This window comes from Anarhichas minor, unplaced genomic scaffold, assembly GCF_050575085.1.
Source record: "Anarhichas minor isolate MPS153535 unplaced genomic scaffold, ASM5057508v1 ptg000001l, whole genome shotgun sequence".
In the NCBI taxonomy this organism is placed as follows: Eukaryota; Metazoa; Chordata; class Actinopteri; order Perciformes; family Anarhichadidae; genus Anarhichas; species Anarhichas minor.
Genome location: NW_027466447.1, coordinates 1506987 through 1651165, shown reverse-complemented (window position 1 = coordinate 1651165; position 144179 = coordinate 1506987). Strand labels below are relative to the sequence as shown.

At 41.5% G+C, this 144179-nt stretch overlaps 2 protein-coding genes across 2 annotated transcripts; one reads left to right on the top strand and one right to left on the bottom strand.

Annotated features, from left to right (window-relative positions):
* Positions 1-23105: 23105 nt before the first annotated feature.
* On the top strand, positions 23106-40949 carry LOC142951142 (CBY1-interacting BAR domain-containing protein 2-like). Its single transcript, XM_076093029.1, has 9 exons — positions 23106-23125; positions 23307-23541; positions 23641-23709; positions 26143-26244; positions 27779-27784; positions 27902-28006; positions 28099-28212; positions 34148-34354; positions 40770-40949. The coding sequence occupies exons 1-9, from the start codon at positions 23106-23108 to the stop codon at positions 40947-40949; spliced, it is 1038 nt and encodes a 345-aa protein (XP_075949144.1).
* An 18221-nt stretch (positions 40950-59170) lies between these two features.
* LOC142945312 (rho guanine nucleotide exchange factor 4-like) lies at positions 59171-132297 on the bottom strand. The gene is made up of 11 exons (XM_076086735.1): positions 132036-132297; positions 100410-100561; positions 84807-84986; positions 84038-84238; positions 83559-83738; positions 77328-77560; positions 76312-76441; positions 76026-76157; positions 74325-74568; positions 73696-73773; positions 59171-59328 (listed from the first exon to the last, which is right to left on the bottom strand). The coding sequence occupies exons 1-11, from the start codon at positions 132295-132297 to the stop codon at positions 59171-59173; spliced, it is 1950 nt and encodes a 649-aa protein (XP_075942850.1).
* Between the last annotated feature and the right edge of the window lie 11882 nt (positions 132298-144179).

Here is a 144179-nt window from a genome sequence, read left to right as displayed (position 1 = left end):
AGGTAAAAAATCAGCTATCTTTCTCAGTTTCCAGAGGTCTACACAGGAGGAAGACGCAAGAGTTCCATGGCTCTGCGCTGGGAGGCAGGCGAGTTTACAAAAAATGACTGAAGAGGACCAAGGCAACAGTTTGCCATATAAAGGCATCGATTCAATGTCAATGTTATAATTATTCAAGTTAAAAACAGTGTTCCAATTGTTTGTTTCATCATGTGACATAATTTAAATGCTTCTGTGATGCTTTTGGCAAATTTAGAAAGACGATGACAATATTTGTGGCCACAATACTTTTGACAAAGTGCATAGAGCACTCATACACACAATTTTATACCGTACCATGGACATAAATATAACACTTGATTCTGGCCAGAAGGTGTGAATTATTTTCAAATATCAATACAGTTCTGACATGTCTCCTCATCACTTTTGAATCTTATAGCTGGAAGACTGCTAGTATTGACAAGGACAGTGCCAACACATAGGTTCCATTTCAAACAAATTATGAATGAACAATATTAATATTTTGACATGTGGCAAGTGGAGAATGTATAAATGAGAGGCAAACCCAGGTTATCAGTTTATGTGTCATGCTAACGTATTGAAACATGCATGCCTTCTTGTGGATGTTCACTTGCCTAATGAAGAATTTTTTAAAAGGTCCAATCCAGAAGCACATAATCTCAAAAAACTGCCAGTGGAAGATTTTTTTTTTTTGAAAATTGGCCTTATTTATGAGCATAGTACTCACATGCCATTATGTACATTAAAAGTGGTCAAGTTCAGCTGGAACTAATATGAGGCTTTGGCAGTATGAGTCAGACAAATCAGAGGGCTATCAAGTGTAGGTTCATCATCTTTGCCAGGAGGATCATGCGATCAGTCACGGTTATGCATGCATCCGTGAGTAAGTGTGAGCCTTTGAGCATTATACAACGTCTACCAATTGTCTGCATACATCATCTCTTGTATTTCAGTTTGAATGAAGTGTTTTAAATTGGTTATGTAACATCACAGCACTGGTTGTTAGTTGGCTCACTTTTATTGTTTTGGATGGTGTATTTGGATAACTGCTAACAGCTATTGTAACTACCAGTACACAAACTGCTGTACCTCTCTGCAACTCAGTCGCTACTACGCAGGCAGACAGCTTGGTGACTATCTTATATGATGACTTCGAGCCGATTACCTGCATTCATGTTTTTGAGTTTGAATGAAGTTTGTTTATACCAAGCCTATTGGTGTATAGACCAATTAGCCAATTGTGGGTTGTATATATTTAATCACACAATACAGCAATGGTTGTTACTGACACCTGGTGGAGATCTGCACTCTACTGAGTGCACCTTTCTAGTTGCTAATATAATACTGCCTGTATTGCTGTATATCGAGTTAAATTATGTATCACTGTGGTTTGATGCAATGTTCATTCAATGTTTGAATGCTTTTTCATTGGAAACAGTTGCCTGCTGCTGGAAAAAAAAATTATGAGAATGCAGAAACTGAACAGTAAAGGAGCAGGCAGGAAAGTAAAACAATGAGCTGAAAGATACTAAAATATTCTGTACAAATAAAGGGTACTGCTGAGTTGGTGATAATTATCGGTGGATTTACCACTATGAGCCATAGCTTTCATACTACTCAAAGTCATTGGATCCATTGGAAATATAAATATTGATTAGTGCAGCCATAAGGTAAGGGGAACCACGATGTGATGGGGAACACATACTTTACAACACAGCAAATCTGCCAGCGACTTCAGAAGTATTCCTCTGCTGCAGCTCAGAGAGGAAACACAGACCAGAATAGACTAACCTCATATTAGCTTCAGCTGAACTTTAGAATGGATTTTTATGGTATTGAATCCCATCCTTTACAGTGTCTTCTCCCTATGAAGAGATTGCTTCAAGGCCAATACAAACAGGAGGCATGATAACAGTGACCATTAAGTCTCACAACACACACATCATGTGAGTGTTATGTTTGGATAAACTTGAAGAAATGGGACCCTTCCCTTTATATAAAAGATGAGAATTTACTGACAGTAAATTTTTTTGCTGAGATGTCTGAATGTTAAACAAATGTATCGTTGAGTCCACTCTTTGCTAAAGCTTTCTTGACATTATATATGTAAATCAGATATGAAAACATATTTTGATGTTATTGTATGTCTTGATAGAGCAAAAATGCTACATTGCTCAGTGTATATTAATTGTATTTTCGTACTACGTTTTTTCTTGCTGCAAAGTAGTATTATGAGGTGAGCTGGAAAGGCAAAAATCAGCACAATATACAAAATATATTATTACCATACATTTCGCTGGACAAATATATTTCATTCACATAACATTACTCACAAATGGAATGTCTAGATTTAGTAGTGAGAATAAATGTAAATTAAATTTTTTAGTTGTGTTTTATCATGAGTTATACTTCAGGACACAGAACCATTTGAGTTTAGCCTGAACTAGCGCTACATTATTTAGTAGAGCTAGTTCCTGCACTACCCGCAGTAGGACAATCCAACAAGTACAAGTATGTGTGAACAGTGCTGTCACGGCGCTCAAAACTAGAGAACCAATGACACTACATACATGTATGTGGAAAGTAGATGTCCATTGTCTAAAATTTCAGTCCTTTGGAAATTCCAAATGATAAAATGGGTTTCCACAAATGTAAGTATTAAAGTATTTTATTCTTTATACAATATAAATATAAATGAATGCTCACAGATATAAAGCGAAGCTGCAGTAAACTTACTGTACATGAACCTCTTGTTAATGTTAAATCCAATTCTGACTTTATTTTCCAACATTCAGCATTTTCTGCAATTGTAGGCAGAATTAATTGTAAGCACTTTCTTTGTGGCTCTCCCTTTATTGTGGATTTTATGACCACAGACAAGATATTTTCAAAAGGGATTTTCTCAACTAGAAACACTGGTATGACATGTTTATCATTATTTACAAAGCTTTGATGTTTCCACTCTGAAAAAGCAGCTTCTCAGAGCTCTTTACTTTCTTGACCTCAGATTCAACTGACCTTAATTGTTGATCTTGATTGTTTAACATTTCATGTTTTTATGCTTCATTGTTTAATTATAACTTACAAATCCCACGAGTGCTTGCTGGTGTTTAAACATGCTGTGAAAAGTTGCTGCCATGGCTTTTGGGGGCTTCACAGGCTCTGTATGACTTAATATGCAGGGCCTTTTTACTTTGTATTCCTTGTGCAAGTATAGAAGAGATTAGTGCAACAATAAAAGATGTATAAGAAGAATGCTGGCTAGCTTTATTTCTTTGGGTACAGCAGCGTGCTCTGCCTGTGGAAAGATTACTCATGTGCAAAGATAACATTTTAGCCTGAGGGTGGCACTAAAGGGCAGTTGCCGAATTATCTAAATGGAAATGGCAAATGTTTCTGGCCCTGTTAGACTTATTTTTAGTGCTGGGCAAGTTAACGCGTTATTATCGCGTTAACGCATTCATTAATTGACGCCGACAATTATTTTATAGCGAGTTAACGCATTTTTTTATTTTGAAAGTCCGTGGAGGAAGTCTTCGGCAGACTACGTTGATGCAGCTTGTGGGAGAAGTTTTGATAAACAAAAGCAAGACAAGCAGCGTTACAACGTGCACCAGCTGTTGCTCTGCCTGGAGACTACTGGACATCACGGTAAAGTCAGCAGACACTTACATTTTAGTGCACCTATATGCTGAAATTCACGGTAAACTCATTCAAACGGCACAGGTCGGGAGCGAGCGAAGGACTTTGAAAGTTAGCGGAAATATTAGCGTGAGACAACATCCGGTTTCTTCAGCCGAACATCCGGTTTTCAGAATAAGATGCCAACAAAGTATGAATTATATTCACATTAAGTATAAAACATGCTACCTGCATCTCGTGAGTTAAAGGGAAAATATACATATGATATAAGAATGATATAATATAAGAAATATGATCGCTACTGTGTAAAGGGAATACTGCTGTTAAAAAGCACCTTATTTGTTTTAATAAGTGTTTGCAAACCAAATGTTATTGCCCTTTTGTTCATATAGCAGTACTTTTAAAATAAAAGTGCGCAGTACACTACTTTTTAATTCATTATTGAACTTTGTCATAACAATGCGATTAATCGCGATTAAATATTTTAATCGTTGCCCAGCACTACTTATTTTCAATGTTTTAAACACAGAAAAGATTTGTCAGATCTTGAGAGTTATTATGAATAGGAAGGATAGCTAAAACTACAAAAATAAACACGTTCTCATCCTAACTCATTGCATACTGACGCTTGGTCAGACACATTGGCGTCAGTTTCTAACACACTGGGTAGCCCAGAGCGTCAAACTATGATGCTCCACTACAGTCGCAGTAAACAGGTGGTTAAGGTTGTGAATTCAAACAAAAACACTTGTTACGAAAGTATGAAAGCTTATGTAAACAAGGTAACATATTTACAGAAACATGCAACTTCAAAATAACTCAACAAGACTTTGAGACCTGAACATCACACTCCCAGAGACTTTCTTTGAGTGTCTAACAGTGACGTGGATGGGTTTCCAGTCTAGTTACTTTAAAGCCCAGTGCTTCAGTGTTAGACGCAGAGTGGTGTGACAAAGTAACGGTATTTGACGCCCTGAGAATGAGAAGGGGGTGAAATAAGACCCAAGTTTCCTGACACCAGAATGACTAATCAAATGGGCTAATTCAACCAAAATCTAGGTTTATTAGGATAAGAACAGATGTGGATATTGCCACTGCATACACATGATAGTGTGATAGGCCAGGGCTCTACTTTTGAAATGAACTATTATAGTGATGTGGACAGTGAATACAAAGCATCCTTGACTAACAGAAAGATATACTCCATATACATCAATTACAAGACATTATCATAGATAGTCATTTGAGATGATTAAACACTTTCAATAGCTTTTATTAATGCAGCCAACAATGCTGTATTTCCCAGTAGGAACACCACTAACACCATCTTCTTGACTTTGGATATCTGAAAGAAACGACTTCAAAGAATCAATAAAGAGATCATAATGTAAAAACAAACAAGCAAAAAAATGACAAATAAAGCAAGCATATATTTAGGGACGTGTGTTTCACCTCTTCATGCTCCTGCCTCTCCAACTATTTAGCATTCATATTCATACACACCCACTTAAATACACACACCCCTAAGACACAAACACACACCATTATCATTTTTGGCTTTAATCATAATGTGTTGAAGCAGAACAATTGGTCCCCTCAGACAGCAGCAGCACTCACTGCTAATTGAAACACATAATTAATACCTGCAGGAGAGACTAACAGGAGAGCAAAAGAAAAGCCTATATTGAAGCGTGCACCAGTGGCGTGGCTGTGTTAGACAAACACAGTGGCTGTGTCTACTGACTGATCTGGGTGTTAGCAGAGAGAGGACGGGATCTGTGTCATACACATCATCATGTGTAAAAGCTCAGTCACACCTGCATTTAAAGGTAAGTCCTCACACTTTTTTTACTTTTGACATTTGACAAAATTCTATTCTGTCTCACAATCACACATTTCCTTTGAACTTCCTTTTTCAGCCTGATGTGGTACACCAACATCGGCTGTAGTACCTCTACTCCTGAGTCTGTAGGAATGGATTACTAGCAGCAGGTTTGCCAGCACGATCCACAGCAGCCATCCAGTCAGCACTTCAGCAGACCAGGGGCTGGATAACAGCAGCTCCTGCTGAGCAACACCCAGGAACACACACACCACTGGAGGGAGAGAGAACCAGAGCTCCGATCACGGGACACAAATACTCTGTGCTGCACTTCAAGAAATTACTTTATGCCGAAGTTGAAATTTTTGTTTTTTTCAAAACGTTAAAGATCATATAAATGAATCATGGCATGAAAAACAGTCTTTAGAAATATGCCCGAATGATTTAAAAGTCAAGTTTGATGACATTCTCCATATTTCTCATCGTCAACAAAACCCATGTTAAGATCAAAAACCACAATGAATGTATCCTTCAACAAGTACTGGTGTGTATCAAAGCCTGACATAGCTTCTTCCTCTGTGCCACAGAGCTTCAAAACAAATCAATGAGCCTCACTCAGTGGTGGAATGTAACTAAGTACATCTACTTAGGTAGATTTTATATTACTGAGATTTTGTACTACATCTCAGAGGTTAACACTGTATTTTTTACTGCACTATATATCAGAGGTAAATATTGTACTTCTTACTCAACTACATATCAACTACATATCAGAGGTTAATACTGTATTTGTTTACTCCACTACATATCAGACATACATATTTTATTTTTTACTCCACTACATCTCAGAGTTATTGCATTTTTTATTCCACTATGTCTCAGAGGTAATAGGCTGGAAAGAGTCCAGAACAGTAGGTGAATAAGAGGAGCTACAGGTAGATTAACAAATCCCAGGCTGAATACCGGACCTAATGTCTATTACCTTATCAATAAAATAGGTAAGGAACTTGTTACAATCGTCAACAGAAGAGCATGGTAATGTAGAGACAGACTTGTGAAACAATTGTATGAATTGTGTAGAACAGAATTTTGGGATTTCTCTTTGAAGAACAAATTAAATTAGCAAAGTAAGCAGTTCTAGCTTCCTTTACTGCAGCGTTAAAAGAAACTCTGAGGTCTTTGAGATATGTGCGATGCACTTCAAGCCCAGAAGCTTTCCATAGCCGCTCTGTCCTTTGACACTTCCGTCTCAGGCTGCAGACAGCATCCGTCATCCACGGAGAAGTGTTGTAGGCAGCCCTGGTCCTTTCCTTAAAAGGTGCCACTTTATCCAGCAATGTGGCGCAATGTTCATTAAACGACTGCATTCAACATCAGTAGTATATACATTGCACTGATGCACGTGCATGTGAAATTGAATTTTTTTTCGCGTGCATGTGAAAACATTTGCATAATACATATATATATACATATACACACACACATATATACACATACACACACACACATATATATACATACACACACACATATACATACAGTTGTGTGAAAAAGTGTTTGCCCCCTTCCTGATTTCTTATTTTTTTGCATGTTTGTCACACTTAAATGTTTCAGATCATCAAACAAATTTAAATATTAGACAAAGATAACAAGTAAACACAAAATGCAGTTTTTAAATGAAGGTTTTTATTATTAAGGGGGAAAAAATATCCAAACCTACATGGCCCTGTGTGAAAAAGTGATTGCCCCCTAAACCTAATAACTGGTTGGGCCACCCTTAGCAGCAACAACTGCAATCAAGCGTTTGCGATAACTGGCAATGAGTCTTTTACAGCGCTGTAGAGGAATTTTGGCCCACTCATCTTTGCAGAATTGTTGTAATTCAGCCACATTGGAGGGTTTTCGAGCATGAACCGCCTTTTTAAGGTCATGCCACAGCATCTCAATCGGATTCAGGTCGGGACTTTGACTAGGCCACTCCAAAGTCTTCATTTTGTTTTTCTTAAGCCATTCAGAGGTGGACTTGCTGGTGTGTTTTGGATCATTGTCCTGCTGCAGAACCCAAATGCGCTTCAGCTTGAGGTCACGAACAGATGGCCGGACATTCTCCTTCAGGATTTTTTGGTAGACAGCAGAATTCATGGTTCCATTTACCACAGCAAGTCTTCCAGGTCCTGAAGCAGCAAAACAGCCCCAGACCATCACACTACCACCACCATATTTTACTGTTGGTATGATGTTCCTTTTCTGAAATGCCGTGTTACTTTTACGCCAGATGTAATGGGACATACACCTTCCAAAAAGTTCAACTTTTGTCTCGTCAGTCCACAGAGTATTTTCCCAAAAGTCTTGGGGATCATCAAGATGTTTTCTGGCAAAACTGAGACGAGCCTTTATGTTCTTTTTGCTCAGCAGTGGTTTTCGTCTTGGAACTCTGCCATGCAGGCCATTTTTGCCCAGTCTCTTTCTTATGGTGGGGTCATGAACACTGACCTTAATTGACGCAAGTGAGGCCTGCAGTTCTTTGGATGTTGTTCTGGGGTCTTTTGTGACCTCTTGGATGAGTCGTCGCTGCGCTCTTGGGGTAATTTTGGTCAGCCGGCCACTCCTGGGAAGGTTCACCACTGTTCCATGTTTTCGCCATTTGTTGATAATGGCTCTCACTGTGGTTCGCTGGAGTCCCAAAGCTTTAGAAATGGCTTTGTAACCTTTTCCAGACTGATAGATCTCAATTACTTTGTTTCTCATTTGTTCCTGAATTTCTTTGGATCGCAGCATGATGTCTAGCTTTTGAGGATCTTTTGGTCTACCTCACTTTGTCAGGCAGGTCCTATTTAAGTGATTTCTTGATTGAGAACAGGTGTGGCAGTAATCAGGCCTGGGTGTGGCTAGAGAAATTGAATTCAGCTTTCCAAAGATGTGATAAACCACAGTTAATTTATGTTTTAACAGGGGGGGGGGGCAATCACTTTTTCACACAGGGCCATGTAGGTTTGGATTTTTTTTTTCCCTTAATAATAAAAACCATTTAAAAACTGCATTTTGTGTTTACTTGTGTTATCTTTGTCTAATATTTAAATTTGTTTGATGATCTGAAACATTTAAGTGTGACAAACATGCAAAAAAATAAGAAATCAGGAAGGGGGCAAACACTTTTTCACACAACTGTATACATATATATATATATATATATATATACACACATACACATACACATATATATATATACATACACACACACATATATACACATACACATATATATACATACACATATATATACATATATATATACACACACATATATACACATACACATATATACACACATACACATATATATACATACACATATACATATATATACATATATATACATACACATATATACACACATACACATACACATATATACATACACATATATACACACATACACATATATATACATACACATACATATACACATATATACACATACATACACATATATATACACATACATACACATATATATACACATACATACACACATACATATACAGTGGGGGGGGAAAGTATTTAGTCAGCCACCAATTGTGCAAGTTCTCCCACTTAAAAAGATGAGAGAGGCCTGTAATGTTCATCATAGGTATACCTCAACTATGAGAGACAGAATGAGAAAAAAAAAATCCAGAAAATCACTGTCTGATTTTTAAAGAATTTATTTGCAAATTATGGTGGAAAATAAGTATTTGGTCAATAACAAAAGTTCATCTCAATACTTTGTTATATACCCTTTTTTGGCAATGACAGAGGTCAAACGTTTTCTGTAAGTCTTCACAAGCTTTTCACACACTGTTGCTGGTATTTTGGCCCATTCCTCCATGCAGATCTCCTCTAGAGCAGTGATGTTTTTGGGCTGTCGCTGGGCAACATGGACTTTCAACTCCCTCCACAGATGTTCTATGGGGTTGAGATCTGGAGACTGGCTAGGCCACTCCAGGACCTTGAAATGCTTCTTACGAAGCCACTCCTTCGTTGCCCGGGCGGTGTGTTTGGGATCATTGTCATGCTGAAAGACCCAGCCACGTTTCATCTTCAATGCCCTTGCTGATGGAAGGAGGTTTCCACTCAAAATCTCACGATACATGGCCCCATTCATTCTTTCCTTTACACGGATCAGTCGTCCTGGTCCCCTTGCAGAAAAACAGCCCCAAAGCATGTTGTTTCCACCCCCATGCTTCACAGTAGGTATGGTGTTCTTTGGATGCAACTCGGCATTCTTTCTCCTCCAAACACGACGAGTTGAGTTTTTACCAAAAAGTTCTATTTTGGTTTCATCTGACCATATGACATTCTCCCAATCCTCTTCTGGATCATCCAAATGCTCTCTAGCAAACTTCAGACGGGCCTGGACATGTACTGGCTTAAGCAGGGGGACACGTCTGGCACTGCAGGATTTGAGTCCCTGGCGGCGTAGTGTGTTACTGATGGTAGCCTTTGTTACTTTGGTCCCAGCTCTCTGCAGGTCATTCACTAGGTCCCCCCGTGTGGTTCTGGGATTTCTGTTCACCGTTCTTGTGATCATTTTGACCCCACGGGGTGAGATCTTGCGTGGAGCCCCAGATCGAGGGAGACTATCAGTGGTCTTGTATGTCTTCCATTTTCTAATAATTGCTCCCACAGTTGATTTCTTCACACCAAGCTGCTTACCTATTGCAGATTCAGTCTTCCCAGCCTGGTGCAGGTCTACAATTTTGTTTCTGGTGTCCTTTGACAGCTCTTTGGTCTTGGCCATAGTGGAGTTTGGAGTGTGACTGTTTGAGGTTGTGGACAGGTGTCTTTTATACTGATAACGAGTTCAAACAGGTGTCATTAATACAGGTAACGAGTGGAGGACAGAGGAGCCTCTTAAAGAAGAAGTTACAGGTCTGTGAGAGCCAGAAATCTTGCTTGTTTGTAGGTGACCAAATACTTATTTTACCGAGGAATTTACCAATTAATTCATTAAAAATCCTACAATGTGATTTACTGGATTCTTTCCCCCCCATTCTGTCTCTCATAGTTGAAGTGTACCTATGATGAAAATTACAGGCATCTCTCATTTTTTTAAGTGGGAGAACTTGCACAATTGGTGGCTGACTAAATACTTTTTTTCCCCACTGTATATACATACATACATACATACACATATATATATACATACATACACATATATATACATACATACACATATATATACATACATATATACATATATATATACACATACATATATATATATATATATACATACATATATATATACACATATATATACATACATATATACATATATATATACACATACATATATATATATATATATATATATATATATATACATACATATATATATATATACATACATACATATATATATACATACATATATATATATATACATACATACACATATACAGTATGTATATATATATATATATATATATATATATATATATATTTTTTTTTTTCCCCACAAATTTAAATGTCTTTAAATACACATGATACTACATGAATCCAACATTCTGTAGCGAATGGATAAATGGAGGCAGAAGATGTCATCTTTCAGTCAGAAGTGCACACATTCAGCGAGAGACAGCCTGGACCTGTCCCTCCAAGCCTCCTGCTCACAAAGAGGAGGACCCGCCCCTATCGCTGCTGTGCCAGGTTCCCCGTGATTGACCGAGAGCCTATTCAGTCCCCAGCTGACTAAGATCCCAGACACAAGGAAGCACGCTGCAATAATATTTGAAAAGAAGATACCGTTGTAAAAAAAATGAAAACAATGACGTTTACTTCACCCACGAATCCCTGTACAATCATTTTTGCAAGATATTCCTGGCTAAAACACTGCAGCTCCTATCCACAACAGCCAACTACTGAGGCCAGTATATTATTATGCCAAGTGTATGGTGTTACGCCCGGTCTAGGGGAACCTAGGGGTAGCATAATAATGGGTCTCCCTCTCTCTCCCACCCCCAAGAAGGACCAGTGCTGCTGCCATATAGTCCATGATATTTATTTATTTACACAGTTGTTTTTAGCAATAGGCGTCGGGGTGAGCCTGGCCCAAAACAATAAACAAAACAATCTTTATTAACCTACTAACTTACCTAGTCCATACTGAACAAAAGAAAAGACAGGCAGCTTACCGAAAACAGGAGAAAATAATGTAAAGAAAAAGAGCTTCTCACCCCTACCACTACATGGACTGCTTGTTAGATTATGTACAATGATTTGTCGCCCCGATCCGTACAAAACAGCAACCACCTTGTGCAGCACGGCCTGGTTGGGAGCCGGAGAGAAAAAGAGAGAGCGAGCCGGCCTCAACAGGTTCCCTCTTATCTCAGGCCTCATCAGTCTCAAGTCCAATCACCTGCAATTCAGCATATACAAGAAAAACACAGACACAATGTACACAGACACAATGTTCCAGCAATACTGTGATCAAACACAAACTGTACAACATCACCTGGCAGTGGGTGTCGAAACAGTTTTGTCCTCACTGATCGTTGCATCAACCTCCTCGCACACCGATGCACCTTGTGCCACCAACTCCTGTTCTGATACTTCGACGGTCTGTGCATTAATATCCTCTGATGAGGTCTCCACTTTGAGGAGCACTTCAACAGCTAGGGCCGCTTCATCACAAAGGGGCGCACAGGGTTGAGGCCTCTCAGTCAGCACCCTAATAAACAAGAAAACTATAGTAAAAAATATATATATATTCAGTCAGGAACACTCTCGTCATAGATTTTAACCATTTATTGCAACAAATGGAAATACAGTTAAACTTGGCGATGATGGCTCCGCTTTTTGAATGCTCCCCGGATTAGCCAGCAGCTACCAAGCTAGGCCGGGGAGCACTGAGCACCAACCCCCAAGGGTTTACAGCCAGAAGTAAATAAATTTAAATACATTTCAGCCATTTGCCAGAAAGATGAACTCTGAACTAAAAAAGGGGTGGAGGCTGGGGTGGAGGAGGCAAAGCTTCGCCAGCAGTGCGGTCTGTAACAGCGTAGGTGTAGAATGAATCAGTGAGGAGGGAGTCCTATTTAAATAAACCTCCTTGAAGTGAGAGTGGGCTGTGATTGGTGTGTGGCTGATTGGAAGCTAATCGGCTGGCTGTCAGCTGGTTACAGCTGGGGGCGTATGACTTCCGTGTCCTTCATGAACTAATGCTATGCTTCATTAAAACACACGTGCAAATTAAATAATTAAACTAATCTTTAATGAGCATATCTTTTAGTTTTCTCCCTAGATTGCTGGATCTCTTCATGCTCGTCGTTAATTTCTTCAACCACGTCAATGCAGATCACTGCGCAAGGCCCTGTAGCACAAGCATACACAGGGGTACATGCGTCTGGCTGAGGCCTCTCAGTCAGCACCCTAATAAACAAAAGAATAGTAAATTATATATATTAGGGCTGGGCGCGTTATCGCCTTAACGCATTCATTAATTAACGCCGACAAATATTTTATCGCGCGTTAATGCAGTTTCTTTTTTATTATTAAGCGGACATTTTTAACACAAGAACCGGCCGGCAGCGAGCTGTGAACAGCTGTTTGTGTGGCGTCTCTTCCGTCTCTTCCTGTTTCCTTCACCTACATTCCCCTGGGTCCTAAGTCCCTCCATGTACAGCTTCTCACCCTCTATGTACCACCGTACATTTATAACAAATACCACACATATTACGGTAATCAGCCTTGCATATGTGTCTGCCCAAAATACCAAAAAAAGCAAAAAAGAAATGATTCATTTAAATTATTTTTTTTGAGTTTTTAAAGTTGTTTTATTTGGAATATGTATAATAAGCATATCATTTAGTCATCGCTACTGACAATTTAACAAACATTAAAAAAAAAGAAAAAAATATGACGTAGATGATGAGAAACTTTAAAAACAATCCTGATTTTAAAATAAAACACACCAATGTCATCGTAATAAATAAAAGAAGAAGAAGAAATACTCACACTTGCTCATGGGCCATTGCTACAGCGGTGCAAAACAACAAGTTGGAAGAAATGTCTTAAATGCTCTGGATTCGTTCCAAAATAGCCGCTTGATAGGGGTGAGAGCTGCAGGTCAGCCAAGAAGACAGCAACGAAAAGGCTAAAGAAGGATTCATTGTCCTCTATATACACAACACCATTCAAATAACCCGCCTTCATATTACACCTCTGCGGTCACATGCACTCTCATGTACACGTAAAGACGGTCAGTTTTCATATACACCCCTTTTACGCCCTATTTAAATAGTTCACATGTACGTGCAAAATTTCTCAATATACATGCATGCGCATAAATGCAATTACTATACTACTACCATTCAGATTTGTGTTAATACCACAGCAAAAGTGCATTGAGAACTGATCAGCTGTACTCTGAGTAATAATGCGGGAGTGGAATGTTCGTTTAAGACACAAGGAGTCAGCATTTACAGAAAGATCAAAGAAAATACATTTACGATCACTGATCAGTAGGTCCTCACAACGGATATGATCAATATCTAGACCCAGAGAGAATACAAGATCCAGGGTGTGACCACCTCTGTGAGTGGCGACAGAAACATGTTGCGTGAAATTTAAAAGATTCAGTAATATTACGAAACTCAGTGGCTATACAATCTGTGGCATCATTGACATGCAGATTAAAATCACCAACCAATAACACTTTATCCAGCTTAATAATAGAGGTCAGAAAGTCAGTACACTCTGATAAAAACTGACCTTCTGGACCCGGAGGTCGATAAATTAAAACACAGTAAAACGGCTTTAGCCGACCCACTTTAGTCAGCTGTAGTTCAAAAGTAGTATAATGTTCTGTGCTCCCCAATTGGCTGGAAAGACTGATTCTTCCAGACCACGGCGAGACCTCCACTGCGGCCTGTCAAACGCAGAGTCCTAATAAATGACACAGGGCATAGTTCATTTAAATGGATGCATTCGGTGATTCTGACGGAATGTTCATGGGTCGTGGAGTGGAAGTTAAGGTGGAGACTAGGGAGAGAGTAGTCGCCAGGGGGAGCTAGTCTTGCTTGTAGGGGAGGGAGGGGTATGCTTGTGTTGACAGGCTACCAGTGTTTTCAAAATAAACTTCTGTCTTCACAGGAAACTACTCAATAGGTTTAGGCAACACAACTACTCAGTTAGGGTTAGGGTCGATTATCGTTTGGGTTAAAATAACTATGTAGGTGTTAGAGCCATATTTTTTGTTTTATTACAAATCATATTTTCTAAATTTGCTAATAGATTTGTTTGATCTAAATACTTTGACTTATGGATATGAATGGATGTTAAATTTCGTATTCAGAATAATGTTTTTATTTCTTTGGGAACTATTGTTATTAATCTGATGAGGATCAGCTGTGATAAGAGGAAGTGGTGGGACTGAGTCTCGGGTTTTTTCCTTTGTGTAGAACGGGGCATCGGGACAGTCTTTGACCTCACGTTAGACTTATGCGTTTGTTAAGTTAGTTAAAAGTGTAAATATATCGATCCAATGACGGAAATGGAATCAGCGTCTGCAGATTTATGATTTGGACTGTTAACGTGTGAGTTGAGAAACGGAGCACCGTAACGTGGCACAGTATGTAAGAAGAACAAAGAACAGGCCACCACAGTAAGTGTAATTGCTAAAGTATGCAAGTTATGTGAAGAATAAATCAACAATGACTTCTTGTTTCACATGGGGAAGAACAGCAGTCTCCAGGCTGAAAGATCGCTGATGGTTGGATCCATCCACCTCCCCTCCTGTCCATCCTATGTGGGCGGTCTTTAGCTGTCAGAGCTGTCACTTTCAGTCTGGACAGGGTTATAAGCTGTAACCTCCGTATGAGAGCAGTGCAGAGTGGTGGCCGTGAGCTAACCAGTGGGGTACGCTTATATGCACTAAAACACGCATGGCTGGCCCGGCTATGGAGAGGCATGTTTTAAAGTGAAAGTGTCAGCAGGTCAGTGCGATGACATCAGTAACCAAGTGGCTTTTCATGGATTCCTCCACTCTCTTTAGGGCCTGTGTCAATATAGCATTTTTTCTGAGCGCCAGCATCTGTTTTCAATGGTTCCCAATGAGGAGACAGCATAAGCGGCTGCATGTACAGTAGCTGAAAGCTGCAAGCACTTTTCTGCCAGAAAAAGACACTTTGTGGACTTTTATGGCTACTTAGGCACTGTTGATGCAGCAGAAGTAAGTGATACAACTAGACAACTTTGTCCATACACTGCGAGTATTTGTATTGAATCAGAACAATGACATGAGCAAAAACAGCATTTTCACATAGGTGACCTAGATACTTCTATAAACACCTACAGTACAGTATCTTTCCAAGCATTTAAACATACTGCAAAAGCAGTTCATGATGTATTGGATCCTAGATTCAGTCAGTATGTCCTGATGTTGTGTCATGGGGAAAGATAGGCCCCTAGAAGCCAATGCAAAACACTGTCAACACAGATCAGGAGCAGAATGATCTATGTCAGTGTCAAGGAGCTGAGAATAACAGAAGCGTCGATGTTCCAGGTAGAATAAATACTTAAGCATGTGAAGTGAAAGATAATGACCTCCATGTGGACTCCTTCTCACAAACTTCCCAATAAAAGTCGTAATATGTATCTTAACTTTGTTGTCTCTGAATTTGATTTTGGATTAGACCCGTAATGGCTGCAATACAGAGACAAAGGTGAGATATTTGGAATACAATCAATATCAATTGTGATACAGCAGCTGAAGAAAAATGTATAATTACAAACAGAGTAGTTCTCGAGCCTTTAGTAGAAGCTCAGTCTCTGTGGTGAGTAAGGATGAGCAAATGTTACGGTGATTCAACACTGCGCACTCACACCACAGAACAGCATGTGACCAAACGGCTGAGTCACTCACACATGCACACCAGAGTGAAGCTTGAGGAGCACAACAGAGTCAGCTACAAGTTAGTTCACAGCAGACAAATCTGAAGTACAGGAACATTTTCCTCAACATAAACAAAGCACATCATGTAATCATAATCATATACTACAGATTAGCCTTGTTGTAACACCCACCCACCAGTGGTGGGCCGTCAGGGCCAGCAAGGTCTTCTCTGCTGGCCTAGACAGAATCACAAAGTTATAGCTATTTCGTTATTTAATTATTTTTCATAAATACACATGTATTCAAAATATTTTTTCCCATTAGCTTATTATCTCATTGCATAGCTACTGTCTTCCTCAGTTGCGCTGCTTCCAGCACAACTTGTTTTAAGTAGAGCTTTTACCAATCAGATTTTGCCCCTATGCTGTCTCTAAGTAAAAAAATCTGCACGGAGGCCTTCAGAATTACAAGTCAATCCCTTTGCAGTTTAAGTAAATGGGGACGATATTGTTGACTGTCATAGTCTTCAACCAATCACATTTTTAGTTTGACATGTTGGCCGTATTCTTTGACATGCCAGAGCTTCTAGCTGGCCTACAAGTACGTCAGCATTAACGTGCGGCTTGATTGGTCAGTGGGCTAGCGTGACTGTTGTGAAACTAGCTAGCAGAACCTTGTAGTAGTAAGAGTTAAAGTATAAAGATATGCAAGACGTTTTTACGGGACATTACATTTCTAATGTTTTGGCATGCTTGGCGGTGACAATCCCAATATCTACTGCCTCTGTCGATCACACATTTTCAGCCCTCAAACGCATTCAAATGTATTCAGGAAATACAACTGGGGAGGCTCGACTGTCATCACTGGCGTCCATGAATCAAGAAGGACCTCTTGCTGGAACTGAAATGATGTACTGTACAACCGTGTCATTGAACTCTTTGTAATCAAAGAAAGGAGGATGGACTTTGTCTTTAAATAGTGAACAGCAGCTGTGATAAGTGAACTGCTTTTGTTTTTACATCTGCAGTAACGTTACTACTGTATTCATTTTTCTATTGTGTCGTTTTTATGATATGGCTCATATTGTTCCCTCTGATGTGAATAATATTTAAACGACCCACCTTTTCCTTTGTCGTAGACAGAGATAAGAACTATTAAACTGGTCCTTATGATATAAGGAACACACCTCACTGTTAATTTCTAGTCAAAGAGTCTGGAGATTTAAACACCTGACATTCTGAAGGACTGTTGGGATGGAGCGGATCAGGGCGGATTCTAACATAATGATGAATTGGTTTTTAGTGAGACATTACCAATACACACACAAACGTGGCAAGACCCTTGGTTAAGAGGACCATCCTGGAGTTGTGCATGTATGCATGTGTATATATATATATATATATGCACGTACTTGTATACGTACATATATACACAAACGTACATATACACACACACGTACATTACATATATATATACATACACGTACTTATATACACATACATACTGTAATGCCACAAGGTCACTAGGGCAGACACTTCTTTAAGAGGTTATTATGGTAAATTTGCTCACCTTTCCTCTTCCCCAGTTGCCTTACTTTGTAATTGACTTCCCCAACCTTTTCAATTACTTCGTAGGGTCCCTGCCAAGTAGCCAAGAACTTACATTCCACAGTGGGGACCAGAACTAGGACTCTGTCTCCTGGTTTGAATTCTCTGAGTTGGGCTGCTCGGTTATAAGAGACACTCTGATCTGTCTGGGATTTCTCCATGTGCTCCTTCACAATGGGGACCACCGCTGCCATTCTATCTCGCATCGCCCCTACATGTTCGATCGGTGGGGACAGGTTTGCTCCTCCCAAGTCTCTTAGTATGTCTAAAAGACCCCTGGGTTTGTGGGAATACAACAGGTCAAAGGGTGAGAGAAACCAGTGGAAGTCTGAGGAACTTCTCTTACCACAAACAGAAGGTAGGGGAGAAGCTGGTCCCAATTTCTTCCATCTTTGTCGATGGCCTTCCTCAGCATGGCTTTGAGAGTCTCTTTAAACCTCTCCACTAACCCATCCGTCTGGGGGTGGTACACCGAGGTTCTCACCTATTTTACTTGCAACAGAGAACACAACTCCTTGGTGACCCTGAACATAAAGGGGCTCCCTTGGTCAGTAAGGATCTCTTTTGGAATCCCTACATGGCTGCTGAAGAGGAAGAGTTATTTTGCTATTTGTTTAGCATTCGCCTTTATTAATGGGACAGCTTCAGGGTGGCATAGTCTACGAGCCAAGATGACCAAGATGTACTGATGTCCACGAGCACTCTTGGGGAGGCGACCCACAATATCCATCCCCACCCTTTCGAACAGGGTTTCTATGATGGGAAAAGGGATAAGGGGGTTCCGGTAAGTCTGTTTGGGGGCTGTGATCTGGCAATCTGGGCAACTGCGGCAGTAGTTCTCTACCTGCTTGTAAACTCCTGGCAAAAATAACCTTTGTAATACCTGTTCCTTTGTTTTCTCTACCCCCAAGTGAGCTCCCAGCAAGTGGGTGTGGGCTAACTGCAAAACGATGAGGTTGGGGAATGAGGAGTTGCTCCACGACTTCATCATTAGCTTTCCCTATATGATATAAGAGGCCATTTTTCACTGCAAAGTGAGGGTAGGAAGGAGTTAACCTGGTTCCCGCCAAAGTTCCCTCTAGGACCTGGACATTTCTTAACACATTACCAAGGGTGAGCTTCTGTAATTGAGATGTTCCATACTGCCCTTTAAGTGGTGGCCTTTCCAAACGGCAAACATCGTCATTTTCACTTGGCTCAGGTTGAGGTTCTGGGTCATCCGTGTCCACCGGTGTCAATTCAGCGCCACTAGAGTCTCCTGCCAAGGCTTGGACTATACCTGGCGAGGAGGGGCATGGTTCGGCAACATTAACACAATATTTATAAATTTCATGATTTTGGGGCTTGCGTTTTCGGGGCTCCCGTCTGAGCCTCGATTGGGCTTCCCTCCACAGCATTCGGAAGGCCGGGCAATCACGACCTATCAGGACTGGAACTGGAAGGGTCTTGATTACTCCCACCTCAACATTAAAAGGTGCCCTCAGTGGTCGTCAGCTTCACCACAGTGGTTGGGTACTGACGGGTGTCTCCATGGACACAAACAACTGGAACTGGGTCTCCGTGAGCAGGGGCCGATGCCTCAAACACAGCTTCATGGATCAGGGTCCGGGCACTTCGAGAATCGAGTAAGGCTTCTACATCATGTTGATTCACCATTACTGGGCAGGTTGGTCTGCGGTCTCTACTTTCCTCCAGGAGGGCAGCAAAGTGGACATGTGGGCTGCTAGCAGACTCTGCGGTGGGCATTGGCTCATCAGGCTTTTCACACTGTCATGAGATATGGCCCAATTCGCCAGTGATAGCACTGGCGCGACTCGGGGTCCAGGAATCCTCGTTGCTGCCTAGGTTGATTAATGCTTCAATGGGGTGGGCCAGAGTGAGGGTTGGCTGGCTTAGGACCTTTTTGGTGAAAAAATTGAGTCAAAGCTTCAATATCTTCACTTCCAATCATCAGCCCTTAAGCCCCAGCGCCCACATTCTCCACCATCTGTAATGCCACGAGAGGTCACTAGAGCAGGCTAGGGTGGTGCAATGAAACTACGAAAAATAGGCAAAATCAAAGGTTCCAAAAACAAGGTTTCTTGGCTTCTTTAAACAGTTAACTCAGGTAACTCTCTTTATCAAAATCAAAAGTCCAAAACAAACAAAAGCATCCAAGTGGAGGTAATGGTTCTTTAAACTGAACAGTATTATAAAACACTCAACTTAGAATGTCCTCTGTTTCACAGGCTACAGGGTCTTCTTTCCATCAATCCTTCTCAGTCTGGCTCGGTACTTTCCTTTATGCAGTTCTCCATTCCAAGTTAGTTCTCTGAGCTCCTTCCAGCTGTTTGCTCTCTCCCCCTCTCCTTTTCTCCTCTGCCTCCTGCAGCTCTTTAGTCCTGCCTCAATTAGGTGACTTAAACACCCACACCTTGGTGAGTGGTGAGGCATTCTGGGAGCTGTAGTGTGTAGATCGGCGACCATTTTGTGGTGTGGCTGCTGATCTACAAAGGTAATGTAGCTCCCCTCCTATACCTGGCCCATTGTGATGCCACAATAGATACATACATACATGCATACATACATACATTGTAACGGTCCCTGCCTCTTACAAATGTACGAGTATGGTTTTGATACTTATTTGTCTCTGAGTCCCTGAAGGAGTCACAGGAACAATGATAGTGGCAGATTACTGGATGCAAAGCCCCTGGGATACATCTCAAGTCTCTTATTTGTCATTTCCTCGCTCCTCGCTTGAACCGGAAGTAGTTTTGTGCCGCCATATTTCTGCTCGGAAGAGCGAGGATCCAGGAGGGATCTCTGAGGAGCCATGAGCGAGGACGCACAAGAACAGCCTTCCAGGAAGTGTTTTAACGGCCGACACGCCCCCTTATTGTTCATCAGTTATGTGATTGCACGCTGCAGCTGATCGGACTGACTGACTGACTGGAGTTTCATACCAGAGTGAAGAAAGATCTCGGATTAAACTCTAGTTTTATATTTGACTAGTTTTCTGATTTAGCATTGGTTTAAATATATGTTCATTGTAGACTGAACAAAAGGACCACAAACAACTTTCTTCATTTATTAGAAAGATTTGTCTTTTCATGATCTGATATTTCCCTCATTAACTTTTATTATGGATACAGTCAGAGAGAGCTGTAGAGACGAAACAACATCATTCCTGAGTGTCTGGTTTGATGAGTTATATCATTTAAATTTAACCTGAAACATTGAGCCTAATAAATGAATTCCAGTATTCAAGAGAAACCACAATCATATTCTGGGTTAATTAATAATGACATCACAATCTGAATTATTAGAAACAGACGTCGCTTCAAGTGACGATACAAAGAAAGGACGTCTCATATCTCTTAAAACATATTTCCTCTTTTCCTCTCTCCTCGCATGGAAAGGACTCAATGCAATTAAGAGACTTGGGATGTACCCCTGGTCCTGGAGCTCCTAAGGCAGGGGTATTCAACTAAAATTCCAAAAGGTCCAGATTGAGAAAATCTCCTCGGACAAAGGTCCGGAACATTACAATAATATCGAACTTGCGCTATTAAGTGCTATATATATATATATTCAAGAAGCCTAGCAGTAGTAACAACGTCTCTGTGTAGTCAACAACTGTCAAATAAAATAAGGAAAGTACACACCAATTATATTTTAACAATTATTTTTCTCATCTTTCAAATTTAACTGGATGGATTATAAATAATACATAGAAATACATAAATAAATGTTCTTCTCATTTCAAGTAAAATAAGGGCTGCATTAAAGAATAACTGACATAACAGAAAGCTTTTAAATTAATGAAAATGTGCATCTTAAAATAAAGTACTTCATTTTAGAAAAATCTATTTCATTGACTTGTCCTGCAGCTTTAAATTCAGTTCATTCAGCTGCTAATGTGATGAAAAAAACCTGCTTCGAAGCAATTAGAGAAATGTCAACATTTTGCATAGTAGAAGATTTACATTTAGTTATGTAACAGCAGCCTGTTATTTTTCACAGATTTGTAAATCAAGGACACTATTTTTTTTCAACCACATAGCCCCAGTGAGACTAAATTACATGTTTTTCTTCAATTTGATGTCATCTTTGTGGCTCTTTGTGAGTAAAAACTGTTTTTGTACATGTTTAGATGTAGCGGCATTAAGAAAAAACAAGACTTAATTGATCCCCAGAGGGGAAGTTCAGGTGTTACAGCAGCCCAAAGACAGAAATACGTACAAATAAAAAGATAACTAAAAGGAGAAAATAAGAATAAATAAATAAAATAAGTATATAAGTAGAAACTATACAAGATAGTTTTTTTTAAATAACACTTTGAGACAGATTATCCAATATTTTAGAGAAAAGTCCAAAACATTAATATAAATGTGTGTAACAGAGCATTTTAGTTGGCCCACCTCATTTACTACTCCATTAATTACCTCATGACCCCTCAGATTTATCTTGTGACCCTTTTGAAGAGGCCAAGCCCTAAGTTGGGAACCACAGGGCTATACTTCTTGAGCAGCCCCAACAGCAGAATGTGATTTATGCGTTGATGCATCATTATTAAGATGGAATACTGTACTTGCTTTTGACAGCAATAGTACAGAAGTATTAAGTTAAATTCTGAATTCAGGACCTTCACTTGTAATGAAGTATTTTTTGTGTTTTATTGTATTCATACTTTTACTCAAGTAAAGAAACTCGTATGTCTTGAATTTATCAATCTTCATTCCCTTTCTCCTTTACATGAGTTACTGTGAACATTAAAGAAGCAAGGTTCTCCGAATACAGTATTTTCTTCCCCCAGTAGTAGTGGTACCAAAAAGCTCTGTTGCAGACTCTTGTCATTTCTTATGTACAGTATACAGAGAATGAAGTGACATGGACATTTTCTTTTCCTTTGTACGTTATACATAATCCTTTATAGAGAGAGACAGAACGACTTCTCATTAGTTCCAAGGTCCAGTAGATGGCCATAATAGCAATCTGCTGCCATCATGTGGCAGAGAGCATCACTTACACCTCCACACAGCTATCACACGCCCTCTGTTGTTAGGGTTTCCATGGCAACAGTATTCTGTTACCTGGTGCAGGTGAGAATCAGCAAACAACAGAGCAGAGAGGCTGTTGGGAGGACGATAGAACAAGCATGAACAAACTCTTATCCAGGTAGGAGTCACTGCTTTTATGTTTCACATTATTCAGAGAGACGATAACATGAACGCAGTTTCAACAGCTCCTCTCTAAACTGGGGGGCTTTGGCTAGAATGTTACCAAGCTAGTTTATTCCCAGTGTGACACAACAAAAGATAGGATGGATACGAAAATTTCTCTTGATTTGTCCGAGCAGGGATGTCCAGGTGAAGAGCATGGAGCAGACAGTGAAACATGCTGAGCGGTACATGGGTGAGATCTGCTCCCTGCTGGCCTCCTACACCAGGAAGACAGCCAAGCTCAGAGACAAGGCAGACCTGCTGGTGGCTCAGCTCTTTGACTTCTCCAGCAGAGAGGACCCCGAGCTCCAGATCGGCCTGAAAAACATGGCTGAAGACCTGGCCATGGTGCAGGACTACAGGCAGGCTCAGGTAAGAGACACTGTTGTTATGTACATCAATGTTCTCTATTTCCTGTATCAAACTCTTATACATATGACTGTTGTCATGTTGGACGCTTTATTATTGCAGGTAGAAAGACTGGAGACGAGAGTTGTTGCTCCCCTAAAAGCCTATGGAGACATAGTTAAAAATAAAAGGGTGAGTTTGGTTACAGATGTTTCAGATTTGTGCCTCCGACATTGATATATCTGCAAGAAACTAATATCAGTTGATAACTTTATTGACCTGAATAGACACCCCAGATTATAAAATGACCCCCCGATTTCAACTCTTGTTTTTGGGAAAACATTGTTAAAGATACAAAACACTTTTAGACTGGTCTTGATAGGAACGTGTCTTGAACATTCAATTGTCTGAAAAGAAGACATCATCCTTGAAGCATCAGTCAGTCACATGCTCACACGCTCTACTGTATGGCTCTTGGAAGCAGTTAAAATTATTCCTCTGACAGACTGACAGTTAGTTATTTAGAGTAACAATGTAACGCAGACTAATACCCAGTGTGTTGCATTATGGGTTGTCAGTCTGCGTTAACCTAAAAGAGGTTATTACGACTCGTGATGTGTTTTAGAGGAATGAAAACATCTTCCAACATATTTATTGCAGAAATGGACCGAGGATTGAATTATCTGTCAATCTGCCGACAGACTGTCTAAAAATAACTAACTGTCAGTCTGTCAGAGGAATAATTTTAACTGCTTCCAAGAGCCATACGTATATTGTTATTATTAAGGTGATCTCTGTAACTTTGTTATTCAGGAAGTTTGTATCAAATAAGTAGCCCTTTGTACTACTGTACCCTTGAAGTAGCTCTCAGTTTCAAAAAGGTTGGTGACCCCTGGTTTAGAGCATGGTCCCAAGAGACTTATATTTAAGTCTCCATAGGATACATCTGCCTATCAAGTATCATACATGTAGCTCAAAACGTAGCGCTGGGGCTGCTCTTTTGAAATCTTGTCACCAACCTTTTTTAAAATAAAATCCAAAAAAAAGGAAAATAAAAACAAAATCTTCCTGCTCACAATTGATTTTCCCTTTTATTTTTTTTTTATTTTTTTTTGGTAATGTAGAAATTTTGCGAAGTCTGGGTCACCTTTGCATTGCGCAATGAAGCCTGCATGCCGGCCCGTCATCGCGGGAGCCCCGTCTGTTGTCACCGACACCAGCTTTTCCAACGGTACCTTTTTCTCCACGAAGAAACTAGTAAAAAGTCTCGTCTATAGCCGAGCGGAGGATCCAACCCGGGCGCCCGCGTTCAAACCTCTAGTCTGGGCCTTTTCGGTCGGATTGCGTTGCCTCGCCTCTACCTCCGCCACCCCTGAGTTGTTGCCCCGCGGCCTGTTCCGAGGATTTACGGAACTGACGACGGGGTGCGCTCGCGGGGCACGTCTGGCGCCAACGGGAAGCGCCTGCCATTCAGAACCTGAAAACCTAGTGCGGTGTGGCGGCCTCGTCCTGGCTGTCCACCGTGCGCCTCCGGGTACCCAACTCTCTTATGACAAGAAATATTGTCATTTTAAAATCTACACTAATGCAAGCGTTTTTGATTAAAAAAGAACATAAACTACAATTTTAGACGGAGCTCCATGGTGACTAGTGCTATTTTTAGAACATGCCTTGGGCGAGTCACGTGGTCCCTGCAATCAACAGGGTGCCCACGGGCACCATGTTGGCTACCTCTGCTCTATATAAGAGTTACAATTGGGTAATGTAAAAAAATACCCAATTGTCTCGTCCTCAAATAATATTCAACCCACTCATTGTTAAAAGCAATTTCCAGAAAAAAACATATTTGGGCCAACAGGGTAAAGCATCTTTGCCAGTTTATCAGTCCGGCCCTAATCAACACAACAGCATTATGTGACAGTACCTTATAAAAGTGTCACAGAGGGCCGTTACAAAAAGGATGCCAGAACCATGTCTAGGTTTAGGGAAGATGAGAATAGTGGTCTCCAATGTCACAGTTACATGTCATGGTGACCCAAGCATCCACCTCCGCCCCAGAGGTTATGCAGCATTACAATGTCACTGTACATTCACCTTGGTAGATCAATATAGTGTAGTAGTCTGAGGAGAGGACAGCAATGTCCAAGCCTTTGCTTGCTACATTGGTGAACACCTGATCCCTACATCCTCCAGGCCTGGCTCCAGGAGAAAGTTTAGTCCCCCTAATCTGGGTGAGCCAGTTTGCCTTCAAAGTTGTCACTCAATAAAGTTTGTGGAATTGTTCTTGGTCTTGACCCCTTGCTTTGGACCATTCCTGAGTGACCTTGCCAGGAGCTGTTGTCCCCAACAACACAGCTGTCAGGGTGATGGGGTGATAGTGACCCCTCCAGCATGTTAGGGTATAAGGGCATAGGTCAATTTTTCCCCGGGCACCTGTCATTGGCAGCCCACTGCTCCCTGATACAGGGATATGGGTCAAATGCAGAGACAAATTTCCCCCTTACCGGGATGAATATAGTATAATAAAGTTTTTTTTAAATGTATACATTTGAGAAGTGTTCCACAAAAGACTGACTGGCCTTTGCTTTGTGTGTTGTATGAGCTGACAGTGTGTCTACCATTCAGGCAGATCTGAAGAAGTTCAGCACTGATGTGAACAGAGAGCTGAAGGAGTTGCAGAAACTGGAAAAAATCCGACTGAGGAACCCAGCAGATCGACAGAGCATTGTATCCTTCACATACTGACATTTGACTCTTTTCATCCCCACACATTCAGTGGAAACTTGTTTATTGACTAATTAAACCTCAACGCCCAACCAATGGGTCAGTCAGTACAAGCTTATGCTGTGCAGCCAAACAAGGTACATGTTCACGACAGAAGGTTGTGTAAAATTCTAGCGGAGAGACCACAGTTTCCAGAGATACATTTGACTAAAATGATACTCGAGAAATCTTGAATATTTCCATTTTATTGAGCCACAGAAATCCTGCAGTCTTATATATGAATATTTAATTTAATATAAGCATCATGAAGCTTTAATTAAGAGCAGGAAAATGCTGAATATGATACTGTATGACAACAGACTTAGATTATTTTTTACAAACGTAACATTTAAGGAAACTTAAAGGAAAATGAAAGCTGAAAACTATGTTAAAGGGCGTTAATGCTAATGTTCTTTTAAGTAAGCTATTAAACTGGAAAGTAAGTGGTAACTATAGCTGGCAGATACATGTTGTACAATATTTCCTTCTGAGATGTATTGAGTATGGTATAAAGTAATATTAACCAAAGATACTAAAGCAAAAATCCTTAAAATTGTTATCAACCATTGTACTTAAAATACTCACTTTATGAAAATCTGTGTGTGACATATGGACATTTACAAATACAAAGGTTAGATTTGGGTGATTTGAGTTATTAATTTAATTGGTCATATTTGTGGACAAAGTGATTCTGGACGCAGTTTTGCGCTGAATAAGTGACCTAAAGTGCAAGATAGATTGTTTCACAGAACCAACTGAATATATCCCAACAGTGCTGTCCTATTCCAAAGACTTCCAAATGTGTGCTCCTTTTCCAAACTCTGGAGGACAAAGCAGTTGTTTTCTTTGTAGTTTTTAGTGTCCTCGTATCCATTACACACTGGTCCCTTATCTAGATTGAAGGGGGTGGGAACTATGCTTTTGGCCTTTTCAGACCATATCTTTTGGGGAGGAAGTTCAGAGTCAGCCTAGAAATATTCACGTATCTTTAGAAAAACACCCCCATAAACCACAGACAGATTTGCACATTGCTTGCATGGGTAGGTTGAGTTTACCTCCTGAGCATGACTCTGTGTAAGGCCAGTTTAGTACATCATCAATCACCCTATGTAAATATGTTCATAAATGTAAGTAGGTATACAGGTATTCTAGTATGGATTTCAAAATATAAAGACAAAATGTGAATTCTGGATTTTAACATACCTTATAAGTATTACAAAATATGGGGATATATAACATAATAAGGTTATAAAACATAAGTTATAACTACAGTATTAAGCCTACAGGGATATTGAGGTGTCATTTTTGAGTTTATTAGCAAAATATTTGAAAATTGAATAATCTCATATTTAAGGTTTTCTATTCCACATAGATCAAGGGGGGCAAAAATCTGAAACAAGAGTATTTCATTACATTCACTGCAATGTCTTTATACACACTTATCGTTATACAGTTGTACAGCTACCTTTGATTGTATTTTCTTGACAAGACTTTTCAGTCTCAGGTAATGTACATGATTGTATGATTATCTTATGAATGTCATCATATTAATGATCCTTCAAGCGGGTCTGACTGACTGTGAGGTATAACTTTGTGCTGTGTATTGTGTGTTAATTGACAGGCAGAAGTAAATGCTCAGAAGGCTTCCAACAATGCCCAGTGCAGTATCAAACATCTAGAGGAAACCATCAAAGACTTCCAGAGACAGAAACTGGAGGATATCAAAGTCAGTCTCACACTTACTATTCACAAACATCCTCCAGCAGGTAAAGCATCAATGTCCCGTTGACAACAACCATTGCTTTGTTTTTTTGGCAGAGGATTTTCACAGACTTCATTACAGTGGAGATGCTCTTCCATGCTAAAGCGCTGGAGATCTATGCGCACACGTACCATAACCTGGAGGCAATTAACATTCAAAAGGATCTGGAGGTAGCGCCATGGCTGATAACACATGAAACAACAATGTGTGATTGCTGATGTAACTATTAAGATAAACCCACTGTACTTGACCCACTCAGCACCAAATAGCAGTCAGACAACATTAGCGATTAGCTGGTGAACATAGTGGAGCAGCTAAAGAGCTAAATATTTAGTTGAGTTGGTGGAGACCAAAACAGAGCTAAAGGAGAATGAATATTAGGACCTACATTAATCAGGAAAGAAACATAACTCCAAATGAATGACAATGTTGATTTGTGTCTGCTGGATGTGACAACATACAGCATATCAACTTTATTAGGTGATAATATGTCGGATGGCGTGTTTGCCCTGAAGGGACCAAAAAACGACCTTTAAAGAGACTACAATATTGATATCTGTTAAATTAAACACATATGTGTAAATGACGATGAGTAGATGATGGAGTTGATACTTCAACCTTGTCATGAAGGTTCTTTTCATGTGAAGCATAAGCAGGCTGTTGAGTTGCAAAGTGGTCCCCAGGTACAGCTCCACCTGTTTTCTGAAGGAGTTAAAAGTAGCTAAGTCCAGAATTGCCATGACCTACAGGGACTGCAGAGATTATAATGTTAGAGAAGCCGGCATCACAACGTCTGGGGGGAATTCAACAGCCAACATGGAACAACCGGCCAAGCGTTCACTGAGGACAAGAGATATAATTGGAAACACTTGTACTGGGAGATAAGGTCAGCATCTCACCAGCAGTAGGATGAAAAGTGAGTCCAAGGGGGCGAAGAGCAATGGTCCACGCAGTGAGGAACCTGGAGGAGGAAGGGAGGAGAGCCAGAACTGCCTAGATGGGCTTCAAATGAGCTCAGAAAAGGTGAGACCTCCACAAAAGAAACCTCACATCCATTTCGCAATGGTCCCTTACTTAGATTGGAGTGGGTGGGAGCTATGCTGAAGGCCTTTTCAGACCATGCCTTTTGGTGAAGAAGTTCAGATTCAGCCCCTTCAGTTATCTTAACAAACCACATCCTTAAGGGATGACTAGAAAAACAGCAAGAAAGATATATGTACACATTGCTTGTATACTTTGCGTGTATACTGTAGGTAGGTAGACTGACCTGTGGAAGCTGGATCCATTCTGCATGTCTTTTCTGCCAAGATCCCCATCCCCAATGAACCTGCACAGGTGGGGGAGGAGGGAGGACCCCTGTGTAAGCTGTGCAGTGGGAGAGGAACCACACTGCTGGGTTGCAAGGCATCACTCACCTAAGGGAGGTATCGATGGCGAGGTATGGCTTATGGAGCAAGTAAGCAGGAAAACACCAGGCCAAAGGAAAATCATTCCACACCATCTGTTTCGTCATGAAGGACAAAAGTCCCTCTGAGGCGAGAAGTGGTAATCTGGTCAACGGAGGGAAAAAAGATCATCATGGTGGATTCGACTGTACCATGGGAGTGAAGAGGCAGTGGTGCAGAAAACTAGCAAATACCAGCAGCTGGTCACTGACTGTGGGGACAAAGGCTGCAGACCAGGTTGTTCCCAGTGGAGGAGGGCTGTAGGGGACTCCCTTTACAATTATAGTAGAGTCTGCTGGTCAATGTGCTGAATTGTGGCCAAATTGTTACACGGATAGTCAGTGGTACTGTTTATAATGAGAAGTTCCCGACGTAACATATCATTTCAAGTACTGTACAACCAATAATAAGTAATTATTTTTAACAAGCTAGATTAGCTCACCCAGAGCCTAACTGCACCTATGCATTCATGTTAATTTACGCTACATTTTTGCATTTCTGTTCTAGATATTAAGCACATAGGTATATTTCAGTCAGAAACACTCTCGTCATTGACTTTTAGCCATTTATTGCAACAAATAGAAATACAGTTAAACTTGGCTCTTAAAATGCTCCCTGGATTTCCCTGGAAGCCAAAACAGGGAGCATTATGCATAATAGGATATGATTGTACTCCTAAAGATATGATGGTGACTGACCAATTAGGGCTTTGTAGGTGAGGAGAAGGATTTTAAATTATACTCTAGATTTTACGGGGATCCAGTGCAGAGAAGCTAATACAGGAGTAATATGATCTCTTTTCTTAGTTTTTGTTAGTACACGTGCTGCGGCATTCTGGATCAACTGGAGAGAGATACTTTTTAGAGCAGCCTGATAATAAGGACTTGCAGCAATCTAGTCTAGAGGTAACAAATGCATGAACTAATTTCTCTGCATCGCTTTGAGACAGGATGTGCCTGATTTTTTAAACGTTACGTAGGTGAAAAAAGGCAGTCCTTGAAATGTGTTTTTATCTGGGAGTTTTAAAGGACATATCCTGATCAAAGATAACTCAGAGAATCTTTACGGTGCCACTGGATGCCAGCGCAATGCCATCTAGAGAAATTATATCATTAGATAATTGATTTCGGAGGTGTTCAGGGCCTAGTAGAATAACTTCAGTTTTGTCTGAGTTTAACATCAGCAAGTTGCAGGTCATGCAGGTTTTTATGTCCTTAAGACATGCTTGAAGTATAGAGAGCTGGTTGGTTTCGGTAATAGCCGATAGATATAATTGAGTATCACCTGCATAACAATGAAAGTTTATGGAGTGTTTTCTGATAATATTGCCTAAAAGAAGCATATATGTGGTGAATAAGATTTTGTCCAATCACAGAACCTTGTGGAACTCCATGACTAACGTTGGTGTTCATCGAGGTTTCATTGTTTACAAGTACAAACTGAGGTCAATCTGATAAATAGGACTTAAACCAATATAGTGCGTTTCCATTAATGCCAAACAAATGTTCTAATCTCGGTAACAGGATGTAATGGTCAATGGTGTCTAACGCAGCACTGAGGTCTAACAAGACAAGAACAGAGACCAGTCCTTTGTCTGATGCAATTAGAAGGTCATTCGTAGTTTTCAACAGTGCTGTCTCTGTGCTATGATGCACTCTAAATCCTTACTGAAAATCCTCAAATATACTATTGTTACGTAAAACGTCACACAACTGATTGGTGTCTGCTTTCTCAAGGATCTTAGAGAAGAAGGGAAGCTTAGAGATAGGCCTATAGTTAGCTAGCACCTCTGGATCAAGATTGGGCTTCTTAAGAAGAGGTTTAAATACAGTTACTTTGAAGGACTGTGGTACATGGCCTGTTAGTAAAGACAGATTGATCATATCTAGTAAAGACGTGCTAACTAAGTTCTTTAAGCAGCCTAGTCGGGATGTGGTCTAAGAGACAGGTAGAAGGTTTAGACATAGAAATTGTTGAAGTCAATTTGTCAAGGTCGATCTAAATATATATCAGGGTTTACAGCTGTTTCCAAAGTTACTCTATTTCAGGATAGATCGGTACTGCTTGAGGGCAGGATATTATTAATTTTCTCTCTAATAGTTATAATCTTATCATTAACCTTCTTGGCCCTAGCCCTATTTTTAGGCCTCTTCGCGAAAATTGCATAGCCATACGCAAAAGAGTCCTGAGCTCTAACTACAAGGTCTATTTTAATAATTTTGATGCTAGAATACTGGTAACACTTGTGAGATGTTTTTAATTGTGTAACTATTGTGTATATGTTACTGGTTAATAACTGATATACTTATGACACAGCTCAAATTGACAAATTTCTAGGCTCGCCTGGAAATAAGCACTTGTAGTGAACATTTTTTTATTTAAATAATGCAGCTGTAAATCTAAAACCACAAAAAAGTCATAGAACAACACGTGTTACATGTCCCCACAACATATTTTACTTCGATTGAGTGAAGAAAGGCCAGCATAAATGGTCATAAAAATCCAAATTATGATTTTCGGAACCAGCTGTTGCATTGCTGTATACTCATTTTATATACTATATAACTACATATTAACTATATATTCACTTTTCTTATCACTAAGAGTGTTCAATAATCCTAATAAATCAGTTTGACACCATTTTCAATAATTTTTAGCAGTTATGATTTTTCATATCTGTCATTCATAACAATAAATGGCTCATAATGTGTGTCATGTGACCCTAGTACGGCCGATTTACTCGTGTGAGACGTTTTTAGATGCGGGATAGTCCAGCGGGAGCCATGCAGGGGTGTTTGATCGTATCCGGGTCTGTTTACTGACTAAAAATCGGAAAATGCTGGGCGAACCCCCCTCTCTACATGGATTGCTCCGCCCCACAGAATCGTCTGCCATTTTGTCATTCATTCCGCCAGCGCATTGATCTCACTCACAGACATGCAGCACAACATGGAGGAGAGAGCTGCGTCGAAATCCACCGGAATAAATCCGTTTTTCATCGCCAAAACCGTCAAAACGTAAGTTTTTTTACCCAATTTTTTTTCTCGTGACCTGTGGCTGATGTTGGCATGCATACTCATAACTTTTGAACGGTTTGAAAGAGAGTAATTTGGACGCCGCTGTGCGTTTCCGGGTCGAATCGTGCCCCTGCTGCATCTGCTCATCCGCCATGTGCGATCATGCTCCGTGATGAGAGAGCCTTACAGTGAGCATAGATCGGCGATTTTTGGCCAAAAATGTGGCAAATTGTCCAGATATCGTCCAGATATGATATTAGTTCATGTATAATTGTGTTTGCAGTGTTTACAATGGCTGGTATGATGATGTTGCTCGGACTTTTCCCGTTAATTCGATATCTATTTTGTCTGGAGCAATAATCATATTTCTTTATGAAAAATGCTTTATACGACACGCTGAATGCTGCACACTCTAAAAAAAGACCCCCACCGGGGGCTCTCGGGTCCAAAAAGAAGTTCATGAAGTCTATAGGAAAACACGACTCAACAGAGCTATGACTCTGTCAGCCTGGCTACAGTGCTGAAGAGAAACCTGGGGTTATTATTTTTCTCTATCAATGATGCGTAATAGGCTGCTCTGGCATTACGGAGGGTCTTCTTATACGTCTTAAGACTGTCTCACCAGACTAATCGAGATTCTTCCAAATTGGTGTTCTGTCAAGTTTTAGCGATGTTTGCTTTAATTTGTCGGTTTGAGGGTGAGCGAACATCCTTTGTTTTATTATCTTCTTTTTTAGAGGGGCAATAGAGTCTAGTGTCATTCTCAGTGAGCCTGTTGCACTATCGACAAGATGATCAACCTGGGACTTTTGTTATATTGAGGCATGGTATTGAGTTAAAAACAGACGGAATCACTTCTTTAAATTGAGCTACAGCACCATCATATAGACATCTAGTGTATAAACTTTTGCCTAATGGCTTACACTCCGTTAGTAGGAATTCAAAAGTTATTTGATAATGGTCCGATAAAAGAGGGTTCTGTGGAAAGACTATTAAATGTTCTATTTTAATGCCATAAGCCAGAACCAGGTCGAGGGTGTGGTTAAAACAGTGAGTGGGTTTCTGTACACTGACAGAAGTCAATCAAGTCTAATAATGAGATAAGGCTATCATTATCGACATCGACATGAATATTAAAGTCACCTACAATAATTACTTTATCTGTTTTAAGGACTAGACTTGATAAGAACTCCAAAAGGAATTCACAATACGGACCTGGGGCCCGGTACACTATAACAAATATAATTGGTTGTATTCTTTTCCAGGTTGGGTTTGAAAAACTAAGAACCAGGATTTCAAATGAGTTATAATTTAGAGATGCACCTATGCACAAAATACTTTGCTGAGGTCTCTGCTGTAAAATACGTTTAAATTGTTACTAGAACCGAGGGTTCACTTTCTTTTTCCAACCAGGCTTTGAATGTTCAATCAAATATTTCAATAAATACACCAAAATTATTAACTATTGTAACTATTTCAGGCCGATGTAGTTAGTCCATTGTTGTGACTTTGAAGAATATTGGACCACATTTAATGACTAAACTATGCAAAAATGTTGGGACATCGAAGGGGACAAGCGACAAATGGCAAGCTTGAAACCTCTATCCTGTTTTGAAGTAAATACTGTCTTTATGACTCCATAGCTGTTTAATAGACGGATCAAGATGGCTGACTCTCTGGCTGGGCTCCTGGACACACCTCTGACCAGCTACTCTTCTCCCCTCATGAGCCGCTACCCCAGTCCTCCTCTGGCCTCCCCCAAAAGCCAAAGGCTCAGGTCAATGCTGGCCTCTACCACAGGCCAAATCCACAGGCAACAACACAGCCAGTACCCAGACACAGTCAGGAGGGTGAGCCTTATGTCTTTGTTACCATAGTGAAAGAATGAGAGAAGAATGAGAATGCTTGTCGGGTCCAGAACCTCAATTCTGTGACCATTCTCCTTTGCCTTCTATGGACCTTTGACAAAAAATCCCTCCTCCCTGTGGTTATATTCTACCCAGATCTGGGGTCTCATTTATAACCATTGCGTACGAACAAAACAGGGCGTGAGAACGGCATACGCCACTTCAACTTTGACCTATGCGTACAAACATTTTGGAGACAGGGGAAATTGGAGACGCAGATGGTGACGGGGTTAGGGGTAGGGCCAGATTGTAGAAATTAAATGTGTCAGGCATCATTACAGGTAAAATAAACAGTAAAACCAGTGTGTGGTGAAGCCTGACCTGAGTGGTTTCTGAAGTGGTAGGAGGCAGACACGAGAGACTTTGTTCCGATATCAAAAGGTGTTTTATTTATAAAAGTGCCCTGCTACACGTGTAACCAAATATATATATATATACAAACAAAACAAGCATTTAACGTAGCTTAAAACCTTTTAACTACTAGCCCTATTTTTATGCCTCTGCTCAAAAATTGCATACCCATACTCAAGAGAGTCCACAGCTCTAACTACAATGTCTATTTTAATAATTGTGATGGTCTAGGCAGGTAACACTTGTGAGATGTGTTCAATTGTGTAAATATTGTGTATATGTTACTGGTTAATAGTGAATGAAGATGGCACACAGCTCAAATTGAAAAAAGTTTCAGGTTAGCCTGAAAAAAAAGCACTTTCATTGAACATTTGTTTGGAATTATTGCAGAGTGAAGCCTACAAATACTCCTGTGTCATAGCACAACAGGTTTGTGGTCTCTCTAAGCTAATTTTACTTAGATTGAGTGAAGCAGGCCAGCATAATAGGAGGTCTGAGTACAGAATTTCAAGCCGAATTCTCATTTCTCTCTCATGCTCTATTCTAATTTTATATACTATATAACTATATATTTCACTTTTTTTATCACTCATATTATTCAATACATCCAAATACAGCTGTTTGAAATGATTTTGAGAGCAAGGGTCCTCTCAGAGCATGTTTCTGGCTCTCATCCATAGGATTTTCTCAGTTGGTCTGTGTGTATGGGGCTGTAGCTCAGCCTATCATCGGTCGATTTCAGTCAATAAGCCCTCCTACGCATCAGAGTCTCAGGAAGGCGTGTGTCGAATTTGGTGTTGATTGACATAAGTTTCAGCCAGTAAAGTTGCAAGAAGTGCCGCGTCTCCCCGAGCGTAAATTTCCGCTCGCCGGAAGTCTGACCGCTCGCCCAAGCTGGATTGACCGCTCTGAACAATATTTTCAGGGGTGCTGAGCCCGAGCGCCCCCAAATGGGGGAGACTCGTAGCCAGAAGGTTTTAACTGAATAAAACTCAACTCATTCTAAAGTAACATAATCACGTGCACACAGCTACACACTGATCTTCCTTTCTCCCGTTCAGTCAAAGTCATCTCCTTATATAGAGCCTCCTATCAGCAGGATATATTTCCTACCATGAGTGCAGGTGACTCACTAGTTAACAGACAAAACCTATAACTTACAGCACCCCTTTAGATAGCCCACAATTATATGTATGTATGTATATGGTTTACACTTTGCTATACACTAATAACAATGTAAAACAGATCATAACCAACCTACAAATCTACCTGTACATACTCTACTTCCCCCCCATACTTGGTCTGACCCAATGACATCACAGATGACATCATCCAGTGTATAAATAGAGGAAATGGTTGGGTGCCTCCTCCTTTAGCCTCTGGAACACATGGTGGGTCTGGTAAGCAAACAATTGACAAGCATGGTCAGATTTATAGATGAATGTAATATGGGACAAATGGTGTGTTCTCACCCACTTTGTCACACAGTGTTATTTGTGCTTGAACTAGTGAGCCATGTCTATAAGCACATTTCAATTGTAAAAGACATGGACTAACTCAAACCTCAAATCAGATTTCGCTCAATATTTCATCAGGAAGGGCTGAACTACCTCGTGGTCAGCTGTGGAGCAGCTGGTGAATTTATCATCATCTGTAAAATAACATCAACTAACGTTAAATAACTGCAGAACAGAGCGTCATTAGTTTTCAATAATCTAATACTGTGCAGATATCACCAAGTACAAAATTAGTTTTCATAAAGTCTGAGTAAAATCAGTGAACACGGCTTTATTTATTTATGGTTTATTCCATAGTGACAGATTGAGCATACTGCAAACAGACAAACTGTAAACTATCTGATGAGTATCAGAGCTCTCTGGAGCAGAGGAGTCACCATGGTGTTGTCAACACCTCCTCCAGTCACCTCACCTAATCTTCACCACCTGCACATAAGGACTGTGTAAATTAGCAAAGTGTGGAAATAAAGCCAGCGACATCTCTCGCACAATCACTCCATATCCTCATTATCAGTCCTAATCATAATGCCATGAAAAAAAGAAATTGTGTTCACCTATCAAATTTCCTTTTTAAAAATGATATCCAGGGTGGTGCATACCACTGATTGTCACGATCATTTTGGAAGCAATCAGTTTTACTGCTGTAAACATAAATACTGGAGTGACACTCGTGATGTATTTATTATGTTACACGATAGATATTCTGGCACTGTTAGGACTGCGTAAATGGAAGAAATAGGAGGGAACGAGTGTTCTTCCTCAGTAGTTGCTGTGATTCAACGTAAAGACCCACAGATCAGCATCTTATTTCTATGCACCAGTTGATGAAGTCTAAACTACTGCTCCAAACTCTATTCTTATTCTATACTTAATACATATTGGTGTCCTGATGATCTTTGAAGAAAGCACTGGAATCAGACAGAATTTAATGCAATATAGTTTATTCTTCAAGCAAAGAACACAACCCGAGTCATTCTCCGGAAAATGATTTATTCTGTTCTTACATAGTCTTATACAGTGGGACTGACATCGCTTTTGCCTTCCTCCGTTTTCCTTTGATATGTCATTCTTATTTTTAATTAAACCCAGTAAATCACAGGTGTGTCCCTTTTCCTGTCACGTGGGTGTGAGTTACTATGTTGGTATGGTTTCTAATGTGTGTATTGCATGTACCAATGTGTCATGGTCAGCTTTATCTTTCTAGTGGGAGTTGAAAGCATTTTCCTGATGCCGCCCAGCATAACGTGACTTTTTTATCACAGATCGGCTGTTCTTATCACAGCCCTAACGGCCTTCACTTGCCTTTTCCATGATAGGCTTACCTGCTATGCCTCTTTAGTAGTAAAGACAGCCTTACCACACACCTGCTATCAGTGTTGCCAACTTGGCGACTTTCCAAACCCTCATGGCGACTTTTTTTGTCAAAAGCTACTAGCGATAAATCTAGCTACTTTTTCTGGCGTTGTTGGCTACTTTTTCTGGCGTTGTTGGCGACTTTTCCGGTGTTTTGACTCTGACGTGAAAGCCCCTCGCGCAGCAGTCCCAGCTGCAGAAAGAGGAGACCCACACTCTTCGTGTCCAGACTGCAAATTAATCGCGAATGCGCAAAGCCGGCGCTGTTCCCGCCTCTCTCCTACAGCGCTCATTACAATTATGCAAATTATGCGATGACGTCATTTAGCGAATTCTAGCAACTTTTAGGACAGCCAATAGCTACTTTCCTTACTGAGGAGTTGGCAACACTGCCTGCTATGCCTCTTTAGTCGTAAAGCCAGCCTTATCACACACCTGCTATGCCTCTTTAGTAGTAATAAAGCCAGCCTTACCACGTGCCTGCTATGCCTCCTCAGTAGTATTTTTCTATAAGAGACTTTGACCCTTACTAAGGCCAAACAGGCTGTATTTTGACCCATTCAGACCACACTATATTCACACTATTCTCAATATGCGGATGTCATATGTGAGTTTCAAACATTTAGATATATTTAAACAAATAGATATAATCCATGGTGCTGTCATAATAAATCAAAGAAGCTGACACACATAGTAAGTGAATATATAATATGAATATATAATGAGAGAATATATACTGATCTTCTTTCTATTTGCTCCACAGGGAATGCAGCTGAAAGAAAAAGGCTAAAATATTGTCACACACCATACGAATACATCTACAACACATTCATTTATTGGAACACACTCATGCAATTATAGTCAAATCTATCGTGCTCTAGATGGGCAGAGATATTATTAGCCTGTTCATTTATACATGCTTTGTACCAGGTTAGGTGTTCAGCATAAGTTACCATGGCGATCTACCCCGGTAAGAAGTGAATCTCCTTATGGTGCGTTCACACCAAACGCGGCGCGAATTATTCGTGCGAGTAGATTACATACAAAGTCTATGCACAGAGACTGACGCGGCGCGATTGATGCAAATTCACGGCGCGATTGGCGCAATTCCGCGTCCAACGGCAAATCGCCCCAAGCGCGTGAGTTGAAATTTTTCAACTTCGGCGAAATATTTGCGTTACGCCCCGGCGCGATAGCCTATCAGTGTTGAGATGTTTCTCCTGTCATCACTGACTTCCTGCCGTTGTTGAATCAGGAAATAAATACTGTAGCCGTCTGTGTTCACCCAGAGCTCTACGATACCTCATATCAATAGAGACCGGACCAAACTATCTGTATACATGTGTGTGTGTATACCATATGGTACAAACAATGAATAGACGCTGCCGTATCTACGTCTAGATGACGTTATTCTGAGTGTTGGTGGAGCTGCTACAATGTTAGCATAGCCTAGCACCGATCCATCTGAGCTCCATTGAGAAGACAATTAGCCTACAAATCGGCATCATTACGTAGTTATTTCGGAGTCCCTTTTTGTCGGTTTATTGCCGTTAAATCACAGCCAAATCAGTTTATTTTGTGTTCATACAGCTCTAGTAAACAGCGACCTGTGGCTTGTGTTAGGTTTTTAAGAACAAAGGATGAAGGAGCTTGCAGGCCGCAGGTACTCTTCTGCTGCGAGCTTCTTACTGCGCACGCGCATCAGAAGAATGAGCTGGACCCGGTCCAAAATTAAAACAATATTTAATGTACTACACAAAGTTCACTTACAAACTGAATTAACTATCAATAGTAATGTTCTCGAGAGCAGAGACCACATGCACGCACCTCACTCACAGGTCTGGCCAGTCCAGGTTCTGAAAAACGAGAGCGGAAGTGGTCTGAGCAATGCTCTCTGGAACGTTGTCTTTTATATCCCCTGACAGTCGGAAAGTGTCCGATACTGTCCTAAAACATGTGAATGACCCTCCGTGGCGATTAGTGATTGGCTTCATTTGAATTCTGCCCCCTCCCATTATCGATCCCTTAGCAAAACATCTTGGCTCCTCGCAAAACATCTTGGACTCCTCCTCTCTGTCCTGCTGGTCAGCTTGGCATTTGACCGTCCCACTGGCCCCATCCTCCATCGATGAGGTCGCCTCCATTTGCTGCTGCATGTCTGACACCTCACTCAGAATCCCTATCTGACCCTCAAGACTATTCTTAGTGTTTTAATACCTACACTGACTATACTTCTATGATTTAATACATTCAATGTGTTGATATACTGTAACATATAATATCCTCTATAAGTAAGAATATTGTAAACCTATAATACATTCCATATGGAAACATATTGTGACTAACATATTTATTATTGTGACACTTCTACTCACCACTAGGGGTGTTATTAAATCTTACTAATAATGCGTTTAATACTGAAATTCTCCACACTTGCTAGACACAGTGAATACACCTCGATAAAATCCAGAGCTCCTCTGGACAATATTATGAACCCAGACATGACGGCGTTTAGTTTCCCGGGATATCTGACTTCCACAACACGTACTAAGCAGAAATAGAGGTTATTTTTTTCCATGGTTAATGGCGGACAGTTGAACACAAATGGTCCCCGGCGAGACCGGGGGCGGGAATGACGCGAATATTTGGTGTGAACACGGCATTCGGACTGAAAACCATTAACCCTTGCTTAGACAATTTGGCACTGATCAACATCTTACCTTACCGTTCAAATGTCATGTTTTCACTCTACTGGATGGCGACGACCATGGATTTCTAGGTCAAAATGATGTCACAACATCAAACTGATTTCAGAATCAGAATCCTCGGGGTCAATTTACATTTGAAAGTGTATTCATACATGATTCTAGCTGCTCTGGTTCTAACAGTGATTTTTGGGACAAAATGTCCAGGGATTTTTGGGAGGGACCTGAGGGCTATTTTTTTTTAATAAAAGGTCCACAGAAGTCAAATCAATCATCAAAAGATCTTAGCCAAAGAATGGTCACTGATGTCAGGTTGTGGAACCGACTAAGGATAAGACAGAAACTTCAGTTATGCTCTGACCATTTTTGAATTGCTGTCCTGAAGGCCATTACTCAGTGAGCCCAAGAGTTCTCACCTTATTTATTTTGCAGTCTCGCAGCACCTTACAACGCCAGAGAGGCATGGAGGAGGAAGAGGAGGAGGAGGAAGAGGAAGAAGAAGAAGAAGAGGAAGGAGAGGAGGAGATTTCTGAATCAGAGACAGAAGGTCAGCACACCAGCAGGCAGTCCTACGCGGCTCAATATACCCAGATGCGCAGATGGCAGAAGTAAAAACAACCGTGTTATGTCATTTTTTCCATGCTGAAACATATCAACTGTAGAGCTGACTTCCAGTCAGAACTTCTTTTAATTTTTATGATCAATGTGCAGTCTTTAAAATTATTATTCTACAATTAATAATATAAAACTGAACACAATGCAATTCATGTTTTTCACAGTTGTATAAGTAATTGCTCTATTTGATAATTTCTAATCTCTGCTGGAAAGGAGTCAGCGGGGCAGAAAAAGGCTTCCCAAAATTAACCCAGACTGATCAATTAAAAAAATGCAATATTCTTTATTTTTTTTTCTTGTAATGCTTCATATTGTACATTTATTTTTAACACATTGACTTAAAGGATATATCTTTATCTATATCTTTACTTAATTTAGAAAACTCAGAAGAGTATGTGTAACTCAGATTTAGATTAGTATTAATCTGTAGATTTATCCATTACAAGTACGCTATGGTTAAGGTTGGAGAAAGATTGTGGTTATTATTGTAGAAATGTGTCTGAAATGTTATAATAGCAACTAACACAATCTGAACTAATAACATTTGTTCAGAGAACCTACAGGTTTGAATGGTTGAACTCTCAATTTACCATGTGTCTGGAAAGACCCAAGCTAAGACTTGGGGTCAATTATGACACTCAAACCGTTAAGGCTGAGCCTACTAGGATTTATGACCCCACTTTTCTTGTTTTATGAGCATCTACATTCCAGAGGAGCAGAAAGACACAGGGACACATCCAATTGTGCTGAAACGACCAAACATGTACCTTAATCGATATGTTATGCTGAGCTAACATATGTTAAGTAAAAGTAAGTGTTCCTTCACATGTGGGTTTTGACCTCTTGTTGACCTCTCTCCAATACTTGACTTCTTGTGTTATAATCCACATATGTGACTAAGTTAGTTTCTGTTTTGGTGAATTTCAATTGATATAACTCATATTATTAATCATTTATACTCCTACTAATAAATAGGCCTATCCTTTGGTATGATCCTACCTTACAGGTAATTTCATATAAGCATATTTTATATATCCTTGTATTTTATACCAGCGTGGTTTGCTGTTCCCGCTATACACTGCACCCCGTTTCTCAAGAATATAAAGCAACGAGAAGTCAGAGAAATTGTCTTCAACACTTCAACTTCGACTCTGGACTTTGATGCTGAAGGGTCATCTCTTTACGTCCCATCTGCCAATCAGAACCAACAGGTGAAAACAATACAATTTCCAGATGTAAATGAGTTGGATGTTTCTTGGCCAAATGCATTTAAGTGAGATAGTAAAAGAATCGTAGTTAGAAATATTCATAAAACAGACAAACTTTAGACCTAAATCAAATATAAACTAGAACTAGTATAAAATTGCTTCACAATGTTCCTTGGTGCTTCTCAAATGCTGAACAGTGCATAAATCTTTTGGTGTAAAAACATCAATCGACGGACTTATTTGATAGACATCAATCAATGATATGAGTCACTGATTCTACTTGGTCACATGCAATCCTTTCACTAGTTTGTGGTTTATTGTTATTCATTGTACTCTTCATCATATTCTACATTCTATTCATTTTGTTCATTTTATTGTTTATTCAGTTATTTTCTTTTGAGTAGTTAAGTTATATAGTTACTCCAATAAATATTTCATTTATAAATAACTTTTTTATAAATGACCATTTGATTTGCGTGTTTATGGAATAATAGGTCCCTGTACACCATGACAAGAACTCTGTAGCAACCCTGAAGTAAAGATTTAATTGGTGGTGTCCTAAATTTAATCTTATGTTCAAGTCTGTTAGTTAAACTGTTAAATTCAGTGGAAGCTGAGTACCATCATTATTTTTATACTAAAAGGGTTTGTCACTCATAATTGAGTTATTAATAATCTTTACATATTTTGATATAAACTATTATTTGATACATCTGCTTCAAGCAATAACACTACAACTGTTACTATTTAGGACGGACTGCTTTAGTTGTCAATTAAAGCATTTCCACATAGTGTTCATAAGTTAGGCTATTAAGAGTGCTAGTGAAAAGGCAATAGAATACAGGACACACTACTGCGTTGAAACTGGACATAAATTGTGGGGTACAGAATCCTCCAATATGGATCTAATTCCTCGGGATGTTGATGCCTTTGGAGCACTAATTTGAATCATGTGTCTTAGACATTATAGATAGCCAAATAATTGCTGGCTTTTATGATGAAGAAGGCAGTTATGATTGAGTGGCATCTCCCTCCTTTACGTGAAGTCTTGCATGTTGAGCATAAATGTTTTTTGGGTATCCCACTTGAATGTTTGTTAATGCAAACATGTTTGCCTTAATACTAATGTGAAAAACTCCAGTACACTAGCTGAGTTATTCGGACTGAAACCAGGAAACATTCGTACAACAGTATAGAAGCTTTTATGCAGGTTTCTGTCCCTGTGTTGCAAATGATCCACCTCATATCAAAGGGTTGTCAAGCCTCATCCCACTGGCCTACTTTTCAGGTGGGAAGATCTCCATTCTGCTCAACCAACAGCTTGTTCTCCTTCAGTTGATCAGCTCCAGCTGACAGAAGCTGGAAGGTGTGAGTCTCCAGAGAAAAGGCTGATTCATGTCACAATGTCACAATGTGTGTTACAACCAAAAATCCAGTGTCAACTCATAGACACAAATAACTGTTAATCTTCGAATTGGGCCTTCATTTTCATATGATCTATCTGTAAAGTTTCATGACTGCATCTGGCATGGTTGGGACGTTATTGTGGTCACAAAAATCTATCTACAAACAAATAAACAAACACACAGACTCACAAAGAGAAAACACTACAAGCAAGGTAATCAAGGTCTACTTACTAGCCCATTCAGAATCAGAATCAGCTTTATTGGCCATGTATGCGTACGCATTAAGATTATGTATATATAAAAAAAATAAAATAAAACAAAGGCAACAAAAAAAGAAAAGTAGAACAGATGTAGGTATAAACATTTAACAACTATGTACAATATAAGTATAAATATATATCCAAAAAAAAGTATATATATATATATATATGTATATATACTGCATATATGAACATAAACCTATAAACAACAATGGCAATGGAATTGAGGTGATAATAGTGCAAACAGAGGTAATAGTGGAGTATGTCTGATTAATTGTTCATTAGAGTGACGGCCAGTGGAAAGAAGCTGTTCCTGTGTCTGGTGGTTTTGGCGTACAGTGGTCTGTAGCGCCTACCAGAGGGGAGGAGTTGGAACAGCTTGTGTCCAGGGTGTGAAGGGTCTGCAGTGATCTTTCCTGCCCGTTTCCTGACTCTGGAGGTGTACAAGTCCAGGATGGAGGGCAGGCTGGAACCAATGATTTTTTCTGCAGACCTGACAGTCCGTTGTAGTCTGCTTCTGTCCTGTTTAGTGGCCGATCCAAACCATACAGTGATAGAGGAGCAGAGAACAGACTGGATGATGGTGGAGTAGGAAATAATCAGCAGCTCCTGAGGCAGGTTGAACTTCCTGAGCTGGCGCAGGAAGTACAACCTCTGCTGGGCCCTTTTCCGGATGGTGTCGATGGATACATCCCAAGTCTCTTAATTGTCATTTCCTCGCTCCTCGCTTGAACCGGAAGTTGTTCTGCTCCGCCATATTGATGGCTGTCCCAAAGCTCTTATTTAGCTCAGAGGAGGGATCTCCGAGGAGCCATGAGCGAGGACCCATGAGAACACCCCCTCATTGTTCATCTCTTATGTGATTGGACACTGCAGCCGATCAGACTGATGAGATTTTTTTCAACATGTAAACAGTGAAGACTGTTAGATCCGGGGGTTCTCTGGCCCGATACGGGGCTACCTACTGACTCAGCTCTCTATTAAAAGATTATTGAGCTGGTGTTCTGTCGAGGAAACTCGCCTGGCTTCTGCTAACTACTCTGCTAACTACTCCTGACTACCCTGCTTCCACTGGTAACATGCACTCGGCCGAGGGGCCACCCTGGCCGGGCGCTTCTACCAGTCGCGTCAGTTATGGCAGCTTTCCTCTTCTGGATCCGGGCTCTTGGTAAATTGCCAGGTTAGATTTTAACGGCTAGGATTGCAACTAAAACCGTAAGGGACTGTTATGTGGACCGGTCACTAGGATAACCATTCAGAACTCTTGTTGTTAAACATACAATAGATTTAACTTTTTACTGCCACGAGGAACTTTTACTACTTAGGCAAATGAATTCTCTTGAGATATTTACTTTAAATGCAGATTAGATATTTATTGCAGGATATATTAGCAGGGGCACAGCTACAGCTCACATAAAAAATAATACTATACTTGATTCGATCAGGTTACAATTTCTTCTTAGATTATACTCATTCATTTTCGATGCCGAGGCGGCTCGGTGGAGCTGGATTCACGATGTAATAAAAAGTCCTTTTGGGGTTTTTAGGAGCGAAGGTCTGGCCTGACCTTCGGCTTCTCCTGCGCGGCCAACGAAGTCCGTTCAGCGATCCCTCAGGCTCAGTACAAAGTCTTTAGGGCGGCTGCGTCCATCTGTTGTCCGGTTGTTAAAGTCAAACAGGGGGGAGAGGAAAATCTCCGTCTTTCAATCTTTGTCCAGGAACGGCTGTCTTCTTTCCGTGAACAGAGACGAAGTCCTCCGATGCGGTTGTCGAGCGAGGTCCAGTGTTTCCTCCGTGGAGCACTTGGGTGGCTCCCGCGTTGAATCCCGTCTTGCTCTTTGTAAGTCTCTCTTTTTATAACACTTTGAGCTCTCTCTCCCCCCTCCTCCCCAACACTCCCTCACTCGGCATGTGATTAACATGACATCATTGATTATATGTGTGTGCTGCGAACAACACCCCACTTTCTGGGTGTGTGTGTTCTGGAATTCACCTAACTTCCCTCTGTGGATGGTCTCACTTCCTCAATGTTCGAGCATGTGTCAGGTTACACCCGTGTATGTGCTCGGACAACACCCCAACATCTGTTATGATCTCAGCCTTTAAGGCCCCCACCCTGCTTACATCAGCTCCTTCCACACACACACAGACTTCACTTTACTCAGTTACACATACATTATTATTATCAGTTTTACATTTGTTAAATCACTTCATTATTCTTATGTTATACATACTTGCTTTAAAATGATTATTAGATTTCATCCTTTACTGATTATATGCTTTGTGTCCCTTTAGCCTACTTTCATATCGAACTGTATTCCTTCATTTAAGGCAGCTTTCCTGGGATCTCAACCTTCTTTTTTGACAAGACGGATCGCAGATTAAACTCAAGCTTTATATTTGATTAGTTTTCTGATTCACCATCTGGTTTAAATGTATGTTCATTGTAGGTCTGAACAACAAAAGGACCACAAATAACTTTCTTCATTTATTAGAAAGATTTGTGTTTTCATGATCTGATATTTCCCTCAATAACTTTTATTATGGATACAGAGAGAGAGAGAGAGAGAGAGAGAGAGAGAGAGAGAGAGAGAGAGAGAGAGAGAGAGAGAGAGAGAGAGAGAGAGAGAGAGAGAGAGAGAGAGAGAGAGAGAGAGAGAGAGAGAGAGAGAGAGAGAGAGAGAGAGAAAAAACACACTTTTTACATCATTTATCATCATTTCATTCAGTCTCGTGAGGCTGATCATTCCTGAGTGTCAGGTTTGATGAGTTATATAATTTAAGAGAAACAATAATCATATTCTGGGTAAATTAATGTTGACGTCACAATCTGAATTTCAAATAGTACAGACACAAATAATATATAAATAAGACAAACGCATTCCACTGGTAGAAATCGATCTTGTGCTTATAAACAGAACACAGGACAGTTTGTTAACAGGCTACAGAGAGACAACACCTCTACTCTGGCAGTGAAGATAATTGTGTGTCTTTATTAGTTATTAGTATTATTAGATGCAAAAAAATGCAAACAGATGCCATGCACACAAAGAACAAAGTACATCTGCATGCAGTGTCTTGTGGCTTTGTGGCCTGGGTGCTTTGCCAATTATTATAAAAGATAGTCTGCACATTTTCTTTGTATATACATATATTATTTTATAATTTTCACATCTTTATATATCATTTTATTCATTTGTTTGTTAAATACATATTTCTTCAGTTGAAAACAAAAATGCATGCTGTCCTGAGTGAAATACATGTCCTGAGTGGACATGTAAAAATCTGTTTGAAAAAGCTGGATAAAAAAAACTACAGTTCAAATCTTGTTTTTCATGCCTAAATAGCAATACAAATCATGACTTAGGTTGTCCTAATTCAGCGGTTCCCAAACTTTTTAGGCCACGCACCCCCTTCTACATCCCGACTGGGTTCACCCACCCCCAATCCCCCACACCTTAAAAAAAAAAAGCAACAGAACCTATTTATAGCCGCATAAAAATCGGACCAATGAGAGAACGTGGCGTTTGTTTACAAGATAAAAAAGACAAAAAATCTTCCTGCACCGTGCCTTCGAAAAGGTAACGGACGTACACCAGAAGACATGTGTAGACTCGTCTACTTGCAGAGAGTAAAACTCACTCTTCTTCACGCGACCGACTAATGTAGCCAGGATGTCTTCGGACAAAGCATCGATGCTGCGCGACACAGTGTTGTTGGACACCGGGATCATGTCCAACTTGTTTGCTTCTCTCTCTCCAATCATACATTCCACCATCTCTTTGGCAGCTGGCAAGCACACGTCTTCAGCGATTGTGTGAGGTAGCCCCTTTCTTGCTATTCTGTAACTGACCAGATATGAAGCCCGTAGTGCGTGTTTTGTAGACCCAACACATGAATGAGACTGCAGTTGTTTTTGGCTGTTTTGTAACTCCTCCAATTTCGATGTAAAAAATGTAAGGGGCTTTTGACTTGCACTGGCATGCTTGGTGTTCAGGTGGCGACGTAAATAAGAGGGCTTGACTGCACACCACGCACTGTGGTTTTGGGCAATCTGCATTGCCAATCCAAGTGAAGCCCAGAACCAGATCATTTTCATCATATTTCCTCTTTTTTCACCTTGACTCCGCGATGGGCCTATGTGCTCCCGATTTGTCTGTGCTATCCCTTCCTCCTTTTCGGTCTCCTCCGTCTCATCTTTCTCTGACTCCCGTTCGATCTCCCGGTCTCTCCCCAACGCACCTCTCCGTTTCATTTTGTGAAAAATCCCACTGAAATTATTTTAAATTATATTTAATATTAATTATTACACCATTAGACCACCATTACATTTTTCTTCTCGCGCACCCCCTAGAGGCAGAGCTGCCAACCCTCTGATTGAAAGACAGCCCTGCTATCCACTTAGCCACAGTCGCCCAATCCATGTCCTAATCCCTGTCCTAATTCATGCATGAAAATGTTAAGTGTGCTTATGATAAGTGTGTGCTTGTGGAACATCGTCGGATACGTCGGTGGGAGAATGGACGGACAATCTAGGATTAAAGTGAAAATACCGGAGAGTGGTGGTTGCCTCATTAGCGACTCAGAGTCAGTTTACGGACAGTGCCTTTGTTTCGGACAAAATTAAATTTCATGGCGTCAGAAAAAACCAACCCCCCCTAACCTAACTTAGCCCGTGCCTTTAGTCTACTCGCTGCTTGGAATGTTGGTGGTGGGGTGACCGTTGCTTTTCGGCCCAAGCCACCATTTTGTTGGCCTGTTCCTTATCCCTAAACTCAACCTCACTGGAGGGGAGGAAACTCAGGAACAGTTCTATAATTTACACGGTCACGGAAACCCTAAAGAGAGGAAATTTGCCTGATGAAGGAGTAATGTCTCTGAAACATTGCAACAGAGGCTTATCAATTTTTTATGCAATATTAGGACAGAACAGTCTGATATTTAAGCATGCTTATGACAAGTGCGTGAGTGATGGTTGCCTCATTAGCGACTCAGAGTCATTTTACGGACAGTGCTTTTTTTCTGACAAAATTAAATTTCATGGCGTCAGAAAAACCAAACCCCCTAACCGGCCTTAACACTCCCAGGGAGTTTTTGCCTACATTGCTTGACACAAATAAGGGAAAATAAGCCAATTTTGACCATTCCCTAACGGGCACAAAGAGTGCTGCTAAAAATCGGGAAAGCATCTGGGAAAATAACATATTTTTCCTAGTGCTAGGGGGGCGAGACGGAACTTCGTTAGGACTGTCGGTCGCCGAGTTATGATTTTTCAAAGTTTCGGATTTGCCCAGTTCCGCCTTTGACCACCAGGTGGCAAAGCCCCAGGGACGTTCGGGAACAAAACTGCCATTTCAAAAGGACATTTGGACCAAAAAGGGACATTTGAGAAACCCCAAAAAAAAAAAATTAGCTGTCACTTTTTCCCCCCAAAACTCCCGGGACAAATGGGAATAAAAGGGACTTTTGGGGGGATTTCCCCAATGTATTTTGGGACAATTGCTGCCATTTTTATTTAATACCTCATTTGTGTGAATAAGCAGGACAGTAAAAATAAATATTTATTTCTACTATATATATATAATAAAATGATAACATAACATAATAATCACAACAATCACAACAATAACAACAATGAGTGTGTGTGTGAGCGTGTATAATAAAAGAAAGGAACAATTTAAAATTCAATATTATATATAAAAACAACCAGAACAATCAAACAACCAGAGCAATCACAACAATCCTGAAGAGAACAATTTAAAATGTAACATTATATGTAAAAACAGGAGGGAGCTTGGAGTCGAGCCGCTACTCCTTCGCGTTGAAAGGCTCCTGGACGCCTCCCACTGGAGGTTTTCCAGGCACGTCCAACTGGGAACAGGAACAATGTGTCCTGTGTGTATGTGTGTGTTTGTGTGTGTGTGTGTTTGTTTGTGTGAGCGTGTATAATGAAAAGGATTAAAGGATGAAATCTAAGCTAGCTTTGATTAAGTAACAGCACCCACACAGGGAAGTTGGGGTGGTTTCCGCACACACAAACACGAAAGTTGGGTACTTTTTTAAAAACAACTTTAAGAAGACTTTTTAGCTGTGTCCTCTGCAGCAGCCTCTGCAGCAGCCTCTGCACTGTCCTGGTCATCCTCTGTTTCGCCTTCTGGCAGATGACCTTGACCTTTTTTTCCATTGGGCTGAGCACGACTGCCACACGCCGCCTCTTTAGCTGCACTTTCTTCACTGGAGTCTGTCGAGGAAGCACAAACAACACCGGCGCCCCCCAGGGGTGCGTCAGTTCACCAGTCCTGTTCACCCTGTACACTAATGAATGTACATGCAGCACTGCTAACAATTACATGATTAAGTTTTCTGATGATACAGCCATCCTGGGTCTCATGTCTGACACATCGGATACAGCTGTGTACAGACATGAGATTCAGAACTTTGTCCAGTGGTGCGACAAACACTTCCTCATCCTCAACGTCAAGAAAACAGAGGAGATGGTATTCGACCCAAAATACATTGGAGACCACTCACCAGTAGTTATTCATGACCAGAACATTGCACAGGTTGACTCCTACAGATACCTGGGCATACACATTGACAATAAACTGACATGGAGTGTTCAGGTAGAAAATGTCTGCACTAGGGTCCAACAGCGGCTACACTTCCTCCGTAGGCTGAGGGTCTTTGGTGTCAACCAGAAAGTCTTGCTCCTCTTCTACCACGCCATAGTTGAGAACGTCCTGCGGTTTGGCATCTCGGCCTGGTTTGGCAACCTCAGTGTACAGCTGAAAGCCCAGATCACCCGGCTAACACAAAGAGCCATGAAAATCATGGGAGTCAGACAGCATCCCACACTCCAGGCCATTTTTGATGAAACTATCATCAGACAGGCCCAGAAGATAATTTCAGACCCCACTCATATCCTCCACCCTGAATACCAGCTTCTTCCCTCAGGCAGACGCTTCAGAGTCCCCCAGTGCAGACTCAACCGCTTTAAGAACTCCTTTGTCCCCCTGTCCATCAAAGCTCTAAATGGCAAGCTAGCCAGAGCTTAACCCCTGTAACGCCGATTTTTATTTATTTTTAATATCTTAACTATACACTACTGGTGCGTTATACAATGGGCAGTGTGAAATGTGTTTGTTGGCTGGTGGCAGTCTTTTGCAAGTACTGTAGGTACTGTATGTGGACTGGCGACAGTCTGTGTATGGAATGTATTTATGCCATATGTTATTTGTATTGTTTTTTAACAGCAGACACTGTACACTGTATGTATGTTTCCAAGACAAATTTCCTTCGGGACAATAAAGTCTATCTTATCTTATCTTACTAGGCCCATTTAATATAAAACACAATTTTATACAATATATATAGTCGGGGGTCCCTGCTCCATCTCTCTATCAGTTTGGGGGTCCTTGGCCTGAAAAACGTTGAAGACCCCTGGTCTATAATATGAAGAGAGCGTCTAATATTATCTTGCGTTTGCCGTCCCTGGACAAAACCGGTTTGGTCGCTATCAATTAGGTCAGGAATGAAGGAGTCCATTCTCCTGGACATGATGGATGTATACAGTCCTGGTTTAAAATTGAAATCGGTCTGTATAAGCTACATATCATTTTGTCCTTGCCTTCTTTTGGAATGACAGAAATAATAGCTTCACTCCATGAGGGTGGAGTTGACATATTTTCAAGTGTCCAATTAAAGGAGTTCAAAAGTACTGGAGTCAGCTCTTCGTTAAAGATTTTATACCATTCAGCCGGTAAACCATCACTTCCTGGTGTCTTATTATTTTTTTAATTATTCACTGCAGTTTCCAATTCTTTTTTGGTAATCTGTAATGTCAAGTGGTCATTCTGTTGTTGTCCAATTGAAGGCAGGTCTATAGATTTTAGGAATGATTTTATATTCTCTTTAGTTTCTTGTTTTGGTTGTGAGTATAGGGTTTTGTAATATGTTTGGAATGCAGTGTCGATCTCATCTAAGTTATTGCTTATTTGTCCTGATTCAGGATGAAGTATTTTATATACTGAGTGTGAGATCTGTTTTTTCCGTATTTTCTTAGCAAGTAATTTAGTAGGTTTCGGACTTATTTCATAATATGTTTGTTTTAGGAATTTACATTTTTTCTCTGTTTCTTCTTTATAAATATCCAAGATCAGATTTTTTATTTCTTTAACTTTGGTCAACATTTGGGTGTCTTGGGTCTCATGTTGTTTTTCCAGTTCCTTTAGATTATTTTTCAGCTGTTTAAAACCTCTTGTACACAAGAGCCCCCTTTAAAGGGGGGGGCGACAGAGTACACACGTGTACAATTCACTTTTGCAAAACGAATAAAATGATATTTTATGACATATCATATACCTGTGTAACAAAGAGATTCTGGGCGAAACAACCATGGGAGCCATTTTACACACTGCAAAACACAATTATACATGACCTAAGATCATATCTAGAAGATATCTATAAGTTTTACCAAAATACCACGTTTTTTTAGGCAAAAAACTGCGTACTATGCTCTTTGTTTGGGTCTCTCATGAGAAAGCGCGCAGTGATCATGGCGGATGAATACATGCCGGAGGGTCGTGATTCGACCCGGCGTCGACTGGCGTTCTCGAAATCACTCTCTTTCAAACCGTTCAAAAGTTATTTTAGTTAAGCCAACCATCAACCCACAGCTCAGCAGATTTAGGATTTATTCCATTGAAATTTGCAGCAGCTGTATTTCCTGTCTGCCATTTTCTCATTCATTCTCTCAGAGCCGCCATTTCACGTCACAGACACGAAGGGGAGAGGATTCAGCCAGCTGGACCAATGAAAGTAGACAGGTGGGTTTTGCCAGCATATCGAGATTTTCATTGCGTAAACAAAGCCAGAGCTGCTCAAACACCCCCGCATGGCTTCAGTTGGACTTTTCCGGATCCAACAAGGTGTCACATGATTAAATCGGCCAATCACAGGCCTTACCAAGCTTCCAATACACACACATTATCAGGAATATATATTTTGAATGACAGATATGACAGCTCAAAACTGCTCAAAATGTATCCAAATGATGCCAAACTGCTTTATTAGGATTATTGAACACTCTTAGTGATAAGACAAGTGAATATATAGTTAATATTTAGTTATATAGTATATACCATTAGAATACAGCAGCGCAACTGCTGGTTCCAAAAATGAGAATTTTGCTTGCCTTTGCTTTGGTCTTTGCTGGCCTGCTTCACTCAATCGAAGTCAAATCTGTTTTAGAGACTGTAAAACCTGTTGTGCTATGATTGTGGCTATGCCATTGACATTTTTAGGCATTATTTCAAGTAATATTTTAGACACAAGTGCTTTTTTTCAGGCGAACCTGAAACCTTTTCAATTTGAGCTGTGCCATATGTGTATATGTTATTAACCAGTAACATATACACAATATTTACACATATCAGCACATCTCACAAGTGTTACCTGTATTATACAATCAAAATTATTAAAATAGACCTTGTAGTTGCAGAAATTCACTCTTTAGTATGGGTATGCAATTTTTGAGCAGAGGCCTAAAAATAGGGCTAGTGTTCAAGAGGTTTTAAGTTTCTTTTCTTTTCCTTTTTTGAGAGCTGAGCTGAGACATATTAATTTGCCCCTGATCACTGCTTTTAAGGTGTCCCATAATATATTTGGGTTCACTTCCCCATTGTCATTAAAGTCAAGGAAAGTTTTAATTTCCGATTTCATTTAGGACAATGGGTCAAGGGCCAAGGAGGGGCTTATTGGACTTAAGCCAATCAATGAGCTGACACACCGAGACCTCACAGACACACCCACCAAATGCTGATTTACAACTGTTAGTGGACGGTTTGGCATCCTGCTCGCCGGACACGGGAGAAGGGTTGGTTGGGTTTGCTGTAGTCTCATCACTGTGCAGCGATAAGTTGGCATCACACTTTTCTGCTCAAGCTGCAGATCCTGTGGCTCTTACAGAAGTCTGTAAGCACGCTGCCAACAAAATAGTTAACATTTACACAGACTCTTGCTACGCCTTTGGTGTAGTGCACGACTTTGGTGCCCTGTGGAAACACAGAGGCTTTCTGACAAGCCCATTTCCCACCACCGTCTCGTGGCCGACTTGCTAGAAGCCATACTGCTCCCTAAAACTGTCTGTATTATGTTATGAAATGTGATGCTCACGCTTCTGATTGTTCAGATTATTTTGATGGATAATGTTCAAGAATTGCTATTTAGGCTATCCCTAAAGAGCAAAAGTGTTTGGCCTCATCTAATCCAGTTTACAAAATTATATATGGATGGGCCCAGACAATTGCCACGTGATCTCTTTTATTGCTACGCTAAATTAGCTCACAGCAGAGATAACTTGGCAAAAGGGGGAATAATGTCATTGTATTATTATTATTTATTTAGATTAAATCTACATACTTTTACTTTGGTAACTGTCCCATGCAGGTTGTAATCCTTTTATTCAACTGTCTCATCAAAGCAAATAAGAACACCACTTAGATACAGTTAGTATAAATGTTTAAGAACATTTTACCTCTTTTATACTATATCAAATTCTCATGAAAACACATGATGACGTGATGAGCTGGCCCTCTATATTAAACAATATGAATATCACTGTATTCAAATTAGTTGGTAACTGACATTAGGGAATGTAAAAGAACTGCAACAATAAATATCCATACGTTATTTATTTAGAAATTACAATAAGATGTGTTTTCACTGAACAGTTGGCCTAATACAGTATAGCAGGGGTCACCAATAAACGGACTCTGGACCTAAAACCGATAGATAATTGAGAATTATTCAATTTTGATGGGGCGCTTTTACTGTAACCGGCGCAGCTTTTCCAGCCTTTACGGCATTCGTTCAGTGGGGCAGTAAACACACCGACCAATTGCATGCGTTGTAAATCACATCACGTGATGCTGGTCAGCCAATCACATACGTATATACCGAGTTTTACAACTCAAGTGAGATTTACACACACGGGGTTGGATGAGGAAAGAGAACGAAGAGTAGAAGAATAACGTGAGTCAGAAGTTATTTCACGTGACGTTCTCCAAAAAGAGAAAAGTGGACAGAGAGACCAGAGTCTTTAACCAAGAATGGACTCTTATAGGTTAATTCTTCACGCGGGCAGTTTAATACCAGTAGATCTCATATGTTCAGAGACCATGACTATAATTAAAAGCGGTAATGTGAAGCGCCATTACGAGACAAAGCATAACTCTTTTGAGCAAATGTACCCACTCACATCCGAAATGAAGGCAAAACAATCTAAGAGCTCATTATGATCAGAATCCTAACACATTAATTCACTGTCCAACAATGATGATAACAGACAGGACTAGAGCTGAAACAAGTGGGATAATAACCACAGATAAAGTCCTTGCACACACATTTCTCTTATTAGAATATGATGAAAATATAGTATCGTGGTTTTCTTGGTTGATATCACTTCACACCTGAATGAACTGAATTTAAAGCTGCAGGACAAGTCAGTTAAGTCAATTTTTCTAAAATGAAGTACTTTATTTTAAGGGCCACATTTTTCAAAAGCTTTCTGTTATGTAATGTTTTTTTTTATCCAGCTCTTATTTTACTTGAAATGAGAGAACATTTATTTATTATCAGAGTATGTATTATTTATAATTCAGTTCAATTTGAAATTGGACAATAAACATTGTTGAAATATTATTCAATTTAACTTTCTTTATTTGATTTGACAGTCAGTTGCTACGTACAGACGTTAATACGACTGTTAGCTACTTCAATATACATGGGACTATAGTGCAAGTTAGACATTATTGTGTATTGTATTGTAACCCTTTGATGAGGAAATTCTCTCTAACTGGACCTAGTTGAACTTTGCAATACTATACTGCAGGGGTATTTAATTATAGTAGTGATTTGTCAGAGAATAACTAAGGAGCATCATTTATCTGTAGACCTCAGGTTTTAAAACTAGACTCAAATAAACAGTTACTGGAAACAAAGTAAAGAAATTATAACATATCACATTTTATTAATTTAGCATGGTACACAAGAGGGTTCACTGTTTTTTAGTATTTTGTAGAAAATGTATTATTTGCTAACAACGCATCAAACATGTAGCCGATCACCTCACTCATTTTGTGTGGCTGGGGAGAGAGAAGAGGGTAGCAACCCGAGTTTCCCAAACTGCAAAGCTGTCATACGGAAATCAGTGTGGTAGGAGGTAAAATCATATGTGCAAAGATGACGCCGCAATGGAAGGCAGATCTCCAGCACCGTGGCACCCATTCCGGGATGGTGTGGCCTAAGAGATTCAATGTGTTTTCTGCTCTTCTGTGCAATAATAATTGTGTTTCTTAATAATTGATGCATGAGAAACCATGGCAACCAAATAATGTACAACCAAATGCAAACAATTATAGTGAGAAGAACCAAAACCAGCAACCACTAGATTGAAGAAACGATTTGTAAAACCATTTAGCCAAACATTGAATAACAAGTGGTATGAATATGCTAAGTTCACAGTTCAGCAGCACACCAACTGTGACGTGTTTAAAACTTGACCACAGCCTATGCTTGTACCGATAGAACACACATCAAAAGAGTGTGCCAAAGATCCAAAACATTTTAGGCATCCCACTTTTTAGTGTAAAAAGGCCAATCCTGCAACAATTGTTTCCATTGCCCAACTGTTTTCCTCCCATAGGACTACGACAGTGACATTTCTGTGTAATACTTAGGTTCATTATTACAGCTATCTGAGAAATATGATCCCACAAAACAGAGAGTGCTTTAACCATTTTTGGTCATATGTGTTGCTGTTTCGATAAATTGTAAATACTTTAATGGCCATATGAATGGCCAAAGGGGGAATTGTTGTGGAAATGTATCATATCGTTCTTTTAGTTATAACTTGTATCGCTTAAACCTTTATATATGCAGACGACGCCAACTAGACTAATTTAATTCCAAATAATAATAAATGTTATCATATCTAAGGCATATCATGTCTGGCTTGCTATGACGTCATCCTGATTTCACCACTTAATTCTCTGCGCACGAAAACAATACCAAGGCTGGGAACTTGGTCTTGGTGGATGCATCGGCAGACAGAGGAGAAGGAGAACATCTGTGAAGGGAGGGGGGGTGAAAGACGAGATAATGTGCATATATACTCTGTTTTAACTATTCATTCTTGTTAGACCTCCGAACCATCTGTGGGGAAAGAGCTCTATCTATTCAGCTGAATTATTATTAGTATATTTTCAATAAATATGTTTATAATTGTTTAAGAGTCTTCTCATTTCGCTTATTTCTCACCGGGAGGTTAAAAAGATTTTTTTCCACCACACATGTCATGTCATTCTACAACAACTAAATGGGCAACTACAGTCCAGAGATTCTAAGAATCTAAGTCAAGTCTCAAGTCTTTGAGCTAGAGTACAATTCAAGTAAGGTCAAGTCAAAAATGGTTTCAGTTTAAGAGAACATTATATTTAGAATATTTTCACCGCTTTATCTTTCTGTCACTCAGCTCTTTCTGACGGGGAACTGATCTGAAAGTGAAAAGCATTAATCTATTTCTTCAAACTCCATCTACTGTAGGTAATACACTGACAATGGATAAGTACCTCATACTCCATTGTATGACTCAGGGACTCTCCCTTTAATGCTAGAAACTCGAGTTTGCATCTCATCACAGACCTGAAATCAGCAGCAATCATCAACAGCAAGCACAATGTTTCCCCACCCTTTTACCATGTGCAGATATTGTAAAAAATTAATTATTTTAAAAAACATTGGTCGTGGCCGTAAAAAAGAGCCATAGATGTTAAAGAATGTCTGTATAATCTGCACTGTCAATAAAAGCAGACTTGTGTGATGAATGAAACAATTTAAGCAAATTTCAAGAGTCCACCAATTGACCATACTACACAAAAAGAATAGAGGATATGGCTGCCTGTAAAGGAAAAATAGTAAAACAATCCAAACTTCTACTTTCTTTTGAAAATTGTTATAAAAAAATGTTAAGAATACAAGTTTTGAAGTTTAGGGGCTTAAAACTTTAGACCTCACTTGAATATCATAAGAAGCCGGTTTAACCTGAAAGTTAAACCTGCTGCCCATACTTCCGCTTAATGTTGGCTGACCAGAACAACACTGACGGTCACATTTGTAAGCTTAGGAATGTTTAATATTCCATATCGTCAGAAGCTAAAACATTTGAACATAAAGGTAAAAGGAGCACATTTCACTGAATGCACTTACAGAGTCATATCACTAAGCTGCACTGATCTGAAATGAGATAATACTGGAGACCAGGAACACAGAGCAGAAATACTGGCTATCACAGATAAAAGACCGTCAGTTTGTGATGCTGTCAGCCTAGTAGCACATGAAACCTCAGTTCCTGAATCTGGTTAAATATAGCAGAGTCCACCAATCTTCAGAGATAAAAAAATATTCTTCACAGTATTTTTTCATCACATCCATGCATGTCATTGTAAATCATCCATGGCACACTTTAAATGGCACTTAAAAAAAAGAAAAAGAAAGAACAGGTTTACTTTCATTGACATGGTAGGAGGAGTCGAGGATCAGACTCGAGGAATGTGTTGCCAGTGTGGCTTGCTGCTGTTTGTTTAAATAGAAAGCTCCCAATCTGAGATAAATTGAATCTTCTTCTTGCATTTGATGACATGAATCAAGCACTTGCACAATATCATAAATGCAACAGAGACATACAGAACCAAATCCTGACGGATGGACTTCACAAAACGATCATGATTATATATTTGTACAGAGAAAAGAACAGGAAATTACTCCCTCTCAATTTTCCCTTTTTTTTCATAAACAGAAACAAAACAAAGAAATAACACAATATCGCATGGCACTGTGATCACTTGGCATCTGTGAAATCATAAAACAATTCAAAGTGGAAATAAATGACACAATTTTGTAGACAGCCAACGTCTTCACAGAGGCAGCACAATCAGGAGTCACTCATGGCAGTACAGTAGTAGTATTAATACCAATCTGCGCTTGATTGAGGGTGTTGTAGTAGTAGTAGTAGGAAGTTAAGCAAGAGTCCACTCTCCCTGTTTGACTCCAGGAGACCATTCTTAAGTCAGATTGTTAACCAACCTATAAAGTGCTTTCACAAAATGATCTTCTCCTCATAATAATCATCCTCATCTCTACAATAAATCAATATGTCAATTAGGGCAATGTTATGAGTAGGAAAGAAAAGAGATTATTAAAAAGGGTCTATCAGGCACGAGCAGAGCTCATCTCTTCCTCTGTTCCTTCTGTCCACAGCTTTGCTTTTCCTTTCTGATTAATTTTCTTTACTTCTTGAATGGTGTCAATCTGCCAATGTTGTGCCAGAAGGTGGAGGTTTTGCGCTTGGGCTCAGCCAGCATGAAGACTTGCTGCTGGGGCAAAGCAGTGGGAAGAGAGGGGTGTTTCTGTCGCAGAAGGAAGTCGTAGTAGGGTCTAGTCACTGCTGAGGAGGAGATAAACAGACAATAGCATTACATTTAGCATTATTTTGAAGAAAAGCATGAGGAAGCATACATTCTGAAATATTCCAGATATACTCTGTGTCTCAGAGTGAAGCATATAGTAAATTCTAAAATAAAAGTAGGTATTCCAACAATGAAAGTATTGCTGTCAGTTGATATTGCGCAGGGGAGAAATGACTTGTACTTACTGGCATACATTTACACAGCACTAATTGTTGGAATGCTGTTAAGCATTCCAACTATTGTTCTTCAAATCTTTATACTTCTTCTTATTGTTGGAATGCTGTTAAGCATTCCAACTATTGTTCTTCGAATCTTTATTGTTGGAATGCTGTTAAGCATTCCAACTATTGTTCTTCAAATCTTTATACTTCTTCTTATAATTGTTGGAATGCTGTTAAGCATTCCAACTATTGTTATCCTGTTTCTTTATTCTTCTTTATTGTTGGAATGCTGTTAAGCATTCCAACTATTGTTATCCTGTTTCTTTATTCTTCCTTATTTTATTTTTTTTATAATTATATTTCTTCCGTACGCTTTTTGAAACTCTTCTGCTCCTTCATATTTTAAGCTACAGAAACCGTTCAACTATCAAAATGTTCAGCTCTTTCAGCAGAGGGGTGCTATGACTTTTCATATTTCTAACCTTTAAACTTTATGAATTATTAAGCTTTTTGCAATTATTTTTTTGAATGGGTTTCTATGGAGAAAATGTTCAAATCCTCTTCAACTTTCAAATCCTTCTACTTCCTCATACTTTCAGCTACAGACACCATTTTAACTTTCAAATGTTGAGAAAACCCTGATCTATTGCTGCATTATTCAGCTTTTTGATATCTTTTATACTTTTTGAACTGCAGCAGTTTAACTTTTATGATTTTTTCAGCCCTTTTCTGCTTTTATAATGGGTGTGTATTGCGCAGCTTAGAGTGCGTGATGTCACCGCTAGAGTGAAGAGCAGCTTGAGATTCTTGTGAAAAAAACATTTGTCTTTTGCCACTGTGTCCACAATCTTCACTCTTCATGCATAATTTCTGGATGTAGAAGTAGCTAATCTTGTCCTTGTCGTAGACAAATGACTGTGGAATCCCACAGATTTACACATTTGACACAGAAGCCTGTAATTGAGAGGAAAACCAACTTTCTGCTCCATAGAGACCAATGTTAAATTTAGCTTCAAAAACATCTTCCACAGAACACGGGACCCCATTTCTAAATCGCCAGTTCAGCCACATTTTTTACACTACAGACACCATTTTTACAGGATCTGTTCTTCAACTCATCCTTCCTCTCATTTATTAATAGCGGAGCAATAGGAGCTACGGTTATGGGAGTTTTGAGGATTTGTTTGAGAGGTGTTTCCCTGTTTAATTTCCATGAAAAGGCTGCAAGGACACAGGTGTTCATGATTAAGCTCATTAGTGATGTTGATAAACACACAGACTCACAGACACACACACACTCCTCTCTCTCTATCTCTCTCTCTCTCTCTCTCTCTCTCTGTGTCTCTCTCTCATACAGTCATTCAGGTTCTTAGAGATCTTTAGAGGATCCCCCCCCCCACACACACACCCCATTTTAAAATAAAAGCCCCACAGAATGAATTCTAACTGAAATGCTTATGATGAAGCCTGACATTTAATAACCTGTTTGTGTTTATCTAACATTATGAGTCCATCTCTTCCCCCCCCCCCACACCCCATTTCAAAATAAAAGCCCCACAGAGTGAAATATAACTGAAATGCTTGTGATGAAGCCTGTCATTTAATAACCTCTGTTTATGTGTCAAACATTATGATTATGTCTCCTCTCCCCCCCACCCAGCCCCAACCCTTTCAAAATAAAAGCCCCATGGATTAACTGTATGTAAACATTAAGCTCAAAATGAGACTTTTTCAAATACTGCCATTACTATTACGACTACTACTACTGTTATATTATATACTACGACCACTACTACAGCTATTACTACTACTACTTCTACTACTTCTTCTAAATACTAATACTTCTACTACCAATGATACTTCTACTACAACTACAACTTCTACTACTACTATTACAAATATCACTACTGCTACTACTTATTATAATGCTACTAATACTTCTACTACTAATAATACTTCTACTACAACTACAACTTCTAGTACTACTAATACTACAAATATCACTACTGCTGACATTTTTTAAGCCACAGAAACCATTCGAATATCAAAATGTTCAGCTCTTTCAGGAGAGGGGTGCTTTGACTTTTCATAATTGTAATCTTTTAACTTTTTGAAATATTAAGCTATTTGCAATTTTCTTTTGAATGGGATCTCTATGGAGAAAATCTTCAAATCCTGTTAAACTTCTTCAACTTTCAAAGCCTTCTTCTTCTCATACTTTCAGCTACATATGACTTCATATTTGTAATCTTTCAACTTTTTGAATTATTAAGCTTTTAGCAATTTTTTTTAAATTGGATATCTATTTTCAGCAATGTTTTTGAGATTCATTTCAGCTTTCAGCATTCCAACGCATTTTCAGCAGGAAATGCATTTTCTAGTTTTATTTTTATTTTTATTTTTATAATTATATTTCTTCCGTACACTTTTTGAAACTCTTCTGCTCCTTCATATTTTAAGCTACAGAAACCGTTCAACTATCAAAATGTTCAGCTCTTTCAGCAGAGGGGTGCTATGACTTTTCATATTTCTAACCTTTAAACTTTATGAATTATTAAGCTTTTTGCAATTTTTTTTTTGAATGGGTTTCTATGGAGAAAATGTTCAAATCCTCTTCAACTTTAAAATCCTTCTACTTCCTCATACTTTCAGCTACAGACACCATTTGAACTTTAAAATGTTGAGAAAACCCTGATCTATTGCTGCATTATTCAGCTTTTTGATATCTTTTATACTTTTTGAACTGCAGCAGTTTAACTTTTATGATTTTTTCAGCCCTTTTCTGACTTTATAATGGGTGTGTATTGCGCAGCTTAGAGTGCGTGATGTCACCGCTAGAGTGAAGAGCAGCTTGAGATTCTTGTGAAAAAAACATTTGTCTTTTGCCACTGTGTCCACAATCTTCACTCTTCATGCATCATTTCTGGATGTAGAAGTAGCTAATCTTGTCCTCGTCGTAGACAAATGACTGTGGAATCCCACAGATTTACACATTTGACACAGAAGCCTGTAATTGAGAGGAAAACCAACTTTCTGCTCCATAGAGACCAATGTTAAATTTAGCTTCAAAAACATCTTCCACAGAACACGGTACCCCATTTCTAAATCGCCAGTTCAGCCACATTTTTTACACTACAGACACAATTTTTACAGGATCTGTTCTTCAACTCATCCTTCCTCTCATTTATTAATATCGGAGCAATAGGAGCTACGGTTATGGGAGTTTTGAGGATTTGTTTGAGAGGTGTTTCCCTGTTTAATCTCCATGAAAAGGCTGCAAGGACACAGGTGTTTCTGATTAAGCTCATTAGTGATGTTGATAAACACAGAGAGGCACCGGCACACGCAGATACACTCCTCCCCCTCTCTCTGTGTGTGTGTGTGTCTCTCTCTCTCTGTGTGTGTGTCTCTCATACAGTCATTCAGGTCTTAGAGACTTTTAGAGGACCCCCCCATTTTAAAATAAAAGCCGCACACACATGATTTAGAGATATACGTGATGCAGCTCAGCCAATCAAATATGGGTATTCTGATAAGTTTCCTGATTCGAGTGACATTTACACACACCGCGACACAAGAGGGAGAGACGAGGAAAGACATGGCAGAGCAGGACAATAGTCATGTAAGCTGTAAATGATAAAACATAGGACAATCTCCAAATGAGAAAGATTGCCAGAGAGATCAGTCTCTCTCTCTCTCACTCACTCACTCACTCATCCTCTCTCTCTCTCTCTCTGTCTCTCTCTCATACAGTCATTCAGGTCTTAGAGATTTTAAGAGGACCCCCCCACACACACACACACACACACCATTTTAAAGTAAAGGCCCCCACAAAATGAATTCTAACTGAAATGCTTGTGATGAAGCCTGTCATTTAATAACCTGTTTATGTTTATCTAACATTATGATTCTGCATCCTCTCCCCCCCCCCCCGCCCACACTCAATTTCAAAATAAAAGCCCCAAAGAGTGAATTCTAACTGAAATGCTTGTGGTGAAGCCCGTCATTTAATAAACTGTTTGTGTCAAACATTACGATTATGTCTCCTCTCCCCCTCTCTCCCCCACCCAGCCCCACCCTTTCAAAATCAAAGCCTCATGGATTAACTATACGTTAAACTCAAAATTAGGCTTTTTTGTTGAAATAATGAATGCTCTTACCAATACTGTGACAACTACTACTACTGCTGCTAATATTTATAGTATTACTACTGCTCCTACTACTACTACTACTTCAACTTTTGCTGTTGCTACTATTACTACTACTGCTACTGCTATTACTGCTACCATCAATATTATTCCTACCACTACTACTATTACTTATACTACAACTGCTACTACTACTACTGCTATTGCTGCTACTACCAGTACTAATACTACTACAGCTATTAGTACGACTGCTACTAGTACTACTACTACTGCTATTACTGCTACTTCAAATACTGCATTTACTATTACTACAAATACTACTGCTACTACTGTTATATTAAATACTACGACCACTACTACAGCTATTACTATGACTACTGATACTACTACTTCTACTACTTCTTCTAATTACTAATACTTCTACTACTAATGATACTTCTACTACAACTACAACTTCTACTAATACTACTCCTACACATATCACTACTGCTACTACTAGTACTTATTCTAATGCCAGTAATACTTCTACTACTAATAATACTTCTACTACAACTTCTAGTACTACTACAAATATCACTACTGTTGACATTTTTTAAGCCACAGAAACCGTTCGAATATCAAAATATTCAGCTCTTTCAGGAGGGGTGATATGAATTTTCATATTTGTAATCATTAAATTCTTTGAAATATTAAGCTATTTGCAATTTTCTTTTGAATGGGATCTCTATGGAGAAAATCTTCAAATCCTGTTAAACTTCTTCAACTTTCAAAGCCTTCTTCTCATACTTTCAGCTACATATGACTTCATATTTGTAATCTTTCAACTTTTTGAATTATTAAGCTTTTTGCAATTTTTTTAAAATTGGATATCTATTTTCAGCAATTTTTTGAGATTCATTTCAGCTTTCAGCATTCCAACGCATTTTCAGCAGGAAATGCATTTTCTAGTAATAATTATATTTCTTCCGTATGCTTTTTGAAACTCTTCTGCTCCTTCATATTTTAAGCTACAGAAACCGTTCAACTATCAAAATGTTCAGCTCTTTCAGCAGAGGGGTGCTATGACTTTTCATATTTCTAACCTTTAAACTTTATGAATTATTAAGCTTTTTGCAATTTTTTTTTTGAATGGGTTTCAATGGAGAAAATGTTCAAATCCTCTTCAACTTTCAAATCCTTCTACTTCCTCATACTTTCAGCTACAGACACCATTTCAACTTTAAAATGTTGAGAAAACCCTGATCTAATGCCGCATTATTCAGCTATTTGATATCTTTTATACTTTTTGAACTGCAGCAGTTTAACTTTTATGATTTTTTCACTCCTTTTCTGCTTTTATAATGGGTGTGTATTGCGCAGCTTAGAGTGCGTGATGTCACCGCTAGAGTGAAGAGCAGCTTGAGATTCTTGTGAAAAAAACATTTGTCTTTTGCCACTGTGTCCACAATCTTCACTCTTCATGCATCATTTCTGGATGTAGAAGTAGCTAATCTTGTCCTTGTCGTAGACAAATGACTGTGGAATCCCACAGATTTACACATTTGACACAGAAGCCTGTAATTGAGAGGAAAACCAACGTTCTGCTCCATAGAGACCAATGTTAAATTTAGCTTCAAAAACATCTTCCACAGAACACGGTACCCCATTTCTAAATCGCCAGTTCAGCCATATTTTTTACACTACAGACACAATTTTTACAGGATCTGTTCTTCAACTCATCCTTCCTCTCATTTATTAATATCGGAGCAATAGGAGCTACGGTTATGGGAGTTTTGAGGATTTGTTTGAGAGGTGTTTCCCTGTTTAATCTCCATGAAAAGGCTGCAAGGACACAGGTGTTTCTGATCAAGCTAATTAGTGATGTTGATAAACACACAGACTCACAGACACACACGCACTCCTCTATCTCTCTCTCTCTGTGTCTCTCTCTCTCCCTCTCTCTCTGTGTGTCTCTCTCATACAGTCATTCAGGTTCTTAGAGATCTTTAGAGGATCCCCCCCCCCCCCCACACACACACCCCATTTTAAAATAAAAGCCCCACAGAATGAATTCTTACTGAAATGCTTATGATGAAGCCTGACATTTAATAACCTGTTTGTGTTAATCTAACATTATGAGTCCATCTCTCCCCCCCCCCCCCCACACCCCATTTCAAAATAAAAGCCCCACAGAGTGAAATATAACTGAAATGCTTGTGATGAAGCCTGTCATTTAATAACCTCTGTTTATGTGTCAAACATTATGATTATGTCTCCTCTCCCCCCCACCCAGCCCCAACCCTTTCAAAATAAAAGCCCCATGGATTAACTGTATGTAAACATTAAGCTCAAAATGAGACTTTTTCAAATACTGCCATTACTATTACTACTACTACTACTGTTATATTATATACTACGACCACTACTACAGCTATTACTACTACTACTTCTACTACTTCTTCTAAATACTAATACTTCTACTACCAATGATACTTCTACTACAACTACAACTTCTACTACTACTATTACAAATATCACTACTGCTACTACTTATTATAATGCTACTAATACTTCTACTACTAATAATACTTCTACTACAACTACAACTTCTAGTACTACTAATACTACAAATATCACTACTGCTGACATTTTTTAAGCCACAGAAACCGTTCGAATATCAAAATGTTCAGCTCTTTCAGGAGAGGGGTGCTTTGACTTTTCATAATTGTAATCTTTTAACTTTTTGAAATATTAAGCTATTTGCAATTTTCTTTTGAATGGGATCTCTATGGAGAAAATCTTCAAATCCTGTTAAACTTCTTCAACTTTCAAAGCCTTCTTCTTCTCATACTTTCAGCTACATATGACTTCATATTTGTAATCTTTCAACTTTTTGAATTATTAAGCTTTTAGCAATTTTTTTTAAATTGGATATCTATTTTCAGCAATGTTTTTGAGATTCATTTCAGCTTTCAGCATTCCAACGCATTTTCAGCAGGAAATGCATTTTCTAGTTCAACTATTTCTTCCGTACGTATTTTGCTATCTATCTCCTTCCACATTTTTTAAGCTACAGAAACCGTTCAAATATCAAAATGTTCAGCTCTTTCAGCTCATGTGTGCTATGACTTTTCATATTCATAACCTTTAAACTTTATGAATTATTAAGCTTTTTGCATTTTTTTTTTTGAATGGGTTTCTATGGAGAAAATGTTCAAATCCTCTTCAACTTTCAAATCCTTCTACTTCCTCATACTTTCAGCTACAGACACCATTTTAACTTTAAAATGTTGAGAAAACCCTGATCTATTGCCACCTTATTCAGCTTTTTGATATCTTTTATACTTTTTGAACTGCAGCAGTTTAACTTTTATGATTTTTTCACTCCTTTTCTGCTTTTATAATGGGTGTGTATTGCGCAGCTTAGAGTGCGTGATGTCACCGCTAGAGTGAAGAGCAGCTTGAGATTCTTGTGAAAAAAACATTTGTCTTTTGCCACTGTGTCCACAATCTTCACTCTTCATGCATCATTTCTGGATGTAGAAGTAGCTAATCTTGTCCTTGTCGTAGACAAATGACTGTGGAATCCCACAGATTTACACATTTGACACAGAAGCCTGTAATTGAGAGGAAAACCAACTTTCTGCTCCATAGAGACCAATGTTAAATTTTGCTTCAAAAACATCTTCCACAGAACACGGTACCCCATTTCTAAATCGCCAGTTCAGCCACATTTTTTACACTACAGACACAATTTTTACAGGATCTGTTCTTCAACTCATCCTTCCTCTCATTTATTAATATCGGAGCAATAGGAGCTACGGTTATGGGAGTTTTGAGGATTTGTTTGAGAGGTGTTTCCCTGTTTAATCTCCATGAAAAGGCTGCAAGGACACAGGTGTTTCTGATTAAGCTCATTAGTGATGTTGATAAACACACAGACTCACAGACACATACACACGCACTCCTCTCTCTCTCTCTCTCTCTCTCTGTGTCTCTCTCTCATACAGTCATTCAGGTTCTTAGAGATCTTTAGAGGATCCCCCCCCCCACACACACACACCCCATTTTAAAATAAAAGCCCCACAGAATGAATTCTAACTGAAATGCTTATGATGAAGCCTGACATTTAATAACCTGTTTATGTTTATCTAACATTATGAGTCCATCTCCTCTCCCCTTATCTCCCCCCCCCACACCCCATTTCAAAATAAAAGCCCCACAGAATGAATTCTAACTGAAATGCTTGTGATGAAGCCTGTCATTTAATAACCTGTTTGTGTTAATCTAACAATATGAGTCCATCTCCTCTCCCCTTCTCCCCCCCACACCCCATTTCAAAATAAAAGCCCCACAGAGTGAAATATAACTGAAATGCTTGTGATGAAGCCTGTCATTTAATAACCTCTGTTTATGTGTCAAACATTATGATTATGTCTCCTCTCCCCCCCACCCAGCCCCACCCTTTCAAAATAAAAGCCCCATGGATTAACTGTATGTAAACATTAAGCTCAAAATTAGACTTTTTCAAATACTGCCATTACTATTACTACTACTACTACTGTTATATTATATACTACGACCACTACTACAGCTATTACTACTACTACTTCTACTACTTCTTCTAAATACTAATACTTCTACTACTAATGATACTTCTACTACAACTACAACTTCTACGACTACTATTACAAATATCACTACTGCTACTACTTATTATAATGCTACTAATACTTCTACTACTAATAATACTTCTACTACAACTACAACTTCTCGTACTACTTCTACAAATATCACTACTGCTGACATTTTTTAAGCCACAGAAACCATTCGAATATCAAAATGTTCAGCTCTTTCAGGAGAGGGGTGATATGACTTTTCATATTTGTAATCTTTAAATTCTTTGAATTATTAAGCTATTTGCAATTTTCTTTTGAATGGGATCTCTATGGAGAAAATCTTCAAATCCTGTTAAACTTCTTCAACTTTCAAAGCCTTCTTCTTCTTATACTTTCAGCTACATATGACTTCATATTTATAATCTTTCAACTGTTTGAATTATTAAGCTTTTTGCAATTGTTTTTAAATTGGATATCTATTTTCAGCAATGTTTTTGAGATTCATTTCAGCTTTCAGCATTCCAACGCATTTTCAGCAGGAAATGCATTTTCTAGTTGTATACATTCTTATGTATTTTTTTACTTCTCTATTTATCTGAGTGTATTTGGCTTCTGGAGGGATACTGAAATACTTGACTCAGCTAGAATAGACTAAGTATATTGTTCTTGCTTTTACAAGTTGCTATTAGCTGTACCTAGGCTGCTTCAGTGTTAATGCTTTTGCAGTTTCTCTTTGTGTAAGGTAGGTGTGATTTAGTCTCACTAGGTCAATTGCCTGTTAAGTGCCAGGGGAGTGGCTTGCACTCCTGGCAGACAATGAGCAATCAGTAGGTAGCTGTCCTTAACCACTGCTGGTGGTTGGAAGACTACTAGAGTCACCCCCCTTCTGAAGAAACCATCACTTGACCCCTCTGATGTCAAGAACTTCAGACCGGTTTCTCTTCTACCCTTTCTATCCAAAACACTTGAACGTGCTGTCTTTAACCAACTGTCTTCCTATCTCCACCAGAACAGCCTCTTGGACCCCCACCAGTCCGGGTTCAAGGTGGGTCACTCGACAGAGACAGCCCTCCTTGCGGTGACAGAGTCGCTTAATGCCGCGAGAGCGAACTCTCTCTCCTCTGTCCTGATTCTCCTGGACCTGTCTGCGGCGTTTGACACGGTGAACCACCAGATCCTCCTCTCCAACCTCGAGGGGATGGGCGTTTCAGGCTCTGCACTCTCCCTGTTTGCATCCTACCTACCTGACAGATCGATCCTACCAGGTGACATGGAGGGGGGCCATGTCGGAACCACACATGCTGACTACGGGGGTTCCCCAAGGTTCAGTTCTGGGCCCCCTTGTCTTCTCACTCTACACAACATCTCTGGGTTCTGTTATTCGCTCGCATGACTTCTCTTACCATTGTAATGTCGATGATACCCAGCTGGTCTTGTCATTTCCCCCCTGTGACACTCAAGTGGAGGCACGCATTGCTGCGTGCTTGGCTGACATCTCGAAGTGGATGGCGACACACCACCTGAAGCTCAACCTGGACAAAACCGAGCTACTGTTCCTCCCGGGGAAGGGTTGCCCGCACCGAGACATGTCCATCACCATTGATGCCAGGGACGCCAACTCGGACTGCGAGAAATCTGGGTGTGACCCTGGACGACCAACTGTGGTTCTCAGCAAACATTGCATCGGTTACACGCTCCTGCAGATTCCTGCTCTACAACATCAGGAGGATTCGCCCCTTCCTCACTGACGAGACGGCGCAGGTGCTCATCCAGGTTTTTGTCATCTCTCGCCTGGACTACTGCAACTCACTACTTGCCGGAGTCCCGGCGTCAGCCATCAGACCTCTGGAGCTTGTCCAGAAAGCTGCAGCTCATCTGGTGTTCAATCGCCCCAAGTTCTCCCACACAACTTCCCTCCTCCGTTCTCTACACTGGCTCCCTGTAAGAGCTTGCATCCAATTTAAGACTCTGGTGCTAGCCTACAGGGCAGTGAAAGGAACAGCTCCTTCCTATCTCCAGGCCATGGTCAAGCCCTACACCCACGCCCGACTACTTCGCTCTGCTGCCTCGGGGCAATTGGTTGCCCCGTCGCTCAGAGGTCCCTGCGGCCGATCGACCTGGTCACGGCTTTTTTCTGTCCTGGCCCCAAAGTGGTGGAATGAACTCCCCACTGACGTCAGGACAGCAGAGTCGCTGCCCATCTTTAGGCGTACCCTGAGCCTTCCACTTAGCACTTTTTGTATTCGTATTAGTTTGTTGCACTTATGTACTTTGTACGTTTGCTCTGGTGTACGCTCTTAGATGCTTGTTTAAAAAATGAGATGCACTTATAACTTCTGCTGACTAGTAGTTCTCTTGAATACCTATGTTGAATACACTTATTGTAAGTTGCTTTGGATAAAAGCGTCTGCTAAATGACTAAAATGTAATGTAATGTAATCTGTTCTCAGCGTCAACACCTGAATTTACTACCTGGAGATCAAATAAGGTTTTTCTTAAAGTATCTTGTCCTGTCTTGTCATGTCTTGTCTTGTCGTATCTTTTCCTATCTTTTCTTGTCCTGTCTTGTTTTGACGTACAATAGCCGACCCCATCTTTAAGCTATACCATCAATGAAAGCCAATACTTTCTGGAGATGTTTCACATTAAACACATAAATAATAAACGGACGATCCTCTGATTGAAGGATGACCCTGCCCTACCACTGAGCCACAGTCGTATGCCAAGTTGTATATATATCTTATTTTTCTTGATGTGTCATGTCATGTTGTGTCTAGTTGAATATTGTGTCTTGTCGTATCTTGTCTGGGTGTGTCTTCATTGATGTATCTTGTTGTGTCTCGACGTAGCTTGTCTTCTTGTGTCTTCATTGACATATCTTGTTGTGTCTTGTCGTATTTCGTCTTGTAGTATCTTGTTGTGTCTTGTCGTATATTGTCTTGTAGTATCTTGTTGTGTCTTGTCGTATATTGTCTTGTAGTATCTTGTGTCTTGTCGTATATTGTCTTGTGTCTTGTCGTATATTGTCTTGTAGTATCTTTTTGTGTCTTGTTGTATCGTGTCTTGTTGTGTCTTATCGTAGCTTGTCTTGTAGTATCTTGTTGTGTCTCGTCGTATCTTGCTGCGTCTTGTCGTATCTTTTTGTTTCTTGTTGTATCTTGTCTCGTATCTTTTTCTGTCTTGTCTTGTATCTTTTTCTGTCTTTATTGACGTATTTCGTTGTGTCTTGTAGTATATTGTCTTGTAGTATCTTGTTGTGTCTTGTCGTATCTTGTCTAGTCTTGTCTTATCTTGTGGTGTCTCGTCGTATCTTGTCTTGTTGTGTCTTTATTAACATATCTTGTTGTGTCTTGTTGTTTCTCCTCTTGTTGTCACAATCAGGCTTTGCCTTATGTGTTGTGTGTTTTTCTATAGCTCCTCACTCTTCAACTCAGTCCCTCAGCACCAGTCCAACTCCCTTCACCTGTCCCTTATCTGTAATTAAGCACTCCCTCGTCAGCACAACTCTCCGCACCTGTTCTAGTCACTTCTTAAACCCCTGTCCCACACTCACTCACTGCCAGGTCATTGTTTTGTTTGTTCTACCCGCCCGTTCGTCTCGTCCTGTTCCCGGTTTCCCCGTCTGCCTGCCCCTGCCTCGTTTTCCCCCTGGATTTCCCCCTGGATTTCCCCCCTCGTCTCTTGTGCTTGGACTCTCTGTTGTGTGGTAATTATTTCCTTTTGGTGTGGAATAAAACACCTTTTTTCACTCTTCTACTGTCTGCGCTTGAGTCCTTATCATGCCTCGTGACACTTGTCATATCTTCTTGTATCTTCTCTTGTCTTGTCTTCATTGACGTATCTTGTTGTCTTGTAGTATGTTGTCGTGTCTTGTCGTATCTTGCCTAGTCTTTTCATGTCTTGTCGTATCTTGTTGGGTCCGGTCTTATCTTGTTGGGTCCGGTCTTATCTTGTTGGGTCCGGTCTTATCTTGTTGTGTCTTCATTGACGCATCTTGTTGTGTCTTCATTGACGCATCTTGTTGGGTCTTCATTGACGCATCTTGTTGGGTCTTCATTGACGCATCTTGTTGCGTCTTCATTGACGCATCTTGTTGCGTCTTCATTGACGCATCTTGTTGCGTCTTCATTGACGCATCTTGTTGCGTCTTCATTGACGCATCTTGTTGCGTCTTCATTGACGCATCTTGTTGCGTCTTTTCGCATCTTGTTGCGTCTTTTCGTATCAAGTGCCAATCCCAGCTTTAAATTATACCATCAACACATACTAGAAAAGGGGAGCATTTTTCATTAATTATTTGATCTTGTATAGTTCATATTTTTATTTCTAAGCTCATACTAGTTGTATAAAGTCAAGTTCATTTTTCTTTGTTGTGTATAACATATTTGATACATTCTTATTTGTTTTTACTTCTCTTTTGTTTTTCTTGTCTTATCTTGTCTTGTCATATCCTGTCTTGTTGTATCATGGCGTTTACTAACTTGTCTTATCTCAACTTATCTTCCTTTAATTTGATGGAATGATTATTCTTAAAACAACTCTTTTAACTCGGATCCAAAGAACGGCGAAGTAGAAGCAACTGAAAAAGAAGTGAATAACGACTATTTCTGTTAGTGAACAGTGAGTGGTCAGTTTAACATTACTGTTGTGAAATGATGTAGAAATGCATGATGCTGAATTCATTGTGACAGCATGTAATCATTGACAGATTGAGTTTGCATTAAAAGCAAAAGCATCAACTGTCCATTAACATAGAAGCAGAAAGTTTGGTCCTGTATCCCTCCTGTCTATCTTCTTTTCAGAAACTGCAAGAAACATCTGACTGCCAATCAAATAAACAGCCAGGAAGATGATGTATCCACACAATGTACAGTGTAGCCACTGAGAGAAATTACATCATCATTCATGTTAGGGTTGATGAATGTCATACCAACAGAGTGATATTAAAATCCATACACAACTGCTCTGAGTTTCTCTTTTTAACACAAATAGTGTTTTAATTCACTAATAATTGCCTTTACTTTGTCTTTATTTCAATAAAACCCAACACCTGTCTAGTTGCATTATTAAAAGCCTATCAAGAAAGGTGATTCTTTTTTTTAAGAATAGCAAAATAGAAGCGATTGGAACACTGACATTTGTTGTCTTGTTGAGTGTTTATAGGACTGTTGATAAATAACTCTGCTGTCCTGTTCTGTAGAAGGAAGATTATTTTTAGTCCTACTCAAACCTTTACTGTGATTCCTAGAAGTAATTTTGAAATGCTTGAAGAATACAGGTAAAAAGTGCAGCTGTTTGCGTTATAGATCAGTGCTTATATATATTATTCATAGTGAGGTGACCCATGTCCAAGCCATGGGTGAGAGGAAGAACATCTTAAGACTGATATTACACAGAGACTTAAGGGGTCTTATATTCCCTGAACGCTTGGTGCATACCTTTGGGTTTCCCAGCTGGATGGCTTTTACAGGCATTAAGCATAGCCTGTTTTTTCTGGACCTCTGTAAGAGAAAATCCTGAAAAGAGAAAGTATTACTATAAAGTCAGGTTTATTTATTTAGCCCAGTATCAACTGTGTGTGTATATATATATATATATATATCATACATATATCATACAACACCCTTTGTAGATTTAACTTAGTATCACTATGAAGCTTTCTCAATAAGTTATTCTTTCATTTTGTTTGTTCACAAAAGGTGAACCAAACTGACTGTCCACATTCTCAATACAAGCCAACAAGGACTTCATGGATGGAAATGTGCTGGACTCAACATAAGTCCAACACATTCATTCCTCATAATTCATAGTGTCACAGTGAAGCAGCTGCACAACTCAAGACACAAGCCTGGATGACATTTGCTTGTCTATTCTTTTGGTCAGCATCATATGAAATCCATTTACTGCTGGCAGCCCAACCCTTCCTGTGGCACCACAAAGTGAGGAGGGTAAGGTAAAGTACATAGATCACATGTCCATGGCAGAAAAGGAAGCATGGCTGAAAGGTTGACTAGAATATCACAGGTTTGTGTATTTATTATTTGTGTTTACTGTGCAAATATCTGACCTGTCTCACGGTCATGCTGGACCTGGATCCTCTCGTCGGCGAAGGCTCTCAGCCAGCGCTGTTTCTGCTCTGGCTTCTTGGCACACAGGAGGTGGATTTCTTCACCAGCCAGTGCCCGCAGCTTTAAGGCGTTTTTCACGCTGATGTTGAAGTCCTTCTCCTTGCCATCCTCCATGTCTATCACCTCCATGTAGTCCATGTCCATCCGACCCTTGTAGTACAGCATATCCCGCCGCAGGAGGTCCTGCAATGATAAAGATGCCACATTTAGCCAAGAATCCTTTTGAAGAGTACAAGAAGTAAGTAATCCACGGAACCAACAAGAGCCAACTGACTGATTGATAAATGGTGTGTCTCATGCCGCAGGTCTGAACAAAGAGAGGGATCATGTTAAGTCAATATAGCATAAAATCTTTGGTAAATAAACCACGGTGTACTGAAGAATAGTTGGGCAGCATATTTTCATTTTGATGAAATAATCGAGTAATACATGTATTGTTTGGAGTAACGGTCATGGTCAACTATCCTTGGGCCACAAGACCCTTAGGGGCCAGAAGTTCCAGAAGTAGTTACTAATAGATAGTTCTAACAATGACTAATTACTACCGAATACATATACAGTGCACAGAAAGTGGCAGAAATCTGAGAGGGAGGGGTGCAGGCCAACTTTTGCAACTTAGTGGGTTCATTTTAAGCAGACGCACCAGATGGTTTGTTACACAGAACCATCTGAGAAGCTGTAGGAAACTGTTTGGAAAAGAGTAGGCCCTTTCAAAAATACAGCTGAATGGATGAAGCCTCCAATGGGTTCTTTGCTCTTCTTTCAATGAAGAAATATTCTCCAGTTCCTATAGAACTGCACATGCCATTTGAGTACTGCTACTTAAACGAAGATATTTTAGCACACCACTTTGGGCCTTGTAAGCAATTATTATTTGGCTCTTTTTTAATGTTGTCATGTGAATGAATGTCATTTATAGGCAAATACTGATGTCATCACAGATACGAGCACTTAGTAAACTTTAATATTTGGATAATTTCCTCTCCTGCATTTGAAATCTGCTACTATGAAAAAAATGTGATAAAGGACTTTTTGTGAATGTAGACAATAGCGGCCTAGTGACTTAATATTGAAGAGATACTTTGTGTATTTCTAATATACAAAAATATATCAAGCATTTGGAAACATTCTGTGGAAGGCTTATAATGTAGGATCTACGTATTCAATAAAAGTATTCCAAAAATTATTTAGGCTTTTAATCTGTGGCCTACAGATTCATATATTGTGAATTCAACAGGGATTTTAAGTGCACTACAATGCAAATAGTTAATATCATTATGGTTATTTTTATTTCAACCTATTTCTTTCCAACATTTTAGTTAATTTAACTTCAAGGAAGCTATGCCCATTTATGACACCAACACAGCTGTGCATATGGAAAATGGTGCACAAATAAAACAAATGGAAGGTGGCCAACAGACTGAAAAGTATTAAGAATTTCAAATGTTTTTTTCTCCCTATCATATCAATCTTGTGACTCCTTGGAGTGCCCCAACCAAAAGCTGAGAAGGTCAGTGTGTAATTTAAGTATGATTGTCATCCACAGTCAGAGATACTACAAGTTCACTTTTCCCTCCCCGTTAGGATGATTCTTTACTCATATTGTCATCAGCATAAAGTAGTGCAAAATGCTGAGGCACCTTTTTGCAGTAGACCATCTGATGATCAAAGAGGAAAAACATTCTCTGTTGACTCTTAGCCTGAGGCTGGGACAGCTTGCTCAACTCTCCAGAAAAGATGAGATCAGAGCTCCTGCTGAGGACGTCTTCTCCCTGCATGGGTCGAAACACACAAATACACGCACACACACACACACACACACAAACACACACACACAAATAGCTATTACTTGCTACCCATCCCTGTTGCCGGTGTATTAGAATGAAGTGAGCGAATATTTCAGAACAAATGTGCTTCTTGCCAGACCTCCCAGTCCTCTATGGAGCTCTGCCACTGGGCGATCTTGTCAATGTTCTCAAGACGCCGTTTCCTCTCATTGATCAGCCTGGCCACGTTCTTCATGGCATTTAAGGCTGCCTCCACATCTTTGTAGTCCCTAATGTACAGAAAGTGACATGCAGTCGGTGTGTGAAGGTGAAGCTCAAGGATAAGTCTGACCAAACCAACCACGAATGTATCCTACTAATATGTATTATGTGTGTGTATCACAGCCTAATATCTCTTCTTTCCTCTGTGCCATTGAGCTCCATTAAAAACACATTGATGAGTCGCAATGTTGTTGCTTCATCACCATGAACACACACACACACACTGTAGTTTATTTTGATCAATCCCACACACTGTCCTGCTACCACTAAAACTCACTAGAGCACCAAATGTGGATTAATCCACCATGGAAAATAGTCCCCAACAAATGCACAATTTCCTCCTGTTTAAGTAACAGTCTGAAGACAACAGTGTGCAGCTGTCTTAGTAAATTACTGATCCTTTAAAAAAAATGAAACTATATATTTTTAACGTCCTCAGGAGGAAGAAAGTCACAGGCAGAGTAGGGAAGTCTAAAAGTATTAAGAGACTTTTGGTGTTTTCATGTAATTTGTTGACAGGAAGAAAACATAAAATACCAGCAGCTCCACGCTTTAATGAGGGTGCCGTAATTTGTGAAAACAGAATCTTAAACAACACAAACATGTACTGGGATGCCACGAGATACTTTGTTAAAAAGTAAAATATAGTTCGTTAACGGAGCTTGACTTAAGATTTTGGGGTTAAACTATTGTTTCCAATGTCAAAAAAAGATGGTTATCAATCAATGATATGCATTCATCTGTCATATGCATCTCATGATATGCATCTGTCCATTTTGATCAATGAGAGCTGGCGATTATCCAGAGGAAAGAATAACAGTGAATCACAAGTGCACTAATGGATCTCCTGAAAACCTTCCCTGCAGGAACACATTAATAAGAGTTTGCAGTTACCTGTGCTGTGGGTTGGTGTATTTGAGCAGCTCAGCCAGCTGCAGCGGGTACTTGCAGATCTTCTGAACTGGAGTGAGTAGGAAGCCATCCAAGGAAATGTCGATCATCTTCTGGAGGAGTCGGCAGGCTTCGAAGAAGAACACGTACTTGTTGACCTTCACTAACTTAGAGAGCTGGACGCAAGCATTGGGGTGGTTGTTGCAATACTCTGAATAGATCTGGAAATCTGTTTGCTACACATAAAGAACAGAAAGATAAAGGGTTAGAAGCATGTAAAATAATTGGGTAGACAGAGTAAAAAGGTATGCACTCCCATTACTGTAAGAACATTGTTCATAAACTATTGAAATATTAGTTTGATGGTTTTGAAAAACAAAGCGAACAAGGTGTGATAATGTAGCAATGTGAAGTGGAATTATGCAGAAACCTTTAATCAAAATGTTCTGACTGAGTTAGGGACTCAGTTCAGAGCCGGCCCTAACCAATTTGGTGACCTGGCAAGATTTTAGCTGGTGATGCTTGCATTGCTGCCAATTCCACCACCAATCATAGTGTTCATACACTTACACAGAAACTGCTAATGTCTTTGAGATCAAGCTACGGAGATCAGACTTTCTTCCGAAGTATGCTAGTAGCACTCTGCTTCAATGGTAACTACTATGTAATAGATAAAACTATTCAATCATCACATTCTCTTCTGCACCTTTTTCCTCCTCCTCCTCTTTTGTTCTTCTTTTTCTTTCCTGGACTCCAGAGGGCCTATCATTTAATGGGCTGCGTAGTTATGTAATTGTGGGCTTTTTTTTAAATATTTCAAAATAATATCTAAAGTATTAATCTAGTAATATTAAAAGGTAGTTTATAAAAGTTATAAATTCAGATTTGTTTTCTTCCCTGATTTCATGGTTGGATGGGGCCCTAGCATTCGCCTATACCAGGGGTCGGCAACCCGCGGCGGCTCTTCAGCCCCTCTGTTGCGGCTCCCTGAGGCTTTGACAAAAAATAACATGGGAATAAATAACGTTTATTTTTTTTATTTTTTTTTGCACAATGGACAATCTTTCAAAGGGAACGCCTCTTATCTTGGAGTTTGAGGTGATACTGTGTCACTGAAAATAAAAAAAATGTCTTAATATTTTGTTGACTAAAATTTGCGTCACATCCTATTACGTCGCTGTCAGGCGCCTTTCCCTGCAGGTGGCTAATCATGTTTGCAGACCCCCGCCCTCGGTAAACTATCAATGGATAAATCCAAAAAATGAAAAGTCATGGAGGAAAATAGAGAAAAATTCTGCGTGGACGTATTCATTTGCTTTCACTGCCAACGATGCTGGCTTACCTGAATGCTTGATATGTGGCGAGGAATTAGCAAACAACTAAAAAATCGAATGTTGAAAGAAACTTCCAGAACAAGCACACAGCATTTGCTGAAAAGTATCAAGATGGAGATGAGCGAAAAATAGCGATTTCTCAACTGCTGCAGCAAATTGAGCAAAGTAAATATACTTTCACGAAGTGGATCAGGTCTCCAAACTCAACTACTGCTGCTAGTTTTGTGGCAGCTCATGAGATAGTAAGGCGTGGAAAGCCGTTCACAGATGGAGAATACATAAAAGAATCGTTCATTAAAGTATCTGAGCATCTGTTCTCGGACTTCAAAAACAAAGGTGAAATTGTTCAGAAAATCAAGAGATATGCCTCTCTCTGCAAAGACCGTTAAGGACAGGTCCATTAAAATGGCAACAAACATCACCAGTCAGCAAATTGAGGACATCAATTCGGCTCCAGCATTCTCAATCACCTGTGATGAGTCAGGAGATGTCACATTTCCCCCGGAATGTATGGAGGTGATGAACCTTGTTATCAGATAGTGAACAAAATAATGGCAAAGGGGTTAAACCACGACAGTTCTGTTTGTTGTTGGAAGAAGTGGATAGCGCATATTCAGATCTCCTGCTGCATAACAAAGTCCGGTGGCTGTTCAGGGGAGAGGTGCTGAAACGGTTTACTGCTTGTCTTCCTGGAAAGCAAAGTCCTCACCTATCCTGAGCTGGGAGATCCAGATTGGATGGAAAGGTTGCACTTCATGGTAGATATGACAAGTCACTTAAACATGCTGAACAAAAGTGTCCAGGGAAAGGGAGGCACGGCTCTGCAGATGCTGGAGGATGTTTTGGCGTTTGAGCGCAAGATGACAGTGTTTGTCAGAGAGGTACAGAGAGGCACGCTCTCTCACTTCTCCTCCCTGAGAGAGTTCCGAGAAAAAAATAATCGCATAAATGAATATTTACAGCGTGCAATTATCGGAATACAAACTGCATTTGGGAAAAGATTCAGCAAGTTCAGTTGTGTTTGAAACATGGAATGCCATTCCCGACACTTACATGAACATTTAGAAGTATGCATTTGGAGTCCTGTCCATTTTTGGATTAATGTACTTATGCGAGCAGGTTTTCTCAAGCATGAACTACATAAAATCGAAATATTGCTCCTGCCTCACAGATGACAGCCTGCAGTCCTGTGTGAAGGTCAAAGTCACATCTTACAGCCCTGATGTAGCGATACAGCGATGTCCAGAAACAAAAATCACATTAAACAGGTGAGAACACTATATTTTAATCGGCTATAATTTTGGAAAAAAATATTTATTTTAGATCCTGAACTGATGCAGTTGTGTTTTTATGTTCAGGCATGACGGTTGATGGCTGTAAGTGGCTGAGGAAAAAAAAAAGAAGAGGATGACAGCGCACTGAAAAGCACTTTAGTCTTACTTAAATACAAACTGGCCTATTTTTTATGTTTACTCTTTTTAAGATATTAGGCTGTAGCTATATGTTATATTTATTTCAAAGTAGGCTACTTTTTATTTAATATATTTTCCACAAACATGGGGAAGACCCAAATAGACCTGCATTGTTCTGTGTTTAATTCACTTCTGCAGCTATATGATATATTTATTTTAGTGCTGGGTAAGTTAACGCGGTATTATCTCGTTAACGCATTAATTAATTAATGGCAACAAGTATTTTATCGTTGATATTGTAAGGGTTATTATTCTTCGTGATTTTTATTTTTCCACTTTGGGAGTTTTTTGGGGGTACTTGCCATGCATGAAAACTCAGGTCTGGTGGAGTCTGAAAAGGGATGCATCTCTCTGTGTAAAAAATGGCTCTCTAGCGCCCCCTACAAATCGGACCGGCGACGCCCCTCGGCCAGTATGTCCGATTTACTTGAAATTCAACATACATGTCCCAATCCGCATGTCCCAAGCCTCTCAGAGCCCTAAGCTCCGCCTACTTAGATTTTCCGCCATATTGAATTAAGTGAAAAACACATTTCTGCAATCTGCTCCTACATGCTGGGTCCGATTGCTATCAAATTTGCTGTGGATCATTATTGGATCTAGATCATCAAAAGTTATCAAAAGCTTTTTGATAGCTCTTAGCGTTTACAAGTTATGGACCAATAAACTTGTTAGGGGCGTGGCTTAATATCAATACACATAACTTCTCAACCGTTTGTCCTACTTTTACCAAATTTGCAGCATATGTGCACATCGCATCCTGTAACATACCATAAGATTTGTTTTGCATTCAACCACTAGGGGGCGCTACAGTAAACCCGCGAAGTTGTGCTTTTTGTCACTTTTTGCAGATTTCAGCCTTCGCACTTTAACGAACTCCTCCTAGAGATTTTATGCGATCAACTTCTACTTTGGTCAGGATGCTCTTAAGACCTTTGTGATTAAAAGTTATTAAAATCGTGTGCTTTCATCGAAGAACCTTGACGTGGCGTGGCGGCCATTTTGCCTCATTGTTTTTGAAAAAATAAGTTCTTATAAGTTGTTATAACTCCAAGGTACATTATCCAATCTGCACAAAACTTCTTATGCATGATGCTACTTCAAGCTTGAATATAGGTCAATTGAAAAACATTCAACAACTCATAGCGCCGCCTACTGGCTAAAGGAAATGTCATATTTTATACTTGTATTTATTCCTCCTAGCCAGGTGATCTGATGAGTCTCAAATTTGGTAAGGATAGCCTTAAGACATTGATGATGAATCGCAAAGAATATTGTGCGTTTTCCTCGATAGCGCCCCCTACAAGATTTCAAAAGAGCAGCCCCAGCGCTACGTTTGAGCTACATGTATGATACTTGATAGGCAGATGTATCCTATGGAGACTTAAATATAAGTCTCTTGGGACCATGCTCTAAACCAGGGGTCACCAACCTTTTTGAAACTGAGAGCTACTTCAAGGGTACCGAGTAGTACAAAGGGCTACTTATTTGATACAAACTTCCTGAATAACAAAATTGCACAGATCACCTTTTATTAATAATAATATATGTGAAGAGACTGTTTGATCACATGTCAGTTAATTATTCCTCACAATAATTATTAATAATGATTTCCACAACAATGATGGTATAGCTACACATACATATTTAAACATGCAACTTTTATTTCTGTTAATCTGTTTCAACATTTGAAAGTCAGAGGTATCACATCTCTGATATTTTTGTATCATCACATGATTAAAGACGGTTACATTTGCACATAGCGCCTGCTGGTGAATGATCCAGTGGTAATGTAGACATTTTGCGAAGTCTGGGTCACCTTTACATTGCGCAATGAAGCCTGCATGCCGGCCCGTCATCGCGGGAGCCTCGTCTGTTGTCACCGACACCAGCTTTTCCAACGGTACCTTTGTCTCCACGAAGAAACTAGTAAAAAGTCTCGTCTATAGCCGAGCGAAGGATCCAACCCTCTGAGGCGCGCGAGCGTCTTCGGGCGCCCGCGTTCAAACCTCTAGTCTGGGCCTTTTCGGTCGGACTGTTCCGAGGATTTACGGACCTGACGACGGGGTGCGCTCGCGGCGCGCGTCTGGCGCCAACTAGCAGCGCCCGCCATTCGGAACCTGAAACCTAGTGCGGCGGCCTCGTCCTGGCTGTCCGGCGTGCGCCTCCGGGTACCCAACTCTCTTATGACAAGAAATATTGTCATTTTAAAATCTACACTAATGCAAGCGTTTTTGATTAAAAAAGAACAGCAACTACAATTTTAGACGGAGCTCCAATGGTGACTAGTGCTATTTTTAGAACATGTCTCGCGGGCGACTCACGTGGTCCCTGCGGGCGACAGGGTGCCCGCGGGCACCGTGTTGGCTACCTCTGCTCTAAACCCTACCGGAAGTCGTCCAGTTTCATTTATGTGTCATTTTTCAATCGACTTTGGCCTATTTCTAGTCGCTATACTTTAACGAACTCCTCCTAGGGACTTCATCAGATCCACTTTAAATTTTGTTAATACAATGACAACACCGTTGTGATTAAAAGTTATCAAAAGATTTACGTTTGACGGAATCGTTTAGCCGTAGCGGGCGGCTACTTTACGTGATTCCCCATGAAAAAAGCTGATGTAACTCAGCTGGACTTGTTCCAAACAGTCCCAAACTTCACATGCTTGATAACACTCATGGCCTGAGGATGTCTACAAGCTAATTTCCCCTAATACTCACAGCGCCACCTGCTGGCGAAAGGAAATCTGGATTTTGTGATAAACACCTCCGATTTATATGACTTTTACACAATGTGGTTTACATTTGACACATGATGCATGTTTGCACACATTCTGTAGTGCCAGGCAGAGGATACAGGAAGCATCGGACTATTTGCAAAGCATCATTTCCAGCATCAGGCGGTCCACGCGGGATTAAAAACGGACACGCCGTCCGACGGTCACGGACGGCCGGGACGTTCTCGGACTCGCAGGCCGGAGTCCAGCCGGCACCCCCGACACGCCGCAGATGGCGAGGGCCCGTTCATCGCTGCTCACAGCTTTAATTTTATTTATTTTCCACAAATATGGGGAGGACTCAAGGCATAGTTCTGTGTTTAATTGACCTCAATGGAGGCCTACACATGCCGGTGTATTTTTTTTCTCCTCTTCATAAGAGTTTGATATTGTTATAACAGGTAAAATAACAATAAAATGTCAAGAATTGTCTTTATTCTTGTTCTATAATTTTATAAATACAACAAACTATAGTTTTTGTCTATATAATATAACTACATATAAAACTGTATAAGCTGTGGTATGAAATAGCTTTTGCAGCTCCAGACAAATTTTATTTGGTGGAAAATAGGGCAAAATGGCTCTTTGGAGAGTAAAGGTTGCCAACCCCTGGCCTATACCTATGCCTGGGGCCGGTTCTGACTCAGCTTACGTGTTCGAGGAAGCAGCAACCGATCTCACTGAGGTGTGGCTGCTCTTTGTTGAATTTCTTCTCCAGGCCTTTCAGGAACTTCTTCTGGAATCGGTAGATCTCTTCAATATTGCCAAAGATGGTACGAAGCTGCTCTTCAGTGAACATATCTGTCCTCTTGCGGCACTGTTTGATGTAACCCTGAAGGAAACAGAAAAGGGATCAGATCATGCTGAACAGACATGGAACACAACATATGAATAAATACATCATGAAATCACACACAATAACCCATGTAGGCATTAGCTGCTTGCTCCACTGCTAGTAAGCCCATACCAAGACCTGAGACCTGACAGCCAATCAGAAAAGATAATTTTTCCATGGTGATGGTAAACGGTTGGGTAAATTAAAGCTGATGTGTAACAGTGTATAAATGTGTGTATAAGTGTATCGATAAATGAATTGTTTTACATCATGTTTAAACATGATCTAATCCAGACCTCACAGATGTCCTTCAGGTGCTTGATGTAGACTCGCTCTGTGCTCATGATCTCATTGATGACGTTGGTCCTCATCTGTTCTTTGCAGGGTAAACCAGGTCCCAGCAACAAGCCCAGACCTGCCCGGTTCTCCTCTCCAGCCTGAGCCTCCTCCAGGTGGGCCAGATACTCCTCCATGGGCTCATCCTGGTTCACACGCAACTGAGGAGGACACAAGTAACTATTAAACCCCCAGGAAGACTTTTGGTTTCCCCCAGCAATTACCTGTGCAGTTCTTTTATTTTCAATTATCTCTTCATAAAAATCACATGAATGTGAACTGCAATTCCAATTTTGTGATAGCTTCTGGTTTACTGTTGTGCTAGTGATCTAATAGGGGGTGACTGTGGCTCATGGGGTAGAGAGGGTAGGCGGTAGGATCCTTGGCTACTACGTGTGTTGTGCCAAAGTGTCCTTGAGCAAGACGTTAAACCCCTGACTGCTCCCCAGGCGCTTCTCAGCAGCCCACTGCTCCCTATATACTAGGGATGGGTTAAATGCAGAGAATACATTTGCCCACTGCGGGACTAATAAGGGTTTGATTATTATTATTATAACCATTTTGATTAGCCTATCATCTTTAAAGTTGTTATTAATGACTTGTGTACCCATTTGTGATAACATAACATGCTTTTCATGGGCCAAGTCTTACTGAGGATCCATTGAAAATACTGGCAGTATTGCAGCAGCTGCAGTCATTAATCAAACAGTGCAACTCAGTTTGTCTCACCCGTACAAAGCTGGCAGGGAACCAGCCCTCGCTGTCCATAATGCGACCCCACCACCACTCCTTGTTAGTGGCGTCCACTACTTCGATGACATCACCGGCCTTGAAGCCCAGCTCCTGGTCGTCCATGGTGACATGGTCCCAGAGGGCCTCAGCATACACCACGCTGCCATCACTGATCAGCTGCAGAGGAAGCACCAGAAGGGTCATGGCTGCAACAGGGGAACTTTAAGTCAAACCATGAATATCAAGGGTCAACAACCAGCCACGAAAATGACATGGTAACATTAAACAATTTCAGTGTAACACAGGGTTCAAACCTTCTCAGTTTAACCAGTTATCTTCTTTTGCCATTGTTTCCTACAGGTTGAGAAAGTATGTGAAGGGAGGTGAGACTGAAGGATTGTTCATTGTGCTGCTCTAACCTCTAGGACCACATTGGCATGATTTTCAATCAGGGAACATACGCTAAATAATACTTAAGTCAGAAGGCTTACGTGCTAATGTTATGGTGAAGCCATAATATTTACCACGTTCACCAACCTAGTTTATTGTGTTTGGATGCTAACATTTCCTAATTAGCACTAAACACACAGTATAGATAGATAGATAGTTAGATAGACAGATTAATGGTATGGTATGGTGGTGTGTTCACAGAATGTATTGTATTCTGTGATGCAGTCCGTCATGCTGTTGATGTCCTCCCCATGTGGTCCACACAGCACATCCCAGTCCGTGGACTCAAAGCAGTCCTGCAGGGCGTCTTTAGCTTCCTGTGTCCACCTCCTCACAGTCCTGGTGGTCACAGGCTGCCTCTGCACCAGAGGAACATACTTTGGGGTTAACAGGACCAAGTTGTGGTCGGACCTACCAAGGGGGGGAAGGGCAGTAGCACTGTATACATCCATGGCATTAGCATACAGTAGGTCCAGAGTTTAATTGTTCCGTGTGGGGCAGTTAACATACTGGTGAAAGGTTGGCAGAGCTTTATCCAGTGTGGAGTGGTTAAAGTCTCCAGTAATTGCCAAAAATGCACCTGGATGTTGACACAGTAGAGTGGATGGTGTCCACTGCTGCCTCACTTTTGCCTCCGCGTCAGCTGATGAAGGAACGTACACAATGGCAGATGAGAATTCCATCGACAAATAATAAGGACGCATCCCCATGGCTAGAAGTTCATTGTCCGGGCTGCAGAAATGTTCCTTCACACACACATGGTTGGGATTGCACCATTTCTCGTTATCCCACCCCCTTTTCTTCTTACCGCTCTGTACAACGTCTCTGTCCGCCCGAACAGTCCTGAAGCCGGGTACAGTCACACTGTGGTCCGGGAAATGCGAGTGCAGCCATGTCTCGGTGAAACACATGATGCTGCATTCGCGGTACTCCCTCTGGGGCTTTACAAGTGCACCAAGTTCATCCGTCTTATTGGCCAAGGACCTCACGTTCCCCATTAGAATTGCTGGTACCAAAGGTTTATACTTCCTCCTCTTCGCCTTCAGCTTAGCGCCAGCTCTGCAACCCCGACGTCTTCTCCGCAGTTCCTCCGGGATTTCAGGCCTCGCAAAGGGCAGCAGCAGCGGTTCACTCAGCGCAATCAGCTGATCACGAGAGTAAACAATGCCCCCAGTCCATTGTGCGTGGCTGTCCGTTACAAGGAGGAAAAAAAGTAACAGAAAAGCCAGTAGAAAAGTTGAAAAAAAGTTACGGCCCATTGCCTGACCGTCACTTAAACAAAACGTTAAAGAAAAAACAAAACAGAAGAGAGGAAAAGAGTGAATTAAAGACTAAAAATGAAAACACACATAGGGAGCTGGTGCAACAGGCTGCCACTGGCAAGGCACCATCTTGATTAAATTAAATATGCTATGAAAATAAATAGCTGAGACTGATGGGAATGTTTTCTAAGTAAAGTATTTGACAAGCAAAAATTTTGATGAAAAGTCTGGGGATCACCAAGTTATTACGATTCATCCTGACTGTCTGAACCAAATCTCAGGACAATCTATCCAATAGTTTGTGAGACATATCACTAATTAGCCACAACGTAGACCTCATGGGGTGCTGGATGAAAAGCCAAAGGACCTCCACAGTCATCATTCATACTTGGGAAGATGGATGTCCAGATGTTTCAGTCTGGATGCATGTAGTGAACCTAAACACGACTTGCAAAATTGCTTTCGAAGCACCCATAGGAACCTTAATGGACACTATTAAAAGGGCACTCCACCAATCTTACACACAGGTCATATCATCAAGGTCAGTTCCACTCCGTCGTATGGCCTCTGTGATTGTAGAAGAGTTTTGTCGGCTCTGAGAAATTAACTCTGCATTACAGTTAGAACAAGGGTGCTGTCGTGTATTGATACAATGTTCACATACTTTATGTGTAATAAATTGTAAATGGACTGTACTTGTATAGCGCTTTCCTAGTCTTTCCGACCACTTGTAATGATCGCAAAAGTCTGCCTTTCAGTAAGGCAATTGTGAATGGTGAACCTATGGGTTATTTTCCTTCACATATTTAAAAGTGCTGTATTATGAATGTTATTAGTTGCCTAATGATTAATACAGGATAAGAATAGGGTCTGTTATTGTTATTGTTATTATTTTAGTTGTCCTGGTTTGTATAAATTGTGACGGGGGGGAAGTGACGCGAGAGGAGAGGGTGCGCACCGACAGGGAAGCCGTCGGTGTTTAGTGGACTCGGAGAGCACGATTTACCGGTGACTGCTCAGCAACGGACCAGACAGGAACTTTCTGGGGATTACAAAGCGGGAGTCCGCATGGGGATTCGGCACGGAGTACTACCAACTAAACTGGCGGTGGTGAGGTAGCGTGTGTTCAGCGGATTAAAGAGCCACGGCGTCTCGCCACGCTTCAGCCTGTCACTGACTATGCGTTGGGGATTGATTTTGGACTGTTTTGCGTTATGTTAAGAAACTTTGGAACTGATGGGACTCGGGGTTTGAGCTACAATTTGTAAATGTTTGGTTTATTGTGCCGGAGTAGAGCGGGAGCCTCACGATATTTTGTTTGGCTGCATCCCGTATGTTGAATACATTTGATTTATATTAATATATTGTGTTGTATTTAACTGGCTGTGTGGTTTCTTTTGTGTCTGATGTGGTCTGTCCTTATGGTGAATAATAGAGTAGACCTTTCAGCGTGTTTTTTGTACCTTCAACTGTTACGCAGTCAGACGTCTGTATACCTGACCAATTCAGATCTGCCCGTGCCCTTTAATTTTAGCGTATATACTTTGCCCTTTTTACGTTAATATAATTAGGTGAATTGTTACAGCGCTTTCACACTACTTGTCATCATTCACCCATTCACACACTGATGGTAGGGGCTAAGTGACACCTGCCTATCAGATTCTATCACATTCATACACTGTAGGCACAGCTACTGGAGCAATTTTGGGGCTCAAGGACACTTCGACATTTGACTAGCGGAGCCAGGGATTGAAACGCCGATCCTCTGATTGAAGGACGACCCTCTCCACTTAGCCACAGTCGCCCCTAAATATAAATATATAATATAATAAATATAATTAATGAAAAATAATTTGCTCTTTTGATTTACAGAATATGATTTTACAGGGCAAACATTAATTATATGTTCATAAGTAAGGAAATGTGTAATAATCAAAACAATTGTATTTAAGCTGTCTATCAAAAATAATGGTCCAAAAATATGGGAAATGGCATAGTTTTAAGTAAAAAAACTCACTTAGCCCATTAACTGCCAAAATAAGGCACTTTCAACATTGGTGCATAGTGTGCACTCCATGGAATTAGTATCAAATATGGGTGTGGGACCCAGTAAAGAATGGTTTAAGGTCAGGCCCCTTTAAACGTCATCTTTAAGCTATGATCAAGGCTCTCATGGTGTAGAATGAAAAAAAACAATGAGAAGCTAATGTGAAAGTAGACTGAGACAGAGATACATAAAAGGAAGTGTAAGAGACAGAGGACGAGGACGCAAACAAAGAGAACGACCAGAAGGAGACAGAGCCAGTGTTACTGATGAAGACACGGCAGTGGTCATATTTCACACCGCCTCGTACACACTGCCAGGTTCACTGCATCAACATGGCCCATACTCTACAGACACCATCCGTTATGGTGCTCAGCCTCTCATTCCTGCAGAGACAACAGATATCCTGCTGAACCACATCAGCCCACCACCCCTCCTCTCAGCAGGCCGGAGAGTCTGGACGTTTTTCACACACCGTCACTAGTGTTGTTAAAGACATTTCACTTTCCTGTCTGCTATCTGGCTTTTACTGTAGCTCCACTGATCCATCATGGCAATGAGGAAACAGACGATATGGCTGTTGCTAGGCAACACACCCACATCATCTTGCCTCTCTGCTGCCCTTCTCTCTAGAATCCTCTTTGACTACACGACAGAACACAATCTTTTCATTAAATGTTGTGATAGTAGACAGCTGCTTACAGTTTGTTGTAAACGGGTCAAGCATCATGACAGTGCTCATAGAGCACAAGTGTCACTATCGTAAACAGCAATGGCTAATACACACACAGACACACACACACACACACACACAAGCAGCTGTGCCCCCTGATCCTAATGTGTGCAGCTGAGTGTGGGTCAGGTCTCTTCTGGCCAATGGGCTCAAGGGTAGCTGTTTCTGGTCACATCTACATAAACACATCAGTCCTGGATGTTACCTGTGAAAATAAAATATTTTATTTCATGTACTCTATGCCACAACAATACAAATAGCTAGCTTTTATTGAGTCTTTGAAGTAATTTCACCTTGTCAGGCCAGTCATTGTATTAAAGTGAAACAATCTGAGGGAAAAGACACTCCGGTTGAACTTCTCACAGCTCACAGACTTACATTTTATGATGAGGGGTCCCAACTGGATATTGGTTATTTTTCAGGGTCAAACCAAATAGTTTGGGTTTAGTTCATATCTGAGTCATGTAAATTCAAGTGATGCCCTCAAAAAGCTCTGGGTCAACCTGTTGTCATTCTCAATGCGTCAAATACTGCAACAGAGGCACTCTTTAGTGTGTGTATGCGACGCACCGGGCTTGCCACCAACTACAGTACAAACACATGCGTCCTTATTACAGCAACTGATGTCGTATAAAGATTGTTCACACAGGGGTGGGAAAGTGGTAGATGGGTCAAACACTGCTTGTGTCCTGTACCAAACTAGAAGTAAATGTTAACTTGTGTGTCACACTCACTAGTCATGTGGTGTAGTGGTTAGCACTGTCGTCACAACAAGTAATTGATGATTAATTGAGTAGTAATTACGGCACACACGGTCATGTGACTGTCCCAAATAGTTTGCTGATAAAAACACTATTTAGATGTCTAGGGATTATACAAAGAAGGCTAATTCTTTTTGAGATGGTTTAGTCTTAAAAATCTTAATTTGAATAAATATTTTGCAGTCAAATCAAATCGTTTACAGGATATTCAACCTTTGTTTTCTTCATAATAAAGTAGTGTATGAGATATGAGTTTATAGCTAATTATAATCCCTCCTCGTCATTGTAGATTGGCTTAATGCCTTTTTTACACTCGTCTTTTTTATTCTTCAAAGTTTATTTTGTTTGTACGCCCTCTGACATTTCAGAGAATATTGCAGCACACAGCCCATAGAGCAGGGATTCCCAAAGTGTGGTACTTGTGTAGAGCTGCCTGTAGGGGGTGCGCGAGAGGAAAAATGTAATGGTGGTCTAATGGTGCAGTCCTGTCTCCTAAAAATTACGTTCCCCCAAAACTAAAATGCATTCTCAATTACGTTTGACCATAAACGTATTTTCTCCCTGATTACGTTTGTGTTTGACGTATTACAAATACGTTTCTCATCAACATATCTTTGCCATACTCTTTATTATTTTTCTATGATCTGCCTCGCCTCTACCCCCGCCACCCACAAGTTGTTGCCCCGCGGCCTGTTCCGAGGGCTGACAGACCTGACGATGGGGTGCCTCACGGCGGGGGCGGCTGGAGACCTCGCGTCCGGCGGCAACGGGTGAGCGCCCGCCACTCGGAACCATAAAACCAAGTCCCGGATTTCACCCGGGGGACATTCTGGAGGTATTGTGGCCGGGTGATGTGCCTCGTTGCTGGGGAGGTATGAGCCGAGAGTGGCGGGGTGTTATGGAGGTATATTTTATTTATTTGTATCCATCTAACCCTAACCATAATACTTCCACTAGGAAGCCACGTCCCCACCCAAACCTAACCCTTAAGAGAGTCACGGTTACTCCCGGATTTTACACACGGGCCTTTGTGGAGGTATTGTAGCCGCGTAATATTCCTCGTTGCTCGGCCTGGATGAGCGCGTTTCTGCTGGAGACAGGCGGGGTGTTTTGGTGGTATCTCGGCCGACAACTCGGTGTTGTTCCCGTGCGTGGATGAGCGCATTTCTGCCGGAGACAGGCGGCGTGTTGTGGTAGTATTCTGACCGCGTAATAGAGAGCAGAGGCGGTGGTGGAGAGGGAAAAACATGTTAAAGTGTTAAAATGTTGATTAGAAACGTATTTGTAATAAGTCAATGTAATAAGTCAAACGTTTTTTTTGGTCAAACGTAATTGAGAATGCATTTTAGTTTTGGGGGAATGTAATTTTTAGGAGACAGTGCAGTGAGGTTCTGGCTAACAGCTGTCTGAAGCCCTCTTATTTACGTCGCCACCTGAACACCAAGCATGCCAGTGCAAGTCAAAAGCCCCTTACATTTTTTATATCGAAATTGGAGGAGTTCCAAAACAGCCCAAAACAACTGAAGTCTCATTCATGTGTTGGGTCTACAAAAAACGCACTACGGGCTTCATATCTGGTCACAGAATAGCAAGAAAGGGGCTACCTCACACAATCGCCAAAGACGTGTGCTTGCCAGCTGCCAAAGAGATGGTGGAATGTATGATTGGAGAGAGAGAAGCAAAAAAGTTGGACGTGATCCCGGTGTCCAACAACACCGTGTCGCGCAGCATCGATGCTTTGTCCGAAGACATCCTGGCTACATTAGTCGGTCGCGTGAAGAAGAGTGAGTTTTACTCTCTGCAAGTAGACGAGTCTACAGATGTGACTAATCTGGCCAATCTTTTGGTGTACGTCCGTTACCTTTTCGAAGGCACGGTGCAGGAAGTTTTTTGTGTTTTTTATCTTGTAAACAAACGCCACGCGCGAGCAAACTGTTCTCTCATTGGTCCGATTTTTATGCGGCTATAAATAGGCTCTGTTGCTTTTTTTTAAGGTGTGGGGGATTGGGGGTGCGTGAACCCGGTCGGGATGTAGAAGGGGGTGCGTGGCCTAAAAAGTTTGGGAACCGCTGCCATAGAGTATAAACGCCTCCGTTCATGCTCGGAGCTTGCGTGCTGTCTGCGGAGGCTCGTGCTATGGCGCCATGCACGAGTATCAACAAAGCTTTAGTCAGGCCACACTCGTAAACCTAGTTGTTGCCTAAACCTAAACTCCTTAGAAGACAGAATTTTTTTTGAATGTAGAGCGTCATAGCTTAAAGTACAGGATCATTGACTAAGGCGCGGTAATATTAGCATAACATGTTGGGGTGACAATGTGTTGACAGGGTAGGGGTGAAGAGTGAAACAATATGTAGCAGAGTGGTGTTTCCCCTGCAGTCAATTACCAAAGGAACGAAAGTAAATTTATACATTTTCATCAGTTTTTTAAAGCTGCACTAAGTGATTTCTTTAACACTAAGAGAGTCCAAAACAAAGACACAGAAACACAGTTGTGACATAGCATTAGCTTATCTGCTGAATGTTACAGTTGCACAGAGTAACATGAACATATTTCAGGCCATCTATTGAATCTTAATTCAATATTCACTTTTCTCTACCAGCTTAGGCTTCAGTTTTGGCTAAAGGCCCCCCAACATTTGTTTTTTAATAATCACGTAATTTTGTACTAAGGCTACAGAACATACAAATTGCTTCTTTATTTCACATTTAACAAGCTGCGTCTTGTCATCCTATGAAAAGGGTTGACCTGGAGCACAGACAATTTTAAGAGAGGTGGGTGATTGATATTGTTTTGGATTTTAACGTGACTGCTTCTTGTTCTCCAGTAATACCATCTCCAGTGACATTACTACTGTATACTGAACATGTGGAGCATTACGACAGGTGTGAGAGAGAAGAGAGGGAAAGACGAGTCACGTAGTAGAAATCAATGTTTTATCTACCAAGTGTTAAAGCAGCCCACTGTGAGAACACCTGGAGACTAGCCCCACAAAAATGTTAGAGCCCTCATTTAGCTAAACTGTCAGACCTGTTGCTACATTACCTACATGTAATCTTGGAAAATTCATTGACAACAACAAATACCTGTATCAGAGGTGTGAGGTTTTAGTGAATGTTACAAGAAAATAAAGAACACTGGGACACTAGATCAATAATTCTCAGTGGCTAGTGTAAAGTAGCAAGTACAACAGCAAGTATAATAAGTAGTACTGCAATACTGTAAAACCTCAAGAGGAAAGATAGTACACGAACAAATGAATGCTAGTTGATAATAAAATATGGGGGGGGGGGGGGGGTACTATGGTGACTAAAATGGTAAATGCAGTCATGTCATAACAGGTTGATATTTTAAATATATTATATTAATATCATATTATAATATATGGCATTAAATTAGTGACCAGTTCAAACCAACCCTGTCTATTCAGTTTTGTTGAAACTGCCAAGGCGTATGTTTATGGTTATGGTAAGGTTGGCAATATTCTGTATTTCTCAGTCCATTACTGTCAGTCAACAAATTCCATGTGCAGAACCTACAACAATGTATGACTAAAAGTATTGTGTGTGTATCAAAGTTTAACATTCTTCCTGCTGCTGAAAATAGTCCCCAACAAATGTACTATTTCCTGCAGTTTGAGTGATGTTAGTTTAAAACTACATTGTCCAGCTGTTTAAGGATTTCATTCTTAAATTAAACTATATCTCCGTGAGAGGTTTTGAAATATTTACGTAACTAGTAGGAACCAATGGGTTTGGGCATAGGAGCCACAGACAGGGTAGGGAAGTCAGACAGTATTGTTGATTCATGGAATTTGTTGAGAAATAGTAAAAGATAGACTAGAGACTGAACACAGAGACCGTACAAATCAAACCATCTGGATATTAGTAGAGGTATGAGAAAAAATACAGTGATGAACGCACCCTGTACAGGGTCCATCTCTCATATACAGCAAACCCTCTCGTTTACATGTTCATGTTTCTGATGACACAAAATTCATCCATTCTCACACAAAATGATCTTCCCTCTCCTCCGGGTTGTACCTGTGTTCTGCTTCTGCCATGTTGGACACCCATCAATCCCAGCAGCCCCGCTCTGTCCTCCTCTGCTCCTCGGTCCCTCTCTGTATCAGTTTATCTGGTCTTTTCTTCCATGCAGAATGGATGTGTGTGTGTAGGTGTGTGTTTGTGTGAGAGGGTGTTGGTCTGTGTGTGTGTTCTACTGGAAGGCCAGCAGGAACATCAGCACCACATTGATGATGATGAGCAGCATCATGATGAGGAATACCACCACTTTCTGTGTCTCTGGGGGGAGGTTGCAGCGCAGCATGGTGCTAAAGAATCCCAACCTCTGCCTGCTCCACCTCCCTGAGCCGCTGCCGCGAGCCATCAGTCCCGTGGCTTCCTCCTCTTCCTCCTCCTCGGCACCGCTGCCCCTCCCCCGTCGTCTCTCCCTCAGCGCCGAGCCTCCACACCACACCGCGTCACCTTGTCCTCTTCCTCGACTATCTCCGTCGTCGTCCTCTGGTGCCGCTCTCCTCCTCCGCTCTGCTCCGGCGGTCGCCTCCTCTGCTTCTCCTGCCACCTTGCCGATGCCCAGCGTCGCCCCGGCCTGCCAGTGGAGGCTGGGTCAGCGTGTGTATGAATCTGCACGCAGTGAAGCTACTTGTGTGTTAGCCTACGTGCTGAGCACCCCAGCCCCCCTCCCCAACACCCCTGTCCTCCTTTACTCCCTTTCTCCTCTTTTAGGAACAGGCACCTCCCCTCTCTTTCTACCTTATATTGCCTCCTCTTCTCTATCTTTCGGTCGGCTGTCAGGATAAAAGACGGAAGACAGGATGCTGCATCTCTCTGGCTTGTGCTCATGCCTCCTCGTCTTTCCCTCCCTCTTCTTTTTATCCGTCCGTCCCTTTGTTTTTCCGGCTCGTTCTTCTCTCTCTCTAGCCTACATTTACTCAGATGTTTCTACCTCTTAATCCAACTGGCCATTTGTTCTTTCTCCGGTTCTTTTGTCCTCTTCTATCCTCCGTCTCAGCCCACGTTTTCTCTCCGTTAAGAATTCCTGCTAAAATGGAGCTCGGTGCTCTGCCTGGAGCTGTGTGGCCTCAGCCATCCATCTAACAACCAGGAGCACCCTCTTTTCTTTTTTTCCCCTTCCTTTCCTTTCTTTTCTGTGTGCCCACCCTTGCCTAGCTGGCAGCCAATCAGGATTCAGAGTGTGTTCAACGTATCCTGGATACCAGAGTAGTTGAGGCAGGGCCCTAGCAACCCCTGTGTGGGTGGGGGGTGGGGTGTTAGGATGCGAGGGACAGAGGGAGGGGTACGGTGGAGGCCATGCAGAATAATGGATGGATCTCAAGGGAAATAGTGTGTATATGTGTGTTTGTATGCAAACATATGCAGTGGTTTAAGGTTGAGTGCTATTTGCTGCATTCACATATACTGTACATTTTAACTGATGGAGCAAATAACAGATTGATATCAAATTTGATCGCAGACACAAAAGAAAGAAACAAATACATATGAATTACAGAAACAGGTATAGATAAGAGAGGCTTTATTTTCATCCATCTGTGTACAGTGCAGTACAGTACATACAAACAATGTGCTGCAGTAGAAGGTAGTGGGCCCAGGAGGTGAACCGGCACCTCTGCAGCCACACTCCGTACCATGGTCCGTGGAGCAGAGAGAGGTCCCAATGATGGACTCATACGATGGAGGCATTGAAGACACTGTTGTGCCTTCTTGGTGAGGGGGGTGCAGTTGCATGACCAGTTGAGGTCATCAGCAATCTGCACACCAAAAAACTTGCTACTCCTGACTTGCTCCATCTGTTCATGAGAAGAGGGAGGTGGGCAGCGTGGGCCTTCCTGAGGCCATCTCTGTCTTGTCATCGAAGGTTGAGAGACATGTTGTTATCTTGACACCAGAGAGCCAGCCATTCCACCTCGCCTCTGTCTCATAGTTGGTGATGAGGTCCACTCGTGTTGTTTTATCTATGAATAATGAATAATATGATGACTGGAGTCATATTTGGCGGAGCAGTCATTGGTCATGGGGGTGTGTGCAGTCTTTCTGGTGGGCGTGTCATTCATGGCTTTGATGCGTGCATAGTAATCATTCAGTGCCTCCGGCAGGAAGGCATCGCTGTCACAGCTGTGTGGGGCGGCCTTGTAGTTAGTAATGGACGCATGTTATTTGCGTCCGTGAGTTGATTTTCCGTGCATAAATGCCCTTTGCTACCCTGATATCCCAGGACAGTTTGTTCCTACTGAGGATAAAAAATGTAAAAACACAAATATATTGTTCCATTTAGAAAAAAAGATTCAGTCCTCCAACACCTGGCCACTGTAGTTTTTATCAAATGCTACTCAAACAGGAGGAAGTAGTTGGGTACTATTTTCTTTTTAATACACATAGTGTGAAAAATGCCTGTAGTTCTTGCAGATGTTCTCTATGTCTCTGGGGGGCAGCTGCAAAATCTGGTCTTCCTTCATCCAGTGATGTGACAGTGTCGTCGTCGCTGTACAAAAACTGTTAAACTTCTTTTTAAACTGTTAAAAGAATGTAAACTTATCCTTTTTCTTTTCTTTTCTTTTACAACAAATGGAGTTCTTTGGCCCAGAGGAATAAGATACACGAGGCCTGTTTGGACACCCGCATACTACTTTTAATTAATATAATTATTGTTGGTCAGGGTCTTTGTTGAAAGCATGTGAAACATAGGATATTGCAGTATTATCCTTTGATGATAGATCATGTTGCATTTCAATAAACATTTCCAAGATATTTGATTATATATTTCGAAGGGTATTGTTATTTACTTTGATTAATGTTCAATTCTAGTGTCTATTAAGAAACTACATTTTCAATGATTTGTTAAAGCAAAAAGCAACATGCAGAAGAAGTGTCAGTACTTTCCCCTGCCCTGAGTAGTGTCTGCTGATGTTCAGGCAGCATACTGCATATCAGCTTTACCAGTCAGAGGGTTAGGGCAACTATACTGCTCATTTTTTCCTTAATGCCCCTGTTTCACCTCACCCTCAGAGTAAAGATATTTTGGTGGATTAGCAGTAGCATTTCCTATGATTATCCTGCCTGTGTATTCGCAAATTAGCTTGCAGCAACTAGCAACTAAAGTCCCTAGTTTCCTTTTTCCTCCCACAGTCACCAAACCTTTGAGTCTCCATTCTCTGAGTCTCACTCTTCTGAGCAGCAAAGACAGTCAGAAACCACACAGCACCAGTTTGTGTCACACACACTCACACATATTTGAACTTCTTATGGTTCTAGATAACAGACATGCTGACCCACAGGATGGCAGCAAAGCGCCGGTCTGTTTGAAAACTGGCTGATTTGCAGCAGTTGCCTGAATACCCATTTTGATTGGCTGTCGATCTGTTACTATCAACCAACCCAACAGAATAGACCAAATGCAGCTGAAAGAGGGAGAAGAATAACTGATTTCATATCTGGATCCAGTGACGGACTACTACACCACAAGTCAGACAGAATAAATGGTTTTAAAATCACCAAATCAAGACCGGACTGGTTATTTTCATTTCTGTCTAATGTGAAGACTGAAAAGAATGTCAAAATTGATCAGTGGGAACAACATTATTATTACATTACAAACAGGTGCCTGCTGTTACTGGTACAAGCAACTCTTTCCAAACTACCTGCAGTGATTGATGATGTAAAAACATAAAAGGGTTTGCTTACTCGACTCAATTTAATTGTTGCATTTATTCAGTTTTAATGGGGACGGTTTGGGTATGCCTTTTCCATGTTCAACAGTTTTCTTCTATCCAACAATGGGCCCTAATGCAGTGATATTCTCATAAATTCGTCATATATTTTCTAGTAAAAGAGAAAAACTCCAGAGTCAACTCCAGATGCACCAAACGTTCTGAACCATCCAGATCTGCTCTTACCGGGTGTGCTGAATGATGGATGTTACTTGATCATAAATTGGAGGGGTGTGACTGGTTGTCTATTATTAGCCTTGGCCTAAACACTCTAGCAGCTGTAGTGTAGTGTGCAAAAACCCTGGCACATGCCCAACAATTGGTGAGATGCCACCAAAATAAGGTGCTGGAAGACGAAGAAGAACTTCAGCAGTAGTGAAATGGAGGTTCTGTTAAATAAACTTGAACAAAGAAAACATGGTTTTCTACAGCATCAGTCCTGGCGTTACAGAAATCTCATCTATTTGATGGTATTCATACATTCTTTATGTTCCTTAAATTTGTTGGAAAAACAATTTGTGGACTGTGAAAACAAGATGTATCAGTCTTATCTTGGTAAGAGTGCTCTTGACCACTCGTAACATTTTTGTTCTTACATAAGAGAAAAATAAAACTAAGAAAGCACTGGCGATCCCAGAAATCAATGGGCACTAATAAAATAAGAGCAAATTATGGATTCGTAAGGGGCAAATCTTTCACTGACACACACTGCTACCATCATTATTAGTAGTAGTGGCATTGTTACTGCTATTAAGGCAAAGGGAGCATTTACTAGTCCTTTACTGAGGCCATGCTCTTCTTCCCTTGCTACCATTATAACACTGAATTTTCTATTTCCTGTCAGTTCAGTTCAGCTAAGAGTAACCGTGACGCTGGTGTGAAACCATTAAGTCTAGCAACTAACAGTGCAAACAATGGCAACAGGGCAAAGTGTTTTCCTGAGCACAGGTAGCACCCACCGGAGGGTATACCAAGGGCATAGGACACACACACACACACACACACACACACACACGCACACACACACACTGTCCCTGTGCATCAGAATGATCTGAAACTGACAGCTATCTGTGAGGTGACTGGAGAAGACAGTGTGTGTCCACTGTGATGTCTCCAGCTCAGTCGTCTTCACTGCAGAGATTTTACACACAGAACCTTTATGATGATTAACGATATATATATATGCACAGTATTAGAAGACAAAAGAAAACTATTGACGCTCTGTTGTGTCATTCTCTATTTCAGTGGTTCCCAAACTTTTTCTGTCAAGACCCCCTTTGAGCACCCGACCCCACCCACCCCAAATGGGTCATACCGTCTTTGTTTTGAATTAAATGCATTATAATATATAAACTCTATAAAATATTTGTTTTTCTTTCTAAAATAAGTACATATCACTTCACTTTTGTTTTACTGAAAGAAAAATTGCAATAGTAAAATCAATTTCCAAAAAGATTGGACTTTAGATTGCTTTCAATTAGTGCTTTCAGACATATTAATTGCATTACATTCTACGCGCGCAAATATGCCACTCCCCTTGGGGCTAAGCCCCCCCTGTCTTTCAATCCTAGAAACGCCCCTGGGTGCAACCATATCATATAGTGCCCTATCTTTACAACTTGTTTGCAATTGTATTTGTTATCATTTTATTTTATATTGTATTTGTTAACAGTGTGTGCTGATGAAGCTGTGTAGTTCCACTGCGCCCCCCCAGTGGATGTAGCCACTTTATTCGAGGTGGTGAAGTTAACATTCATGTGGACAATAAGCCACACAATGGTGAGAATTATACCTGATCAGAAGTGATTTTGTTTTATAGGGTCGATTTTCTCTTGAAATATTATGACGTTATTCTTACTGTTTTTTCAAAATATTATTTATTTTATTCTTGACATGTCAGCGAACACAGATATATGGGAAATGTTCTGAATGTGCAGAGAATTTTTTAAAGAGCAGAAATATTGTTGAAACACAATTTATCAATCAATTCAAATGAATCATCATTGAGGTAAAAAGGTTCCACGTGCACATTTAAAGAGGTTAGAGACACAAAAGAGGAGGGAAGAGTAAATCATGACAACATCTAAGTTGACTCAGAGAGATAATATTAATTGAGATAATTGAGATAACATTAATTGAGAAGAGTTGATAGAGTTGAGGAGAAAAATGATCTGAAAGCATTACTGAATGCCTACGAGCCTTACTGCATTATGTTCCATTATATTTTTCAATTGTCAATTGTACCATAATGCAGGAAATGAGTGTGTGAAGTGACAGTCAAAATGTCGTGGGGGAAGATCCCAGACCTCGTTTATGTGCATCTGCACCAAACCAGTTTTGTATCTAAACCATATCACAGCTCAAACCTAAACAATAACACATTCCGAGCTGCTCTTAAAAACATTAAACATGGCAGCAGAAACCAAAAAGCCACTATGGCATGCGCAAATATAGAATCATTTGAAATATGATACATTCACATAATAATTCTGCATGAAGTTGCTTTCGAAATCTTCGATCTAAAACAACTTATTCTGGGCCAATCACGGTGCTTCTAACCATAACCCTGGTGGAATTTAGACCACACCTCAATGCTGCCTACCTCATTGATGGCCAGCTGCTCTCCTCCGCCTCCTCCCGGGTGTCCAAAACGATGTCCAGAGCTGCGAAACTCTTCATACAGCAGATCCACTTCGCTGCCGAGCTCGTCCCCAAAGCCCCCCTTCTCTGATGCCCCGTCAGGTACAACCACCGCTGAGACAGGGACAAAAACATCAGACAGTGTGGTTAACTGATTTACACACGTGTTGAGTTTTTGACCCAGCCTGAAACTGTGGGTGTTTAACCAATTGATATTCTTCATAAGCAGGTCGGGGTTCAATGCCATACACACACATACATAAAGTATATTCACAAATACATAATTCAGTACTAACTGTATGGTTGAAGACAAGAACAGCCTGTCTTTTTAAGAGTCCCAATAACATGGGACAGTAACTGACAGAGGCAATAATGAATTTCTGTCGGTGGGACAAAATTCTCTGGGTTGAAAAAAAAAAAGACTGAAGGCAACAAAAAATCAATATGATAATCATAAACTTTATCCACAGCTGCAGAGTCCTTAACATACAAGATAACAAAAAACAACACAATTTTAAGCCATGTATCAAAGCGTGGAGTTTGTGCTTTTCCCTATTCTTTATGATGTGACCTGAATCCCTGAGAGTTTGAGCTGGTCAGAATTACTTTTGATATTTAAAATAATAAACAATTATATAAGACGTAACAAATTGAATAGATATATCAGTATTTAAATGATTGGTAGCTGTAGAGGGGGCTTTTAAATGGAATCATAAATATCATTATCATTATGACCTCAAACAGAGACAGGCAGACTCTGATCTATAGCTCGGCAGGCTGTGTCCTTACTCTCATTGGCTGTCCGGACAATCACCTGGGAGACAGACACAGTGACAGTGCAGCTGAGCACTGGGTAGGGGTAGACACTCAGTCACTGCATGTTACTGTGCTGTGAAATAACCAGAGCGAAGAAACCTAGAACTCAGGCTGTGACATCATCCCATCATCTGACAACCCCTCTGCAGCAGGACAGTGCTTCTTAAGATTCTTAATAGGAACTATTCCTAAATAGTTTGAAAAGTGGGCAAACAGCTTTTTTTCTGAAATATTGTCTTTCTATTGAACAGACATCATTAATCAGAAAAAAAAACTCACTGGATCAGCAACCTCCCTCATAAAATGCCAAGAGTGACAGACAGGATGGTAGCCATTGTTTTGCATGGCTTTCGGCCATTTGGTACACTAAATAAGAATGGGTATGATGTAGACCAGGGGTCTTCAATTAAAATTCCAAAAGGTCCAGATTGAGAAAATCTCCTCGGACAAAGGTCCGGAACATTACAATAATATCTAACTTGCGCTATTTAGTGCCATATATATACAGTTGTGTGAAAAAGTGTTTGCCCCCTTCCTGATTTCTTATTTTTTTGCATGTTTGTCACACTTAAATGTTTCAGATCATCAAACTAATTTAAATATTAGACAAAGATAACACAAGTAAACACAAAATGCAGTTTTTAAATGAAGGTTTTTATTATTAAGGGGGAAAAAAAATCCAAACCTACATGGCCCTGTGTGAAAAAGTGATTGCCCCCTAAACCTAATAACTGGTTGGGCCACCCTTAGCAGCAACAACTACAATCAAGCGTTTGCGATAACTGGCAATGAGTCTTTTACAGCGCTGTAGAGGAATTTTGGCCCACTCATCTTTGCAGAATTGTTGTAATTCAGCCACATTGGAGGGTTTTCGAGCATGAACCGCCTTTTTAAGGTCATGCCACAGCATCTCAATCGGATTCAGGTCGGGACTTTGACTAGGCCACTCCAAAGTCTTCATTGTGTTTTTCTTAAGCCATTCAGAGGTGGACTTGCTGGTGTGTATTGGATCATTGTCCTGCTGCAGAACCCAAGTTCGCTTCAGCTTGAGGTCACGAACAGATGGCCGGACATTCTCCTTCAGGATGTTTTGGTAGACAGCAGAATTCATGGTTCCATTTACCACAGCAAGTCTTCCAGGTCCTGAAGCAGCAAAACAGCCCCAGACCATCACACTACCACCACCATATTTTACTGTTGGTATGATGTTCCTTTTCTGAAATGCCGTGTTACTTTTACGCCAGATGTAATGGGACATACACCTTCCAAAAAGTTAAACTTTTGTCTCGTCAGTCCACAGAGTATTTTCCCAAAAGTCTTGGGGATCATCAAGATGTTTTCTGGCAAAACTGAGACGAGCCTTTATGTTCTTTTTGCTCAGCAGTGGTTTTCGTGTTGGAACTCTGCCATGCAGGCTATTTTTGCCCAGTCTCTTTCTTATGGTGGAGTCATGAACACTGACCTTAATTGAGGCAAGTGAGGCCTGCAGTTCTTTGGATGTTGTTCTGGGGTCTTTTGTGACCTCTTGGATGAGTCGTCGCTGCGCTCTTGGGGTAATTTTGGTCGGCCGGCCACTCCTGGGAAGGTTCACCACTGTTCCATGTTTTCGCCATTTGTGGATAATGGCTCTCACTGTGGTTCGCTGGAGTCCCAAAGCTTTAGAAATGGCTTTGTAACCTTTTCCAGACTGATAGATCTCAATTACTTTGTTTCTCATTTGTTCCTCAATTTCTTTGGATCGCAGCATGATGTCTAGCTTTTGAGGATCTTTTGGTCTACCTCACTTTGTCAGGCAGGTCCTATTTAAGTGATTTCTTGATTGAGAACAGGTGTGGCAGTAATCAGGCCTGGGTGTGGCTAGGGAAATTGAACTCAGCTTTCCAAAGATGTGATAAACCACAGTTAATTTATGTTTTAACAGGGGGGGGGGGCAATCACTTTTTCACACATTGCCATGTAGGTTTGGATTTTTTTTTCCCCTTAATAATAAAAACCTTCATTTAAAAACTGCATTTTGTGTTTACTTGTGTTATCTTTGTCTAATATTTAAATTTGTTTGATGATCTGAAACATTTAAGTGTGACAAACATGCAAAAAAATAAGAAATCAGGAAGGGGGCAAACACTTTTTCACACAACTGTATATATTGAAGTAGCCTAGTAGTAGTAACAACATCTCTGTGTAGTCAACAACTGTCAAATCAAATAAAGAAAGTACACATCAATTATATTTTAACAATTATTATTCTCAGTTTTCAAATTTAACTGGATGGATTATAAATAATACATAGAAATACATAAATAAATGTTCTCTCATTTCAAGTAAAATAAGGGCTGGATTAAAGAATAACTGACATAACAGAAAGCTTTTCAAAAATGTGCATCTTTAAAATAAAGTACTTCATTTTAGAAAAATCTATTTCAGTGAATTGTCCTGCAGCTTTAAATTCAGTTCATTCGGGTGTGAAGTGATGTCAATAAAAAAGCCACGATATTATATTTTTCTCATCTTCTAACAAGAGAAATCAGTGAGCATGGACTTTATCTGTGGTTATTAAACCACTTGTTTCAGCTCTATTCTCTCTGTTAACATCATTGTTGGTCAGTGAATTAACGTGTTAGATTCTGATCATATTGGGCTCTGAGGTTTATTTTCTGTGTCTTCATTTAGATGTGAGAGGATATGTTTGTTCAAAAGAGTTGTGCTTTGCCTCGTAGTGGCGCTTCATATTACCGCTTTTAATAATCGTCACGGTCTCTGAACATATGAGACACACTGGTTTTAAACTGTCCGTGTGAAGAATTAACCTATAAGAGTCTGTTCATTCTTGGTTAAAGACTCTGGTCTCTCTGGTCTCTTTGACCACTTTTCTCTCTTTGGAGAACGTCATGTGAAATAACTTCTCTGACTCACGTATTATTCTCCTGCTCTTCCTTCTCTTTCCTCGTCTCTCCCCGTGTGTGTACATCTCACTCGAATCAGGAAACGTGTCAGAATACCCATATTTGATTGGCTGAGCTGTATCACGTGATGTGATTTACGCTGCATTGGTCGGTGCATTTCCTGCACTGCTGAACAAGTGCCATAAAGGATGAAAAAGCTGCGCCGGTTAAAATAGAAGCGCTCTGTCGATTTTAGGTCCTGGGTCCGGATACAACGGCGTCTGGGTCCGGATCCGGACCGCGGTCCGCCAATTGGCGACCCCTGATGTAGACTGACTGAGTCAGGTTGGCTCATGCAAATAATGACAACAGATAACCAACAAATGTCATTTGAATTCCTTACAACCAATCTGAAGCTGTTTTTCCTATTCAAATGATTACAAACCACAGTTACAATGTTATAGCTCGAGCTTTCATATGTTCATATAAATGAAGACTTGTTACATTTAGTGTAACATTATCCTGAGTAAATTATTCCATTCTGTGAGGTTTGAACAAAGGAGGCTTTGTGTTTCCTCCCATCACAGAAACATCCTCTCAAGTGTTTGTGGCTACCTGGCTGATGAGCTAAAAATACACTTGCTGTCACACCTCATCATAAGCGTCACCATTGGCTGCCTCGCCAACAGCTGTTGCCATGGAGGACGTATCTGTTGTAACAAATCACCGTGGAGATGGAGATAAGAATGGAAGAGAACATAGAGCTATGAAAGAACGCACAATAAGATGCAGTTGGGCAGCAGTAAGGATATTTTACTGAAGGTGTAGGTGACTATCGGCAACTTAAAATGAGTCACAGAGAGGCTGAGTAGGGGAGACTAACCAGCAGACGCGCTGACAGTCAATTATTCACAGATCCAGTGGCTGAGTTTTGTGGTTTTATTTGTAGACAACAAATAAACTTTTGCGTTGGATAACACACATTCATAAACGTTCAAAATACTTCCTCCTCCTTCTCAACAGCGATCAACAGCTGATAATAATAGTGTAAATAGCGTAAATAGTGTAAATAGCGGTCAGAAAAAAATAAGACTCCCTCTCTCACCCCCTCTCCTTCCATTCATCCAACTAAACTACGGAACAGCATGTGTCCCCATTGCTATCCCCAACACCAGGTGACTCAATAACCGGAAGTGACAAAAAAGGGTGTACAAAATGGCACAGGCCATACCTGGCTCCTACAGAAGGTATTGACCTCGAACAGCAGCATGTTACACATCACATAACCCAATGTACTGTAACATCATCATCACTGCCTTCATCGCGGCCGTCGAGGTTTCGGGTTGTGCCCTCATGGGGGCAGTGTAGGACACTGTGATGCTGTGTAGAGAGATGGAGGCGCTCCAGGTATCGACTGGCCTTTATTCATGTGCAGAGAGTCTATAGCAGCATGGAGGGGTGAACGGAGGGACACCACATGAATTCTCCAACAAGGCACTGCTCTGCCTGCCAACTCGAACATCAATTGCATTATGGCATAACTCTTTCTACATTACCAATACAACGATAAACGTGCAACATTGCCCTACAGTACAACAATGACACACAGTCATGGCATGCTTTTTCCCCCCATTGACCAACTACAGCCCCCCCTCCATCAGTGTACATGCATTGTTATGAACACTGATGCCTTCTCGTTCCCTCCTAGTAGAATGCACACAGCAGACAGACATGGCAGCTTTGTCATAGGCCCAGAGACCAGAGTATACTGGTTGGTTCCAGGTTTCCTGTGTCAATTTGATCAATTGGATGAACTCATGTGTTGATGCTGCTTCACCTCAGCAGATGTAGGTGATAGTGAAGGTCTTATAGCTAGGTTTGGATACACGGCTCCACTAGAACAGCTGATGCTGCAGAACCTGCCAGTGTCCATATTGTACTTTACTGTACTTTTGTAGAGCAAAATACCTAAAATATTGCAATTAGTCAAATAAGCGACTGACATGCAGTGCCCTCATGGATCAGGGGCTTGAAGCAGTTGCAGTGTTGAATCAATAAGGAATGAAACGATACACAATATCTGATATTTTGATAGAAGAGTTATTGTCAGAGGAAATAACACAGTTTAACGGTTTTCTTGATTATTAATCAGAATCATTTATAATGGTTGAATGGAAATAGGCTGTACAGAATGTGGGCTACACAGAAAGAGAGAGACAGAGAGACAGAGAGAGACAGAGACAGAGAGACAGACAGAGGGAAAGACAGAGACAGAGACAGGGACAGAGAGAGAGACAGAGAGACAGAGAGAGAGACAGAGAGGGAGAGACAGACAGAGAGAGAGAGAGACAGATACAGAGACAGGGAGAGAGACAGAGACAGGGAGAGAGACAGACAGAGAGAGAGAGAGAGAGAGAGAGACAGCTGTGCAAGGAAGACTGAGCTGCACCTCCTAACAAAATGCACCAAACTTCAGCCAGTTTGAACTAAAAATGTCCCTAAATTGAAAAACAAACCTCCTAAATGTGAGCACATGAGCAACATGAACAAGATGTTGGGAGAGCACACAGAGAGCTGCAGTCTAGCAGCAGAGGACGTCTTTACCTGACACACTTTGAGCAACAGTCAATGACTTGTTCTATCGTCATATATATTTGAAGAAACTGAGATGAACTGCTGCTTTCCATACTGTTGGAGCCATATTACGAGCTTTTGGGATTTTGATGAAGAGAGAGAGCAACAGTTTTCCGAGCATTGCATGTCAAAAAGTATTCAAAATCCTTTGTAAGATAAGTTTGACATCTTCTGGAAAACAACCAGAGTTTATGGCTTAATAAATTACCTTTCAGTTATTTTGAACAGACTATATTTCTGTGCATGCTTTATGAAAGGTGTATGTTGGCAACTCCCCACCTTACCTCAAGTGTCTGAGTGGAATATGTTTGCTTGGATTAGCCACTCAACACAGAGATAGGTTAAAATATCATTTTCATGTGATTTATTCAGTAAAGGCCTGCCATGAGGATGGGACAACTAAACAACATACTATGGGATGTAACAGTGATAATAGAAGGCTCCTCCTCTGCTCTGCTATCATTCTCAGAGAACAAAAGCAATCAGCGTCATCTGTTGAACAGCAGCAGCTTCATACAGGCCACCAGGTCATCACAGTTTACTGTTTGCCTCTCGCTTGGCTAGTCAGCTTGTCCTTGAGAAATACAGTATGTGTGTGTTCAGACTGAGAGGCTGATGGATCACAGAACAGAACACTGATTTACATCAGTTGTGTGACTTTCTACATAACAATAGTTCACTTGAGGATTTTGAAATTCGTTTTTTCTGGGAGTTAAAGGACATATCCTGATCAAAGATAACATGGAGATTCTTTACGGTGCAGTGCAATGCCATCTAGAGAAACTATATCATTAGAAAATTGATTTCGGAGGTGTTCTGGGCCTAGTAGAATAACTTCAGTTCAGTTTTTCTGAGTTTAATATCAGGAAGTTGCAGGTCATCAAAGTTTTTATGTCCTATGCTTGAAGTTTAGCGAGTTGGTCGGTTTCATCTGGCTTGATCGATAGACAAAATTTGGTATCATCTGACAGAGAGAGAGAGACAGAGACAGGGACAAATAGAGAGACAGCTGTGCAAGGAATACAAAGTGGAGACAGAGCTGAACTTCCTTATTATCAGGCTGCTCTAATAAGTCTCTTAAATCTCTCCAGTTGATCCAGAATGCTGCAGCTCGTGTACTAACAAAAACTAAGAAAAGAGATCATATTACTCCTGTATTAGCTTCTCTGCACTGGCTCCCTGTAAAATCTAGAGTATAATTTAAAATCCTTCTCCTCACCTACAAAGCCCTAATTGGTCAGACACCATCATATATTAAACAGCTTATAGTACCATACCCCACTAGCTGCGCTCCCTAAATTCGGGGTTACTTGTGGTTCCTAGAGTCTTAAAAAGTAGGATGGGAGCCAGAGCCTTCAGTTATCAAGCTCCTCTTCTGTGGAACCAGCTTCCAGTTTCAGTCCGGGGAGAAGACACACTCACCACATTTAAGAGTAGGCTTAAGACTTTCCTCTTTGATAACGCTTATAGTTAGGGATGGCTCAGGTTTATAGTTAGGGCTGGCTCAGGTTTATAGTTAGGGCTGGCTCAGGTTTATAGTTAGGGCTGGCTCAGGTTTATAGTTAGGGCTGGCTCAGGTTCATAGTTAGGGCTGGCTCAGGTTTATAGTTAGGACTGGTTCAGGTCTATAGTTAGGGCTGGCTCAGGTTTATAGTTAGGGCTGGCTCAGGTTCATAGTTAGGGCTGGCTCAGGTTTATAGTTAGGGCTGGCTCAGGTTTATAGTTAGGGCTGGCTCAGGTTTATAGTTAGGGCTGGCTCAGGTTTATAGGGATTCCAAACCCTGATACAGTTTATCTTCTCATGTCATGCTCTGCCATAGAGCTCCCTTATTGGCCAAAACCTTTTTAAAACACATCAGTGAGCAACACTGCTCTGCTGGGGAACATGAACACACACATGGTAGGGTAAGTGAATAGTTTTAGGGATTTAGGGAAATGTAAAGGAGAAGAGAAGATATCAAATATTATGTCTGTGTACCTGTTACCACTCCAGTAAAATTTGCTGGTGACTGAGCCAGACACACTGCATCCTTTTTCTGAAAGTGATGACTGACCTTCCATTGATTTCTGACTGATTGTAGCATCATCAGGGGCTGGGGTCAAGGGTTTAATACACATCGCTAGCCCAGGAGGACACAGTAGTAGGCAATACCTTTTGGGAAATTGTTGCTACAGTCAACAGCAGTGAAGGTTAACCCTGTGAAGACCTAGCTGTTTATAATCAGTTTTCACTCACTATATGGATAAGCCATGTTACATGGTGTAACTTTCAGGACACATTAGGCTACTCAGAGATGCCAGTAATAGTAATGTGAGTGCAAGTTTGAAGTTATTGGGATTGTCCACCTCCACAGGTTTTTAAAGCAACATAGATATATAGATAGAGGAGAGAGTCGAGGGAGACAGGAACCATGTTGATGGGACACTCAACAATGATCCTTTCATTGTCACCCCTATTGTTTTTTATTCTCAAAATCTCAACTTGGCAGGAAGATGTTTGCTTTGACCCTGATCATTTGTCAGTGCCTTTTAAAACTGTAAAACGTATTAATACTAAATGTTATTAGAAGCCTATCTGTTGTGTTAGTCTATGAAGCCTTCCAAAAATGCTGGCTGTATGGATTGCCCTTAAGAAGGGATGCATTGTTTTGATGTAAATTGTGTAACTTGCATTCAAATAATTACATTCAGTGAGCTTAATGCCTCCTCATTGCGCCCTGCCAAATGGTTGGATAAAATAAAAAAATCTAAATGTGCTCAAGAATTCGCATAAATAAAAAACAGTAACTCAAACAAAGCATAATCTCAATGATCAGTTACATTTGAATATCACCACACTAATCACGACACATCAGGTAGAAACAAATGAAGCTCTAGCGTAAATTCAGTCAGGAAGACTATACTCTTGCATGCTTCGGCCCATAGTTTATTTCTCATACATCTGCCATTCACTCTTCACGCATGCACACTCATTATTTCCTTGCTGTTATTGTTTGTCATGATATCAACTGTTCTGATCAGCTGGTCACTTCTATCCAATAGCGCAACAAAACAATGACATGGTTAGCCTATCATCTTGCTGCTGTCTCTTTTAAATATGATTGTCGCTCTACCTGCTGTTACACACCCCTCCACCTCCCCATCTCCGCCCAGTCTTCACAGATCCATCATCTTCATCAACTCATCATTCTATCAGCCTCATCAGCACCACCACCACCAGTGTCTGGACTCCACGGGGGGATTTAACTTGCTGTTGCTCAGGGCAGATGCCCCTCCATTACAAATCTCCCTGTAGAGTCCAAGCACCAAAGACTCTGTCAAGACTTTATCATCACATATCATCCGTTAATAATAAACAATTATCTTTTCTACATCTGACTTGTCTGTCCTGATTGAAACGTGTTTACCACTGTTAGCTAACGTTCCCTCGGTAAAGTGAAACAAAACAGATCTGTTTTTGAAAGGAAAAAGTGATATGGGAGACAACCTTTGCCAGTAAAAGCTGCAAAGGGTGTGGTGAAGAAATATGGGCATGAATACATTAAATTTGGATTCATAATGGCAGGATGTGATGGGTGAGAGTTAGCGCCAGAAAGGAATTTTCATTGATTTGGGAAGGTGGTCCTCAGATTTGGTTTAGCAAACAGAAGTGGGCTACGTGGGTTACACAAGGGGGAAAACCCCTGCGTTACACAGCACAGTGACATGTCACTGAACAGAACATGTTGCTCTGGGACTTTTGTGATCTGGATGATAATTCCACAGAAGAACTCAGCCGTGGTGTCTGAAGAGTGCTAGCTCATTCATTGTGTTTTGGGTGAGATGTCTGGCTGGCTAGAGGACAGTAAATATGTTGTCTGTTGTGGCTGGTCACATGAGATAAGCTCCTGAATCAGAGCGAGGGAGATCAATATGGATCACCAGGACACGTACCAGTTTCTTTGTGTGCATTGATCTAAACCAAAATTACTTTTGGTAATGGAGCCACATACACACAGCACTGACACCACTGCCAACACTGGAACACACACACACACACACACACACACTTTGATGTTTGGGTTCTGTCCCTTTGAAGGAATAATGACAGCGGCTCTGTAACCATACGGTCCAGCCTGTATCCCTGAGGTTCTGATTGAAATATGAGGCGTAAGTGTTTGGAAGAATTCAGCCAGCCAGGCCTGAGGGGGGATCACAGAGGCAGGTGAGAGGAGAGAAAACACATACTCTGCAGTGTTGACAGGTGCGAAGGTGCTACTGAAGGGAAGTATAGATCATGTGGTATGAAAATAAAATAATGCTGTGCTACCAGTCTTTGTAAGACCCTGAAAATAAAAAAGAGAAAGAATTCTGAAGCAGTATGTCTTGTCACTCCTTAAAGGTCCATGCACTGTAGAATAGTATGTGCTGTTCATTTGCCACACTGTCAACATGAACACAGATAAAGTCACATAATGGGGGACGCTTCTTTGTCTACGAACATCATCAGTCTATACTACTGTGAGAGGGAGGCATTTAGACCAGTGACTGTAATCACTTTCAGCATACCAGAAACAAATACGACATGAATAGAATACTTTTATCAGGCATAGTGATAAAACAAATAGCAGCCAATGTGAATTGGAGAAAACCGCATGCACACAGCTTGGAGGACAGCTCATTTCAATGTTACTGGTTAATAGGAAATGAAGATGACACACAGCTCAAATTGAAAAGTTTCAGGTTCGCCTGAAAAAAAAGCACTTTTATTGAAATTATGTCTTTGAAATAATGCAGCTGAAAGCCTAAAAACACTCCCAAATCATAGCACAACATGTCAGGAGTCCCTAAAAATGATTTGCTTTGATAAAGTGAAGCAAAAAAAAGTTAGAGAGGTTTTAGTACAGAGAGGTCGAGCAGATTTGTCATTTTGGAACCAGCTGTTCCATTGTACTTTTATATACTATACAGATCAGCGTACCAAACAGACGCTGGGTCAGATATACACAGTCTTCTCTTACCAACCCTCACTTCTTTATGTGACCAGCCGCTCCATTAGTGGAGGACAGACATGATTAAGCTTGTAGAAATATCACTTTTATTTTACTGTGTTCCGCTTCCTTTATCAATCATGTGACTCACATTATATCTATATTTGTAGAGTCTGTACTACAGGCTCACTTGGAACACAAATATACTTATTCAGGGAAATAAACAGTAGAAAACAGCTCATCATTACTGTTATGACATCTCAGTTGTAACACAATTGTCCAAGTCTACAAAATATGTTCCTCTTTGTTATATAATCAAGATGGTGTCCAAATGTAAATTAGTATTGTGTAAATAAATCTACAGCCTCAAAACCAGCTAGTTGGCAGATTTATGTTTTAAATCTACAGCCTCAAAACCAGCTAGTTGGCAGATTTATGTTTTAAATCTGACACCTGTGACTACAAATGGAAGGATGTTTGGAGCTGAGGTGCAGCAGTAGTTTAGCATGCATTCAGTAAAAACATCTGATTTCTACCCACACAAGGAAAGAATATACACACAGGATCCCAGATAAATACAGTGCATGGATGACAAATATGCGGAGGGAGCAGTAGTTTAAAAAAACTTGTCAGTGTTAAAAGGCCTCTGATATACCAGTCTAATATACTGGTCTCTTAAAGGCACACATCCTCACAAAGACAATGACAGCAACGTTTACAGCACTGTGCGACAAACAGAGGAGTGAGGACTCACAACTGATCTTCTCGGATGAGGACTCACAGGCTCCGACCAAGTGAAGCGGGGAGAAATGACAGAGTGAGAGAAAGTGTGGGAATAGAGAGGAGGGAGGAGGGGAGGGGGGGGGTTGAAGTGCGTGCAAGGAAGTGCCAGGCTGAGCTGAATTCTTCCTCTGGCTCTCTGCCTTACATGGGCAGTATATGAAAGCCAAGACTGTAAACAGTACCAGGACACAAGCACACTACTGCCAGAGGAATGGAATGTGACACACACACACACACACACACACACACACACACACACACACACACACACGGGTAACACTTTATAATAACTACACGCTATGAAGCATTAGTAAAGTATTGTTCCTACATTAACAGTAGTTAGTATACAATTTATAACAACAGTTATAAATGTTTTATGCTTGATTAATAAGCTTGTCTATTATGTGTTTCGTGATTGTGTTTTCATACTTTATAAATGATGGATTCCCCATTTGTAAATGAAGTATTATATATATTAAAATACAATTATTAAGGAGTTGTAGATGATTGACAACACAAAATACTTAACTAAGTAACTACCTGAATTAATCATGAATTGAAGTATTAATACACGTCTATAAAGCATATATTGACATAGTCCCTACCCATTAGTGCATATCGAAATCATTATATATATAAATGCATGAATAATGTACATCTAAATAAGTTCTTAATCATTTACTAACACTTTATAAATTATGTTATTAATCATCTACAACTCCTTAATAATTGTTTTTTAATATATATAATACTTCATTTACAAATGGGGAATCCATCATTTATACTTCACCTGCATTATTATCAGAGAAATGGGGAAGGCCAGGATGGAGAAGAGGAGTGAAAGGGGGGGATGGGCAGATGAAGGACAAAACGAGGAGGGAAAGGTAGACATTGCTGTGATGCCACTAACACTGTAGCTCTGTTATTTTCTCTATCTGCTCTGTATTGATTGAACACATCACAAAACCAATATGGAAATGAAGCGGCAAATTGGAAAGTCATGAAGAAGAGTATTGTCAGTTCCCACATCAATGATGGATTAATGAATGACATTTGGACGCTTGCCCTGCTTCTACTTTATGAAACAGGCAGCATAATTCACTTTTCAAAAACGTTAAATGATGAATTGATATGAAAATGTATCAGTGGATTCCATGTGACTTGTACTCACAACAGTCATTAATGAAGGTTTCAACAACAAAACAAGTTTGAAAAATAGACTCCCAGTCATTTTTATCTCACAGCTGCACTCTGCATAAAACTCTGTGTAGATTCACAACAAAAATGTAGTGTCTGCACAAGAACAGTCATACACGTTATTTTCTTCAGACTTTTAAAGACACCTGTATGCCTGCTTTTGGTAAATCTCAATCACTGTGGAACTGGGCGTCTGTGCAAGAGCCCTATTGGCACTCCCAAAGGCGTATAGAATATGCCCTCTAACATATGTTTGCATATCAATATTTTTGCCAACACCAGCACTCATTAGAGCTGTCAATCAGAGGCTCGTGGAAGAAGAAATGCAAATTGTAATGATTGTGTTGAATCGCCGAGGCACCAGAACAGCTCTCAGCTATCATTCGTTTTAAGTTCCTGGGAATTAGCATCACAGAGAACCTGACATGGTCATGCCACATCTCTAACCTGATGCACCAGAGGGTTTGTCACACAGAACACTCTGAGTAGCCATCATTGGAAACTGTTTGGAAAAGGGCAGGCACTTTAAAAAAATACGTGGCAGGAAGTAGTTAGTCGGGAGAAGAGAAAATAGAAAAGCCTTGAGTGCGGTTCTTTGCTCTTCTTTCAATATAGAAATACTCTCCAGCTCAGATATAACTGATGCAATTGAAAGAACAGTCGCCTCTTCGCGTCATGGCACATACACCTAAACCATGCCTGTCGCTGCATGTAACCCCTCATAGGACTATGATTGGTCTGAACCACTGTGGTTCTGACACACTGAAGACTGAAGACCAACTGAAAACCAACATCAACGCCGTGTACAAGAAGGGGATGAGTCGACTCTTTTTCTTGAGGAAACTTTGATCCTTCAACGTGTGCAGCAAAATGTTGGAGATGTTCTACCAGTCTGTTGTGGCCAGTACACTGTACTTCTCCGTAGTCTGCTGGGGGAGCAGCATTGGAGCCGGAGACACCAACAGACTTAACAAACTGGTTAAGAAGGCCGGCTCCATCATTGGCTGCAAACTGGACACTCTGGAAAAGGTGGTGGAGAGGAGGACACTGAAGAAACTATCATCCATATTGGATAACCCAGACCACCCTCACCAACACCTACTGCAGGAACAGCGGAGCACTTTCTCTAACAGACACATCCAGCTCCGCTGTCACAAGGACAGATACAGGAGATTGTTTAGTTCGTTCTGTTATGATGTGGTGTGTTCATGGACCCAAATGCAGACCCAGGAGAGCAGAGTTCTATTTTAAAACCAAGGTTATTTATTTCTCTCAGTCAGGGGAAAAGACAGGAAATGGATTAAGTCAATAGGAGGCATCTCCATGCGCTCCGCACGGGTCCAAGCCGGAAAGTGGCTAATCCTACTGAGCGGCAGACGAAGCCGAAAGGTAAACAGTCACGTCAAACACGGAGGCACGTCCACGCGCTCCGCTCTGATCCTAGCCAGAAAGTGGCTGGCAGGCAGGCTGGATCAACTGTGTGAAACCCGGGGCTCGACACAGGATAGCCAAACCTTCACAGTTGATCTCCGAGGAACGAACTGGAAGGCTTCTTCGTGCAGGTGAAAACCCGAGGCTCGACACTGGACGGCAGGTAAGTTGAACACAAAAAACGGATTGTTAGCAGAGGAATCTCACAGAGTGAAAAAAACGGACAACTCACGGGTCGGAAAACCAGGTTGGTAAACGGACGGACTGACAACTGGGATGAGAGTGACAGGAGTATTTATGTCAGCTGGAGATGATCACAGGAGATGAGGCACAGCTGTGCCTACGGAGAGAGGCACGGCAGTGGGCGGGACTCGTAGGAGGACACTACTGAGGGAAATACAGCAGTTAGACATAAATCCTCACAGTACCCCCCTCAACGGGAGCCTCCCGGCGAACCGCCAGGCTTATCGGGGTGCAGGCGATGGTATGTGCGGAGTAGGTCTGGATCCATAATCCGGGAGCGAGGAACCCAGCATCGTTCCTCCACACCATACCTCACCCAATCAACGAGGTATTGGTAACCCCTACCTCGTCGGCGGACATCCAGGAGACGGTCGACTGTGTAAACCGGACGGCCTTCGATGAGTCGGGGGGGTGGAGGGGGTTCAGAGGACTGGAGTGTACGGGCTTGAGAAGAGACACATGGAAAACAGGGTGGATTCTCATGGATTGTGGGAGCTTGAGCTTGACCGTGACCGGGTTGATAATGGAGACGATGGGGAACGGGCCAATGTATCTGGGGGAGGGTTTCCTGGATTCCGTGCGTTGGGGTATGTCCTTGGTGGAAAGCCAGACCTGTTGGCCGGGAAGATAGGTGGGGGCGGGTGTGCGGCGGCGATCAGCCAGACGCTTGTTTCGTTCGGAAGAACTAAGTAGGGTGGCACGAGTCTCTCTCCAGACTCTTCTGCAATGGCGATGGTTGCTTTGGACAGACGGGATGGAAATCTCGACCTCTTGGCTGGGTAGAAGGGGAGGTTGGTAGTCAATGGAGGCCTTGAAGGGGGAGAGACCTGTTGCCGTGGAGGTATGGCTGTTGTGTGCGTACTCTATCCAGGCCAAGTGACGACTCCAGGAAGATGGATTTGCCGCCGCTACGCATCGGAGCATGGCTTCTAGCTCCTGGTTAAGCCTCTCGGTCTGCCCATTGGTCTGGGGGTGAAAGCCGGAGGAGAGGCTAGCAGTGGCACCGAGGCTGCGGCAGAACACCTTCCAAACTTGGGAGGAGAACTGAGGACCCCGATCAGACACAATGTCCACAGGGATGCCGTGGAGTCTAAAGACATGTTGAACCAACAAGTCTGCGGTCTCGCGGGCCGACGGGAGCTTGGGAAGGGGAATAAAGTGAGCTGCCTTGGAAAACCGGTCCACGATGGTCAGGATGACCGTGTTGCTCTCGGAGGGGGGAAATCCGGTGACGAAGTCCAATGCCATATGCGACCAAGGCCTGTGGGGAACAGGCAGAGGTCGTAATAGTCCGACAGGGGGTCTGTGTGAGGCCTTGTTGCGTGCACAGGTGGTACAGGCTAGGACGTAAGCTCGGGTGTCATTGTCCAAAGATGGCCACCAGAAGGAGTGCCAGAGCCAGTTTATTGTACGTCTTATCCCAGGGTGGCCGGAGAGTCGGGAGTCATGAGCCCATTGTAGGACCCGGGAACGGACGGAAAGGGGAACGAACAGGCGCCCAGGAGGACCACCTCCTGGGTCTGGCTGGGTCTGCTGAGCCTCCCGCACTGCAGACTCTATCGCCCATGTGAGAACACCGAGGACACAGGCGGGTGGAACAATCGTGTCCAGAGCTGGGTCAACCTTGTCTGGGGAAAACTGACGAGGGAGGGCATCGGGCTTGATGTTTTTACTTCCTGGGCGGTAGGTGATGGCGATGTGGAAACGGGCAAAGAACAGAGCCCAACGGGCTTGGCGGGAGTTCAGTCGCCGGGCAGAATGGATGTATTCAAGATTTCGGTGGTCGGTCCACACAATGAACGGGTGGACTGACCCCTCCAGCCAATGTCTCCATTCCTCCAGAGCCAGCTTGACGGCCAGTAACTCCCGGTTGCCCACATCATAGTTCTGCTCGGCCGGGGAAAGGCGGCGAGAGAAAAAAGCACACGGGCGGAGCTTAGAGTCAGTGGTTGAGCGTTGTGATAATACTGCTCCTACTCCGGTGTCGGAGGCGTCCACCTCGACCATGAACTGGCGGCTTTCATCCGGCTGTACTAGGATGGGGGCTGATGTGAATCGCTCCTTGAGGGCATTAAACGCCCGGTTGGCCTCGGGGGACCAGGAAAAAGCCACTTTAGAGGAGGTGAGTCTGGTTAGAGGTGACGCTGTCTGACTGTAGTTCCGAATGAACCGGCGGTAGAAGTTTGCAAATCCTAGGAACTGCTGGAGCTTCTTCCGGTTAGAGGGGACCGGCCACTCGGTGACCGCTTTAACCTTTTCCGGGTCCTTGCGAATCTGACCCTCCTCAATGATGAAACCAAGAAACTGTACGGAGGTGAGATGGAATTCATATTTCTCGGCTTTGATGAAGAGTTGGTTCTCCAGTAAGCGCTGAAGGACTTGACGGACATGGTTGGCAATATTCCTGTAGGTTCGAGGAGTAAATCAGAATGTCGTCGATGTAGACAAACACAAACCGGTTGAGAAAATCCCTGAGCACGTCGTTCACCAAAGCCTGGAAAACGGCTGGTGCATTTGTAAGTCCGAATGGCATGACCAGGTACTCGAAATGTCCCAGGGGAGTGTTGAAAGCGGTCTTCCACTTGTCCCCCTCTCGTATCCGAACCAAGTGGTAAGCATTGCGGAGGTCTAGCTTGGTGAAAATCGTGGCACCGGGTAGGGATTCAAAAGCAGAGTTGAGTAGGGGTAGCGGGTACTTGTTCCGGGTGGTGATCTGGTTTAACCCTCGATAGTCGATGCAAGTACGGAGACTCTTGTCCTTCTTGGCCATGAAGAAAAACCCCGCTCCTACCGGGGAGGATGACGGGCGGATAATTCCAGCAGCGAGGGAGTCTGTGATATAGGTCTCCATCGCCTCGCGTTCTGGTCGGGAAAGGTTGTATAGTCGGCTGGAGGGCAGGGTGGCGCCGGGGAATAGTTATATGGTGCAATCGTAGGGTCGGTGGGGTGGCAGGGAAAGGGCTCGTTCCTTGTTGAATGCCTCGCTGAGATCAGCATACTCCAAGGGGACCGAGGTGAGATCAGTTCCGGCAGTAGGGGTGTGGAAAGAAGAGGTCTGCCGGGGAATGGCAGACTTGAGGCACCTCGAAAGACATCTAGGGCTCCAACCGATGATTCTGTTTCCTGCCCAGTCTATCTGTGGGTTGTGGTCCCGGAGCCAGGGATGGCCCAGAACCAGAGGCGTCTGGGGCGTAGAGAAGATGAAAAAACGGATCTCGTGTTGGTGGTTTCCTGACACGAGCAGGGTAATAGGGCAAGTCCGGTGAGTGATATCAGTCAAGGGACTTCCATCCAGAGCGTTCGCCCGCAGAGGGCATTCCAACTGCTCCAAGGGAATCCCATGAGCAAAGGCCAAGGAGGAGTCCAAAAAACTCTGTTCTGCTCCGGAGTCAATGAGAGCCAAGACTGGTAGAGCACCGGACGGCAGACATAACTTAGCAGGTAGTGTGAGACGGGACCCGGGAGTCAGGTGGAATCGCTCACCAGTATTCCCACTCTTACCGGCGAGCCCTCTCTTTTGGTCGCACCGGGCAGACAGGGATACGGTGATCCGGCTCGCCGCAGTAGAGGCAGGCTCCGGAACGGATTCGTCGCTCCCTCTCTCCCTGAGACAGGTGTAACCGTCCCAACTGCATGGGTTCATCCCGATCCTCGGGAGAAGGTGCCGGAGCGGGCGAGTGCTGGTGGCCTGGGCTGCGGCGGCGAGGTAGAGCTGGGGACCGGCGACCGGAAGTGGTTACTGGCTGACGAACCGGTGCCGGGAACCTGTGGCTACGCTCTCTCCGACGTTCCTGCATCCGAGTATCCAGTCGGATGGTGAGAGCGATCAGGTCTTCTAGTGTCTTGGCCTCCTCCAGAACAGCAAGCTCATCCTTTAATCTCTCCGACAGGCTGCTGAGAAAAACCCCCTTTAGCGCCCTCTCCTCCCAACCAGACTCTGCGGCCAGGATACGAAAGTCAATAGAATGTTCAGCGGTGCTAGCAGAGCCCTGACGGAGGCGGAGGAGGTTCTGAACAGCGACCTGAGAGTATGTAGGGTGGTCGAAAGCTCTCCTAAATGCCTCTAGGTATTGTCCAAAAGAAACCGTATCCAACGGGTTCTGGGTGAACCAGGCCTGGGCCCAGTCGAGAGCACGGCCATGTAGCAACCCGGTCAGATAGGCAATCTTAGAACTGTCCGATGCATACATGCGGGGCTGTTGGTTAAACACAAACATTGTCTGGAGCAGGAAACCTCTACATCCCCTCATGTCTCCGTGGAAAGGTTCAGGAGACAGAACAATTGACTCACGGACCAGTTGCGCGTCCCTCGCCGTTGAATCTAGGGGGGAGGGGCGGGGCTGTGCGAGTCCCTGCACCATGCTGCCGATCTCAGCCACCTGAGACCCGATGGCTTGCTGCGATCCCCACATATCATGCAGCAGATGGTGTTGCTGTCCCAGAAGAACGCCTTGGTTTGTGATCGCCACCTGCAGGGGATCTACAGGTGGAGATCCTGCTGCGGCTGCTGGGTCCATAGTTATGGTCAGTCCGTTCTGTTATGATGTGGTGTGTTCATGGACGCAAATGCAGACATAGGAGAGCAGAGTTCTATTTCAAAACCAAGGTTATTTATTTCTCTCAGTCAGGGGAAAAGACAGGAAATGGATTAAGTCAATAGGAGGCGTCTCCATGCGCTCCACACGGGTCCAAGCCGGAAAGTGGCTAATCCTACTGAGCGGCAGATGAAGCCGAAAGGTAAACAGTCACGTCAAACACGGAGGCACGTCTGCGCGCTCCGCTCTGATCCTAGCCGGAAAGTGGCTGGCAGGCAGGCTGGATCAACTGTGTGAAACCCGGGGCTCGACACAGGATAGCCAAACCTTCACAGTTGATCTCCGAGGAACGAACTGGAAGGCTTCTTCGTGCAGGTGAAAACCCGAGGCTCGACACTGGACGGCAGGTAAGTTGAACACAAAAAACAGATTGTTAGCAGAGGAATCTCACAGAGTGAAAAAACGGACAACTCACGGGTTGGAAAACCAGGTTGGTAAACGGACGGACTGACAACTGGGATGAGAGTGACAGGAGTATTTATGTCAGCTGGAGATGATCACAGGAGATGAGGCACAGCTGTGCCTACGGAGAGAGGCATGGCAGTGGGCGGGACTCGTAGGAGGACACTACTGAGGGAAATACAGCAGTTAGACATAAATCCTCACAAGTTCATTTTAATATTATTCTATTTCATTGTATATATTGTGCATTTTATATTTTCATAATTAATATGTTTTGCTGTGTTATTTTTATTGCTTTACCTGTATCATAATGCTGCTGTAGCGAAAAAATGTCCCCTTGCGGGATTAATAAAGTAACTATCTATGTATCTATCTAAACACAAGAATCCAGCTGCCGTGCAAGGTAAACACTCCACTCTGGTTAAGAAAGCTTTGAAAGAGCTGTATTTCTGAAGGAAACTGTGCCAAGTTCTTGTTAAGTTCTACAGAGAGAAGCAATAGAAAGCATCCTGACAAGAAAGATTACAAATTGTTTGTGCAAAGCCCAGGACGGGAGGGTTCTGCAGTGGGTGATTAAAACCACCCAGAACATCCCTGATAACCATTAGCATCAGTGATGTTGGTGAGAGCCCAAAGGATACTAAAAGACTTCAATCAGGAGATTGAAGTCAGACAAGTTTGATGTAGAAAAGATAATAGTTTATTATAAACAGATGATATGTGATGATAAAGACTTGACAGAGTCTTTGGCGCTTGGACTCTACAGGGAGATTTGTAATGGAGGGGTGTCCGCCCTGAGCAGCAGAAGATAAATCCTCCAAAAGGAAAAAAATAAACCACAGCCTAATATTCCCCCAAAAGAATGTGTATTTACCAAATCGGAAGGAAACTGGTCATGAATGATCGATGAAGATGGCATAAACTGCTAAGAGATGAGGCATAACAAGGAGCATGAAAGAAATGTGAGTGTCCGAACACTCCTCCGCAAATCGCCACCTTACCGTGGTGGAGGAGTTTGAGTGGCTCAGTGATCCTGGGAGCTATGTTGTCCGGGGCATTAGCCCCTGGTAGGGTCTCCCAAGGCAAACAGGTTTCAGGGGAGAGCCCAGACTAAGAGCGGTTCAAAACGACCCTAATGATGAGCAGCCCACGGACTACAGTCACCTCGCCCGGACCAGGGAAACCGGGGCACCCTCCCGGAGCCAGACCCAGGAGGGGAGCTCGTAGGCGAGCGTCTGGTGGCCGGGCCTTTGCCCATGGGGCCCGGTCGGGCTCAGCCCGAATAAACATCATGGAGCAGCCACCCTGTGGACCCACCACCCGCAGGGACACGCATTGGGGTCGGGTGCTATGCAGACCGGGCGGTAGGTCGGGCGGGAGGCCCGGGCATGCCGATATAGACTAGCTCTAGGGACGTGGAACGTCACCTCGCTAGCGGGGAAAGCCGGAGCTGGTGCAGGAGGTGGAGCGATACCAGCTAGAAATAGTTGGACTCACCTCCACACACAGCGTTGGCTCTGGAACCAAGCTCCTGGAGAGGGGTTGGACTTTGTCCTTTTCCGGAGTTGCCCAGGGTGAGAGGCGCCGGGCGGGAGTGGGGATACTCACGAGCCCCCGGCTGAGCGCCGCTGTGTTGGAGTTCTCCCCGGAGAGCGAGAGGGTCGCCTCCATGCGCCTACGGGTTGCGGGGAGCAAGGCTCTGACTGTGGTTTGTGCTTATGCACCAAACAGCAGTTCGGAGTATCCGGCCTTCTTGGAGTCGGTGGGAGGGGTCCTGGAAAGGGCGCCGCCTACCGACTCCATAGTTCTCCTGGGGGACTTCAACGCTCACATGGGCAATGACGGAGAAACCTGGCGGGGGGTGATTGGGAGGAACGGCTTGCCCGATCTGAACCCGAATGGTGTTTCGTTATTGGACTTCTGTGCTTGCCACGGTTTGGCCATAACGAACACTATGTTCGAACATAAGGTGGCTCATAAGTGTACCTGGTACCAGAACACCTTAGGCTGGAGATCAATGATCGACTTTGTAATCGTATCATTTGATTTGCGGCCGTATGTTTTGGACACTCGGGTGAAGAGAGGAGCAGAGCTGTCAACTGATCACCACATGGTGGTGAGTTGGATCAGATGGCAGGGGAACCGGTTGGAAAGACCTGGTAAACCCAAACGTGTAGTGAGGGTAAACTGGGAACGTCTGGCGGAGGACCCTGTCCGGGAGGTCTTTAACTCCCACCTCCGGAAGAACTTCTCACACATCCCGAGGGAGGTTGGGGACACGGAATCCGAGTGGACCATGTTCAAAGCCTCTATTGTGGACGCGGCCGCTAGGAGCTGTGGCCGGAAGGTCATCGGTGCCTGTCGTGGCGGCAACCCGAGAACCCGGTGGTGGACACCGGAGGTGAGGGAAGCCGTCAAGCTGAACAAGGAGACCTTCAAGGCCTGGTTGGCCCAGGGGTCTCCTGAAGCAGCTGACAGGTATCGGCAGGCCAGAAGGGCTGCAGCTGCGGTGGTCGCGAATGCTAAAACTCGGGCATGGGAGGAGTTCGGGGAGGCCATGGAGAAGGACTTTCGGTTGGCCTCAAGGAGGTTCTGGCAAACCATCCGACGGCTCAGGAAGGGAAAGCAGGGCTTACCCCAGGCTGTTCTCAGCAGGGGGGGGGGGGGAACTGCTAACCCGGACGGAGGACATCGTCGGGCGGTGGAAAGAGCACTTTGAGGAACTCCTAAACCCGACCAACATGTCCTCTGCAGAGGAGGCAGCGCCTGAGGACCTAGGGGGAGGCTCACCCATATCCCTGGCAGAGGTCGCTGAGGTAGTTAAAAAGCTCCTTGGCGGCAAGGCGCCGGGGGTGGATGAGATCCGCCCTGAGATGCTGAAGGCGCTGGACATAGTTGGGCTGTCCTGGCTGACACGCCTCTTCAATGTCGCATGGGGGTCGGGATCAGTGCCCATGGAATGGCAGACCGGGGTGGTGGTTCCCATCTTCAAAAAGGGGGACCGGAGAGTGTGCTCGAATTACCGGGGTATCACACTACTCAGCCTGCCGGGGAAGGCTTATGCCAGGGTGCTGGAAAGGAGGCTCCGACCGCTTGTCGAACCTCAGATTCAAGAGGAGCAATGCGGATTCCGTCCCGGCCGTGGAACAGTGGACCAGCTCTTTACCCTCGCAAGACTACTGGAGGGGCTCTGGGAGTTTGCCCAACCAGTCTACATGTGCTTTGTGGACTTGGAGAAGGCTTTCGACCGGGTCCCTCGGGGGATCTTGTGGGGGGTGCTGCGGGAGTATGGGGTGCCGGACCCGTTACAACGGGCGATCCGGTCTCTGTACGACTGCAGTAGGAGCTGTGTCCGCATTCTCGGCAATAAGTCAGACACGTTCCCGGTGGGTGTTGGCCTCCGCCAGGGCTGCCCTTTGTCACCGGTCCTGTTCGTGATTTTCATGGACAGGATATCTAGGCGCAGCCTGGGGGCGGAGAACGTCAGTTTCGGGGGTCTCGGGATCGCCTCTCTGCTATTTGCAGATGATGTGGTCCTGTTAGCCTCCTCGGATCGTGACCTCCAGCATTCACTGGGACGGTTTGCAGCCGAGTGTGAAGCAGCGGGGATGAGAGTTAGCACCTCCAAATCTGAGGCCATGGTGCTCTGCCGGAAACCGGTGGATTGCTCCCTCCAGGTGGGGACGGAGTGCCTACCTCAAGCGAAGGAGTTCAAGTATCTCGGGGTCTTGTTCACGAGTGAGGGTAAGATGGAGCGGGAGATCGACAGACGGATCGGTGCAGCTGCAGCAGTAAAGCAGGCGCTGCACCGGACCGTCTTGGTGAAGAGGGAGCTGAGCCGGAAGGCAAAGCTCTCAATTTACCACTCGGTCTACGTTCCTACCCTCACCTATGGTCGCGAACTCTGGGTCGTGACCGAAAGGACAAGATCGCGGCTACAAGCGGCCGAAATGAGTTTCCTCCGTAGGGTGGCCGGGCTCAGCCTTAGAGATAGGGTAAGGAGCTCGGTCATCAGGAGGGAGCTTGGAGTCGAGCCGCTACTCCTTCGCGTCGAAAGGAGTCAGCTGAGGTGGTTCGGGCATCTAATTAGGATGCCTCCTGGACGCCTCCCACTGGAGGTTTTCCAGGCACGTCCAACTGGGAAGAGACCCCGGGGAAGACCCAGAACACGCTGGAGAGATTACATCTCCCAGCTGGCCTGGGAACGCCTCGGGATCCCCCAGAATGAGCTGGAACATGTTGCCGGTGAGAGGGAGGTCTGGGTCGGCCTGCTTGCCCTGCTGCCACCGCGACCCGACCCCGGATAAGCGGTGGAAAATGGATGGATGGATGGAAATATAAAAAACAATGACCAAATATAAAATGATGCCTTTAAGTAAGCAGGGCAGTTTCTAAACTCATTCCTTTTGAACCAAACTTGACCTCCTGTCATCCTGATTCTGTAAATATCTAAACCAGTCTGTCACTTTAGTAAAATGGCAGTAAAGGCGCCAGTATGCTTCAAATTAAGTTTTTCAGATAGCAGCACAGCATGCCCCTTGCCCCACATTTTTCTATTGTTGGAGGGCTGCATCTGTTTTTAGCAAATCTACAGAGTCAAAATTCACAGCCACGTTAAGCAGTGCTGGAAATGATTATTGTTGGCCTCCATGTGTCCCCCTAGCAGCTGGGCCCTACTAGACTACTGGTTCCAATTGTATTAAAGCAAGGCCAATCACGTAAACCACTACCAAGCACAGGTCTCATCAGAATGTACTTACATTTGTCCCCACACAAATAGAGAAGGGTCATAGAACCAGAACACTAGGTAATATAAATTATCATAAATCATGGGCATCATGAATTACATCATTAATAGGACATTATGATCCGCTCTCAAAAGATTATGAATGATTCTGAGAGGAAAAACAAACACCAATATTTCAGTTCTAATTTACTGTTTGATCAATCATCAGTGAAGGAAAAACACTGGAGACTATTGATTTGAGGAAAAACCTCTCAGTTGCTTCATGACATCATGTGCCCCCAAACGACATCTCTTTATGGAACCACCATGACGTTATGGTGTGTTTAGAGACAACAATGCCATTAAGCAGAGTTAATTGCTCCCAGCACTTCAGATGGTGCTTCTGGTTTGACACTCATGTTCACTGGAGGGAAACGTTCAACAATGTTGTATTGATCGTTGTCAGAGATAAGGACAATGTTTTGCAATATGGATTATCATTGGTCTTTAGGGTGATCCTCTGTGTGATGCCCTTCAAGAGTTGAGTTTCAATAGCATGTTTTCACATTCAAATCCAGTATCAAATCAGATTTATTTTTTATTCCATATCAAATCTGATCTTGTTAATTGCAACAATTGCAAGTACCTGAAAAAATGTTTTTATTCAATCATCTGTTATCACCTTTTATTGGCTGACAAGACAGAAAAGGTTGCGTGTCAGCCTGATTGATGTTCACAACCTGTAGTTCCAACCAGAAAATGAGATGAGCAAACAGTATGAACAGCTGTTTAGAGACAATTCTGAAATAACATCTACATCCTTCTGATTTTTTGAGTTTGTCTCAATCTACTTGATCCCCCCAAGAATATAACATCAAAATAATATTTACCAAAATGAATAGATATATCTGGTCAGCCTCAGATGTATACATCTGGATCACTGAACATCAAACTAACCACAAAAAAATCGAAGTGGGAGGAACTTTACATTTTTGAAAGAGAAAAGTGAAAATGAATTGCCTCATCACCGAGTTTATGACAAGCTTTACCTCTGCAGCAAGTTGGCCACTTTTTCATACAGTGTTTATAATTAACCAGGTTTTTGTGACTCAGAATTGAATCAGTAATCAGTAAGAAAACATCCTGAAGTGATGGATTACATTGTGTGTGGAGCCTCCATACAGAGCTCTACTGTACGTCCTGGAGTGAGTGGTAGCGGCTGTGCAGCCATCGGCAACCGTCGGAGCTCAGCTCCACCTATAACAATAGTTTGTAAAACGTCCTATATGCGCCAATCAATCATCCAAACGGACTATCCAGTCAATCTCTAATCCTTGTCATTTTAATTTGTATACAAAAACAACCCGAAATATGTTGAAAGTATAAACCAAATGATTTGTTTTGGTAAAAGGTATAATTCTCTCTGCCATGCAAAACTCAAATGTTTTGTCTGGTTTACACATATTTGTGGCTTTCATTGGCATGCTAGCATACAAAGTGCTTTCAGACTGCGAGCGCTTTCCCCTGGTGTCTAATGCAAACTTGATGGCAGCAGGTGGCTGTGCTGGCTATTTTACTTTAATGTCCTCAACTTGACACAATGCCTTGTGGCCAGGAAATATCACTTTCTTTGGTCATGCCCTATTAACACAGACTGTTCAGCTAAGGTGATGGATTAGATGACAAGTAGTTCACAATGAGAAAAAATGTAGGAAGTCATTGCAGAAGTACTGTTCTTTCTTTCCCCTGCCCCCATCTCAACGAAGTAACTTCAGCAGAGGTAGAACACGAAGACCCCTCAGGCTGAATGGCTGTTCCACAGCGACCTATTTCCCAGAGAGCCCTGTGCCTCCCATTTTTTGTGATGGATGCTTTCAGACATCTCACCCTCCTCCCCCACTCTTTCTTGCCCCACAGATGAGGATATTTGACAGTTGTGTGTGTGTGTGTGTGTGTGTGGCACAGTTGCCAGCTGGCCCTGCTTTGATTTACAGGCCCACACAGAGGCAAGGGTTAAAACGAGAATGGGACAGTCACAGCCATATTTACACACATGACCTCACACATGAAACATCATGAGGACTAATTGTACTGTCAACGGGGACGTACAGCACTGAGTGCAAGGAAGAGACATGGGTAATGGTGGTTTGGGGTCAAGCCTGACAAAGCCCTGTAGAGGATGGGACGCAGCGTTGCTGGGAGACAGCAGCTCAATGGTGTATGATGGTAAATGGAGGAGAATTCATTCTAAAAAGGATTGAGGGAATAGACTCAGGGTTCAGGAATAAAATCGACTTACACTATGTTGGGATCCACCCTGGGATCAGGGACCAATAACCAAACTATAAATTAAGCCTCAAAATTGGTGTTCACTTAAATTGTCCATAGTTAAGGTACTATTCCACATTCAGAGTGAACAGTGGAGGTTAGAATCTGAGCACTGACTACAACAACCAGGTATTGTCACAACACACATGCACAAAGTAATCACAGAAAACTACTCTTTAAAGTTTATTTACTTAACATTACTGATCAAGTCAATAATATCATAAACCAACAAACAACGACTATAAAAATACAAGCATACTACCTGTGTGTTTTTCTGTGTGTTTGTGTGTGTGTGTGTGTGTCTGTAACAGCACAGACTATATGTGTGTATGAGTATGTGTACGTGTGCGTGGGTCAGTTTAAACAATAAGGAAAAGGAAAGAAACACTCAAAGCAAGGCAGATCCTCACTGCCGCAGTAAAATACAGCAACTGTTTCTCTATCACGCAGAAAGCCGACTGGTGAACTCAGATTCGGCCGCTGCCGCACTGGTTTTTCAACTGATAAAGTTACAGTTACCAACCTTACTCGTGGTGACTGATCTAAACACAACGCTATTACAGTCGCATGGAACAGCACTCTTACAACAGTATTGAAACAACAGTAATTTTACACAGCACTGAACTAACTCGGCGGTCCGTAAAAATACACAACAACACGATAACAGTACAGCTAACTTAAGGTTAAAGTTGAGGAGAACGGGGCAAGTTATCCGCTCCTCCTTCGGGATCCAAAACAGTCTATTTGACCAGCAATGTAGAACTATTCTTTGGGTTTTCTTAAAAGCAACAACATTGGTTCTGCTTCCTTTCATCCAAGCCGAGTCGGATGGCGCAGAGAAAAGGTATGCACTGATGTTTATAGTCTCAGTGACGTCAGGGCCATGTCAGAAGCTCCCTGGGGTTCCTGTGGCCTTCGTCCAATGAGGCACCAGTAAACTGGTTTGAACCAAATCTCTCACACTGGTGAGATTCTAATGCCTGATGAAGAATGGCGTGGTTAAACCAGTCCAGGCTTTTCAGTTTCAGCCACATGGTGAAGTCCCAACAACTATTTTGTCAAATGTATGTGGAAACCCCTGTCCAGATATATTTGTTCTGGGTTTGAGTTTTCCTGGTTTGGTACAGGCCCTTCACTTCCAATGAAGAGAAAATAAACCAAGATACTTAAGATAGTTGTGTGCTTTCAACTTTGTGCCAACAGTTTGTGTGTCCCTTTATTGTTTCAACATACAAAAACCATTACTATTACAAAGGTGTTGGTAATTGTTTGGTACAGCATGTTAGCTCAGTTCCAGTGTGAAGACAGAAAGCAGAAACAAGCATACGCCATAAATCCCCAAAAATGAAACACATGACTTATGCCCCATGCTCAAAAAGGCTACACAAAGAAATGTTTGGCGAGGAAGAACTTGACTGCCAGACCTTATCACCAACATCTGTGTTGGACCTCAGTAATATTCTTGTTTCTGAATGGGGACAAATCTTTGCAGCCAGATTCCAAAAACTGATGAAAAGTCTTTTGTTGAGTTGTTCCTAGTAGCCATTTATTTCATTCCTACTCTAAAAATCCGTATAACATGTCCCATCACAGTGAACATTATATATGGTTACAGAGAGAGAAACATATTCAGATGATGAGCAGAATTGCATTCATAAGGTGTTGCAAATTTGGGACCCTTAACTAACAGGATACGTTTGGTTAATTCTTGCTTTTCGGGACCCACTGCACCATAATCTAAAACAGAAACATTGCATGTCAAAATGAATTAATTTCAACGAATAGAATAGGATTCACTCACAGAGGTAGGGTGCATTTCCGGAGCACTTTGTCAAAGAGCTTGACTAGAATTAGAACAGTTAATTCAAACCTTCAAAAGTATTTACAGTACCTTTGACAGCAATATATAAGGTGTTTTGCACTTTGCAATTCTATACAAGCCTGCTCTGCTGAAAGAGCAGCGATGCCAGTGGAGCTTTTCTCTTCCATGAGTTGCAACTTAATTTTGCTGAGCCATTTTCTGATGTGACTGATCCGTACATGAGAAGGAAGTCCTTCTGTCACTTTGCCAGCACTAACTGGAGGGCCATTTCAAGTGCCCCTGCTTCCAATAAAAGAAGAGAAAACATCCTCCAACATAAATCACATTAAACTTCTCTTCTGATCTCATCAATAGAAATCTCCACCCCAAACTGCCCTTCACTCCCTCCGCAACACAAAACAAGCCTTAGGTAGATACTTGTACATGTTTGGGCATGGTAACTGAGGTTGCATATTAAAAGATGTGGGAATTTATGATGTTGTTTATTTGGAGATATTTTTAGGTCCATGTATTGTTGCTAAACTCATGAGTATTTTAAAGTTCTATAAGTTTACAAAGTGCTGGAAGTCAAAGGCTTCTCTCTGTGTGTATTATGTGTCCAGAAATATTTAAAAGCTGACCAAAGTCCTCCCCTGCAAAGGCATAGTGCATTTACCACGTTAGCTAGAAAAAAGGTGGAGGCTGCAGCATTTTGAAGCGTTTTGAACTGCAGGGGAAGTTGTCTAAATACATACTGCCTTTTACACGTGTATACCTTTTAGATTGTGCATACCACAGTGCTTTATGATTCATAATACTGGTTCCTCTACTCATCATTGTGCACTTTGAATTTGGTAGACTGGCTGTCACTAAGTCTACAGAGACATCTTCACTTGTATATTTGTGTGTACTATGTCATGCTGGAGAAACTCCCCTCATGTGTAATCTCCTGACGCAGACGTCCAGCAGTCTCCCCTACATAAAATGTAATGCCATGTTAAGAGTAGTCCATGTAATTGAGAAATTGAACTGCTTTATTTGAGCTGGAATTAGTCTCTTCCTTGTGTGTCTGATGATTGTATTTCCTGTCTGATGTGTTTTATTTATATCTCGACTGTAACTGTTGTGCTGTCTTTCTGGTCAGGTCTACTTCCAGGGACTTCCTGGAATAAAGGTGAAATAAAATACATAATAGATACTGCACTCTGCCTTTGCCTAACCTTAATACAATGCTCAGAGAAACTGCTTAACAACAAAATGTGATCTCAGCTATCTTCTCCATTCTAACTGGTTTGTTGAAGAAGACGATTGGGGGAATCAAGTGTTTGAGTTTATATATGTGGGCTTCTTCTATTATCTATATTGACATCAATATAAGACATTCATTTTCAACTTAATAAATTCAAGTGATTTACATGTACTGTAGCTTAACCACACCAAATCACATGAAGGCAGGTACTGCTTAGGCGACGTTGGCTCAGAAGGTAGAGCCGAAGGTAGAACGGGTCGTCCCTGCAGAAGCTCAGTGGTTCGATTCCTGGCTCCTTGGGCAAGACACCAAGGGTATGAATGTTAGTTATTCCTGATGGGCATGGTAGCCCCTGCCATCAGTGTATGAATGGGTGTGAATGGGTGAATGATGACTGATGAGTGAATGATGAGTGAAAGAAAATCACTGTACAAGTACAGTCCGTTTACCATTTACCTTTAGCAGTTTAGTTTTTTCTTTTTTTCTGCCTTTTGCCTCTAGGAGAGAAGAGGGCTGGTGAACAAACCTCATTAATCATTAAGTTATGTATCAAGTGAAAAAGTCAAACATTGTGTTTCCATTTTCTCGACTGTCAGAAAGCTTGATGTCTTTGTAAATTAGATAAAAATGTAATATCTTTGACTTTTGGGCTATTAGTCAAATAAAGCAATCAATATGAAGATGTCATCCTTGGGCTCTGGGAACCTTTGGGAAATGTTGTTGGTTTCAGAATATTTTATGTTATATTTGAGTTTACACTACAGATATTTTGTGTTTGCAAAAGAGATTTGTTCAAACAACCTTTTTGTTAAATGTTTATTTTTCTTAGAATAGGATATGGAGCAAAGTAGCCTTTAACATTGGCGTCCTGGTGGCCACGGCTTGAAGTTGCTGGTTTGATTACGCTTGGGAAACTTTGTTGCTTATGTCATTCCTCCTTTTCTCCTCTCTCTCTTTCATCTACGTGCTGTCACTTTCAAATAACCTGACAGAAATGTCCCAAAATATGCATTTCATCTCAGCAATGACTTTGAATAACTTCAAATGATACCCAGCCCAAGTCCTGATTCCTGATTCTTCATGGTACCTGAGGACCTTGAGTGCAACAAACACAGAGAGCACATATGCGAGCATGTGTGTAGCAGACATAGGGATTGAAAGAAACTGTAAAAGGCGACGCCATTGGTATTTTCTGTCTCTTTCTGCGTGACTAGAAAGCGAGGCAGCTGGCCCACCCAAACACATCAACACAGCACAGCCCCTGTCGAGTGTCAGCCTATTGGTTGGAGTGACGCTGACGCACACGCACACACACACGCACACACACACACACACACTGTACATCCAATCCAACCCTGAAAAACAAACGTCATGGCAATGTGTCAGTCTGCTGGTGTGGTCACATATAGCATAGAGAGCATGGCCTACCCATGTGCATGAAAAGGTGACTTTTTAATAACATAGGGCTCAGCAATCCAGTGATCTAGAGGGAGATCTGCACAGAACTGCATCGTGTGTGGAAGGCACTTACCTGTGGTCGAATGCAGACTCTCCAAGCTCCAATAGCGAGACAGGACCCCCCTCAGAGTTCCGCCCAAGCTACCTCCTCCTACGCCTCCTCCACCCATACATCCACCCACCCTGAGACCTCCGTCCACCATGCTGTCCACCCTTCTGGCTGTTGGGCTCCCTCCGTCCGAGTCGGACCCAGGCGACAGCCCCGAGCTGCCGCTGCTGCCACAGCTGCCCCCAGGCAGGGACACGCCCCCCTCCAAGCCCTGCTGGGTCCGCATCCCGATTTGAATGCACCACAAAAGGGGAGGAAATAGAGGTGGGGAGTGAGGAAATAAGTGGAGATGAAGAGGAGGCGAGACGGCTGAGCAGGTGGTTATTCCCAAGGCGAGACCGCAGAGGAGGAGTAAAAAGAGGAGGAGGAGGAAGCCTCCTTGGTGATATCTGCGGCTCTATTCGCTGAGGTAAGCTCCAGCTGTCAACTTGCTGCTTCCTTCTTGCATTCACAGTAGAGCAGAGTTGAAGCACCGCTACTCTCCTCTCTCTCTCTCTCTCTCTCTCTCTCTCTCTCTCTCTCTCTCTCTCTCTCTCTCTCTCTCGGCTGACATCAGTGGGGGTCCTGCAGGGGGGTTCTGCAGCATGGACGGCTCACTAATGGTGCAGTAGCCTATCAATCCATAGGAGATGAAAACAGCCCCCACCACCTACTTCCGCCTCCCAAACACAAACAGTGCTCACTCTCTGTTGGTTTTCAAATCCACAGCGAGTTACAGAGCAGATATTTAGATCAGGCTTCAGAGTCTTCTGACGTACTGGCTCTGTTTTTATGTTGATAATGTTCAACATACAGCATCTATGTAATACATTATGTTCTAATAGATAATTTTGCTCAAACAGATACCTGACACCAACCAATGTTTTTATTCACAAAATCAGTGATTGATTCTTATATATAATGGATTGTAGCCTACTAAGCCAGTATAGTACAATCCAAATTTGAATAACACCAGACCAAACAATAAATAAATAAAGCTTGTATTGCCATAGTGGAGGGGGATGATAGTGGCTGAACTAGATCTGATTTTTTTATAATAGGCTGTTTACTGCCCTCTCTGGTTGAGTGAGTCTTGCACTTCTGACCACAGTGAACAGTGATGTCACTGTATACTGAGAGACAGGCCAAGTTAGATATACACCTGCAACTGATGAGTGTTTCATTATTAATTGTCTTCCAATTATTCACTAATTAGCAGATTAACAGGTTGCTCCAAAGCATGTCAAAGAAAATAGTGAAACACCACATTTCCCCAAATTGGTGGCAACCCATGAAGATATATGTTTACTATCATAGAAGGCTAAGACAATTAGCTAACATTTACATTTGAGAGTCTGGAACCAGTGCAATAATTACATGTCATTTAATGCTAACCATTAACTGTAAAAATAGTTTTAAATTTTGTGTCGATCAATCACCTAAACACTGCCGTTTCAAAGTTAAGACACCTAAGGTCAGCAAAAAACAGATTTCCAGCTGCTGTTAAGTTGCTGTTTCTGCCTCCACCCCAATACAATTGAGGTTCTCACAGCTTTGTACAGACAGTGCCCCTGTTAGTTTGGATAACCCACAGAACAGCTGTTTTCTCTGGAAATACCTATCCTTCACAACATGATCTGCGTTATCTCCAAATCTAGACAACACATCTGCGAGGACAAATGTTAGTTTTTTTTGCCATTTTTCTAAATGTGCCAATGTGTCCCAGACAGGGGATGCTTTCAGGAACCACAACCCAGGTGTGTACTGTCACTGAAAGGATGATGATGATGATGATGATGGTGAGGTTAACATCTCTACAGCAGTATTATACTATATATACATGATAGCTAGTCTGTTAATTCATCTGATGTCTTTCAGTCAGGCTTTCGACAGCACCACAGTACTGAAACTGCTCTTGTTAAGGTTTTCAACAACATCCACTTAAACACAGACAGTGTCAGAATTTCAGTCTTAGTATTACTGGATCTCAGTGCTGCATTCTACACGGTCGACCATCACATACTACTAGAAAGACTAAAAATCTGGGTGGGACTCTCTGGCACAGCACTTAACTGGTTTGAATTCTACTTGAAGGACCGAGAATACTTTGTGTCTGTAGCTAATTACACATCAGAGCTGACTAAAATGACATGTGGTGTTCCCCAAGGTTCAATACTGGGGCCTCTTCTGTTCAACATCTACATGCTTCCACTAGCTCAGATTATAGAAAACAACAAAGTGTGTTATTATAATTATGCAGACGACACACAAATCGAGATAACTATATCACCAGGGGACTATAATCCCATACAAGCGCTGGGTAAATGCATTGAACAAATCAACGACTGGATGTGCCAGACATTTCTTCAATTAAACAAAGATAAAACAGAAGTAATTATTTTTGGTACCAAGGACGAATGATTGAAGGTCAGCGCTCAGCTTCAATCACTGATGATTGAAACCACAAACCAAGCAAGAAATCTAGGTGTAGTTATCGATTCAGACCTCAACCTGAACAGCCATATCAAGAAAATCTAACTATCACCTGAATAATATATCAAGGATTAGAGGACTTATGTCTCAACAGGATTTGGAAAAACTTTTCCATGCATTTATCTTCAGTAGACTCGACTACTGTAACGGTGTGTTTACAGCAGTGGTGGGCCGTCAGGGCCAGCAAAGCCTTCTCTGCTGGCCTAAACCGAATCACAAAATTAAAGCTATTTTATAATTTAATAATTTTTCACAAATACACTACATGTATTATAATTTTCTTTCCCATTAGCTTTTTTCTCATTGCATTCCTGTCTTCCTCAGTTGCTCTGCTTCCAGCCGGCAGCGCTGCTTCCAGTGCAGCTTGTTTTAAGTAGAGCTTTTATCCAATCAGATTTCACCTCTATGTCTCTAGGTAAGAAGAGAGGCCCGATGCCCTCTAGGTAGACTTTGCAGATTAAAGTAAATGTGGACGATATTGTTGATTGTCATAGTCTTCAACCAATCAGATCTTTAGTTTGACATGTTGGGCGTGTTCTTTGACGTGCCAGAACTACTGAGGTCGTCTACAAGTACATCAGCATTAACGTGCAGCTCAGCATGAACGTGCGCCGTGATTGGTCAGTGGGCTAGCGTCACTAACTAAAGCTAGCTACCAGAAGTTATTATTAGTAGTAAGAGTTCAAGTTGAAAGATATGTAAGAAGTTAGACATTGACATGACATTTTTAGCATTTTGCTTGGTGTAGATTCTTTTTTTTTAACCTAACTTTGTTTTTTTTAAACTCAATGACTGAAGGAGGAGGAGAAACAGATTTGGTGGCGAAGTTACTGGCAACGCCTTTCTGGAGGACATTTCAGGAAAAAATGGACATCGTAAGAAAGGGTCGGCCAACCCCACAGCTAGCAGCCCTGACCAAGCCAGGAAAAGGATTGGTACGAACGGTATTCCTGCCTAACAGGGTTGGAGAAGCGTTGCACATTTTATGGCTGGGAAAGCGTTTAATTTGAAACTGAGCGTATTGGTGTTTGGAGCTACACTAACGCGAGGTGGCTAACCAAGGCAGCAACACGACACCATAGCACAGCAGGACACTTACAAGCTACGGTGCTTTTGAAAACTTTTGCTGAGACCCGAGTGGATCTACAACTCAACGAACAAGTTTGCAGGAGGACCTCTGGCTGGAACTGAACCGCACCGATGTTCTGTACAACCGCGTCATTGAACTCTTTGTAATCAAAGAAAGGAGGATGGAGTTTGTCTTGAAGTGAACAGCATCTGTGGTAAGTGAAGTGCTTTTGTGTTTTTACATCTACAGTAGCGTTACTACTGTGTTCATTTGTCTATGGTGTCATTTTTATGATATGGTTAATATTGTTCCCTCTGATGTGAATAATATTTGAATGGCTCGTGCTCTTGAGTGTGCGGCGGAATACGTGTTTTAGCTCTGCATTTTTACTGGATTGATTTGTCATGCTTTGTTATGAATTTATGTGACTGATTCTTGTGAGTTTGTTCTTGTCATTGTGTTAATTACATTGATTTTGACTATATGCATTGTCCGTTAATGACGAAGCATCCCGTTATGCGCGGGGTTAGGGTCGGACATTTTATTCTCTGTTTGGGCTGTTTTCTTTTACAAAGCAAGAATTATGGTCTGGGGAAATGGGGATTGTGTGGCGATTGCTTTAGCCCTGTTTGAATCAGTAGGGAACAGCTGCCTAAATGCTGCGGGGAGAGTTTGTAGCCTGTGCGCTGCTGTTGTTTTCCTGCTAAGCTAGTTTAGCATAGTGTGCCTCCCAGAACACACGCGCCTCACCAGGGTACAATGTTGTGGTTCCGTGGTGGGAGTGTCAGACAGCATGTTGCCAGGTTGAGTGTAGAATACGTGTATTGTTACCCCCTAGAAACAAATAATAACCATAGTTGTGGCGTCATAATGAGGTTATTAGGAGGTGGTTCAACTGTAGTAGGACAGCACTGAAGGCCCAGGTATAAAAGACACGGCCTGCTACTGGTTTACAGGTCTCTATAAAAAGTCAATCAGAAAGCTGCAGCTGATTGAGAAGGCTGCAGCTCGAGTCTTCACTAAGACCAAGAAAGTGGATCACATCACTCCAGTTCTGAGGTCTTTGCACTGGCTTCCTGTCCAACAAAGAATTTACTTTAAAATCCTGCTGTTGGTTTATAAAGCACTGAATGGTTTAGGGCCAAAATACATCTCTGCTCTGCTGGTACCTTATGAACCATCCCGACCCCTTAGGTCGTCTGGGACCGGTCTACTTTCTGTTCCCAGAGTCAGAACTAAACATGGAGAAGCAGCGTTCAGTTTTTCTCCACATATCTGGAACAAAGTCCCAGAAAGCTGCAGGTCTGCTGAGACCCTCAGCTCCTTTAAATCAAGATTGAAGACTTTTCTGTTTGCTGCTGCCTTTAATTGAACCAGATTCAAGGATATTAATCAATTTCCTGCATTTCTGGATTTTACTACTGTATTCTATTTCTTAAACTGCACTGCAACTTTTATTATATTTGTAGCTTTTCAATGTTTTAATGACTGTTTTTAATGTTTCAATCAATGTTCTTAACTGTTTTTAAATCTCCTTTTCTTTTGCCTTATGTTTTGATGCTTTTAATGGTTTTATGTGAAGCACTTTGAATTGCCTTGTTGTTGAAATGTGCTATACAAATAAACTTGCCTTGCCTTGCCTATCACAACTTCTGTGGCCCCTCCAAAATGTACACCTCTATCACACAGTTCAACAAAACTGAACATTGATGAAGGTGGAATTTACTACAGGACTGTTGCATTAATTTTAGATAAATAAACTGGCAACTAGGTGCTAACAGAAGCTTATTGACCTAACATGCTACAATATAAAACGAAGCCCCATACAGCTGCTTCTGAAAGGCCGTTGTAGACATCAACAAGAACCAAATAGGTGGCAGTCATAAAAAAAAAACAATATTCCCTACATGGATCAAGTTGAAATTGATATATCTTGATATTAGGATTTTAGTTTGTTGTACTGCTTGGCTAGAAACTTTGATGAAAATGAGAGATGAAGGAAGAAAGAGTGTGTTCAAATCTGCACCTATTAGGTTAGGGTCCTGTTACCTTTGGCAAGATATTCCGTAATATAATTAATACATTGGCTAGTTATTTAGGGAAAGTTCTTGTTTGGCTGGACTAAAATGTTTTATGTTGTCTGATAAATGTAGAACTCTCTGTCACAAGGCCCCCTCAAAAAATAAGAGTGTAAAATTAAAATAGCATGAGGCCCCCGATGGCACATTAGTATTTGTTTGCATACATCTGTAAGGTATGAGGGACCTTACAGTGAGGACTTACTGCAGCCAGCAGGTTAAGTAAAGAACTGCAATGGTACTGTGTTAATGCTAGCCTCAACTAGACATGCTGTTCTTCTCTCATAAAACATTATAAAGCTGCAGTTACATAAAATATGGACTATCACTGATGTTGTCTAGTGTTGCCAGCAGCAGTTCAAGCAATAAAATGTGTGTATATTAATGTCGTGCAATGTGTTTGATTAATATATTGTGACTCAGTTTCAGTTACACCCTGCACTAATTCAACATAGATGACCATTTATCAGCAATACTATCGAATTCCAAGACATAGAGATGATCTGCATCAATCAAAATGCAGTGTACCTGATGTGATCATACTGTAACCATGTAATGAACTAAACTTGTGGACAGTAGTTATAATATAATAAAATGCTAATATACACTGTTCACTCACCTCCTCCTGTTTTGTATGTGATCACTCATGTTATGTCATTATTTGTCTGTTGCTTCCAATATCCTTTCTATTGGTTCCTGAAAGAGCCTGGCCTGATCTCTAGAGTACATTTGAAACTTCACATGAACACACATCCTGCTTCCTCCGGAGACTACTGACTAAGAAATATGGATTATTCTCTTGATTCAAGTATTGCTTTCAGTAATTAACATTATTTTGCATTGTTTGCAACATATTTGCATCATTGCATTGTAATTACACTTTTTAAACATGTAAATATGGTTCAGGAAGTGATGTGCACAGTACTTTAAAGCCCGATGCCAAAATGCCAAAATGACTATTTCTCACCATGAAAAAAACAGCTGCTCACATTGTTGGAGTTTGATTTATCATAATAGCACCATGGATTATATCTATTTGTTTAAATATATCTAAATGTTTGAAACTCACATATATGACATTCGCATATTGAGAATAGTGTGAATATAGTGTGGTCTGAATGGGTCAACATACAGCCTGTTTGCCTTAATAAGGATCAAAGTATCTTGTAGAAAAAAACTACTGAGGAGGCGTAGCAGGCGCGTGGTAAGGCTGTCTTTACTACTAAAGAGGCATAGCAGGTGTGTGGTAAGGCTGTCTTTACCACTAAAGAGGCATAGCAGATGTGTGGTAAGGCTGTCTTTACTACTAAAGAGTCATAGCAGGTGTGTGGTAAGGCTGTCTTTACTACTAAAGAGGCATAGCAGGTGTGTGGTAAGGCTGTCTTTACTACTAAAGAGGCATAGCAGGTGTGTGGTAAGGCTGTCTTTACTACTAAAGAGGCATAGCAGGTGTGTGGTAAGACTGTCTTTACTACTAAAGAGTCATAGCAGGTGTGTGGTAAGGCTGTCTTTACTACTAAAGAGTCATAGCAGGTATGTGGTAAGGCTGTCTTTACTACTAAAGAGTCATAGCAGGCGTGTGGTAAGGCTGTCGTTACTACTAAAGAGGCATAGCAGGTGTGTGGTGTAATGGGAAAATATGTCATAGTCTCATGTGAAGGTTTAAAGAATGTAAGTCCTAAAAGTGCAGACACCAAACTGTAGTTTCAGTAGATGACTTTAATTCGTTTTGTATCCAGGTGTCTTGTTATCTGTTATCATTGTGCACTGTTTCTTTCTTCTTCGTAAGACAGAGACACAGAGAGGCCTTGACTAACAGAGATCCTCTGTTTGAAATACTTTTGACTTCCTTTGTGACGCATTATCTGAAGTTGTAAAGGCGTAAACCTTTGCATGCATATATGATGTGTGAGGGTAAAGAATGTCTATTCTGTCTCTGCAATGGTCATTTTAACAATGTCACAGTGGCTTCAAAGGAAGCATCTGCTGTGTGTTTAAACTGTCTATTGTAAGGCAAACTGTGAACAAAGGGATTTGCAAACAGGAGATAAAGCATCTTCCTGACTGTCTTAAATGAAGTATACTAAGGCTCGAAGGATGACCTGCCTTTAATTGTGTTCTTTGTGTAGTCTTGTTAGCTAAGCAGATAACAGGAAGCTGTCTGAGCATAAATGTCCATGCATTGTGACTGTTAGGTAGACCACTCTTACAGATCACTGCAATGTGTCTGTGAGACTGTTCTCTTTGCTTGCAAGCAAATAAATTGACTTTACAAACCTTGATCGTTCATCAAAACTCTGTTTACTTTATATTGATAGAAAACCTCCACTTTCTTCTCCCGACTAGTCATAAGAAATATTCCACAACAGTGGTAAGGCTGTCTTTACTACTAAAGAGTCATAGCAGGTGTGTGGTAAGGCTGTCTTTACTACTAAAGAGTCATAGCAGGTGTGTGGTAAGACTATCATGGAAATGGCAAGCGAAGGTCGTTCGGGCTGTGAAAGAACAGCTGATCTGTGATAAAAAAGATTCACGTTATGCTGGGCGGCATCAGGAAAAGGCTTTCAACTCCCACTAGAAAGATAAAGCTGACCATGACACATTGGTACATGCAATACACACATTAGAAACCATACGAACATAACTCACACCCACGTGACAGGAGAAGGGAAACGGAGGAAGAGCTTACAAGGGCAAAAGCGATGTCAGTCCCACTATATAAGACTATGTAAGAACGGAATAAATCATTTTTCGGAGAATGACTCGGGTTGTGTTCTTTGCTTGAAGAATAACCTCTATTGCATTAAATTCTGTCTGATTCCAGTGCTTTCTTCAAAGATCATCAGGACACCAATAGGTATTAAGTATACAATAGGAATAGAGTTGGGGAGCAGTAGTTTAGACTCAAGGACACTTCTACATGTGGACAGGAGGAACCAGGGCTCAAATTGTCAACCCTGCAGTTAAGTGTCAATTAAATGTTAATAGTAAATAGACTTGTACTTGTGTCATGCTTTTCTAGTCTTCTGACCACTCAAAGTGCTTTTTACACTAGATGACATTCACCCATTTACACCCATTCATACACTGATGGCAAGGGCTTCCATGCAAGGTTCCACCTGCCATCTGTCCACTGTCTAACCATTCATACCCACAGTGGTGGGCCGTCAGGGCCTTCAAGGCCTTCCCTGCTGGCCTAAACAGAATCACAAAGTTATAGCTATTTTATAATTTAATATTTTTTCAGAAATACACTTCATGTATTGTAATTTATAAAAATATTTTTCCCATTATCTTATTTTGTCATTGCACAGCTACTGTCTTCCTCAGTTGCTCTGCTTCCAGTGCAGCTTGTTTTAAGTAGAGCTTTTATCCAATCAGATTTCACCCGTTTCTCTCGGTAAGAAGAGAGGCCCGAGGCCTGCCGACTCACAAGTGAATCCCTTTGCAGTTTAAGTGAATGGGGACGATATTGTTGATTGTCATAGTCTTCAACCAATCAGATCTTTAGTTTGACATGTTGGGCGTGTTCTTTGACGTGCCAGAGCCTTCCAGCTGGCCTACAACTACGTCAGCATTAACAGCTGACAGCGTCAGAGAAGCGTTGCACATTTTATGGCTGGGAATGTGTTTCATTTTAACTGAGCGTCTTGGTGTTTGGAGCTACGCTAACCTGAGGACACCATAGCACGGCAGGACACAAGCTAGTGTGCTTTTGAAAACTTTTGGAGAGACTCTAGGGCAGGGGTCTCAAACTCATTTTCACTCCGGGCCACATCAGCATTATGGTCGCCCACAAAGGGCCGGTTGTAAATGTAACTACTCGTAACATATTGTTAAATAACTCTCTGCATTTGATTATTGTTTATTCAAGTGTACAAATATTGTACGTGCAGTTATATAATTGTAAAAATATATTTAAGCACATTTCTGTTATTATAACTTAAATCCTTTTAATTTAGGGTTAAGAAACCCACATTACTCTATCAAAGATCAAACTATTAAAGAAAATAGCAAAGACAAATATCAAACAAGTTATTACAATAACTTTGTTCAAAGCTTAAAATCCTTTCAAGGGTGCGTTTGCACAATCCCACGTGAAGTATTTCATGTTAAAGCCACGTTTAAAGTAGTCTTCAATGTACTCACAATACATTTCCATGTCAAATGTACAGTAACCAGCCAAAGAGCTGCTTCTGTGACTGTGTGTTTAAGTATCTCATCATTATGACTTTCAATCTCATAATTTTGACTTTCTATCTCATAATTTTGACTTTCTATCATAGTTATGACTTTCTATCATAGTTATGACTTTCTATCTCATAACTTCGACTTTCTATCTCATAATTTCAACAATGGGGATATTTTTATTATCAAGTCTAACTTTAAAAAAAACTATTTAATTTTCTTTTCTTTTTTTTTTAAACTTTTTTTCTTTTTTTTGCTGGCGGATTCGCGGGCCACATAAAATGACGTTTTTTAAAAGGAGTTTGAGACCCCTGCTCTAGGGGATCTACAACTCAACAAACACTTTCGCAGGGAAACAGCTCCACAACCGCGGCCCGGTGTGCGGTCTGCGGCGGCCAGCAGGCGCCACGGTGGACACTGTGTTCATACCACGAGTGACAAATCAACAGTCTACAACTAATTTTTAATGGAAGGCTACAAAGTGACGCCCGACAGTTGTCGCTGCTTGACAGTGTGATGCGCTACAAATCAAAGTTGAACATTTTTCAGCACTCCAATGAAGCTTCACCCAATCATGTGTTTTAGTTTCCCCATTTCCTCTCCCTTTCTCCTCTCCACAATTCCTGTTCTGTCTAAAAAGTATAAAGGCAAATCACTGTCAAAATCCGAGAGCGCCATGAGATCCATGTGCCAGCGAAAATCAAACAGCCGCGCACGTATTTTACCTTGACGAGCGCTTTTACGTCACTCCGCGAGCAAAATGTCATCTCGCGCGAGCAAAATTCACTCTCGCGCGAGCGAAAGTCGCTCGCGGAGCTTAAACCTGCTCGCTCGCGAAGCTTTAACCCGTTCGCTCGAGAGTCTTTTACCTGCTCGCTCGCGAGCAGTTTTTCTTTTTGACAGTAAGTGGGCGGACCCAGTCGCCATTGTATCTCTACATCTAATTGGTTACAATCCTCGTCTTGGGATAGACCGGATATCACTCTGACACAGACGCTAGGTCTGATAGAGGTGGTTTTCAATCCGCCACTAAACACTACTCCACTACATCTCAGGATGTTCTACATTTGTCTGACAGGTTTTGTAAAGTTTTCAGACTGTAGAGGCTGATGAAATACAAATTATGTTAATAGAGGTGTTAAATACAATAATTAAAAATGTGTTAAAGTCAAGTTGCTCAGATTGGTTTAAATTCACTCCATCATTCTATTACAGACAATGTGTCTTTGATACTCAAACCTCTTGTGACAAATAGCTCAAAGAAACTCTTTGATCTTAATTGATTAAAACATGATGAGATCATATTTAATCATAGTGTTGTGTTTACAGAAGAGATATAATATAGTTGTATATAATATGAGCAACAATTTGGACCTGCTCAAAGATCTGGAGCCAAGATTAGGGACCACTGTTTGTATAAATCCTCTTGAACACTAGCCCTATTTTTAGGTCTCTGCTCAAAAATTGCATGCTCATACTAAAGAGTGTATTTCTGCAACTACAAGGTCAATTTTAATAATTTTTGTTGATTGTATAATACAGGTAACACTAGTCAGATGTGCTGATATGTGTAAATATTGTGTATATGTTACTTGTGTATATGTTACTGGTTAATAACAAATACACATATGGCACAGCTCAAATTGAAAAAGTTTTAGTTTCGCCTGAAAAAAAGCACTTGTGTCTAAAATATTACTTGAAATAAGGCCTAAAAATTTTAATGGCATAGCCAAAGTCATAGCACAACAGGTTTTACAGTCTCTAAAACTGATTTGATTTCGATTGAGTGAAGCAAGCCAGCATAAACCAAGCAAAGGCATGCAAAATTCTCATTTTTGGAAGCAGCAGTTGCATTGCTGTATTCTAATTTTATATACTATATAACTAAATATTAACTATATATTCACTTGTCTTATCTTAAGAGTGTTCAATAATCCTAATAAAGCAGTTTGACACCATTTTCAATAATGTTGAGCAGTTATGATGTGTCATATCTGTCATTCATAACAATAAATGGCTCATAATGTGTGTATGTGACACTGGTAAGGCCTGTGATCGGCCGATTTACAAGTGTGAGACCATTTTAGATGTGGGATAGTCCAACGGGAGCCATGCTGGGGTTTTTGAGAATCTCAGTGTCTCTTTACTGACTAAAAATCGCAAAATGCAGGGCAAACCCCCCTCTCTACATGGATTGGTCCACCTCACAGAATCGGCTGCCATTTTGCCATTCATTCCGCCAGCGCATTGATACCAGTCACAGTCATGCAGCACAGGATGGAGGACACATGAGCGCCGAAA

Excerpts from the sequence above, each read along its gene's own strand:
- LOC142945312 (XM_076086735.1), bottom strand. The coding sequence starts at position 132,297 with ATGCGGACCCAGCAGGGCTTGGAGGGGGGCGTGTCCCTGCCTGGGGGC. Across the intron at positions 77,561-83,558 it reads GTTGCTGCTTCCTCGAACAC|CAAACAGATTTCCAGATCTA; the intron begins GTAAGCTGAGTC and ends CTTTATGTGTAG. Across the intron at positions 73,774-74,324 it reads CCAGCATGACCGTGAGACAG|GATTTTCTCTTACAGAGGTC; the intron begins GTCAGATATTTG and ends TTCTCTTTTCAG.
- LOC142951142 (XM_076093029.1), top strand. The coding sequence starts at position 23,106 with ATGAACAAACTCTTATCCAG. Across the intron at positions 28,213-34,147 it reads ACATTCAAAAGGATCTGGAG|CTGTTTAATAGACGGATCAA; the intron begins GTAGCGCCATGG and ends ATGACTCCATAG. Across the intron at positions 34,355-40,769 it reads ACCCAGACACAGTCAGGAGG|TCTCGCAGCACCTTACAACG; the intron begins GTGAGCCTTATG and ends TTTATTTTGCAG.